The sequence below is a fragment of the Canis aureus genome, chromosome 4 (assembly GCF_053574225.1).
Source record: "Canis aureus isolate CA01 chromosome 4, VMU_Caureus_v.1.0, whole genome shotgun sequence".
Lineage (NCBI taxonomy): Eukaryota > Metazoa > Chordata > Mammalia > Carnivora > Canidae > Canis > Canis aureus.
Window position 1 is genome coordinate 77,000,802 of NC_135614.1, and position 143,382 is coordinate 77,144,183.

General features: G+C 44.5%; 2 protein-coding genes and 1 long non-coding RNA gene across 7 annotated transcripts in view; 2 read left to right on the forward strand and 1 right to left on the reverse strand.

Annotated features, from left to right (window-relative positions):
* The first annotated feature begins 18,260 nt into the window (after positions 1 to 18,260).
* MTMR12 (myotubularin related protein 12) lies at positions 18,261 to 91,270 on the forward strand. 2 transcript variants are annotated; one of them, XM_077896338.1, is made up of 17 exons: positions 18,261 to 18,471; positions 48,749 to 48,809; positions 51,396 to 51,538; positions 52,851 to 52,923; positions 53,635 to 53,765; positions 55,600 to 55,693; positions 59,531 to 59,660; positions 67,632 to 67,707; positions 74,177 to 74,283; positions 75,015 to 75,139; positions 76,775 to 76,853; positions 78,280 to 78,350; positions 81,019 to 81,191; positions 83,610 to 83,777; positions 85,141 to 85,302; positions 86,201 to 86,299; positions 88,350 to 91,270. In XM_077896338.1, the coding sequence occupies exons 1-17, from the start codon at positions 18,391 to 18,393 to the stop codon at positions 88,917 to 88,919; spliced, it is 2,343 nt and encodes a 780-aa protein (XP_077752464.1). In that variant the 5' UTR covers positions 18,261 to 18,390; the 3' UTR covers positions 88,920 to 91,270. The 2 variants fall into 2 exon arrangements, with proteins under 2 accessions (XP_077752464.1, XP_077752465.1); XM_077896339.1 differs by lacking the exon at positions 86,201 to 86,299 and having other exon boundaries at positions 18,263 to 18,471.
* Positions 91,271 to 128,907: 37,637 nt separating this feature from the next.
* Positions 128,908 to 137,185, reverse strand: LOC144313034 (uncharacterized). 4 transcript variants are annotated; one of them, XR_013378711.1, is made up of 3 exons: positions 135,889 to 137,166; positions 129,812 to 130,454; positions 128,908 to 129,110 (listed from the first exon to the last, which is right to left on the reverse strand). It is a non-coding gene; the product is annotated as an uncharacterized LOC144313034 (long non-coding RNA). The 4 variants fall into 4 exon arrangements; XR_013378710.1 differs by lacking the exon at positions 129,812 to 130,454 and adding an exon at positions 131,470 to 131,638 and having other exon boundaries at positions 135,889 to 137,158; XR_013378709.1 differs by lacking the exon at positions 129,812 to 130,454 and having other exon boundaries at positions 135,889 to 137,185.
* A 1,056-nt stretch (positions 137,186 to 138,241) lies between these two features.
* Positions 138,242 to 143,382, forward strand: part of GOLPH3 (golgi phosphoprotein 3) — a 52,319-nt gene continuing 47,178 nt past the window's right edge. The window contains exon 1 of the mRNA XM_077896340.1: positions 138,242 to 138,635. Coding sequence (XP_077752466.1) covers positions 138,411 to 138,635 — 225 coding nt within the window. The 5' untranslated portion in view covers positions 138,242 to 138,410. The remainder of the gene's footprint in view (positions 138,636 to 143,382) is intronic.

Below are 143,382 nucleotides of genomic sequence, written 5' to 3' on the forward strand. Positions count from 1 at the left end.
GAGTGACCAAAGTAGTGAATTTGAAACTAAGCTGTGTAATTGCAACCATAGAGCAGGAGGGACTAGAGATGATGTGGGAGAGAGAAAGGATTATAAGTATCTTAAAATATTAATAGCTATAGAAAAAAAGCAATCGAAATAGCTTTTTGAAAATGTTAATTGCAACAGTAAACTAAAAGCCCTTTGTAAAGAAGTTGTTGGCCATGTTCAAAATTAGAACACCTGTTTAAGATTTTGGTTAAAGGTCCTGGCATTCCATATGAAAATATATAAGATAATCAGATCTTTCCCAAGTTTAAGGTGTCATCATACCTCAGAGGTACTTGGAGTTGCAGTTCCAGAGCACCACAGTACAGTGTCACAAGAAAGTGGTTTCCCCACGTATACAAAAGTTGCGTTCATCTATTAAGTGTGCAATACCATTATGTCTTTTAAAAATGATGTACATACCTCTTTAAAAAGATTTTTAAAATAAATTTTAAAATGTAAAAATTTTTAAAGCTAAAAAATGCTAACCAACATCTGAGCTTTCAGAGAGCCACAATCACTGATGACAGATTGCCATAACTAATAATAAAAAATTTTGAGGGGCAGCCCCGGTGGCGCAGTGGTTTAGCACCACCTGCAGCCCAGGGCATGATCCTGGAGACCTGGGATCGAGTCCCATGTCAGGCTCCTGCATGGAGCCTGCTTCTCCCTCTGCTGTGTCTCTGCCTTTCCCTCTCTCTCTCTCTCTGTGTCTGTCATGAATAAATAAATAAAAATTTTGAGAATTAGGGACATCTGGGTGGCTCAGCGGCTGAGCATCTGCCTTCGGCCCAGGGTGTGATCCTGGAGTCCCAGGATCGAGTCCCACATCGGGCTCACTGCATGGAGCCTGCTTCTCCCTCTGCTTGTGTCTCTGCCTCTCTCTGTGTCTCTCATGAATAAATAAAAAATAAATGAAATCTTAAATATTTTGAGAATTACCAAAATGTGATACAGAGACACTAAGTGAGCAAGTGCTGTCAGAAAAATGGTACTGATAGATTTGCTTGATGCAGAGTTGCCACAAACCAATTTATAAATGCAGTATCTGTAGGGCAATAAAGCAAAGTACAATAAAAATTAGAGTTATGCCTTTATGTTGTTAGCCCATGGACCTAGTAGTAAAGATGCTTTGAATAGAATTCACATAGCCAATTGCCTCAAAGTTGATAATTACTTCATGGCAGCCAAAATGCAGGCATAAATAAGATTTTGGCAAAAGGGATGCTGGTTTTGCTATATAACGCGTTAACGTTTCCCTTGTTTTCCATGGCACTGAAATTTTGGTTGCTTTTAGGTGGTTTGGGTTTTTTTTTTCTCCTACCTCTTCAAATACTCCTGTACTGCTGCTTCTAAGTAGCATCCGTGGTTCTGTCATCAGCATGTTCTGTATATATACATGCTGTTGATGATCTCATCCATCTTCCAAGTTTTAGATACTCCCTTTGTCAAAATTATTTCCAAATCCTGCCTTTATCCAAACTCCAGTCTTGCTTTTTTTCTTTTTGCCTCCAGTCTCTGCACTATTCACCTGACAGCCCCCTGATTATATCTCCTAACGCATCTATTTATGTCACTGCTACTCAAAACGCCTTCAAACAACTCCACGTAACTGCTGAACATACATTATTTCATCCTCACAACATTGCTATGTGTCCAGTATTACACGTGAATAAACTAGGGTTTGAGGTTAAGTAATTTGTTCTTTCTGTAATAAAAGATCATTTGAATGATAAAATCTCTTGAATTGGGTCAGATCATCAAAAAAGCTACATACTTGTAGAGTTCTGTTGACTTCAAAGCCAAGCATTCAACCTTTATGCCATGTACATCCCATAGATGTGTCCTGCAGCTAAGACTCTTTCTGTTGAATTTTAATGCTTAAGACATGGTGTACAAATAGATTTTAAGTATCTCAATTTTGCTGTATTCCAAAGGCCTACCCAGCAGCCCCTCATCCCCTCTTCAGTCTAAGGAACTTCCAAAGCTACATCTTTTTCAAAGGTCAGTGGTTAAAGAAAAGTAGAAAAAGAGGGAATTTGGGGCACCTGAATGGCTCAGTCAGTTAAGCATCTGCCTTGGGCTCAGGTCATGATCCTAGGGCGCTGGGATTGAGTCCCATGTTGGGCTCTCTGCTCAGCAGGGAGTCTGCTTCTCCCTTCACAATTTGCCGTATTTCTGCCTCCGAGAGGTAAACTCCCTGCTTAGCCACAGATGCGAGTACAGCCATAGAAGTGTGTAGCAGGTAATGGTAACTAAACCCCACATTTCTGGCTCAAGGACTGAAAAGAGGAGTCCCGGGTAATGAACATACTGGGCAGATTGGGGAGTCGGAGGAGCTAGTGTAGTAACCCCATAAAGTTATTTAGGAATAACTTTATAATAATTTTTTCTGGGTCTCAACCTCAACTTACCTTATGAGGGAGGCCAACATTAAGATATCAAAATCAAATAAAAATAGTTCAAAGAAAACACAGGGCTGGCTCTTTGGCTGGCTCAGTTAGTAGAGCTATGACTCCTGATCTCAGGGTCATGAATTCAAGCTCCACATTGGATGTAGAATTTATTTTAAAAAAAAGAAAAAAAGGGATCCCTGGGTGGCGCAGTGGTTTAGCGCCTGCCTTTGGCCCAGGGCGCGATCCTGGAGACCCGGGATCGAATCCCACGTCGGGCTCCCGGTGCATGGAGCCTGCTTCTCCCTCTGCCTGTGTCTCTGCCTCTCTCTCTCTCTCTCTGTGACTATCATAAATAAATAAAAATTTAAAAAATCTTAAAAAAAAAAAAAAAAAAAAAAAAAAAAAAAAGAAAAAAAAGAAAGAGAAAGAAAGAAGAAAGAAAGAAAGAAAGAAAGAAAGAAAGAAAGAAAGAAAGAAGAAAGAAAAAGAAAGTTCAAGCCAATATACCTGATGAAGTTAGAGTGAAGAACCCTTAACAAGACATTTATCAAATCATATCCAGCAATATATATATATATATATATATATATATATATATATATATATATATGGTATAAGGACACCTGGGTGGCTCAGTTGGTTAAACACCTGACCTTTGATCTCAGCTCAGGTCTTGATCTCAGAGTTGTGAGTTCAAGCCCCATGTTGGGGTCCATGCTGGGTATGGAGCCTACTTAAAAAAAAAAAAAAAAAAAAGAGGGATCCCTGGGTGGCGCAGCGGTTTAGCGCCTGCCTTTGGCCCAGGGCGCGATCCTAGAGACCTGGGATCGAATCCCACATCGGGCTCCTGGTGCATGGAGCCTGCTTCTCCCTCTGCCTGTGTCTCTGCCCCTCTCTCTCTCTCTCTCTCTCTCTCTATCATAAATAAATAAAAATTAAAAAAAAAAAGAAAGAAAGAAAATAAGAATAATATTCCACAACTAAGTGGAGTTTATCTTGGGAATGCAAGGCTGGTTCAATATATGAAAATCAGCATATAAATTTTACTACTAAAAATATAAAACTACTATATCCCAGAATAAAATTTAAAGACAAATAAGTGGGCTGATCCCACTAAGGAAAGAATTGGACACAGGCATAAAGATTTATTACCTAAATGATCAAGAATCGAACAAATGTTGTGGATCATTACCTATAATGACGTAGTTAGGTATTTACTGGCATGCTGAGATGTTCACAAATAATCTGTGTAAAACCAGTATCTGTGTTAAGGGTCCACTTTTGCAAAACATGCATCTACATATGTCCACACATACAGACGATGTTCTAACTCAACTATTAGCATTGGTTATCTCTGTTATAAGATGTCGGTGACTTTTGACAGATGCAGATGATTTGACAATGAACATGGAATACTTTGGTAATAAATAATAAGATAAATTTCTTTTTTTTTAATTTTTATTTATTTATGATAGTCACACAGAGAGAGAGAGAGGCAGAGACACAGGCAGAGGGAGAAGCAGGCTCCATGCACCGAGAGCCCGATGTGGGACTCGATCCCGGGTCTCCAGGATCGTGCCCTGGGCCAAAGGCAGGCGCCAAGCCGCTGCGCCACCCAGGCATCCCGATAAATTTCTTTGAAAGTGTAAATGAGCAATGTACATGAGTGGACAAGTCTCAAAAAATATAAATGGCTGATAGCCATATGAAAACAAAAAAAATTTTTTTATTAAAGATTTACTTATTTATTCATGAGAGACACACACAGAGAGAGGCAGAGACATAGGCAGTGGGAGAAGCAGGCTCCCGATGTGGGACTCGATTCAGGATCCCGGGATCACGCCCTGAGCCGAAGGCAGATGCTCAACTGCTGAGCCACCCAGGAGTCCCTGAAAATAAAATATCAACCTTACTAGTAATAAAGTAAGTACAAATGTTTAAAAAGGTAATAGATTTAGGAAAGTGGAGGGCAGCCCAGGTGGCTCAGCGGTTTAGCACCGCCTTCCGCCCAGGGTGTGATCCTGGAGTCACGGGATCGAGTCCCACATCGGGCTCCCTGCATGGAGCCTGCTTCTCCCTCTGCTTGTGTCTCTGTCTCTCATGAATAAATAAATAAAATCTTAAAAAAAAGAGAGAGAGAATAAAGTCTGAGCTAGTAATACCAAAAATAGCAAAGGCAAGGGTCACTCACTCAGTTGACATTTCAATGTCTCTTTTTTAAAATTTATTATTTATGTATTTATTTTTTAATTTATTCATGTCCCTCTGCCTCCCTCTCTGTGTCTCTCATGAATAAATAAAATCTTTAAAAAAAAATCTTTAAAAAAAAAAAAGCAATTTAAAACAAGAAAGAAAAAAATGAGGGCACCTGGGTGGCTCAGTCAGTTAAGTGGCTGCCTTCGGCTCAGGTCATAATCCCGGTCCTGAGATGGAGCTGCACCAGGCTCCCTGCTCAGTGGGGTGCCTCCTTCTCCCTCTGCCCCTCCCCCTGCTCCTGTGCTCTCTCAAGCTCTCTCTCAAATAAATAAAATCTTTAAAAAAAAAAAAGGGGGGGGGGGGGGCAGCCCGGGTGGCTCAGCGGTTTAGCGCCGCCTTCAGCCCAGGGCCTGATCCTGGAGACCTGAGATAGAGTCCCATGTCAGGCTCCCTGCGTGGAGCCTGCTTCTCCTTCTGCCTGTGTCTGCCTCCCTCTGTGTGTGTGTCTCTTGTGAATGAATAAATAAAATCTTTTAAAAAAGAAAAAGAAAAAAGAAAGAAAGAAAAAGAAAAAATGATGTAAAAAGTCTTCAATAGCTTCACATACCTAAGGGTAAATTTCAAAGTCCTCAGCCTGGCACCCAGGAGCCCATAAACTAGCTCCAGTCTGTCCTGCCAGCCTCATCTCCCACCCTTGCTTGTGCTAGAACCAGCAGTGTCACCCCAGGGCAAAGCCCTGGCTCTTGCTGGTTGCACATCCTGCTCCCTCTGAGGTCATCCTCACAGGCCTATGTGGGGTGCCCCTCTTCTGATCAAGGGGGACAGAGCCTTTCCTTTGGGGATGGGTAAGGTGTTGCCCTGGCACATGAGGAGACTGCGGGGAAAGTAGAGCAAAGAAACTTCTTTTTAAAAATCAGGGGGGTGAAGGGGGGGTGCCTGACTGGCTCAGCTGGTGGAGCATGTAGCTCTTGATCTCAGGGTCATGAGCTTGAGCCCCATGTTGGGTGTAGAGATTGCTTTAAAAAAGAAAAAAGAAATAAAAAGGGGGGGGGGAATGAATCAGTTGCTTCTCTAACCTTGTGTAGCTTCAGATTAAGTTTCTCTTAGTATTTTCTCTTCGGTCCATGTTGTCTCACAGGAGGTGGGAGAAGAAATGGATTCCCCTCCCTCCTTCGGACCCCCCATCCCCGTTTCAGCTGAGCCACAAAACTTCTTTTCAGATTTCTTAAACCTGCGTAAGATATTTGCAACATCTGAGATTGCCTTGCTTGCTGCTTTACTTGGCTGCCCCTGGAATCTGTTCCAGGGACCAGGTGAATGAATGGTGAATAGACCCCAGTGTTCGGGAGGGAAACAGGGAAATGGCCAACCATTAACAGGGCTCCAGCGGGAAAGTTACTCTGTAAAAAATACAGAGATGTTTCTTTTCAGCTCAACCGTTTCTATTCCTTGCATTCTCTTTTTGCCTTTGGACAAAAAGGATTTAAAAAAAAAAGGGGGGGGATTTTTTTGGGGGGGGCAAAAAGGATTTTTTTTTTCAAAAAGGATTTTTAAAAAACAATTTTGATTACATTTTCACCTTGGGACAGATAACCAGTTCAGACATAAAACAGTGAGGCCTTTCACGACCTCTGTGTTCTTTTACAACCACCTGAACAATGAGCCTTTCAGGTTCCCAGTGAGTGGGAATGGGTCAGCCAAGCTCAAAACTGGCTTGACTGCACTTTCAACAGAGATCAAATATCCCAGCAGGGAGGCATGCACAGCCTGTTTGCATTTAAGAAGGTTCTCCTGGCCCCTCTGACAGCACCAGCTTCCTTCTTCCCTCTAAGATGATTAGGCTCCGTGCACCAGTAACCCTCCTCTGTGGGAAAGGAGGTGCTCTCCCACCCTTCTTGCAGTTTCAGACCAGAAGCAGCCCTGAACAAAACTGGGAAGGAGGAGAAGGTTCTCTCAATGCTGTCTTCCTTCAAATTAGAGCATAACAGCCTGGATTGTCAGGTCCCTTGATTTTTCCCAACCAGCGCTAGAGTACCAGAAATTTTAAGATCTAAATATAATGCCCTGGTCTCAGTTAAAATTGAAGGAGGAATAATACATTATTTTTATGTTGTGATATATGCAGCCTCCGCATGATCGGACGCACGGAAAGCATGGAGTCGTGTCCATCTTGACACTTTGAGATATCAACAAGCTTTTTTCATTCCTCTTTCCTGGAGATCATCTTTGAGTCAGATGCCAGCTCTTGACTTCTATCATCCTGGAATGAGTCAAGAGAAATCCGAAATGGAGGAGCCAAACAAAATAACAGGTTTTTCTGCCTGCTGCTTCCTCCTGCCTCCTCTACACACACACACACACACACACACACACACACACACACACACCATGTGCTGGGCTCTGAGCTGGGGAGAGAGCTAGCCTGGGAGAGAAAGAGCAGAGTGAGAAGCAGATAGCATCCCTGCAAGGACCCTGCCCCACAGTTACCCCATCGCTCAGGGAAACCAAGAGAAGGGAAGAGCTAGCCTGACTCTGGCATCCCATAGGGGACTTTCAGAGTGTGGTGGCCCTGATGACAAGCTCCCTCCACTGCCTCTAGGCATAGAGTAGTTGAAATTGTGGCTTGGACTTTCCAGATGCTAGAGACCTTGCAAGAGCCCCTCTTGACTCTTCTGTGTCTCCCAGTGGTTTTGGAAATGATCCAGAGTATTCGGTGGCCCCCAAATGAGACCCAGAAAGTAATTAGGAAACAGCTAATGAGGAGCCTGGGTGGCTCAGGCAGTTAAGCGTCTGCCTTTGGCTCAGGTCATGATATCCGGGCCCTGGGATCAAGCCCACATCAGGCTCCCTGCTCAGCAAGGAGTTTGTTTCTCCCTCTGGCCCTCTCCCTTCTTGTGCTCTCTCTCTCTCTCTCTCTCTTTCAAATAAACAAATAAAATCTTAGGAAACAAAAAAAAAAAAAAAAAAAAAAAGAGGGATGCCTGAGTGCCTCAGCAGTTGAGCATATGCCTTTGGCTCAGGGCATGATCCCAGGGTCCTGGGACTGAGTCTCAGGCTACCCATGGGGAGCTTGCTTCTCCCTCTGCCTGTGTCTCTGCCTCTCTCTGTGTCTCTCATGAATAAATAAATAAAATCAAGAAAGAAGAAAGAAAGAAAGAAAGAAAGAAAGAAAGAAAGAAGAAAGGAAGGAAGGAAGGAAGGAAGGAAGGAAGGAAGGAAGGAAGGAAGGAAGGAAGGAAGAAAGAGAAAGAAAGAAAGAAAGAAAGAAAGAAAGAAAGAAAGAAAGAAAGAAAGAAAGAAAGAAGAAAGAAAGAAAGAAAGAAAGAAAGAAAGAAAGAAAGAAAGAAAGAAAGAAAGAAAGAAAGAAAGAAAGAAGAAAGAGAGCCAAGGTGCCACTGGGAGGCTGCCTCACAGGGGAAATGCCCATTTACAGATACAGCACAAACCACCCCAGGGATGAGGACTGAGCTGCATCTCTAAGGAATCGCCACATCAGCCAGCTGCACAGGGGCAGGCCAGACTGATTGCAGGCCCAAGTCTGCACCCTCTGAAGCAGACACCTTCCCTGCCCATGAACACACAGGACATGCAATGGGACTGAGTCTGGGAGATAGGCAACCTGCCCTGCCCATCCCACCCCACCCCTGCCCCCAGGCCTGGCTGGGGCTTTGTACACCCTGGGGCCTTTAATTTAGCCCAGAAAGTAGGAGAAAAAACCACAGAAGGGAGCTCTGAAACCGATTGTGACTGGCTTAGAAGACTTAAAGTGACAAAGATAAAGCTCAGAAATAACCAGATTAAGTTGCCTGCATTAGACCCCTCTGGCTGAGAATTCATGCTCAGAAAGAAGACTGTGTCACAGAACTAAATCCCAGGGTGGCACTGATCAGTGTGATCTCAGGCAAGTGGTTTCCCTTCTCTGGGCTTGTGACACCCCCACCACCTTTAGGTAGGGGTGGCCCAGCTGGCGCAGGCCGAGTTCCTAGGGCATGAGGCCTGAGTGTGTGGAGCCAGTGCGCCCAGCGGAGAGCTGGTTAGGAGGACAGAGGAGGAAGGATCCCAGCCTCCTCCTCCTTCATCACCTTCCTGGATCCGGTGCCGAGCTGAGGGAACACCCAGCCTGTGCTGTGAATACACGTTTCTCCAGCTATGGGCAAGTCAGCATTCCTATGAAGCCTGTCGTAAGCCGAAATGGCGTAAGCAAATAAGCAATTCCCATTTCGTAAAAGCAAAAATTGTCTTCAGATTTTTTTTTTCATTAGCAAAAGCAGGTACTGATGTGAGTCTTCGGTAAAGCGGAGAGTGGGGGGAGGCCTGAGACTTCCTGGCTCAGCACTTCCTAGGAGGTCCTGTAGAGGGCACAGGTTCCTTTCCAGAGGCTTCCAGGGTCCGGAGGCTCGGGTGCTCGGGCAGGAAGGAAGGCTTTCCGACCGGCCAGGGGGAGCCCAGGAGCCAGGGGCCAGGAGGGCCTGCGCTCACTGCGAGGACCTCCGGGGCAGCTGCGCGGCCAGGCCTTTTGCAGGGTTCCAAGACAGGGTCAAGTTCCTAGGCCAACGCAGTGTAGATTCTGGGTAGATTCAGAAGAGCCCTCGACTGGCTCCAACAGTTTCTAAGGAAGATGTCAAAGAGGTGGGGACACTGGGGTTAGACCTTGATGGATGGATTGATTGGGGAACCGATGCCAAGGTAAGAGAGACAGAAAATGGTAATTTTTTCTTAAGATTTTATTCATCTATTCATGAGAGACACACAGAGGCAGAGACACAGGCAGAGGGAGAAGCAGGCTCCACACAGGGAGCCCCATGGGGGACTTGATCCCGACACCTGGGATCGCAACCTGAGCCAAAGGCAGATGCTCAACCGCTGAGCCACCCAGGCGTCCCAGAAAATGGTAATGTCTTGTAAAAGACTCTTGCTTTTTTTTTTTAAGTTTAATTTTTTATTTTGTTTTTATAAATTTATTTTTTATTGGTGTTCAATTTGCCAACATATAGAATAACACCCAGTGCTCATCCTGTCAAGTGCCCACCTCAGTGCCCGTCACCCAGTCACCCCCACCCCCCACCCACCTCCCCTTCTGCCACCCCTAGTTCGTTTCCCAGAGTTAGGAGTCTCTCATGTTCTGTCTCCCTTTCTGATATTTCCCACTCATTTTTTCTCCTTTCCCCTTTATTCTCTTTCACTATTTTTTATATTCCCCAAATGAATGAGACCATATAATGTATGTCCTTCTCTGATTGACTTATTTCACTCAGCATAAGCTCTTGCTTTTTAATTAAAATCAAATATATTTTAATTGTTCGCTGTGAAATGGCTAATTTTATGTTATATGACTTTCACCTCAATTAAAACAAAAACTATAGGAGATAACTCTGTGTGTGAATTTGTGTGTAATTTTAATTTGTTGTTGAGCGAGGTAATAATTCTGATGCTTTAAAATCCAGAGGTATAAAAGAGAATACACTGAGGGGGCACCTTGGTGCCTTAAGTCTGGTAAGTGGCAGACTTGATTTTGGCTCAGGTCATGATCTCAGGGTCCTGGGATCGGGCTCCGTGTGGGGCTCCAGGCTTACATGGTCTGCTGGAGGATGCTCCCTTTCTCTCTCCCACTACCCCCACCCCGACTCATGCTTTCTCTCTCTCTCTCTAAAATAAATAAATCTTTTTTTAAAAGAGTATACAGTGAAAACTGTTCTTTCTATCTTTCTTCCAAACACCAAGTTCCCCCTCTAAAAGCAACTAATGTCATAATTCCCTCTGTATCTATCCAAAGGTGTTCTATGCAAATATAAAGACCTAGGTATAGGCAGCCTTTATTGCCACTCTTTTTTACGCAAATGGTAGCCTACTCTGTCTACTGTTCTGCCCCTGGCTTTGTTTTTTAAGATTTTTTATTTATTTATTTTTTTATTCATGATAAACGGACAGCCTGGGTGGCTCAGTGGTTTAGCACTGCCTTCAGCCCAGGGCATGATCCTGGAGACCTGGGACCGAGTTCCACGTCAGGCTCCCTGCATGGAGCCTGCTTCTCCCTCTGCCTGTGTCTCTGCCTTTGTGTCTCTCATGAATAAATAAATAAAATCTTAAAAAAAAAAAAAAAGGCCAAGAGTTTAAAAAAAAATTCATGAGAAACACAGAGAGAGAGAGGCAGAGACACAGGCAGAGGGAGAAGCAGGCTCCATACAGGGAGCCAGACGCAGGACTCGATCTCGGGTCTCCAGGATCAGGCCCTGGGCTGAAAGCTGCACTAAACCACTGAGCCCCCCAGGGATCCCCATACCCCTTGCTTTGATCATTGAATATATCGTGTTTTTCACACCTTAGGTACCAACACTCTAAACACTATATATTCATTAACTTATTTAATCCTCACAACAATCCTATGAGGTAGATGCCGTTGTAATTCTCATAACTTGGTTTAAATATTTTTAAAGTTTATTTATTTAGCAATCTCTACACCCAATGTGGGACTCAGACTCATGACCCCAAGATCAACAGTCACATGCTCCTCCCCTCACTGAGCCAGCCAGGTTCCCCTATGACCCTCATTTTGTAGGCAAGAAAATTGAGACCTAAGAAGATAAATGCCTAATTATTTTTTTTGATAAATGCCTAATTAAAGGTCACACACCTAATAATTGGAAACCAAGTACCTGACTCCAGAATATTTGCTTCTAACCCCTAAACTTTACAGCCTCTAACTCAAAACTTTCTCATTCTTTTTTACAGTTGCATAGTATCACACTGTATGGCTGTACCATAATTTATTCAACCTATCCCTATTGATGAACATTTAGACTTTTCTAAACTTCTGCTGTTACAAAGTTGCTACGATGAGTAGGCTTAGACACATGGCATATCACTCATGTATGTGTTTATCTATAGGATACAAATAGATATGTATGTATGAAACTATATAGGTTTCAGAAGTGAAATTGTTTTTAAAAAGTTTTTATTTATTTATTCATAAGAGACACACAGAGAAAGGCAGAGACAGAGGGAGAAGCAGGCACCTCGCTGGGAGCCTGATGTGGGACTCGATCCCAGGATCCCAGGATCACGGCCTGAGCCAAAGGCAGATACTCAACCGCTGAGCCACCCAGGCGTCCCTGTTGATACAGTTGTTTTTTTTTTTAAAGGTTTTATTTATTTATTCATGAGAGACACACACCGAGAGAGAGAGGCAGAGTTGCAGGCAGAAGGAGAAGCAGGCTCCATGCAGGGAGCTCCACTTGGACTCGATCCCAGGTCTCTAGGATCAGGCCCTGGGCTGAAGGGGACGCTTAACCGCTGAGCCACCTGGGCTGCCCTGTTGATACAGTTTTTGATGGATATTGCAAAGTTGCCCTCCGTCTTGCCCCATCAATTTACTGCCATCTTCCGCCTCCCCATCCTGCCATTAACAGATGAGAATCTTTGTTTCTCCAATCCTCACTAAAGGCTCACTTAATATTGTAGCATCTAATTCATGGTTAGGTGCTAGTTATAAAGGAAACTATCCCTCCTCTAGGGAACTTCCAGTCTTATTTATTTTTTTAGTAGGTTCCACCTGGGGTGTGGAATCCAATGCTGGGAGTGAGCCACCCAGGCACCACATCTTTTTTTTTTTTTTTTTTTTTTAACTTCCAGTCTTATTGGGAAAGGCTGAGAGACAAGTCCGAGTGACCCATTAGTAAATCTTTATTTAATGAAAAATCAATCGGGCCATTAACTTGTGGGTTTTTTTCCTTCTTTTTTTATAAGATTTTTTATTTATTTACTAGAGAGAGAGAGAGAGAGAGAGAGAGAGAGAGATAGGCAGAGACACAGGCAGAGGGAGAAGCTGGCTCCATGCAGGGAGCCCGACGTGGGACTCTATCCCGGGTCTCCAGGATCACGCCCCGGGCCTCCGCCCTTAACTTGTGTTTTGAAGAAGATAGAATACAGATCATAGAGTAGGCTCATCAAGATCCCCCCTACCATGGGACCATCTTAAGTTGCATGTTTTGTGGGGGAAAAAGTTACCAGAAAGTGTTTACAATTTCGGAGTCTCCCCAGCAGGCCTTCATATTAGAGGGCCACAAGATTGAGAACAATCCAAATTCTTTTTTTTCTGGGATCCCTGGGTGGCGCAGCGGTTTGGCGCCTGCCTTTGGCCCAGGGCGCGATCCTGGGGACCCAGGATCGAATCCCACGTCAGGCTCCCGGTGCATGGAGCCTGCTTCTCCCTCTGCCTGTGTCTCTGCGCCTCTCTCTCTCTCTCTCTGTGACTATCATAAATTAAAAAAAAAAAAATACACAAATTCTTTTTTTTCTTTTTAAAGATTTTATTTATTTATTCATGAGAGACACAGAGAAAGAGAGAGGCAGAGACACAGGCAGAGGGAGAAGCAGGCTCCATGCAGGGAACCTGATGTGGGACTTGATCCCGGGTCTCCAGGATCACACCATCTGCCAAAGACAGATGCTCAACCGCTGAGCCACTCAGGCATCCCTCCAAATGCTTCTTTTTTTTTTTTTTTTAAGTTTTAATTTAATTTTTTTTTTTTTAAATGATAGTCACAGAGAGAGAGAGAGGCAGAGACACATAGGCAGAGGGAGAAGCAGGCTCCATGCACCGGGAGCCCGACATGGGACTTGATCCTGGGTCTCCAGGATCGCGCCCTGGGCCAAAGGCAGGTGCTAAACCACTGCGCCACCCAGGGATCCCCCTCCAAATGCTTCTTAATCAAGACCTGTTTCTCACCATCCTAAGAAAAAGGTTGAAAGAGCCCTGGCAGCAGCAAGAGGCTAAGGAACGCTCTATTTTCAGTGAAAGAAGAGTAAGTCTTCAGATCCAGACCATTTGCTAAAAGTGAAGTTTGGCAAGTGGTCATTAAATAACATGGGCATGCGGGTCACCTGGGTGGCTCAGCGGTTGAGCCTCTGCCTTCGGCCCAGGTGTGATCCTGGAGTCCCGGGATCCTACATCAGCTCCCTGCACGGAGCCTGCTTCTCCCTCTGCCTGTGTCTCTGCCTCTCTCTCTCTCTCTGTGTCTCATGAATAAATAAATAAAATCTTAAAAAACATAACATGTGCATATTCCAGGACTAAGGTGCACATGATATGACATATAATACATAAAATATGACATCTACTCAAACGCTTGCTTCCCCCATTTAATAATCAATTGCTGCCTGGGTTGCTTTCATCTGATGGCGTGTCACTCACTTAAGTGCAAAGATTGAATTCCTACTGTGCGCCCGCACCACCCGCACCAGATAAGGATGGCTAACACACCGGCATGGGTGCTGCAAGGGGCTCCAAGGAGGAGGGAATGCAAATGCTGCTAGGCTTCACTCTGAGGAGGAAAACGTTTTCCCCCTATTTCGGGGTATGCTGTAGGTTTCACTTCTCTGTGGGAAGCCCTGCCTTTGGTCTGCCACTTGTTTCTCTGTGAGCTAAGATTTGTTCCTGTTTATAATTCTCCAAGAAAGCTTAGGGCAGCATTAGGAGAAAAGAGTGACTTTAAACTACCGTGTGTAAATTAAAATATTTCAAGGTCTAAAGGCTTCCATCTGTGTTTATGAATAGATGGAGAATTATTCGACCTCAGCATGACAGGAATTCTTCAATCAGTTGGGAGAGACTCTCCCAAGGAGATCTGACCCACACCCTAAAGATTAAGTAAAAATATGCTGATCGCTACAGAACCTTAAGAGCATGATGGAAACAGATGTTATTTTGTTCTCATTCCCTCACTGGTTCTTAAAAAAAAAAAAAAAGCATGTTTTATTTTTTTCTTTTTTTAAGGGGCACCTGGCTGGCTCAGTCATTGGAGCATGTGACTCTTGATCTCAGGGTTGTGAGTTCAAGCCCTACATTGCGTGTAGATCCTACTTAAAAAAAAAAAAAAAAAAAAAAAAAAAAAGTGGGTTTTCATCATTGAGTCTAAACTGCCCCTGGAGGCAGCTAGTCTTTCCACTCTTTAAAACATTTCTTTGGGGACACCTCTGTGGCTCAGTGGCTGAGCCAGACCAGGGGATTGGCTCCCTGCAGGGAGCCTGCTTCTCTCTCTGCCTATGTCTCTGCCTCTCTGTGTGTCTCTCATGAATAAATTTGAAAAATTAAAAAAAAAATTTCCTCACTTACTGGTTATAGTTTCCTGAGAGTGCATGAATGAAGTGGTTGTGTCAAGTGTCCAGAATGATCACATTGCCAACCAACTTGATCATCGATGGATGTTGAAGAGTAGGATAAAGTAATTATTATAACACATGATGACTTGAAGATAGATAAATTTGGTGCAGTCAATTAGATATAAAAGCCATTATTTCTAGTCTAAGGATTGAGCTAGAAATTAAAAATAAAAACAAACAAGCAAAACCCAAAACCTCTTTGTTAAACAAAGTCCCTGACCCTAATGGTCTCCTATTCAGTGTCCAGGCACCCATCGGGGTGAGGGGTGGATGGTGATGATGGAACACAGGATTCCTTCCTCATCTCTTCCTCGCAATGAGGTTGCTGCCCCCACAGAGGTGGGCAGCAGTCATGGGATTAGCTGGGGAGAGCCGAGGTGTCAGGGGAGTGGGCATCAGAGAGGAAGTGGGGAGAGGATGGGAGGCAGGACTGTGGAGGAACTGAGGCTCCAAGACCCTTGGGCTTGCTCCATGGGCCCATTAAATTTCACTTAAAAAACATACATTCAAGATAAAGTGATTAAGAATTTCAAGGTTGTGACTGCAGAGCATTAAACCCCAAACACTTCTAAGTGCCAGCTCTGTGTAACTGCACTGGTTGTGTGTCCAAGAAGCCAGCCCTGGCCATAGATACCCAAGCTAACACACAATGGTCGAAGACCATGGAAATTCAAAGTCCTTTGAAAAGAAAGAAAGCAAATGTTGTGCCCAAGATTTTGAATCTGAGAAACCACCAAGGGGCTGACACTGATGCAAACACACGAGGGTTTATTTACAAGCTCGAGCTTGGGTCCAAGTATACCCGACAGGGGAGCAGGGACTTGGACCCCAAGGTGGGTTACAGCTGGGTTTTTATGGGCTGGTCTAGGGGACCTCCAGAAGGGGTGGAGGAATTTCTCAAGTTCTGTTTACATTCTGATATGGGGCTTTCAAGGGCATTGAGCTCTGTTTTTTGTTTTTTGTTTTTTTAATTGAGCTCTGTTCTTATTCTAATATGGGGCTTCCTGTCACTGGTTTGGGCTCTGTTCTCATTCTAATATGGGGCTTTCTAGGACGTTAAGCTGCAAGCTGTTTTCTTCCTGTAACTGAAGTAAGGTAAATTTCAGCTCTTATTCACAGGGGCCTGGGATGGCTGTACTTGTGCTAACGCTGAACTTAACGTGGAATGGCCTTAATTTTTTTGGCCTCCACAGTAAAAATTTGCCCTGTCTTTTCACTTTAAAAATAAAAACTGCTGTGAAATAGAAAGTGATATTTTAGTCTGAACAATAGCTTCATTCCTCACCTCAACATCTCCCTAAAGAGTGTCTTCCTTTATGAAGACTGACCTGGCCTTCTCAAATAGAGTGGACTGCTTTCGTTGCACTCCTTCCTAATTTGCATAATCACAATGTTAAAAACTTGGATTTTGGGGGGTGCCTGGGTGGCTCAGTGGTTGAGCATCTGTCTTTGGCTCAGGTCATGATCCCAGGGTCCTGGGACTGAGTCCCACATCGGGCTCCCTACATGGAGCCTGCGTCTCCCTCTGCCTATGTCTCCGTGTAACTCATGAATAAATAAATACTTTTTAAAATTTGGGTTTTGGAATCAGATAAACCTGGGTTGGAATCCTAGCTCTGTGAGTGATTAGTTTTGAAACCTGGGCCAATTACTTGCATCTACTGTGTCATCTGAAAACCAGGTGATGATGCTACTCAACTGTGGCTCCAGGGCCACCATACTGGGGAGGCTTGACGATGAGAATCTAACTGGATGTGCGGCTACAGGACTTGTCCTGAAACTGCAAAAGTAAGCACATTCGTTTTGACTTGGGTTTTGTTTATTTGGAATGGCTTTGGGAGGCGGGGGTGGGGGGGATACACTCATGGAGATCAAGAGGGTAAAAGGCATTAGTCACAAGTGCCTGGCAGCAAAAAATTAACCGCAAATATTACTTTTCTACACTAGACTCAATTTCCTGAGAGCAAGGTCCTATCATATTCACTTGGCTCTAACACAAGTGACACTTGGGAAATAAGTCAATTGGAGAAGGACAAACATTATATGGTCTCATTCATTTGGGGAATATAAAAAATAGTGAAAGGGAATAAAGGGGAAAGGAGAAAAAATGAGTGGGAAATATCAGAAAGGGAGACAGAACATGAAAGACTCCTAACTCTGGGAAAGGAACTAGGGGTGGTGGAAGGGGAGGTGGGCTGGGGGTGGGGGGGTGACTGGGTGTCGGGCACTGAGGGGGGCACTTGATGGGATGAGCACTGGGTGTTATTCTATATGTTGGCAAATTGAACACCAATAAAAAGTAAATTTATAAAAAAAAAAAAAAAGTGACACTTGGCACCAAATGTGAAATTTGAATGAATTTCTTTGCGATTTTCACTAAAATGAGGAATTTATCGGTAATTTGGGAGTGGATAACACCTTTTTTTTTTTTTAATCTAAATTCAATGAGCCAGGGCGCCTGGGTGTCTTAGTGGTTGAGCATCTGCCTTTGGCTCAGGACGTCATCCCGGGGTCTTGGGATCGAGTCCCACATGGGGGTCCCTGCAGGGAGCCTGCTTCTCTTCCCTCTGCCTCTTTCTTTCTGTGTCTCTCGTGAATAAACAAAATCTCTAAAAAAATAAATTCAATGAGCCAACATACAGTACATCATTATGAGTTTATTTTATAAAAGAAAACAAATTAAGGGCTATTGTTAGAAACGCCAAGAAGCAACAACAGCAACAACAAAACTGGAAAGATGAGGTCGACAGGACCTTTATGATCAAATATTCAAACCTATTCCTAGGTGCCTGTTAAGGATGATGGGTCTCCTCTCTGCCTGCATGCAAAGTAGCCAACCAGGACGTCATCGGTGTGGACCTGGAGCTCACACGGCGGATTCGACACACCACTTATTTTTTTTAAGATTAAAAAAACAATGTATTCATGGGAGACACAGAGGCAAAGACCCAGGCCGAGGGAGGAGCAGGCCCTACGCAGGGAGCCCGACGCGGGCCTGGATCCCGGGTCTCCAGGGTCACGCCCTGGGCCGCAGGCGGCGCTAAAGCGCTGAGCACCCGGGCTGCCCCGACACACTTTTGAAAGTTTTAAAGCCAAACGGCCAACGAGGAGAGGAGAACGCCCGCCGGGCACCGCGGCTCGCAGCTCAGCGACCGCAGCATCATTGGCCCGCAGCGCCGCCCCCGCCGCCAACCGCCGCGGAGTCCGGAGGGAGCGCTCTCGGGATTGGCCCGGGAAACCTCTCTCCCGGTTCATTCAAGAGGTAGCTCGGCGCGGGGCTAGGCCGGCGGCGCCGCCTGCCCAATCAGAGGGCGCGGGGGGCGGGCTTTGCCCGAGCGGAGCCAATCTCCGAAGGCGAACCTCCGCCCGTGCGACGCGCCTGCGGCGAGCGGGGGGCGTGGTCTCCGGCCGCGGGCTCCCGACTCCCCGGGCCCGCGCGCGGGGTGGGCGGGGCGAGCGGTGTCGGCGGCGGAGCCGGATGCGGGCGTCGCCGCGGCCGCCGCGGCCCTGGGGATGGGCGGAGCCCCGGCCGCCAGAGCTGGTGGCCGCCGCCGCTGCCGAGCCCGAGCGGCCGCCTCTGCTCCCGCGCGGCGCTGCTTCCTAGGGCGGCGGTATGCTGGGGAAAGGGGTCGTCGGCGGTGGCGGCGGCACCAAGGCGCCCAAGCCCTCGTTCGTGTCGTACGTGCGCCCGGAGGTGAGGGGGCGCCGCGCGGCCGGGGCGCGGGCTGTGGAGCTGCCGGGGCGGGGGGCGGGGGGCGGGGGGCGGCGGGAGCCCCCTCCCCGCTGCGGCCGGGCCGCGGGCGCTTCCTGCGCGGCTGCCGGAGGGGAGCCGGGCGGCCCGGGGAGCTCGGGGGCGCTCGGGGGCGCTCGGGGGCCCCGCGCGGGCAGGCAGGTGCCGGAGCGCCGGGCCCGGTCGTGGCGACCAGGTGAGGGGCCCGAGCGGGGAAGGGGCCGCGGCCCGGGGCGGGGGGGGGGGCGCTGGGCGCTCCGGGCCGCCGGCGTCAGGGCGGGTGGGCCCTGCCCTTGGAACCGCTCCGCTGAGGCTTCGGGGCTGCCCGTGTCCGCTGCGTGCGGCTCCGGGAGCTGCTGGGAGCCGCCGGCGGGGTCCGTGCGCCGCCTCCCGCCTCCCGCCTCGCGCCTCGCGCCTCCCGCCTGCCGGCGGCGCAGCCCTCCCCTTCCTCGGCGAGTCCCCCTCTGTCATTCCCTCCCCCTCTCACCGCCGTCTCGCCTTCCTCCTGGAGTTTTACGGTCAAGTTCATTCATTCACGAGCTGTTTTCCCGGAGCTCCTGCACCGTCCTGGACGCCCGGGACGCGCACACAGAACTGCGACCCCTGCTCCCCGGGAGCGTATTTGTTGGCGGGGGGGGGGGGGGGGGGCGAGTCGACGCAAGTAAAATATAAGCAGATGAAACGGTTACGTCAGGAGGGGATGAGGGGTCAAGGGCCGAGGAAAGAGAGGCGCCGTCGTCCTCCCCGGCACGGTGGCATCTGAGCAGACCTGAGGGCTGTGTGTGGGGTCTGAGGGGGAGTGCGCGGCGCTGGAGGCACAGCGAGGGAGCCGGCCCCGGGGAAGCCGAGTGGGCGAGGGGGGGCCCTCGGGAGCCGGGTTAGAGACGCCGGAGCCTGTAGGCCCCGCCGCGGGCTTCCCGGGCGGTAGTCCCCGCTCCAGGTGCCTGATGAGGCGCCGTCTCCTGCAGGTTCTCCGGCGCCCGCCCTCCCCGGTACGTGAGGCAGCAGCGTGCAGGAGGAGCACCGAGCCCCTCACGGTCCTCAGCCGCCTCCCCGCCCCTGCAGGCAAAGGCCGGCGGCTGTGGGTGACAGGTCTTGACTGGGGACTGTTCTGCAAGAACACCTGAGGCCTGAAGCCTTTACACGCGCACCTTCACATTCACGATTGCATGTGTTTTCTCTCTAGTTGAGAATACTCTTTTTTTTTTTTTTTTTTTGAGCATACTCTCCAAATCGGTTTTATTTTTAGTTCTACTTTGAAAATAAAAACCACTTCCTCCTTAGATGCTTGATAAGGAGTCAGGGTCATCTTGAATTTTCAACGGGCTTCCCTTGTGTTGTGGGTAAGTAGATGTGGGTTTCTCTTCGCGTCTTTTTTGATGCGGCCCTTGTTGAAATTCAACTGATCTTTAACCTTTCCTCTTCAGTGAGATTAAGCTACAAATGGAAAGTCTTCTGAAATGTGGCCAGAGTTCAAGAATGTTCAGATTTTTCATCCACCGAGTGCACATGTTGTAATTAGACATGTTTTCCCTCTTTGCCCGCAGTGCCTGATATATATTTCCTTTGAGGGATAATTAGGGAAGGGGAGTGGTTCAGCCCCAAAATGGTCACATTTTTCGGATCCTTAGAGTTCGCAGTTTTGTTTTCTTGCCATGAAATAGTGCTGTGTAGACACTATGTTTCTTTGTTGTAATCTGTCTCTAAAAATATTTTGTAAGGGAGGAAAGGGCTCTGACCTAAATTGCTTACAGTTTAAAAGATAAGGGCATGAGGGAGGGGACGAGAAGCAGTTTGTTTTTAAGTGTATAGCCTTTCCTAGACATCATATTGTTGGAAATTGGAGTGTGCAGCTTTGAGGCTTACCTCTTAGAACAGAGTCTGCTAACCTCATGGCTCACTCCATAACAGGAGTCCCTCAGAACACTTTCTGGACTGTTCTGTTTCTACTTCATACTGCTTTCATCTTTACCGTGCTTGGTGTATGTCTTCCAATCACTTATTTCTTTGTATGTGCTTTGCTCTTGTTAGCTGGGAAATCACACGTTTCTCAGGCTTTTTTTTTTTTTTTAGAGATTTTATTTATTTACTCATGAGAGACACAGAGAGAGGCAGACACAGGCAGAGGGAGAAGCAGGCTCCATGCAGGGAGCCCGATGTGGGACTTGATCCTGGAACCCCAGGATCACACCCTGAGCCAAAGGCCGACGCTCACCCACTGAGCCACCCAGGTGCCCCTATCTCAGGCACCATTTTGCTGGTGGGTCACTGAGCTGTCAGAACAGTCTTCATGCCGTATGATCTAATGATACCTGTGCCTGGTGATGAACTGGTTCTTGGCTGACCAGATCTTGGAAGGCTCAACAGTGGCTTTCTTCAGTATGCCAGAGTCTGTCAAGAGTCAGCAACTTTGTGTTAAAAGCAGTAGCACTTTACTGGATAAAGGATTTGAGGACGATGCTTTTAAACATGATGGCTTTTTTTTTTTTTTTCTTGTGGTTAGACGGATTGACATTGAACAACCTGAAAGGAAGGGTGGTAGTTCGAACATGGATCTCTGCCAGAGTTAACTTGGGCTCTTCTGTCATTGATTCTAAGTCAGTGAATGTGAACATTAAAGTGCTGAACTGTAGTTCAGGACCTTTGGTCGTGTTTTGTAAACGCTGCCCGCTGCCCGGAGAGTTGCAAATCAGTAGAGCTTGTAAATGGGAAGCTTGGGAAATTGAGGTGAATGGGAGAGAGAGAGCGCGCGCGCTGGGTCATTCTTGGTGGTACCAGATGGCTGGTACCTAGAAACATCTCAGCATCACCACCTCAGCTTAGTCCCAGGCAAACAGTACAAAGGACATTGTGTCTCCGTGCAGGGGAGCCCCTGAGTGCTGAGCTCCCTATCAGGGAGGCATTTGGTTATAGTTTGGAAGCCAGATCTATTTTTCTTGCTAAATAAAACACTTGTTTGAATTATTATTTCAGAAGCCATAAGTGTTCATTTCATTGTGGAAAAATAAGAAAATATAGATATGCGAAGAATTAAAAAAAAATTATAAACAACTCAGACTGTACCCTGTCAAAGATGTGTGTGGGTGTATGCATATGTTTTTTCTAAAATGGGCTTAATATTGCTGATCATATTATTATTTTTTTTTAAGATTTTATTTATTTATTCATGAGAGACACATGGAGAGAGAGAGACATAGGCAGAGGGAGAAACAGGCTCCTCACAGGGAGCCTAATGTGGGACTCAATCCTCATACTGGGATCACGCCCTGAGCCCAAAGGCAGACACTCAACTGCTGAGCCACTCATGTGTCACTGATCATATTATGTTTTAATCTGCCTTTTCCCCAGAAATCTATATTGTAAATGTCTTTCCATGTCTGTTGTTAACCTATAATGTCATTTTAGATTAGACCCACAACAGAAACACACATTGTGGTGGGGAGATGTTAGATAGCACAAAGAGCCAAAGAAAGCAGTGTGTGTGTGGGGGGGGTTTTATGTGTGTTTTTTTTTAAGATTTTTTTTTTTTTTTTTTTGAGAGAGACTGCACACACAAGAGAGAGGGTGGGGAAGACAGGCAGAGGGAGAGAGACTCTCAAGTGGACTTCACACCCAGTGTGGAGCCTGCTGCGGGGCTGGATTTTATGATCCTGAAATCACCAGCCACAATCAAGAGTCCCACACTTAACTGGCTGAGCTACCCAGGCGCCCCGTGATTTTTTTTCTTAAGTTTATTTTATTTATAATCTTTACACCCAACATAGGGCTCAAACTTGAGATCAAGAGTTACATGTTCTCCTGACTGAACCAGCCAGGCGCCCTCTATTTGAAGATTGTTAGATTTGGGGGATTATTTATTTATTTATTTATTTATTTATTTATTTTAAAGACTTTATTTATTTATTCATGAGAGACACAGGCAGAGGGAGAAGCCTCCATGTGGGGAGCCCAACATGGGACTCGATCCCAGAACTCCAGGATCACACCCTGGGCTACTCTTCCTCTGTGATACAAATATGGGCCCTGTGAGGTTAAATGTCCTGCCCAGCACCACAGAAGTATTGCAGTCCGGAGATAAGAACTGTCCCCTGGAGCTAGCAGTGCCTGTGGTTAAGCCAGGCCCATAGGAGGGTAGGGAAGGTTTTTTTTTTTTTTTTTTAAGGATTTTATTTATTTATTCATGACACACACACACACACACACAGACAAGAGGCAGAGACACAGGCAGAGGGAGAAGCAGGCTCCATGCAGGGAGCCTGACGTGGGACTCGATCCCAGGACTCCAGGATCACGCCCTGGGCTGAAGGCGGTGTTAAACCACTGAGACACCTGGGATGCCCAGGGAAGGTTTTTATGTAGATGGGAGGAGAAAAAACAAGATTGAAGAAGGGTCAAAAAAGTTCAGATTTAAGAGCCAATTTTTTCTTTTCATTCCTCAGGGAAAAGAATGCATTTGATTGCTTAATCTTCATTTAGGGTCATATCTTTTCATGGAGAGAAGTGACCTTATCTATGATCTTGTGTTTTTCCAAGAGATAATGGCTGGGGTTATATATCAAAATAATACAATGAATAGTTAAGAATATTTGTTAGGTACTTATGTGTGCATATCTCATTTCATCCTTTCAGCTCTCTTAGGCAGCAGACACTGCTACTCCCTTTTGTGTGTTTAGATGTAGAGAGACCCACTGAAGTTAGTACCTTGTGGGGGGGAGGGGGCGGTAACAGCTGGCAAGAGGTGGTGCCAGGATTTATTTATTTATTCAATTCATTCATGAGAGAGAGAGAGGGGCAGAGACACAGGCAGAGGGAGAAGCAGGCTCCGTGTGGGGAGCCCAACGTGGGACTCGATCCTGGGTCTCCAGGATCATGTCACCCTGGGCTGAAGGTGGCGCTAAACCGCTGAGCCACTGGGCTGTCCTGTGCCAGGATTTAAATTCAGGCAGTCTCACTCCAGGGCTGTTCTTCCATCCTTATGTTTATGAATGCAGGTAATTTTATAGTGAAACATGCCTGTAGTCATGATTGGCATTCACACACTAAAGTGCTTTCTCATTCACGTTCTCCAGTAGTGGTTTCTTTCTTGGCTTTTGTTAGCTTCTCCAGCAGGTGACTGAGAGGATTCAGGGCCCCTTGGAGATACAGCTAATTCAGCAGATATTTACTTAGTACCTGAAAGTACCAGGCTCTATTTTAGATGTTGGGACTACAAAACAGATAAAATAATTGAGATGATTATTTTTTGGTGGCACACTACTGTTTTGGACCACCAACTTTGACGGCTTCAGTGGATCCATAACTAGAAGACATTGGCTTATCCTAAACAGACTTCCTTGCTCAGTCCTAGCAAAAAAAAAATACCTTTAAAAGCAAGATCTAGATCTGTCATTTTCCTTTTGTAAAGACTTTTTTTCCATTCCAAACTAATTTTTTTATGCCAGAATTTTCTTCTGGACCATAGAGGTCATTGACAGTGATTTAAAGGACATCAAAAGTTCTTCCTAAAAGATCTTCCTAAAATGATCACTTTCTTAGCTGTGGCTGGCTTTAGCCTGATAATCTATCCAAAGCTTCCGCTTTTTCTCTCCTGCATGTGCTTCCTGCGGCATCTCCCTGGATCTTTTCCAGTACCTCTCAACTTCTGCAGATGGAGCATCAGAAGATGTCATGAGGCTATGTCAAGAGATACTTCCTGTAGCCTGATCAAACAGCTGCCACACAGACACCCTCTGTCTTAGAACCTAATGCTCTTCTGCAGCCTACTTCCTTCTCTGTTATTAAAACCAGGACTGCTTTTAAAATATTAGGTTAGGGGTAGCCCGGCTGGCTCAGTGGTTTAGCGCTGCCTTACAGCCCAGGGCGTGATCCTGGGGACCCGAGATCGAGTCCCACGTCGGGCTCTCTGCATGGAGCCTGCTTCTTCTGCCTGTGTCTCTGCCTCTCTCTCTCTCTCTGTCTCTCATGAATAAATAAATAAAATCTTTAAAAAAAAAATAAATAAAATATTAGGTTAGGATGCCTGAGTGGCTCAGTGGTTGAGTGCCTTCATTCCAGGGCGTGATCCTGGAGTTCCAGGATCGAGTCCCGCATTGGGCTCCCTGTGTGGAACCTGTTTCTCTCTCTGCCTGTGTCTCTCATGAATAAATAGATAAAATCTTTAAAAAATATTAGGCTAAGGGCAACCCATACTTAGAAGTTTAAAGTTCTAGATTTTTCCCTGAGCATCACCAACAGGATATTTGATATTCTTGGAATACTTCACATTAAACCATCCTGTGTGACATTGTTCTTTAGTGAGAATTGGGTTTTCACAGGCCAGAGCTTTTGAAAAAAAAGTTTTCTCTTGAGCCATCTGGGTCAATGTGGCTTAGTGGTTGAGCATCTGCCTTTGGCTCAGGTCATGATCCGGGGTCCTGGGATCGAGTCCCGCATCGGGCTCCCTGCAGGGAGCCTGCTCCTCCCTCTATGTTTCTGCCTTTCTCTGTGTCTTTCGTGAATAAATAAAATCTTTAAAAAAGAAAAAAAAATCTTATTTTAAATTTTCTTTTTTTAGAGGAAGGAAGGCCCAGAGGGAGATGGAGAGAGAATCTGAACCAGGCTCCATGCGCAGCGCAGCTCAGTCTCTCAATCCTGAGATAATGACCTGAACTGAAATAAAAAATTGGTTGCTTTACCAACTGAGTCATCCAGGTGCCCCAACCAGAGCTTTTTTTTTTTTTTTTTTTTAAGATTTATTTATTTGAGAGAGAGAGAGAGTTTGCTCATGCCTGCTCTGCTCAGGCAGGGAAGGGCAGAGAGAGAGAGAGAGAGATCCCCAAGCAGATTCCCTGCTGAGTGTGGAGCCCAGTGTAGGGATCATACCACAACCCCGAGATCATAACCAGAGCCAACCCTGAGATCACAACCAGAGCCAAAACCAAGAGTCAGATGCCCAACTGGCTGTCCACCAAGGTGCCCCCAAAGCTTCTTTTTAATCACTTAAAGATGTATACCTATTTTTATGATAAAGACAATGTTCAAAAAAGACAATATAACGAAGTTGCAGATAGCAGAAGTTAGAAAAATAAAATTACCATCAGTTGTGCTACCTTAACCAAAGCAATTAGTTCCATTGTTTAGTATGTTCTTGCTTTGTCTGTGTATCTCATATAATTGCAATCATAATATATGTAAGAATTTATAACCCGCATGTGGTTGTCAAGTTTGAAGATAGTACTGCTGACCTGTCACAGTAGAGCGTGTGTTTTTTGAGTTATTTTTCCAACAGAAAACCATCTTAGTTTCTAATAAGTTACCGTTGTGACTTCTGAGGTGTTTTGGGGAGCAACAAAAACAGTGGGTTTGCAGTTTAATGAATCGTTTAAAATAAACCTCTTGAGATAGGTTGGGAGGTAGGATTAAACTGGAACAATTTTTATAATCTCTTCTGTTGCTTCAAGAGGATGATGAAGGGGCTAAAAGTGGAGAGGGATCTGGAGTGGAGTGAAGCTGCTCCAGAGCAGGGAGGACCATAGGACCTCTTCCTTTCCTTAGTCTGCTCTGCGTGCCTCCGGGGCCACAACTCTAGGGAGGGCAAACAGCCACTTATTATGGCTATGAGTGAGGCCAGTCCTTTAAGCCTTGGTTGTATTTCTACCTGGAAAATAATAATATTATCTGATAGGTATATGTGAATATTTATGAATATCAAATATGATTCTGCAATCCTTAGAATACTTGGCACATGGTTAGGCTTCAGTAGATGTGGGCTACTGTTACTACTATTCAGAAGTTGTGGGTCAGGGCCACTTGGGTGGTTTCAGAAAGCACTTAATCATTAATCTTAGAATACAGAAATCTTTCCCAGCTAAGGTATTAACGAAAGTATTTAGTTGTTGTGGTTGTTGCCATAGAATCATGCCAGGAGAGTTCACTGGGTGGTAACTTGCTTAGAGTATTTTTCACCATCTCTAAAAGTTTCTTTTCCTCTTTTCTTTGTTCCTTTATACATTTGAGAATGATTTGGTTATATTTAAAATTCCAACCTAATGAGAACACTTACTAGATGACTTTTTTCATTGTTGACATTTGGCCTTTGGCATTTTGCTCATTTCGTTCTCTGGACCCAGTTTCCCTCTTCACTCATTTCCTTTTTTTTTTTTTTTTTTTAAGTAACCTCTGTCCCCAACATGGGGCTTGAACTCATGAGCCTGAGATCAAGAGTTGCATGCTCTATTAACTGAGCCAGCCAGGTGCCCCCCTTATCTCTCATTTCTAATGACTCTATCGTAGGCCATATTTTGTCTATTTATTGCATCTGTTCAGTGATTTTTTTTTTTAAGATTTCATTTATTTATTAGAGAGAGAGAGAGAAAGAGGCAGGGACACAGGTAGAGGGAGAGGCAAGCTCCATGCAGGGAGCCTGACGTGGGACTCATCCCAGGTCTCCAGGATCACGCCTTGGGCTGAAGGCGGGGCTAAACCGCATAGCCACCGGGGCTGCCTTGTTCAGTGATTTACTTAAGATACCAGTAAGTAAAGTGAAATTACCTCTGGGAGTAATGCAACTTTTTATCTTTTTCAAAGCCAGTTGCCAGACCATGCAGTTTTGATTTCATATGTAAATGCTTTTCATAGCTTTTCGTTTTGTGCTCATAACATCATAGCTTTTCGTTTTGTGCTCCTGACCATCATTCCTTGTAGACCTGATGGGGGAGGGGTAGCCTTTTGGAGGTGGCATCTAAGCCCCAAGTTGTTCTCATTTGGCAACAGGGAAAGTCTTCAGCTCAAGAAAAGTAGGGCTTGTGTATGAAACCCTGGCCACCATGGTAAAATACTTTCAAGTCTACCTTTCCTTCTTTTTTTTTTTTTAATTTTAAGATCTTATTTTTAAGTAATCTTTACACCCAGTGTGGGCTCAAACTCAACCTGAGTTCAAGAGTCCCATGCTCTACCAGCTGAGCCAGCCAGATGCCCCAGTCTATCTTTCCCTATGACAGATTGCCACCGCTCTTTGAGATGATGGTCCTGAGCTGCTTTTTGCTTTTCTTGCTAAGAGAGTTTTAATACTTCTGAGAATACCTTGAAGAGAGTGAGCCCAGTTTTTGGATGAAAAATCTCACTGAATTCCTACCTTTTCTCTAGACAAAAAATTGAATTCCTGTTTTGCTTTAATCCCTCGAGATCTACTTCCAGTGTGATTTTACCTCTCATAGACTTTTTTCCCTCAACTGTAACATTGGGTGATTATCTTCACTGTAGGCTTATTTTGAACGTGAGAAGAAATAAACTTGTATACTCAGGACCTGACACATGGTGGATCCTCAACAACTGCTAGATGCTATTATTATTAATAGTAACTTGACATGGGAATATTATTGATTGTATGCCTGCCATTTGCACTGTTAGAATTTGGAATGCGAAAACAAGTTTGGGCTCTGAGGTGGTTCACGTTCTGTTAGAGACACAGCATGTCAACAGATGGCTTTAATGTACAGAGGTAGGTGCTGCCTGTTTATGAAGGAGAGTGCACAGAATGCTTTTGGAGCACAGAAGGCTTGCTGCAGAACCTGCGGCAGCATCTGGCCTCATTTGAAGGCTATATAGAACTTGGAAAGGGCATTGTGAGAGTGGGTGCTAGTGTGGGGGAAGGGGATACATGCAGTGGGCAGGCAACAGGGACAGCTCCCAAGGCTCATAGGCATGTCGGGACCAGGTGGTTGGAGCATCTGTCTCATACCTTATATAAGGCATGGTGGGGGTGCAAGTGAGCTCAGTCCTGAAAAATAGAATTGAAGGGGTGCTGCTAGGACATGCAGGGTTGTTTTCTGCTTTACCATTAAGTCAGTCTGGCCCTTTGTGAGGCTGCAGGTGCCTTCTCATTGGCCTCTGGTTCTTCTTGCCCTGAGACCGTGGAGAAGCTCCTGCTCTGAAGCTTTGAGCTCCTCGCCAGCTATTCAGCTGACCTAGGATTTATATAGCAGTTCTGGGGGGGTCGGGGCAGGAGGTTGGTGCACAGGCAATGCCATGTGTTTTTGCAGCTGCTGTTAGTCACATCAGTTGGCTGAAAGGATGACATTTGGACAGTGCCGTCATTCCCAACTGCTACCTTTCTCTCGAGCTCGTACGCGTTCCAGTGCTGCCCTCTTTACTTTCAACGTAATGTGCTTGTGAAGAGCATGGCTTTGGAATTAGAGCTCTACGACCTGGTGCGTGGATTTGGTCTGGCTCTTTAACTGTTCTGAGCCTGTTTCCTCATCTGTGAAATGGCAGTGAAAATAACAGTATCCAGCTCTGCAGATTGTTGTTAGCCTTAATTGAGGCAATCCACGGGAAGTGGCTAACACAGTCCTCAACATGTAGCCAGCACTCATTAAATGTTCATTGCTGTGGTCGCTGCAGCTTCTGTGTGTGCATGCGTGTTCTTTGGGCCACCAGAGCAGGTCTCCATAGCAACAAGATTTCCTACATTTCCTTCTAACATTGTTCTTCCTTGGTCTTCTCAGAGGCTTGTGTCTGGAGCCAAGGGCACTGGCCCTTTCCCAGGACTGTGCCCTACCTGCAGTGGGTGCCTTTGCTATCCACCCAGAGGGTCTCCCTTCCTGCACAGCCTTCTCTTCCAGTGAGCTTTTCTGTGTGGATTCCTTCTCTGTCTTCCTTTTTTTTTTTTTTTTTTTTTTAATTTTTATTTATTTGTGATAGAGAGAGAATGAGGCAGAGACACAGGCAGAGGGAGAAGCAGGCTCCATGTACCGGGAGCCCGACGTGGGATTGGATCCCGGGTCTCCAGGATCACGCCCTGGGCCAAAGGCAGGCGCCAAACCCCTGCGCCACCCAGGGATCCCTCTCTGTCTTCCTGTTAGGGTGTTTTGTCTTGGGGGTGCCCAGGAGGAGCTACCTAGGGTTTGGGCAGCATATTATGTCCTGGGTGTTATGTCCAATCCAGTTTGGCTTTTGCCCTTTTAAATTAGCCTTCCTAGCTGCTGCCAGCAGTCCCCCCTTTCCCCAGCAGCCATTTGTACTCCAAACTAGTCACAGTTTCCAGGGTTCCCTTGGGGGAGACCTCTTTTGCTGGCCTGTCTTTATTTCCATTCATTCTGTGATCCCTGCTAGCATCTCCTCATGTGCTTGGAACCACAGACCACAACTGCTTAACTGGTCTGTCTACCCAAGTCACCCTGCACACCATAGCCAGGTTCCTGCTGGATGCAGCTTTCATGTGTGATTTTCCTATTTAAGAGTCCTCCTGTCCACCTGCCTCCTCCCCACATCTTAACAGCTTTTCCAGACTCACTGCAGATTCCTTTCTTCTTTTGGTTTGTTGAAAGAGTGTTAGCTTGCATTTGGGAGGCCAAGGTGCTGCTCATTTCTTTTCTTTTTTTTTTTTAATTTTTTTTTTTTATTTATTTATGATAGTCACACACAGAGAGAGAGAGATAGAGAGAGAGAGAGAGGCAGAGTCACAGGCAGAGGGAGAAGCAGGCTCCATGCACCGGGAGCCCGACATGGGATTCCATCCCGGGTCTCCAGGATTGTGCCCTGGGCCAAAGGCAGGCGCTAAACCGCTGCGCCACCCAGGGATCCCTGCTCATTTCTTTTCTGTGTGACTTTGAGGGAGCCCCCTTTACCTCTTTGGCTCTCATATCCTGATTCAGAGAGTTGACTTAGGCAAGTGATTTTAAACCTGTTTGCACGAAGGGGCACCTGGGTGGCACAGTCAGTTAAGTGTCGGACTGTTAGTTTTGGCTCTGGTCATGATCTCAGGGTCGTGGGGTGGAGACATGCATGGAGCTCTGTGCTCAGCATGGAGTCTGCACGAGACTCTCCCTTGGCCCTCCCATCGCTCATGCATGCACGCACACAGCCTCTCAAATAAATCTTTTTTTTTTTTTTTTTTTTTTAAGATTTTATTTGGGATGCCTGGGTGGCTCAGTGGTCTGCCTTCGGCTCAAGTCATGATCCTGGAGTCCTGGGATCAAGTCCCACATTGGGCTCCATTCATGGAGCTTCTCCCTCTGCCTATGTCTCTGCCTCTCTCTCTCTCTCTGTGTTTCTCATGAATAAATCAAATCTTTTTTTTTTTTTTTTTTTTTTTATTTATGATAGTCAGAGAGAGAGAGGCAGAGACATAGGCAGAGGGAGAAGCAGGCTCCATGCACCGGGAGCCTGATGTGGGATTCGATCCTGGGTCTCCAGGATCGCGCCCTGGGCCAAAGGCAGGCGCCAAACTGCTGCGCCACCCAGGGATCCCATAAATCAAATCTTTAAAAAAATTTTTATTTTTTCATTTGAGATAGAGCAGAGAGAGAGAGCATGAGTGGGGGCGGGGGGCAAGGGAGAGGGAGAAGCAGGCTCTCTGCTGAGCGGGGAGCCAGATGTGGGGCTCAATCCCAGGATCCTAGGATTATGATCTGAGCCAAAGGTGGATGCTTAACCAATTGAGCCACCCAGGGGCCCCTCAAATAAATCTTTAGGGAAAAAAAAAAACCTATTTTGTACAAGGAAACTTTTAAAAGATTATTTATTTATTTGACAGAGAACATAAGCAAGGAGGAGGAGCAGGGGGAGAGGGAAAAGCAGGCTCCCTACTGAGCAGGGAGCTCATGCTGGGCTTGATCCCAACACCCTGGGATCATGACCTGAGCCAGAGGCAGATGTTTAACTGACAGAGCCACCGAGGCACCCAAAAAGAAAGAAAAAAAATTCTTTTTTTTTAAACAATGTGTTTCTTTGAAGAATTTCTTCAAAATACACTGTCCCAAGTCCTGCTTTAGAGAGTCACATATATCTTAGGGACAGGAAAGGATGTGTGAGGGAGTGGGCACCTGCTGTAGGAATCTGCATTTTTTGTTGTTAACTATGATCCTTTCCCTCATCCCCATTAAGAACTGCCACTTCAAATGAAGTCATGGAGGAAACCCTAATGGAGAAAGAAAAGTGAGTTTAGTGGGAAAAGCATCTGGCCAGTGAGCGCTTCAGAGGGCCAGAGCCACCTTAGCCTGTGTTTGCTGGGCTTTCCTCACTGGCATTCTCCCTTTCTTTTTGTACTGGGTGCAAAAGCTACAGATTGTAGCTCTGGGCTCTTGGTTGCTACAGTGTCTCTTCTCTACTCAGGTATAATCTCTCCACATCTGGGGGTGTTCTTTTTCCAACAGAACCATAAGCTCCTTGAGGGCAGGGCTGTGGGGCTTGAGTGGCCTTGTGGAGGTCAGGGCGGCTTCAGAGAGGGCTGTGGCCATCCCAGAGGGGGCCTCAGAAGGTAGCTGGTAGGAGCATCATTCTGAGGCTTTTTTATTTCTCCTGGAGAGTAATTTGGATAGCTGAGGTAGACCTTTAATGTGGTTGCTGATTCTATTCTTGGTCTTAATGCCCCAACAGTCAGTCATCTGTTAAAGTGATTCTTTTTTTTTTTTTTAATTTTATTTTAATTTATTCATGAGAGACACAGAAGAGAGGCAGAGACACAGGCAGAGGGAGGAGCAGGCTCCATGCAGGGAGCCTGATGTGGGACTCAGTCCGAGGACTCCAGGATCACACCCTGGGCTGAAGGCAGGCGCTAAACTGCTGAGCCACCCAGGCATCCCTGTTAAAGTGATTCTTGTCAAGAAGCCTAAATGAGGGATCCCTGGGTGGCGCAGCGGTTTGGCGCCTGCCTTTGGCCCAGGGCGTGATCCTGGAGACCCGGGATCGAATCCCACGTCGGGCTCCCAGTGCATGGAGCCTGCTTCTCCCTCTACCTGTGTCTCTGCCTCTCTCTCTCTCTCTCTCTGTGACTATCATAAATAAATAAAAATTAAAAAAAAAAAGAAGCCTAAATGAGTAATACTTTCACTGCCATTCAATAAATGATGAGCTGTCAAACCAGAGTGAGGGATTTGAGTCTTTGTGAGTACTTTCTTCCTTAAAAAAAAACTGAGATAAGGGGGAAAAGCGGTCTAAATGTGAAAGAACTTAAAATAGGCACATGCATAAGTATTTTTTTTTTCTTAGCTGTTAGGATGATACACTGTTGGAGGCTGTTTCCTGTTTCCCTGTCCTGAACACTTGTTACATTTGAGAGGATACTTGATGGCATTATTTTGTAATAGGACAGAAGTTTAAGATTGGCAGTTAGTTACCTAGGGCTAGGAGTGGGCTTGGAGGGTTGGTGGCAGGGAGAATGGAGGGGATGAATGCTAGTGGGTACCATGTTCTTTTTAGGTGTGCTGAAAATATTCTAAAATGGTTGTGATTATAGTTGTACAACTCTGAATATACTAAACACCATTGAATTGTGCACTTTTAAATAGGTGAATTGTAGGGGCGCCTGGGTGGCTCAACAGTTGAGTGTCTGCCTTTGGCTTAGGGCGTGGCCCCGGAGTACCAGGATCAAGTCCCACATCGGGCTCCCCTCAAGGAGTCTGCTTCTCCTTCTGCCTATGTCTCTGCCTCCCTGGGTCTCTCATGAATAAATAAATAAAAATCTTAAAAGTAAATAAATAGGGGCAGCCCTGGTGGCGCAGCGGTTTAGTGCCGCCTGCAGCTCAGGGTGTGATCCTGGAGACCCAGGATCGAGTCCCACGTCAGGCTCCCTGCATGGAGCCTGCTTCTCCCTCTGCCTGTGTCTCTGCCTCTCTCTCTCTCTCTCTCTCTCTGTCTCTGTCTCTGTCTCTCATGAATAAATAAATAAAATCTTTAAAAAAAAATACATGAATTGTGGGGTGTATAAATTTGTCTTTCTGGAGTTTGTTGTTGTTAAGTAAGCCCAATGCCCAATGTGGGGTTTCAACTCACAACCTTGAGATCAAGAATCACATGCTTTACCTACTAAGCCAGACAAGGTGTCCCTGAATTTATTATGTCTTAGTGCAACTTTTACAAAAACAAAGTAAAAACCAAAAGTACTAAATTTTTGTTTTAAGCTTTCTTAGGTGTTGGAATTCCTGAGAACAAGTTCTGGCTTCATCACCTGTTTAGCTGTATGAGCCCAGTCACATGATTATTATTATTTTTTTAAAGATTTTATTTATTTATTCATGAGAATACACAGAGAGGAGAGAGAGAGAGGGGCAGAGACACAGGGAAAGGGAGAAGCAGGCTCCATGCAGGGAGCCTGACGTGGGACTCGATCCTGGGTCTCCAGGATCACGCCCCGGGCTGTAGGCAGCGCTAAACCGCTGAGCCACTGGGACTGCCCCCAGTCACATGATTTAACCTTTTGGAGCTTCATGGGCCTTATCTATAGAGTAGGGGTGAGAATACTTTACAGAATCACTGTCAAGATAAATTACAGGGGACCTGTGAAAGTGAACGTAGTAAAACCTCCGGCAGATTATATATTTATGTGTTTAAGTTAGGCCTATATTTTTGTGGATAATAGATGCTTAGTCTGAAATGTTTTTGAGAGTTCCCAACTAGCCATATGCAATGAACACTTATTAAGGCTGAGAACTGATTTGCATGGCGAGTAAATAGCAGGATCCTCAAGACCAGATACGGGAATGGCTCAATCTGTCGTCTGTTACTCTGAGTCCAGACAGAGATTGTCAGTTTGCCTCTTACTGCATGTCTGCTTCCCTGGCTTCTGTTTTCTTTCAGAGTAATTGTTGTTTGTATGCCAAAGACAGTGTATAGTTAGTAGAGTTGATCTGTGGTTAGCAGGAAAGCTGTTACCTGTGTTTTAGCCAGGAGTAAGCCTCTAGTCAGGCTGGCTCCAGAGTGATTGAAGCCCTCTGGCCAGGAGCAGAGAACCAACAGCCCTGGGAATCAGCTCCAGGAAACAAATCCCGCCTTGATTTCCAGCTCCTAGAACTGGACTGTGGATAGATTAATTTAACTTCTAGCCTATATCTTCAGTGACAGACCTTCAGATTTAAAAGTCTGGCTTTGAATATGCACCTGCCCCACTGATGGGACCAGAATATGTTTCAGAAAGCCAGTGAGACGTGTGACAAGAGTTCAGTAATACTGGCACTAATCATATACTTAGGTAGTCATTTTTATTTTATTTATTTATTTTTTACTTTTTTTTAAAATTTTTTTAAATTTTTATTTATTTATGATAGTCAGACAGAGAGAGAGAGAAGCAGAGACATAGGCAGAGGGAGAAGCAGGCTCCATGCACCGGGAGCCCGACGTGGGATTCGATCCTGGGTCTCCAGGATCACGCCCCGGGCCAAAGGCAGGCGCTAAACCGCTGCGCCACCCAGGGATCCCTATTTATTTATTTTTTAAAGATTTTATTTATTTATTCGTGAGAGACACAGAGAGAGGGACAGAGACATAGAGGGAGAAGCAGGCTCCCTGCAGGGAGCCCAACGTGGGACTCAATCCTGGGACTCCAAGATCATGCCCTGAGCAGAAGGCAGGTGATAAACCGCTGAGCCACCCAGGCATCCCTAGGTAGTCATTTTTAATAGAGCTCTTTTTAAAAAATCTCTTAAGAACTATGCTTCGGATGAAAGAATATTACCAGGATCAAGAATTATTTGTCTTCTTTTTAGGTTTTTCTTTTATGCATTCTTTCAGTAGACTTCTGACAGTTTACTATCTGAGGCTAAAAAATACAAAACAGAGGAGCACAGGGGAAGGGAAGGAAAATGAAACAAGATGAATTCAGAGAAGGAGACAAACTGTGAGAGATTCTTTTTTTTTTTTTTTAGATTCTATTTATTAATGAGAGAACAAGAACGAGAGCGGCAGAGAGAGAAGCAGGCTCCATGCAGGGAGCTTGACCTGGGACTCGATCCCGGGTCTCCAGGATCAGGCCCTGGGCCGAAGGTGGTACTAAACCACTGAGCACCCCCAGGCTGCCCCAAACTGTGAGAAATTCTTAATCAAAGGAAACAAATTGAGGGTCGCTGGAGGGGAGGAGGGTAGAGGACAGAGAAACTTCGTGATGGGCGTTAAGGAGAGCACATGATGTAATGAGCACTGGGTGTTATTTGCACCTGATGAATCACTGACCTCTACCTCAGAAACCAATAATACACCATATGTTAATTAATTGAATTTAAATACAAAAATGAAAGTTAAAAAAAATATACGGGTACAGCCTCAGCCCCCAGTTTGTGTCACTGGTTAGGAAGGCAGACAAGGTAAGAGATTGTTGCAATACAGGAGAGGGGGTGGATCAGAGAGCTTCGCAGAGGTCTTGAACCGTGTGGACAGTGGATTGACGGGCCATTGGTGGCCGTGTGGCTGTGGTCAGGGCATCGTGAGTGGGCATACTCGACCAGGGAACACAGGCCTTGTGAGGAGGAAAGAGGACCCTGCCAAAAGAAGAGACTTGTGGAAGAGCAGCCAGGCCTGTAACTAATTTCTAATTTTTAGGTCTCAGTATAAATGACACTTCCTGAGGGCAGCCGTCTTCTCTGACCCTGTCTGAATGTGATTAGATGCCGTGCTCCCATCAGGCCTGCGGCCTGTCCTCCAAGCGCAGCACCTTACACACATCTTTATTACGGCTTGTAATATCTGTGTGCTCCAGAGAAGTAGAGGCAGTGTGTTGTGTTCATTCTGGGGTTCTTGTGCTTGAATATAGCAGGTGCATTAGGAGTGATTGTTCAGTCAGTAAAAGACTATGTGAAAGGGCAGGAGTCAGAGTCCTGGAGAAGGATGTGGTTGGCAGGAATACAATTCTGATCAGGTAAACTGAGGCTCAAGTCCCACTTCACATAACCTTTGTCCACCTCGTTTTCCTCATCTGTAGAATGAGAACAGTAATAGCTGTTAACAGAGTTGTGAGGATTACATGAGATGATGTGGTCTTTATACAATCTTGTCAGCTTCTGGTACTTATTGCATTGTTCATCCAGTGTTCCAGTTATAACTTATTTGTCTGTCTGAAGTTAGTGAGGGCAGAAGTCAATTCTTATTTATCTTTTTATCCTCAGCACTTTGGTATTGAGGATGCTCGGGAGCTGTTTGTTGAAATGAATTGGTATATATCAGAGATGGGTCACCTTGCAGCTCTGAGTAACCAGACGCAGAGCCCGAGTGTTGACGTGCTGGTTTCGCTCCTCAGGCTCATTGGAGCCCTGTACTTTGGGCCACTAAGAAATCTAGTTCTGAGGAGAGATCACAAGGACAACTTTTTCATGCCTTGCCAGCTCTATGATATGGGTTCCAGCATGTCTCTGTTGGGCCATAAGCTTCCGGAAGAATGAGCGGCAGTTCTCACATCTTGTCTGGCATAGATTGCTGGCATAGGAGTGCTTCTGGCTCAGCATGGGGCAGGATTTTCAGATGATGTGGGGAGAGTGGCAGCTGCAGGTCCTGGGTCCTAGGTCCTGGGGATGGTTGATCTTTGCAGTCGGAACAGGAACAGATGCAGTTCCTTTTGATCTGTGGGGTGGACAGTGCGGAAAGGGGAAGACTTGCTATTCATGCCCTTATCCTCTTTTTAAATTAAAACAAACAAAAAGAGTAGCCAAAACATTGGAGCAAATGATAAGGAATTAACAAAACAAACAAACAAAAAACCCCAAATCCCATCCTAGCACTGTGGCTGGACTGTTCTCTATTTCTGCTCAGCCACTGTTCTGACTGAATTCAGGCCACTGGGATACCCTAGTTTTGAAAATGTGGACATGCTGAGACTGCTGGCAGCCGTCTGTGCATTCTTCTGTGCTGTCATGGCACAAAATGTCCACACTCAGAGGGAGTAGCAAGAGGTGCTGCACAAAGCATTTGGTCCATTTTACTGCCACATTTGTTGAAAATTTGCATAATTTTCAAATGAGTTTGTTCTCAGGAATCTTGCAGAGTTTGAGAAAAGTCTGTCAGTATAACTAGGAAAAACAGTCTGTGTGATTATTAAAGACCCATACTTTTCTACCTTTTTTCCCTACACATTGAACCAAGATAGTTAATTGGGTCAGTAAGGACTTTTTTTTTTTTTTTCAGATTTCACTAATTTTTTTTAATACTTTATTTAAATCCAACTTGCCAACATATAGTATAACACCCAGTTCAGGGTAGCCCTGGTGGCGCAGCGGTTTAGTGCCGCCTGCAGCCCAGGGTGTGATCCTGGAAACCTGGGATTGAGTCCCATGTCAGGCTCCCTGCATGGAGCCTGCTTCTCCCTCTGCCTGTCTCTGCCTCTCTCTCTATGTCTCTCATGAATAAATAAGTAAAATATTAAAAAAAAAACCACCCAGTTCAGTAAGGACTTCTATCCCATGTTTCATAGATCCAGAAGTAAGATTGGCACCATTTGCTGATTAGGCAGCTGGGCAGGAAGCATCAGAGTTGAAGGATAGTGGGACAGAAGGAGTAAAGGGTTAAGAGGAAGTCCAGGTCCCTCTCTGAAACCAGGTGGCAATTTCAGGAAGCACAGAGGCAGCTGTCACTAGACACGAGTTGAATTGGCTGTAAGATCCTGGGATGACACCAGCCCCATCCACGGCTGTTGCGCTCCTGCTGGACAGGCTTCACAATTTCTAGTCTTTCTGGATTAATACCACATGCATGACAGTCTTTAATGGAATGCACTCTTTCTCCAGTACTTTACAATATGGTTAGAGCATTTGGTGATGCCATCCATTAGTAATGGCCCAAGCCTAGGTATTGTATCTTAAGCCATATGTTTCTCTGGTCCCTGGTCAAGTGGTTTTAAAACCTCTCACTACTTATTCGTTACTAATTAAATTAGTCAAGAAAACCTTTTGAACATATACCATGTACAAGGTCTGTATTGGATTCTGGGGATATATGGTGATCAAGGACCTGCCCTCAGAGAGTTTAGATTGGTGGCTAGATAGACTTAAATGATTATATAAACAAATGTGAAATTGCAACTGTGATGATAGGGCTAGGAGGGAGAGAGATACGTGGGGCTGTGAGAACCTGTACCAGAAATGGCCCTTGTCCTGAAAGCTGACGGATACACAGAATTCACAGAGGAGGAGAGGAGCATTCTGTAGGAGGAGCATCCTGTGGGAACACCTCTGGATGGGAAGGAAGGTGGCAGGTATGAAAGGCTGAGAGAAGAGCAGTATGGCCAACATGCAGACTAAGGAAGAGGAAAGGTAGGAAACCAGGGTGGACAAGTAGGTAGGGGCCAAGCTGCACAGGGCCTCGTAGACCACATCAAGGCACTGTCTTCATCCCACCAATAATGCAGAGCAAACTGCGCTGAAAGGATCACTGCTGCTTTGGTGTGGAGCATGGATCAGAAAGTGGACAGATACAAGTAGACCAGCTGGAAAGACCACCTTCACATGAGATGGTATCTTGAACTAGGTGATGCTGGTGGAGATAGAGGATTCTAGAGACACTGAACAGGTAATATTGATGGAATTTGGTAGTAGATTGGATACTGAGGCTGACAGAGAAGGTATAAAGGGAGACTCTTAGGTTGGCTTCTAGGCTACATGCTCCTGAAGGGAAGCACGGGATTGTCCAGGCAGTACGTAGCAGTGTTAATTGTGGTTGGAGCCTTTTCTAGAGTGTTGTGAAGCAGAGAATTCCCATTGAACCCTTGAGGGTTTGTTGGGGTGACAAATCAGAGACTTCTGCCTTTGTGGACCCAGAGAAGTAAGTCACAAGAGGTGACTCAGCTGGTGTTGAAGAAGCCCCAAGGTTCTTCCCCACGCAGCCGGCCTTTACTCCTGTGGAGGAGGTGGTTTTCGGTTTTTCCCCTTTGGCCTTCTTTTGCATGTCTACAATACTCTTTGAGGTTTCTATAGGCACTTTCTATGATTCTTGGTTGGACTTGGTTTCAGGTGGGTCTAGCAGATACATTCACCGATCATTTTGTCGTGTTTTTCCATCGTTCCACGTGAATGGCAGTATGGCATCCTCTAAGGACACAGACTGAGCCAGCTACCGTGTTGGACTTGCACCTCCACATGTACTAGTTCCGTGTCCTCGTCTGCAAAATGGAGATAACAGTGTGTATAATAACCCCACTTCAAAGGCTTGCTATAAGGATTAAATGAGTTAATAAGTATCAAACGCTTTAAACAATGCCTGGCATAAACAACTCAAATATTTATCATGGGGCACTTGGGTGGCTCAGTCAGTTAAGTGTTTGGACTGTTGGTTTCGACTTGGGTCATGATCTCCGGGTTGTGAGATTGAGCCCTGTGCATGGAGACTTCCTATGATTCTCTCTCTCCTACTCCCTCTGTCTCTCTTCCCACCTAAAAAATACATATATTTATCATATATTTATTCACCTCTCAACCTCAGTAAGGGCTGGTCCTTATAAGTACCCCCTTTGGCATTTACAGAGTGGACATTTGTGATTTCTGCAGTCCACAAGTGACCCCTGAGTCATGATTCAGTAATTCATAGTGTTGATAGGGAAGAGATTGTATTTACTTGCCTGATTGTAAAGATCAAGTTGGACAGCCTTTAATCACTCATCCAACAAATTTTCCCATGAAGACAACAGCTTATCCACACTCAGAATGCAGCATGATCAGGAGTAGGATGTATGTGTGGGAAGTTCATCGTGTCTTGTAACCCACTTTAGGGTTGTCTGTCCATGTCCAGACTCAGCACACCCAGATGTGGGTGCTCCTGTATGCTTGTTGGGAACTGCTTCCCCTCTCTTCCATTCGACTGTGTTTCTTAGCCCAGAATCAACAAGCAACGGATGTTATAACTCTTTTCTCTTACTCAGATGCATTGAGATATTATCTCCATGTTTGTCAGGTTTTTTTTTTTTTTTTTTTAATTTTATTTATTTATGATAGTCACACACACAGAGAGAGAGAGAGAGAGGCAGAGACACAGGCAGAGGGAGAAGCAGGCTCCATGCACCGGGAGCCCGATGTGGGATTCGATCCCAGGACTCCAGGATCGCGCCCTGGGCCAAAGGCAGGCGCTAAACCTCTGCGCCACCCAGGGATCCCTTTTTTTTTTTTTCTGTGCAGTTCAGAACACTATTGTGAAATACAGAAGTGAAGGAGCAATACGACATAGCCAGTGGGACTCCATTCTCTTTCCTGACTCCTCCCCACCACCCAAACAGATAGCTTCCCAAAGTAAAAAAAAAAAAAAAAAAAAAATTCAATTTTTTTGAAGGGAGGGTTTTTTTTCAAAGTTTATATTTTAAGTAATCTTTATACCCAATGTGGGGTTAGAACTCACAACCCTGAGATCAAAAGTTGCATGCTCTTCTGATTGAGTCAGCCAGGTTCCCCTTGAGGGATTTTTTTTTTTTTCTTTTTAATGATTCTCTTTGTATACACTGATTTATTGGTGTCCTTTAGGCTATTTCTGTTCTTAGGACTGGTGTCTGTTTTGATTTAGGAAGGAGTATTTGATGGCACCTCACGGTACTTATTTTTTTACGATTTGTAAGAATTGGATAATGTGGGTAGCCCACGTGGCTCAGCGGTTTAGCACCTGCCTTCAGCCCAGGGTGTGATCCTGGAGACCTGGGATCGAGTCCCACATCAGGCTCCCTGCATGGAACCTGCTTCTCCCTCTGCCTGTGTCTCTGCCTCTCTTTCTCTCTGTGTCTCTTATGAATAAATAAATAAAATCTTAAAAAAAAAGAATTGGATAATGTATATTTATAATTATTTTGAAGTATTAAGCAGAGAAGGGTTAGATACTAGTAGTGATGTTTGCCTACAGTGTGGCTCCTTAAATTCCACTGCTTAAGTGCTTATATAGGTTTATTCTCGGTGTGCTACCAACTTTCAGTAGAATCAGTCAAGAAAGCTTTACTTTTTGTATGGTATACCCAAGCAGTCCCTTCCTCGGATGTGGTGTTCTCTTAAGGGAGCCTTTAGTTTACTCTCTGGGTCTTGTAGTGGGTTCAGAGTATTTTGTGTTTTTTTTTTTTTTTTTAGAGTATTTTGTATTGCAGAAGACGAGACACAAAATGACCATATCTAAGTCATTGTGGGCTTTTAGAACACAAATCCTATTAATAGAAAAATGCCATTTCTTTTTCCTTTGCTTCAGGTATTCCTCTATACTCTGTCTTACAGAATTAGGGCCAACTTGGGTGTTGCTAACTGGGAGTTTCTGATCTGCAGAAAAGAAATGAGAATAGATTAAATTTACTTTATTGTGGGAAACAGGACTGAGAGAGAAGTAGAAATTATTTTAACTTGTGTGACAGAATCTGGAATAATTGTAACTCTTACGTAGTATTTTTGAACTCTACTCATCAGAGGAAAGGAGGGGAAATGAAAGAAATCAAGAAACACAGATACTGTCGTGTCCAACAGTGATAACTCCCATTTACTGAACTGTGTGCCAGGCATTTGCATACATTTTACGTAAAGCCTCTTATTAGGTAGTATTGTTTCCGTGTACATAGAAGCAAATCAAAAAAAAAAAAAAAAAAAAGAAGCAAATCAAAACTCAGATGAAATGACACACCCAAGGTCATGTAGGTAGCAGAGCTGGATTTGAACTGTGGCCCCAGATCTATAGTCTTTCTGATGTTAGGGCATGCACTGAGAGAAGTTTGGAGAAACAAGGGGGAAAACAAAATTAATTAGTATTCTGCTGTATTAAAAATACAGCTTTCTGGGCACTTGGGTGGCTCAGTGGGTTAAATGTTGTCTGCCCTTGGCTGAGGTCATGATCGCAGGGCCCTGGGATCAAGTCCAGCATCAGGCTCCCTGCTCAGCGGGCAGTCTGCTTCTCCCTCTAACCCTCCTTCCCTCCTGTTGGTGCTCTCTCTCATGCTCATGCTCTTTCTCTCTCTCTCAAATAAATAATTAAAAAAAAATACAGCTTTCTGCTGTAAAAAGGGTAAATTTCATCCTAAGATGCACATAGATTCCCACCTAATATGGGGATGCAAATACATTTTCCTCCCTCACATTTTCTGTTTTAGCAGGGAAAACATGTATTAAATGTCCATTTGAGAGTGGTAGAGCAACTTTAAGGAAATAAAATGTCTGCGTTGTGTCTTTGTAGCACTTTGATGCCAAATGCGATTGAAAGAAATTGTTTTGGAACCTTTAGGAACTTGGCTCTTGGAATTTGCCTTTCTGGCTAGATGAAATTAAACTGAGAATAAAACTTTAGTTTTTGACTCAAAGCCCTCATAAACACTGAAGGGTTGATATGAAGCATTTTGGCATTTGTAAGCCTTCTGGCCTATGAGAGCTTCATTGTAGGAACACCCTCCACAGCTCCCCCCATCTTTTCAAGGTCAGCAGCCTTCTGGCAGGGCCCATTTTCTGCCTTTCCTGAGATGCCCTACGTCTGTCACAGTTTTGAGATGAGCACCTTGGATGTGAACTTGGTAAGAAACTAGAGAATTTACTTTTTGAGAACCAATGGAATGAAAAGCAGTTTGCTTTTCAGCCTCTCAGCAGATTCTCAGGAGTGTTAGCTGACTTTAGCTTTCACGTGCTTTTGTCCTGTATGTGGCAAATCCTCGTACAGTGAAGTGCAGTTTTCTTAAGGGAATTATTTTAGTTTGTCCTAATCAATTCTGTAATAGGAGACTATTAGGAAACTACGAGCAGTGGATATCACAGCCATTTCCCTTTTCTTTTTTTAAAGATTTTATTTATTTATTCATGATAGTCACACAGAGAGAGAGAGAGAGGCAGAGACATAGGCAGAGGGAGAAGCAGGCTCCATGCAGGGAGCCCGATGTGGGATTCGATCCCGGGTCTCCAGGATCGCGCCCTGGGCCAAAGGCAGGCGTCAAACCGCTGCGCCACCCAGGGATCCCGCCATTTCCCTTTTCTAGTAGGAAACCAGGGACCACATATGTGACAACTAGTACTTAGCAGTGAAGAATGTGAGCTCTGGAGCTCGTTGGGGCTTGGGTTGTACCCTGGTTAGTGACTTATTTCCTCTAAAAAGGAAAGTTCCCAAACCTTTTTAAGCCTCAATTTCTTCATCTTTAAAAGGGAGAGAATACCAGTGGTAGAGTGGTCGTACGGATTAATGAGATACCGACATGGGACGCCTGGGTGGCTCAGCGGTGGAGCATCTGCCTTCAGCCCAGGGCATGACCCTGGAGACCCGGGATCGAGTTCCCCATCGGGCTCCCTGCATGGAGCCTGCTTCTCCCTCTGCCTGTGTCTCTGCTTCTCACTCTCTGTGTGTCTCTCATGAATAAATAAATAAAAATCTTAAAAAAAAAATGAGATACTGACAGAGCACTTACTTGGCACATAATAGAAGCTTAATAAATATTGGCTATTATTATAGTTAAAGTGTGCAGTTGAAGTGAAAACTGAGCCTGACAGATTGTGGAGGGCTTTGACCACTGTGCACAAACTTGGGCATATCCTTTTTGTTTTCATGATTTTTGGCAGTGGTTAAAGTAGATGAGATTGCTATACAACCTGTGTTGTGGATGAATATAGTCTTGTTGTAATTCTTTAGTGCCATTTGAGGCAGGGACTCACATGCATTTGATGATTTTTCTTGGATGCTGGCTTTTCAGTGGCAGAGTGAACTTACTGTTTTTCTGACCTCTACTTTTGTGGTGTGAGCACCGAGGGCAGTATGAGGAGTAGTGGCAGTTTTAGTAGAAAGTTGAGCTCTGCAAGGAATCTTGGTGGTGTTTCTGTCATCCTCCTCCAGCGCTGAAATTCCTACATGCTTCATAGTAAAAAAAAGTATGTGGCTTCTGAGTGACTTAGCTGCTTTGTGTGTTTCCTCTCTTATCTATCAGATCAATTATTGGTCAGCAACTTGTTGCCACCATCCAAATGTATTTAACATTATTCTAGGGAAGAAGAGGAGTCAATATTTTGAAAGTGAAAGATGTGTACTAAGCTTTTGGCAAAGAAGATGGTGGGTGGGAAAAGATCTGCAGGAAATGTTCTGGTAGATTGATATTCATCCCTCCAAGAATTCAGTTGCTTGTCGTGACAGTGTTCTGGAACGGAGAGAGTGGGTCTGTAGGAGGAAGCTTTCTTTTCTGTTTCTAGTGAGGGAAAGCTGTCAAGGACCCTGCTTCCTTTCCAGACACAAATGCTCAGGCTCACCTCACGGTCATGATTTTGACCTTGTATGGATCTCTTGTGCATTATCTCAAAAGGCAGGCAATATGGCTCTTAAGTCCATTCTTTTAGATGGGGACATTGAGGCCTGGAAACTTGTCCAAGACCCCTCTGATATCTTTGTAGGCTAGAACCTACCCAGGTTCCTATTTAGTCCTGTGCTTTTTCCTGGAAGACCTGTATCAGAGATAGTAAAATCTATATGCTTAATTCACTGCCCTGCTTGAAATCCTGCATGTGCTCCCCACTACCCACAGAATAAAGCCCAAGCTCCTTAAATGGCCTAAGGCCCAGCACTCACCCTGCCCTCTTTCACACCTATTACGAAATTACTTGCTTCTGTGTCTTTGCGCCTCCTCTCTCTGCTTGACCATCCCTTGAACTGCACATTCCTTCAGAGCCACTTGCGTAGAAGCACTTGTTTGAACAGTCTCCCTTCTCCTCCCTCTTTTGGGGGAGTTAGGCCCCTCTTTTGTGCTCCAGGAGTTCCACATCTGTACCCTTATTTATAGCATCCATCATGTTGTACTGTGGTAGTACAAGAGTGCTGGTGTTGTCTGTTCTTCTCCTGGACCACAGGTGCCTGTTCACCTAGCACTTGGTGGAATTCATTTAAATTACCTTTGTGTTGGGGATCTCTGGGTGGCTCACTGGTTTAGCATCTGCCTTTGGCCCATGGCATGATCCTGGAGTCCTGGGATCGAGTACCACATCAGGCTCCCTTCATGGAGCCTGCTTCTCCCTCTACCTGTCTCTCTCTCTCTCTCTCTCACATGAAAAAATAAATAAAATCTTTAAAAAAAATAATTACCTTTGTGTTCTTATAAATCTTTTGTTTCCATGAACAAACCTCAATTACCTTTAGAAGCCAGCATCCTCTGCTTAAAATATGTATGTATATACAAATACATATATGACTTAGTTTAGAAATGACAAGGCTAATCAGCTGAATGATGGCAAAATCCTATGTTGCTTTGTGGTTTGGAGGCCTCATGTGTTCTCAGTCCTTCTAAAACCTACACACTTGCAGTAGATGCTAGTTCTGGCATCTGACTCCTTGCTGCCAGTCTTACTTGTGAGGTAGTAGCTGTGATGTTGGTTGTAATCCTATAGCTGTGGCTATATTGTACATTGACATGTTGAATATGTGATTCTAGTCATTTACAGTTTCTCTATTTTGAACATAATAGACCTAAGTCAATTCCCTTGTGACAATCAGAAACCACTGTATGCCTAATGTAGGCAAACAAGGATTTATTGGAGGGATGCAGGTGTAATTCACGGAACTGTGGGCCAAAGATGTGGTTGGGCCTCAGTAAAGCCTGGGAAGCCGTGAGAGTGTAGGCCATGGTTGTTTGTGTGTCTGGAGGAGGGGGCTTTTATCTCACATAACCTTTTCATGGTTTTTATTCTCGGCAGAACAGCTTTCTCTGCTTTACCAGATCTGTGTGACCAGGTCTACAAAGGTATAGTTTAAGCAGCCAGCTTGATTAACTTCTTTTAGACCTTCAGCCAGATTAATTCGGGACGTAAAATAATTAGCTCTTTGAGGGGCTGCTGTCTGTTTCCCAGACATTTGATGGGGAGGCCATGGTTCACTCCAGGAACATAGGGGAGCAGAGAACAGTTGTATGGGGAAAGAAAGTTTTCAGTAGGACAGAACCCTAGAAGTGCCTCCTGCTTGTTTTCTTTATGGAATGCAAAGAGAGAATTCCACCAACCATTTCAAAAATTCATGTAGGTAGTTTTAAGTAGTATAAATTCTTTATCATCAGAAGAGGCTACTTCTGCAGACATAACAGTGGGGTTGTCCTCTCCAAGCTGGCTGTTCTAATGATTTTATTTATTTATTTGACAGAGAGCACAAGCAGGGGGAGTGGCACGGAGAGGGGGAAGGAGAAGCAGGCTCCCTGCTAGGCAGAGAGCCTGATGTGGGGCTTGATCCCAGGACCCCAGGACCCCAGGATCATGACCCCAGCGGACAGCAGACGCTTAACTACTGAGCTACCCAGGTGCCCCTGGCTGCAGTGTTTGAACTGAATTTCAAGCACTAGTCAAGATGATCACTAGTTTTCTGACAGCTGATTGAACTTAATGACTAGTTTTGCTTTTTCCTGTGAGAAATATGACAGACCTGTCAAAAATAATTGTGCTTTAATTTAGTTCTGTGCCAATGACAGATGATGAAAACTCCATGAGAATTTGTAAATTACCAAAACACTCGTAGCATTTCTATATGCAAGATGGACAACCTAGTGCAATGCATCAGAATCATCTGGGGAGCTTTTTGCAAAACCAGGGGCCCAGCTGCATCCCTAGCACTTTGATTTTCTTACACTTGTGAAAAGTGCCTATGCGTAGAGGTAACAGGATCCCCGGATGATATGACACTCCCCAAATCTAAGAAGCACTGCCTCTTCAGGACTTAGTTTATTGGCATCTTTTGGGAATGTGAACATTAAACATCTCTAAAATACACCATACTTAAAATCGGTTCTCTGAGGGACACCTGGGTGGCTCAGTCCGTTAAATGTCTGACCCTGGCTCACGTCATGATCCCTGGGTCCTGGGCTCCAGCCCCATGTGGGGCTCCTTTGCACTCACTGGGGAGTTTGCTTGTCCCTCTGCCCCTCCCCCTCCTCGTGCTCACGCTATCTCAAATAAATAAAATCTTTTAAAAAAATGGATTCTCTGAAATAGCTCTGATTTTCTTCTTCATCCTCAAGATAGGCTGTCTAGCTTCTTCCAGATAGGCTGCTGCTTCTTCTTCTTCAGCTGTGCCCAGGTTTCTTTTAATGCCACATTCCAGCCTGAATTCCCAACTTCAGGGAACTCCTACCACCCAGAGCCTCAGGCCAAAGAACAAAAACAAAACTCATTCATTCTGATTTTGTTAACAAAGCTGGTTGTGTTGTAAAAATTTTCCACAGTTAAGATTTGACTGGTTGCATCTCCATGGTGTTATTTAACATGGTTTTCTGTCCCAGTGTTTCTTATAAATTAGTAGATTGACATAGAAACTCAGGCTGACAGGGTACTTGAGTGGTTTGGTTGGTTAAGCATCTGCCTTCTTTGGCTCGGGTCATCATCCCAGAGTCTTGGGATGGAGCCCCACATCAGGCTTCCTTCTGAGCAGGGAGCCTGCTTCTCCCTCTCCCTCTGCCTTCCCCCCTGCTTGTGCTCTCTGGCTTTCTCTCTCTGTCAAATAACAAAATCTTTAAAAAAAAGAAAAGAAACTCAGGCCACTTGGGGATAGATATTTTGGCAAAACTACTTAATAGATGGTGTGGTGGATTGCCTTAGGAGACCCACCAAACTCTTTGTTATGTTAACATCCATTTACGACCTTTGCTTTGTTCTATTAGTTCATTAAGGACTGCTAATTATCTTTGAATACCCAATAAACAGGGCGTGATCCCGGGGTCCTGAGATCGAGTCCCATATCAGGCTTCTTGCATGGAGCCTGCTTCTCCATCTGCCTGTGTCTCTGCCTCTCTCTCAGTCTCTCATGAATAAGTAAATAAAATCTTTTAACCCCCCCCCCAAAAAAAAGAAACAAGTGACATAGAACCTGGCCTTGATTCCTTATTAGAAGTGATTGTATCCCATTGCACCGCCTTGTGGTTTTAGGTAATTTGGAGTGTTGCCCTCTGTCTTCCCTGAGTCTTGGTATGTTACAGAGTAGAAGGGTCAGTACTGACTTGCTTGACGCATTCATATTTTCCTTTTCTTCTCTTCAAGCCCTTTACATATGTCCATTTTCTCTCAAGAACACATAATCATTATTTGTTTTTTATCTTGATTCTCACTGGAGGAAGAGAGGAGTCATGCTGTGGAATGTCTCTCATTCCCTTTCTGACTCTGTATTGGAGCTGCCTTACTTTCTGTGACATTTGTTCTTTTAGGAAGGGAGTTGTCCCCTCCCGGTCCCTCCACTGGGGACAACTAATAGTTGTCAATCCTAAATAATTTAGTACATTGAACTAATTTTCTGGAATTCTCTGTCTTCCTTTAGTTAAAATACATTTTTTAAAGATTTTATTTATTTATTCATGAGAGACAGAGAGAGGCAGAGACATGGGCAGAGGGAGAAGCAGGCTTCTCGCAGGAGCCCATGTGGGACTCCATCCCAGGATCCTGGGATCACACCCTGAGCCAAAGGCAGATGCTCAACCACTGAGCCACCTAGGTGTCCCTAAAAATATATTTTTAAAAAGTAGCTTGTCAAAAAAATCCTGAGGGTATATGTTTTAGTGTGTATTCTGAAAGACGACTTTGTTATTCATGTTGAGTCCTTAAACAGAAAAATATTACCATTTGTTCTTCTCTTTTAGGAAATTCATGCAAACGAGAAGGAAGTAACAGAGAAGGAAGTAACTCTTCACTTGTTGCCAGGTAACGGTCGTGTTAGCTTCAGACCTCATGTGCAACTCAAAGCCAGTGATATATGATGTCATCCCTAGTATTGCTATATATAAACTCCTTTGTTTTCATCCAGAAAGCTTATAACAGCGTGAGTTGGACAAAAATATCAAGATCTTTAGTTAAATCACTATATACCCGGTCTGAGTATTACAGCATCTGCCAAGAATTTTTCTTGTTTTCCTCTCCACCCAAGCAGATGAAAATAAACCTGGGAAATTCACCTCTTTCACAAGCAAATTAGGCCTTTTTCAGGTCACTGTATCTGGAGGCATCCAGTATTCTGGTCCTCACTCAGGAAATCCTGGTCCCCCACAGAGCCCTACATCTCACATGCTCTTCCTGGTGCCCAGGTGTAGCTGCCCTGGACTAGCGCAGCTGCCTAGGCCTCCCCAGGCAAGCTTTGGTGGGTGGCCTCACCTGTGGTCTCTGCTTACATATCTGAGCGTGTAAGTGCCAGGCAGCCTTGGGGTTTACTAACCCTGAGCCTGCAGGGGCTTTATTCTGACATCATCACTAAGAGTCTGAATTGGTTAGTTATTTTTGAGATGGAAGAGAGACTCTGTACCTGAGGTTAAGCTTTAATCATTTGTGAATTCAGAAACGGAAACTACTTGATGGTTGTAGCCCCTTAAATGTGTGCGGGCTCTCCTGGGGGCTGTGCATTCAGTTCTTCTTCCATTTTCTTTTTTCTAATCCAAGTAGCTTTTTTTGTCAGTTTTTTAAGGTATATTTCCCTAAACCAATAAAGGTCTCATTTTGGTACTTTTTTTTATCTTATTCCAGTTTGTTGAGAGAATATGAATATGTACAAGTTACTGACTGATCCACCTTTGGTAAATATATTGGGATCCTGGAATTAAAAAAAAAATATTTCTAAGTTTCAGAGGGTTTTTTGTTTTTTGTTTTTTTTTTTGTTTGTTTGCTTGTTTTACAATAATGACTTAAACCTTAATTCATATACCACATTGTCCTTCCTTTTCTTGGGTCATAGATCCTGAAACTAACTTTCATTTTAGTGTTACCTTCTCCCATTCTCTGTATTACCTGAGGACTCTTCTAGATGTGCAGCCTCCATTTCCCAGACTAGAGCATGATCTTTTCCAGCTTCTGCCTCCCATGATTCAAGACTCTGCACATGTGAGCTGATAGCTATGGTGCAGCACGTCGAGCTTGCAGAGCCTCACGGGATGTTGTATTAGCCAATGCGTTCCGGTGTCTCTAGTTGCCAGTGCATGGCCACGGACTGACATGGCTTGCTTGGGCTTAGGGAGATACTCACTATTAAAAGCTGTTTCACATTAGGAGTTGAAAGCACGGGAAGTCTTGTTCACATATCTTCTATCTTGAACTAGTTGAGGCACTTTTTCTGGAACTATTTTAAACCCTAATGAGGCCCCAATTCATTGTTTTCTTCAAGCTCTGTGGTCCCTCTGGAAGCTGCCCTGGTGACTGAGCCACCTCCCATATTTCCTGAGTAATTAACTCCTTGGGAGATGGAAACATATACCATGAGAGGCATCCCTTCATAGTCTCAGTGTCTGACACTCTTCTTTATTTTCATTTTAAAAGTTAGACCAAGTGAATTTTGAGTCCAAAAATAAATTGAAAGACATTGAAGATAATATCCAGAGGGATTCTGAGGGGAGATAGTTGTCTGTTGAAAGAGAAGAAAATTCTTTTTCTTTTTTGTTACAAAACATTTGCACTTGATTTTTTATTTCTTCCCTACCCATCTCCTGCTCTCATCCAAATGTCCAGCCCTCATGAACTTCTCTGCTTCCAGGGAGCAGTGAATGCTTACTTATCCTGAAATCCTCATCTCTACTGTAAAGAGAAGAAGTCCCCTCTAACTCCAGGAAATAGAGCTGCTCGTGTAGGCTGGGCACCTCAGATGGAGCAGGAAAGGTGACACACTGAGAGGAAATAGCCTCCAACTAAGAAAGAGAGGAAACCATTTTTTTTCCCACAAACCTCTGACCTCCCTTTTCCTCCCATCCTTGTCTGTGGAGCCAGAGTGCATGTGGTCTTGCTGCACCTCTTGTGTGAGGAAGCTGCCTATGAGCCCTGTGGCTGGGGAACCACCCTGCTTTCTCTTAGCAGTTCCGGAGTGAGAGATGATGGTCCACTCTCACCACAACTCAGGCTGGAGCTCCATATTCTAGAGCCTTGCTCATTTCATTCATTTAGGGGATCACTTCTGTGGAACGCCTGCTTGGGCCCAAGTGACAGGAACACTGAGGTCTGCACTTGCAAGCATCGCTGAGATCATTTCCACGTATTGGAAATGTTCCTTATTCACAGTGAGAAGATAGGGAAGTGCGCTATGTGGAGGTGTAGCTGAGCCATTTTGGTTTTACTTATCAGTGGTCTCTACTCTGCTTCATCTTCGTTCCTGGCATTTGCAGCTCCTGCTGTGCTGCCAAGTGTGGAGTTCTGAAGGGCTGCCATATATCATGTGTTTGTCTTTACCGCGCATAGAGCTGGGGAAGCCTTTAGTGTTTGCATACTGTGTATTCCCTGAGGACTCTAATGAGGACTTGTTTTGGTTTCCATCAGGTGAACAGCTGCTTTGTGAAGCCAGTACAGTGCTGAAGTATGTCCAGGAGGATTCCTGTCAGCGTGGGATCTATGGGAAACTTGTGTGCACAGACTTCAAGATTGCCTTCTTGGGCGATGATGAATCTGCGTTGGATAATGATGTGTGTGCGAGCTGTATTTGGCTGAGTTGGGGGGAGCAGTGCAGTTGTGTCTCCATCATCTTTTTCCTCAGCTCTGCAATTACTCTATCTCCCTCCCCACCCCCAACACACATTAAACACAAAGGACAGAAGTCCTCACTGTTATATTGTTCTCTATCCCTTGGGATCTCTCTTCAGGGGTAGGACCACTCTAAAATTTCCCTCCAGTGCCTCAAGTCACGCTGGCTTGCATCTGCCTTCAGAGGTTGACACTGTCAACTTCTTGTTTTTTTTTTTCTGTATTTCATCACAGTAGGTAGCATTCACTGGAATCACATCTCCCCAAATATACAAGTTCCCTGTGTTTCCTGCCCCTCAAATTCAGGAACTGAGTTCAGTTGTGAAACTGATGCTGAATGCAGCACTTGAATTTGGGTTTACTTTGCCCTGAGTAGCGGTGTCCTTGTAAGACTTATCTCGACTTGCGGAGAATGGGCAGCGGGACGAGGGAGAAGACTGCCTGCACCACTCAGGGAGCGCTGTATGTTGATGCAAACCCAGCTGTCCCGGCCCATCCTTGCTGCCTTGGAGCGTGGCCTTCTCTGAGCGTGGATCCGCTCTCATGGCTTGGCTCCGTGTCCTGTACACATAAGGACAGCATTCACAGAAACTTGAATCTTTCAGTGTTTTCTTCCTAAGCCTGGCTTCATGTAGCTGTCATTCACTAGTTTGCATTTATGTAGAGAAATCTTAACCTCTCAAAATGATTGTGTGTGGCATGGCTGGTTCACCTGGGACCAGCCCAGGAATGGCAAGTCATGCCTGGGTTTGGAAAAAAGTGCTTACCAGCTTTCCTTGCACACTTCATCTTCCCTTTCCTAGAGAATGTGGCTCCATTTCCCTGTTTGTTTTTTAGAGTGTACACTCAATTTTTTCCCCAGTTTTTTTAAGATATCATTAACATATAATGTATTATTTTAAGGAGTATAACATAATGATTTGATACATGTGTATATATTGCATAATGAATACTGGAATAAGTTTAGTTAACATCTGTTATGTCATATAGTTACCAATTTGTTTTCCTTATGATGAGATCTTTCTTAGCAACTTTCAAGTATATAATACAGTATTGTTAACTATAATCACCAGGCTGTATGTTACATCCCATGATTTGTTCATCAGTTTATACCTTTTGACCACCTTCACCCATTTCTTTCTCCCCATCTCTGTTTTTCTTAATGTGCAATTGGAAAATGGCGATTTGTTCTGCCTATAAATGTTTAATAGGGCATAGAAAGGAGTCACAGTTGTTTCCTTTTGAATCTTTTAGGAGGCCCAATTTAAGAATAAGGTTATAGGAGAAAATGACATCACACTCCACTGCGTTGATCAGATTTATGGAGGTAAGTATCTTTTCCTCTGGGGTGTTGCCAGCCTTTGAAATGATAATGATATGGTCCTTTACAGTTTACTAAAGTTTCTTTACATATTTATTTTGTTTAAATCAGTTGTATGAATGATAAAATTGAGATGTGAAGTGGCTTATCTGGGACCACTTAGCTAGAGGAGTTTGGACTTGAATTTAGAACCTGTTCTAATATTCTGCAGTGCCATGATATATGCTAGATCATACTTGTGGCTGTCTGTGTTATCTGTGTAGGTTTTACTCCAAAGACTAATCTGATAAAGGTTTGTTGCACTACATTCTGAGTCTTTTCTGCTAAGGGTCAAGCCTCTTTATGCTTCACTTCTCTTTTTCTGCAGTAAGGGCTTTTTTAGAAATTATTCAGTAGCCTTTTATGATGGTCTCGACACCAGTAGGTGCTGCGTGGTCCAAACTTTGTGGCAGGGAGGGAAGTGTCAGGAGAGCCCCTGTCCATAAACCTAAGGTTCCACTGTCCTGACAGCATGTCCTTAGTGACCCCCTTCCATCTTTTATAATCTTAGCTTCTGGAGTCAGAGAGCCAGGGTGGGGTCCCTGCTGACAGTGCCATTTAGAAGACAGCACCTTTTCTCTCACTTTTGAGAGGTGTTAATAGTCTACCTTGTTTCCTCAACATTAACTTTTGACTTATAACATGATTTCCCTTCCCGATTTCATTATCGATATATAGTGTTTGATGAGAAAAAGAAACCTCTTTTTGGACAATTGAAGAAATACCCTGAAAAACTCATCATCCACTGCAAAGACCTTCGAGTGTTCCACTTTGGTCTGAGGTACACAAAAGAAGAGGAAGTCAAAAGGGTAACTAGTTGCATGTATTTGTAGGTTTTCTTTCCCATCAGTGTCCCCACTAGCTCTTATTTGTTGCTTATATTGCACGGAAGTGGAGGGGGAGCATTTCACTCTCTATAGTTGAAATTGCTTTATAATCATATATGCTTTGATTAGAATTGAGAGAGAATTTGGTGAAGCAAGCCTGCATATTAGGTTGGCATATACTACCTTTAATCCTTCAGGTCATGATGGTTTTATTCCTGGTACCTCTGAAGGATGGGAGGTGGTACCAAGGTCAGGAGGCAAGCCTCTCCTCCCACATCTGACAGTCTCTCCAAACAGTAGTAGCAGAAACCCCCAACTCCTGAAATGGATGAGTTCATATCTGGGAAGTAGTAGAAGTATGTGGGAGGAGGAAAAGGTACATGTGGCCCACAGGCAAAGCCAAGTTACCAAATGAGGCCTGTGATTTTGGACACTAAGGAAAAAAATCTCATTGCTGCAGCAAGTCAAAATACATAACTGGATGAACTGGTTACAGTGGTCACTGTAACTTCTCAGATTTCTTACTCAGATATTGAAGGTCTCAGACTTGCCATGGTCATACTAAATCCATCCGGGAAAACCTGAACAGGGGTCAGGTCATCTGTTGTTCTAGTGACAGTTGAGTTAAACACACTTACAGGTAACTCCTTGGTTTTCTTTCAGAGAGTGTGGTACTTCAGTTAGAATAATGAACATGACTCCGGTATCTCTTCTGAGCAGGAAAAGAGTGATGTAGTTAGGGGAAAGTCCTTGAGAAGCCAGAAACTTCATTTTAAATGATGATTTTAGTCATCTGTCCAAACTTTTGTTTGGAAACTTTAAACCAAAAGCACAATGGATTGGTTTCTTTTTCTGATCTTCTAGAAAAAGCTCCTGAAGGCCACAAGTGGATCAGAATATTTAAGTGTCTTGATTCTTGTCTGATATTAGCTCTATGTCTCTGATGTGTCAGATTTTTAGAGTATCTGCATATGGCACTTAAGTTTTTGTAGCACCTTGTTTCTGAGGAATGAGACTGATTTTAAAATTTCCCTAGAAATTGAGGGGTGCCAAGGTGGCTCATTTGATTGGGTGCCTGACTCTTTTGACTTTGGTTCAGGTAGTGATCTCAGGGTTGTAAGATCAAGCTCCACGTCGGGCTCCACAATGAGTCTACTTACGTCCCTTGCTCCCTCCCCTTTAGCCCCATGCACACATGCGCTCTCACTCTTTCAAATGAATGGATAATTTTTTTAAAAAAATAGGCGACTTCCCTGACTCGGGCCACCTCTCCGAGTCATGGAACCTCGCCTGGGAGCACTCCCCATTAAAGCACTCTCGAATCTAAAAAAAAATAAAATTAAATTTAAAAATAAAAATAAAAATAAAAAAACAAATTTTTTTTTTTTCAATTTCCCTAGTGCTTCAGGGCCGCCTGAAGGTGGCTCAGTCAGTTGAATATCCGACTCTTGGTTTCTGCTCAGGGCATGATTTTAGGGTCATGGGATTTAAGCCCTGCCTCAGGCTCTGTACTTGGCACAGTCTATTTGGGATTCTCTGTCCTGCTTCTCCACTCCTTCCGGTGCTCATTCTCTCTCTCTCTCTCAAATAAATGAGTAAGTAAACTCTTTAAAATTTCCCTAGAAATTCAAAGCTCTTAAAAAACCTGACAAAATTGTTAACATTCTGTTTGTCTGGAATTATTCCAAAAGATAATATCATAGGGACCTTGGAGTTTTCTGCTGCCCAGAGGAGCCTATTAGCATGACTGAAACCTAGACAACTTAGTATATATCTGCCAAAAGCATGACTTATCCATTGTTTGATTCTTTTCTAGATTGTCAGTGGCATAATTCATCATACCCAAGCTCCTAAACTGCTTAAAAGATTATTTCTGTTTTCCTATGCAGCTGCTGCACAAAACAATACAGGTGAGTCTCCTAGGCTCTCATTTGCAGGTAGGCAAACCTTTTAAATTCCTACATGAAACTAGCAGGCAAAAACCCATCCATGAGTTTCTTTTTCCTCTTTCCTAGCAATTGATTGCCTCTTGCTTGGGTAGGTCATTCAAACTTTTTAAAAAAAGTTTCGCTTTTTTTTTTTCCCCTGTGATCTTTGTTGCTTTTTAACTTATCTTTAGGTTTATTTACTTTTTTGTGAGGGATTATTGGTTTGATTGTTTCTTATGAAAGATAAAATCAGCATATTATAATGCTAATGTGAGACTGGAGAAACAAAATTCAGACAAGTTTAAAATAATCCCTGTTTATCCTTGTTTGTTTTTTTCCACCTTAATATATTTAATTTCATTTCATAACACTCTAGGGAATGTCTTGCATTCTAGAAAGTTTTTATTTTTATTTATTTATTTTTAAGATTTTATTTATTTATTTATTCATGAGAGACACAGTGAGAGAGAGACAGAGACACAGGCAGAGGGAGAAGCAAGGCTCCATGCAGGGAGCCTGATGTGGGACTCGATCCATGGACTCCAGGATCAGGCCCTGGGCCAAAGGCAGGTGCTAAACCTCTGAGCCACCCAGGGATCCCTAGAAAGCTTTTAAACAACCAGAACATGCTCTGTAGCAAATATTTTGGGGGAATGGAACAGTTGTATGTGAGAGAGTATTTGACAACACAAGTATGCTTACATAACTTAAAATTCCAAATGTTTTCCATTTGATTCACTGCAAAAGGGAGCAGTCTTTTAACTAAGAAACTTTGGTCGATTAGCTGTTAATAATGCCTAGCACTATACAGTGTTTCCCCAGATGTCTGTCTTCTCCTTCCTCTCCATCCTTTTCCTCGGTTTGTTTACTCACTCTGCTGGTCAATCTTAACATCACGTTGATGTTGAATGACTCTGTACTATGTACTTTTCATCAGGGAAGTGGTATGTTACTTTAACAACAGACATGGGGCTTTCTGGAGTGCAGAATTGAACTGCTTATTTGGTCAACATTTTGAACACTTGATATGGGTCACGGCTGTGGGGATGGAAGTCGATAGGACTAAATCCTTGTCTTCTATGAGCATCACGTCAAGCACAGACAGCTGAGAGATGTGTTCTCTGGTGGAGGGGCTGGTCACACCAGAGGAGGGAGGCTTTCACAGGCTATTACAGGCTATCACAGGCTGTGCCGGAGCTGATAGTGGAGGATGTGGGCATGTGGTCATGGAGGAGTATTTTAGGCAGAGGGCTCAGCATGTGTAGAAATGTAGATACCTGAGAGAAAAGGTTACATTTTGGTGACTTAGTAGAAAAGCTGTGAATTTTGGGGTCTGTCCCACCAGAGTTCAAATCCTTGCCCAGCTGCTCAATAGCTGTGTGATCCTGGGGCTGACACTAAATTCTTGGGGCATCTGTTTTCTCATTTTAAAAACAGCGGTGTTAAAGCCTCTATTAAAGTGTTGTGAAGGGATCCCTGGGTGGCGCAGGGGTTTGGCGCCTGCCTTTGGCCCAGGGCGCGATCCTGGAGACCCGGGATTGAATCCCACGTCGGGCTCCCGGTGCATGGAGCCTGCTTCTCCCTCTGCCTGTCTCTGCCTCTCTCTCTCTCTCTGTGTGTGTGACTATCATAAATAATAAATAAAATTTAAAAAAAAAAAAAAAATAAAGTGTTGTGAAGATTATAAATTGTTAAATGCATGGCACATAGGGTGCAGTCAGTTAAGTGAGGGTTAATTGAAAGTATAACTGCGTATTTTTCAGGGTGGATTATGTTCAGAGAATTACACTAACTTAAGATAGTGCTTGCTTTACTGTTAGACTGAACATAAAATTAGTTTCTTGGGGATCCCTGGGTGGCTCAGCAGTTTAGCGCCTGCCTTCGGCCCAGGGCGTGATCCTGGAGCCCCAGGATCAAGTCCTGCATCAGTTTCCCTGCAGGGAGCCTGCTTTTCCCTCTGCCTGCATCTCTGCCTCTCTCTGTCTCTGTATCTCTCATGAATAAATAAATAAAATCTTTTAAAAAATTAGTTCCTTAATTCAGTAAGTTCATCTTTGTGAATGACAGGTGTTTTCACTGTAGCTATAGGTGTAAGTGCTGAGTAACTGGCTTACCACAGCTTGTTGCAATATGAGATATACAAAATATAACTTATTAATTACTATAATTTATATAAACATTTATTGGATTTACATTTGAAAAATAATACTCTGTTTTTAGGAATTCTACGTCTTCCTTATATCCTGACTCTTGGTTCAGATTCAGCATAGGACAGTTTCTTAACTCCCCAACACTATGTTGATCCGTGTTCCAAAACCCTTACCTTGATAGACTCTGGCAGTTTCTTCACTTTGTGATATGTGTGTGTGTGTGTGTGTGCGCGTGCGCGCGTGTGCACGTGCTCGTGCCACAAGGCCCAGGATATGTGTCATCTTTTATTCTGTTTTCCATCTTTTTAAAAATCTTCCTTCCAGTCCCCATTTTTTGAGAAGTAAATGTTATAAATGATAGATGCTAATTGACCAGTTAGCTTTTGCATGGAGCAGCAGTTTGTAGAGGTGGGTACTTTGCAAACTGAACATCTTTAGTTACTTTCTAGCTTGATAATTCACAAAAAGTGCTTTGGCTGAAAGGTCCTGAATACTCTGGGACATGGCATTTTAGGGAAGGACTTACCTGTGTTGCTAAAAGAATGATCTACTCTTGAATAGCATGTTACAAATATTTGTTTCCACCGGGAAATTTTTTTGGTGTCTATTACTTTATCCTTTACAGCTGCTTGGGTTTGGATTCCAGTTCTGCCATTGCCTAACTCTGTGACCTTAGGCAAGTTCATGACCTTTCTGTGCCACATCTGTAAAATGGAGAAATTAATATTACCCTACCCTGTAGGATTGTGAAGATTGAGTTAATAAAATGTAGTATGCTCAGAACAGTGCCTGGCACACACCTAAGTGCTATGTAAGCTTAACTACTGTTTTTATCATTATTCTTATTCTCTTGTGTACGATAATCTGGCTTTATTTTAATGAAATAAACTAGCACGGAGGAGTTTTATCAAACACTATTTTCCCAAAACGCTTGGCTTTTTTTAGATGTGCAAGGACTTGAACTAACTGATTTGTTTAAAAAGCTGAGACTATTTTGGTGTGTGTCACCCAGCAGTCTTTGGCTTGGGAGAAGACCAAGAACACATCTGCTGGGCTGCAGGAATAGTGCTCCTGGACATTTCCTCCTAGCAGGTAGCAGTAGCAGGGCAGGGTGAGGAGCAGAAGACTCCATCTAACCCTTACCCTCCCACAGCTGTGTGATCTGATGATGCCCTTTAATAACTGTCACACTGGAAAATCCTCTTGTTGGCAGTGCATCTTCAAATTGAAGGAGGATTTACATTCAGGGACCTGACACGCTATTCAAATGAGTTTGCCATCTTATGCACATATTCGTAGGGCTGAAAATATTTTATTATTTTAGCATCTGTGCCAAGCCTGTCTTCTGGTGCTTCACAGCATCTTTTATGTTATATAAATTATCTCATGGTCAGATGACTGAAAAATGGAGCTATAAATTACTTTTGCAAGGAGTGGAACAAGAACACCTCCTTTCTTCCAGTATAAAAAGACAGACCCTTAGTCATAATTTTGGGTTAATGACAAAAAAAAAAAAAAAAGGAACAAGGTTAGGATTAATCAGTGACCTTGCTGTGCTTGGATAAAAATGGGCTTAGTGAACAAAATTAGGGCTTACAAATCCACTTTCACATCATTAAAATACCTGTACTTTACACAAGATTTTGTCTTTTTAAATTTGTTTTGCTAGCCACTGATCCCAAGAACCATACTGTAATGTTTGACACCCTTAAGGACTGGTGTTGGGAATTGGAGCGGACCAAAGGCAACGTCAAGTACAAAGCAGTGAGTGTCAATGAAGGCTATAAAGTCTGTGTAAGGTAAGCATTCAGTGCTCTTTTTTTTTTTTTTAACAGCTTCATTGAGGTAGAATTCTCATGCCATACAGTTTACACATTTGAAATATACAGTATCTATTCACAGGGTTGTGCAGCCATCACCACGGTCAATTTTAGAACGATTTCATCAGCTCCAGAAGAAGCCTCATACCCCTTAATAGGTGCTCCACACGTGCCCTCACCACCCCCAGCCCTAGGCAACCTCTGATCTACTTTCTATCTCCATAGTTGACATATTCTCAAGATTTCATATAAATGGAATCCGATAACAAGTGGTCTTTATGTGTGGCTTATTCACTTAGCATAATGTTGTCAAGGGTCATCCATGTTGTAGCATGTATCAGAATTCCATTCTTTTTTATTGCTGAATGATATTCCAGGGTATGGATAGACCACATTTTATTTATCCACTCATCAGTTGATCAGCTATTATGAATAATGCTGCTATAAACATTTGTTTATAAGGTTTTATGTTTTCATTTCTCTCGTATATATGTATGTATATATGTTTATACGTGCACATATATATTATGTGTGGAATATATATGGAAACATATGTTTCCATTTCGTGTGTGTGTGTGTGTGTGTGTGTGTGTGTTCACACACCTAGGGGTAGAGTTGCTGGGTCAAATAGTACAAAATGTTTTTCACAGTGACTGCACTATTTACACTCCCATCAGCAATGTAGGAGAGCTCCATGTTTTTCATGTCAATACTATACTTAAGAAACCCTTAAGATGTCCCTTAAAACATTTAAAAGTGAATTTGTGTCTTTGTTTTCCTCCATTATAGTCTGAGTAAAATTATTAGAGGCATTTTTCAATTTGTGTATTTGCTTTCCTTTTACTTAGCACTTCATTTATTCAGCAAAAATCTTTGGTGGGGTGCCTGGGTGGCACAGCTGGTTAGGCGTGCGATTCTTGGTTTCGGCTCATCATCTTGGAGTCTTGCTCAATGGGGAATCTGCTTCTCTCTCTCCCCCTTTATCCTTCTGTCACTGGGTGTGCACTCTTTCTCTCTCTCTCAAATGAATGGATAAATCTTTTAAAAAAAGAATTATTTGAGTGGCTGCCATGTGCCAGGTAATGTCCTGACTACTGGAGGTACAACAGTTAACAAAGAGCCTAAAAATCCCTGCCCTCTTGGAACTTTCACTCTGGTGGGATGAAAACAATGATAAAATAAATGAGTGATTAGAACGTATTAAAAGGTAGTAAGTACTATGGAGAAACATAGATCACACAGGGCTAAGGGGGTGCTGGAGGTGTTGGTGGGGAGGGATGGTCAGGCACCGGAGACAGTAGAGGCAAAGACCCTGAAGTGGAGTCTTGTCTGGCTTCTGTGAGGAACCGCAAGGAGTCCAGGGGCTGGGGAGGAACCATCAACTGGCAGAGTAGTAGGGGGTGAGGTCAGGGCAGAGAAAGGTAATTAGATGGTTTCAGGGAGGAGGCTTTCAGAATTTATGGTGCAGCGAGGAGTAGTTTGAGCAGAGGCGTGATGTGATCTGACCTTCATTTTTAAGGGATGACTCTGCATAATCCTTTTCTTTTTTAAATATTTATTTATTTATTTGAAAGAGAATATGCACATGAGCAGGAGAGGCAGAGGGAGAGAGAGAATCTCAAGCAGACTCCTCACTGAGTGCTGAGCCTAATGCAGGGCTCGATCTCACAACTGCAAGATCATGACTTGAGCCAAAACCAAGAATTGAACACATAACTGACTATGCCACCCCAGTGCCCCTGTAGACTCCTTTTGTAAAATCTTGAAACTTCTCATTTTGGAACGTACTCCCCAATATCCTGCTAGCAGTTTCATAGATTTATATTTTTGTGGAGCTTTTTGTATTTATGGTTCTCACAGACCTGTTCAGCTCATCAGTTTTGATTTGGATCAGTCTCAAACATTTATAAAGTTAGCTTTCCTGACACAGCACAACCTGGAGTGACAGTGGGGAGGGGCCTGCAGAGCAAGTGTCACCTCCCCATTCCCCCTCTTCTCCTCCCCTCTTTCCTAGTCACAAAGGATGAAAAGGGGAAGCTAGCTCTTGCTCAGAAAGAAGTTAGAAATCCCTGCACCTAGGAATTGATAGTTTATGATATGATGCTGACACTGATAGAAAGCATCCCCATTCTCAGAATTGTTTTTTAAAAATCCTGGCATAGGGATCCCTGGGTGGCGCAGCGGTTTGGCGCCTGCCTTTGGCCCAGGGCGCGATCCTGGAGATCCGGGATCGAATCCCACGTCGGGCTCCCGGTGCATGGAGCCTGCTTCTCCCTCTGCCTGTGTCTCTGCCTCATTCTCTCTCTCTCTCTGTGACTATCACAAATAAATAAAAATTAAAAAAAAAAAAAATCCTGGCATATGTTGATTAAATTCATTGGTATTTGTGTAGTTGTCAGCACATCAAAAATATATTTGGTAGAAAGGCAGGTGGAGGGATCCCTGGGTGGCGCAGCGGTTTGGCGCCTGCCTTTGGCCCAGGGCGCAATCCTGGAGACCCGGGATCGAATCCCACGTCGGGCTCCCAGTGCATGGAGCCTGCTTCTCCCTCTGCCTATGCCTCTGCCTCTCTCTCTCTCTGTGTGACTATCATAAATAAATAAATAAATTTATAAAAATAAAATAAAATAAAAAATATATTTAAAAAAAGGCAGGTGGAGAAGGAAGCTTTTAAATATTTTTTTTATTTCAGAGAGTGCAGGAATGTGAGCAAGTGGGGGAGGGGCAGAGGGAGAGAGAATCTTCAAGCAGACATGCCACTGAGTATGGAGCCTGAAGTGGGGCTTGATCTCACAACCCATGAGATCAGAACCTGACTGGGGGGGGTGGGGGGTGGTTACCTGGGTGGCTCAGGTCATGATCCCAGAGTCCTGGGATCAAGTCCCACATCGGGCTTCCTGAATAGAGCCTGCTTCTCCCTCTTCCTGTGTCTCTGCCTCTCTCTCTGTGTTTCTCATGAATAAATAAGTAAAATCTTAAAAAAAAAAAAAAACAAAACCCAAAAACCCTGATTGGAAACCAAGAGTTGGACCCCCAACTGACTGAGCCACCTAGCCACCTAGGTTATCAGGGAAAATGGAGCTTTCTCAAGGTTTTAGTGCTGGGAGCACTCAGCACAAACACATACCCTGTGGACTGCCCCACCCATGCTTGCAGTCCCCGCACCCTTTTCTGTCCCATGGAGAAGATACAGGGCAAGCTTGTATCTTGTGCCTTGTGTCTCACATGCACCACTATAGTGCTGCCTCCATGGTCTCCGCCACCCACCCTGGTCCCCCAGCATCCGTTCTCTGTGTCTCAAAGGGCCCTTTGTGGTTTGATTCCTGCCTCACGCCCCTCAATACCCCCTCTCACCATACTAACCCCACTCCCATAGGCCTGCCTGTGTGGTCTCCTGTCTGGAATGTTCCTTCTGCTTTCAGCCACACAAGTGTGGTTACTCACATCTTATTTGTCAGCTCTTAGCTCAGATGTTACTTTCATAGGGAACCTTCTCCAAGGCCAGGTCTCTTTTTTTTTTTTTTTTTTTAATATTTTTTATTTATTTATTCATGAGAGACACACACACACACAGGCAGAGACACAGGCAGAGGGAGAAGCAGGCTCCACGCAAGGAGCCCGATGTGGGACTCGATCCTGGGTCTCCAGGATCACACCCCAGGCTGCAGGCTGCGCCACCAGGGCTGCCCCAAGGCCAGGTCTCTGTGAGAGCGAAAGCTTCTTTTCTGTTCATGGCCTCTCTTCCCAGCACTTCCTACAGTTGTAAGTTTATTTTTATTTGTATTACCGTTTGGAAATGTTTGTTTCTGTAGCTTGTCTGCTCTGGAGAATCAAGTACACTATCATGGGGGATTTTTGTTGTTGTTTTGTTTTGTTAATCATTATATCCTCAATACCACATACAGTGCCTGGTTTTAAGAGGCACTCAATAAATAGGAAACAGAATGAGTAAATTAATGAAAGCCCTTCCCTCAGTAGGTAGATGGCACTCCAGTCAGTTTTGATAATAGGAAACTGAGCATCTACTCCATCTTTTCTGGAGGTCAGGGCTGGCTTACCAGTCTTCCTTCTCCTGAAAAGCCTTCCTCTCATCTTGCCTCCCTGCCAGAATATCGGAAGGTCTGTTACCCTGTAGGGCATGTGTAACACGATGGAGCCTGTGAATTGACACTGCCGCAGGAAGACCTTGCTGCCCTGCTCTTGTCCTGCTGAGGGTTTCCTCACCCTAACTGAGGCTGGGGCGGATCGGACAACTTTCTTTCAGTAATAAAACATCCTGTATTTGGAAAAGTTTATTTTGTATTTGAAAACTCATCCTGATGACTAAACTGACTGCTCTTCCAAGGAGGGAGGGTTCACTGTTTGTGGACATTGGGAACCTCACAGCAGAGAGCCCTCGGAACTTCTAGTAGTTCACTGGGACAAAGGAGGACATCTTAGACTCCACTCACTGGTGCAGAGCTGTCCATCTCTGTGCCAGCCTCCTTCCAGGAGCCACTACATGCCACATACACTAATACACTTGGTTCTGACATTTTTCCCTTTTTGGTAAAAGACTGTTTATAAGAGGAAATTAACTGGCTAACCAACATTGTAAGAAAAAATTAACCTCACTGGTACTAGTTGGGGAAGACATGCAAATTTTTATTTTTTTATTTTATTTTATTTTTTATTTTTTTTAATTTTATTTATTTATGATAGTCACAGAGAGAGAGAGAGAGAGAGGCAGAGACATAGGCAGAGGGAGAAGCAGGCTCCATGCACCGGGAGCCCGACGTGGGATTCAATCCCTTGTCCCCAGGGTCGCACCCTGGACCAAAGGCAGGCGCTAAACCGCTGCGCCACCCAGGGATCCCGACATGCAAATTTTTAAAACCTTGTGGCCCCATCTCTGTAGAATGAGCCTCTGGGGACACAGCTGGGACTTGGGCCTAAACCCACCCCACACGTAGGTCTCCTGTAAAGGCTGAGAAACTGTGGTCTGTTGGTAAGTTGCCAGCTAGAGCAGAGCTGCTTCCTCAGTCACCTGGGGAGTTTGTTAACATGCAGATTCTGATTCAGTTGAGGTTCATCTTGAGAATGTGCTGTCCAGGTGATGTTGCTGCAGACTTGGAGTAGCAGGATCTTCTAGAACAACTGCCGTCATCCTGCCTGTACACTGGGAAGCTTTTGAGCTTCAGATTTTTTTCTTCAAGCTTCTGATACTTAGTAGTTCTGGGGTGGAGCCTGGACATAAGGAGGTTATTAATATTCCCATGTAATTTCTTTTTTTAAGATTTTATTTATTTGAGAAAGAGACAGCACAAGCTTGGGAGGGAGGAGCCAAAGGGAGAGGGAGAAGCAGACTTCTTGCTGTGAGAACCTTCCTTCTTGGTGAGCAGGGAGCCTGATATGGCGCCTGATCCCAGGACCCCAGGATCATGACCCGAGCCAAAGGCAGACACTTAACCTACTAAACCACCCAGGCGCCCCTTCCTTTGTGATCTTATTTTATTTTATAAATAAATTTTATTTATTCATGAGAGACAGGGGGAGGGGGCAGAGACACAGGCAGAGGGAGAAGCAGGCTCCATGCAGGGAGCCCGATGTGAGACTGGATCCCCGGACCCCAGGATCATGCCCTGGGCTGAAGGCAGGTGCTAAACCCCTGAGCCACCCAGGTGTCCCTCCTCTGTGATTTTAATGGGCAGCCTGAGTTCATTGATTTGTGAAGGGTTTTTTTGGGGGGTGGGGAGGGGTGTTGTTTGTTTACTTCAGTGATAACACCTGAAGAAGGGATAGCTTACCACCTATGCATTCAAGGGGACATACAAGAAAATATTCTGAACGTGTCAAACTTCAAAAGCCAAGTAATTCTTAACAGTTTTGATGGTTTGAAATACCTTGTCCTTGATCAGTGTTTTCCAAAGCTGGTTCTGTATTATATAATGAGAGCTTTTTTATTTTTAATTACTTTAAAAATTTTTTAATGGAAAATTTCAAGCAGTATAAAAGAAAAGAGAATACAGTGAGTTCCCTTTTATTCATCACCCTCCTTCAACAATTATTCTTATGCCTAATCCTATTTTCTCTGTGCTTCCCTTGGGTTATTTTGGAATAAATCCCAGACCTCATCACATTTCATTCATGAGTATTTTGATATACATCTCTAACAATTAAGGACTCTTTTTATAAATATAACCATAAAACCATTATCATACCTTTCAAATTTTAACATTAAAACCCTCAATGTCGGGATTCCTGGGTGGCGCAGCGGTTTAGCGCCTGCCTTTGGCCCAGGGCGCGATCCTGGAGACCCGGGATCGAGTCCCATGTCGGGCTCCCGGTGCATGGAGCCTGCTTCTCCCTCTGCCTATGTCTCTGCCTCTCTCTCTCTCTCTGTGTGTGACTATCATAAATAAATAAAAATTAAAAAACAAAAAAAACCCCTCAATGTCATTTAGTAGCCTAAGTCAGTGTTCAAAACTTTCCCCATTGTTTTTATAAATTTTTAAACAAATTTTCAGCTTTTTATCTGTTTTACCGTTAATTAAGACTCAGTGAGATTGATATGTTGCAACTGATTGATAGGTTTCTCAAGTCTCTTAATCTATAGATCTTCCTACCATTATTTGTTTTCTTGCAATGTATTTGAAGAAACCAGGCTATTTTCTGATTGTTTCCTGTAATCTGGATTTTGTTGGTATTTAAAATGTGCTCCATCCCTTGTGAATTGATTAGATCTAAAGATGATCACATTCAAATTCCAACCTCTTCAAATTAGAAAGTCCATCTGTCTCATCATCTATTTATTTATTTATTTATTTATTTTATTTATTTATTTATGATAGTCACAGAGAGAGAGAGAGAGGCAGAGACACAGGCAGAAGGAGAAGCAGGCTCCATGCACCGGGAGCCCAATGTGGGATTCGATCCCGGGTCTCCAGGATCACGCCCTGGGCCAAAGGCAGGCGCCAAACCGCTGCGCCACCCAGGGATCCCTGTCTCATCATCTAATACTTAAGGAATTTACTTTAAACATGTGACATGCACACAGGTGCCATCTGATTATTTTCCATTGTAGTTTTTGCACTATAGACACCTTCTTATCTCCCATGAGGCTTTATTTCAAGCTCTTTGAGTGCAAAGTGTTTACAGCCCCACAGTGATACAACTTAGCACATTTCTTATTCATCGAAACCTGCATATGCTAGCTAGAGGAAGAGGTGGTGACCCTGTATATCTTTGATATTTGCAACTCTGAAAACCTAACTTTCCCACATCCTACCACTTAGCAGGTTATTTTTAGAACCTAAGTTTTCTCATATAGAAACGGAAGTCATACTGGTTAGGTTTGGGTCATAGCTTTACTAATGCTTAGTAGTGGTATTACCTGTGAAGGGCCTTAGGGGTACTGTCTCAGTTTCTTTATCTGTGAAATGGAATAATAGTAGTACATACCTCATAGAGTTGTTGGGAAGATTAAATGAATAATTTGTGTTAAGGAATCCAAGTCTGGCATATAGGAAGCACTTAAATGTTTGTTGTCAGAGTGCGTGATAAAATGTCTAGGCATCAGTCATCATAATTATTGGTTTATGTTTTAGTCCGCCTGAAAACATGAGTGCTTAATTGCCACCGTGTAACAAGAAAGATCTCTCTCAGTTTTGGAATTCATCTACTTTTAGGTATCACATATTCCATTCCCCTCATTTCAAGGATGAAGAGACAGACCCAGAGAAGTGGGGGGCTTAACTAATGGTCACATAGAATCAGAGGCAGAGTTAGGATTTGAACCCAGAGTCCCAACTGATTTAGCCAGAGATGGTTCATTTGTACTGGTTCTTCTTTAACTTTGAAATAAGGTTCGTGCCCTATCACTTTGCTTCACTTCCTCAGTTCATTAAAGTTGAGCTTTCATATTTAGTGCATCACTCCAGGACAAAAACTGATGACCTCTCTTTCTTCTAGATTGCCAGCATACTTTGTTGTCCCTATTTCTCTTCCTGAAGAGGACGTGCTACGCTTTCAGGGTCACGGCATACCAGTAAGTACATCTGGAAACCCTAATAGCCATGGGTTGCTCATCAACCCGTTCTGGCAAGTTATTCTATTTAAAACCCTTGGCTTTGGTCCTCTGTCCAAAAGTGATCCAAAAATATCTCAGGGACTCACTAAAAGAGTCTCAGACATGAGGCTCCCTGGGACAGCTCTGAAGTTTTCACAGATGCAGTAGAGTTTTTAGCAAAAACATTTCAAAGATTGAAAAGGATTACATATCTGCCTACTGTTGAAAGCCAACTTGATTTTATACCTGAAATCAATTTGAGGCTAAATCTCAAAATAAGTCTGAGGGTCGTAGGGTTTAAGATTCTTTTTTGGCCCCACTCTTCATTTTTGAGTGGGTGTGGCCATGTTTTCTTCCAGAGACAACATGGAGAGCTTACTTAGTTTCCACAGAATAGACTGGGATGGGAGCCATGTTTAATGTGTCACTGATCAAAGAAAGCAAGACTCTGGCAGTTATTCCAGTTTCTAATTGGTGGTTGAGAGTTGCCAAGCCTTCAGGGAATTTAATAAGGAATGAGAATTACAAATAAATGCTGTACTGTGCTCATGGCTTTTTCACTGAAAAGGTCACTCCTGTATGGGAGGCCAGATGTTTAATGGGGTCACATGCCCAGAAGCCTGTGTAGGCAGGGCAGGTAATGAGCTTGGTCCTTGCAGTGAACCAGAGACCCTCCACTTGAGTTAAGGGGAGCTGCTCCTCTGTGCCAGCCAGTTTGTGCCATGTGGGAATATGGGCCTGGTTTTGCCAAATATCCTGATTTCTCAGGGGAAGCCAGAGATTAGGATTTTTATGTGAGTCGTGACTTTTCTCAATTTCTAAATGTATGCATCTGCTTCAGATGTTAAAAAAAGACAGAGTTGCCCAGAGTCAGCTCATGTCCCACTAGTTTGTAACCTTTGAGAGTGGTGGTTCTCACACTTCTGATCTCAGCACTGTATACTCTAAAAAGCTATTGAGGATTTCAAAGACTCTCTGTTTATGTGGATTATATTGTTTGATATTTGCCATATGACAAATTAAAACAACATTTTAGTTTATTTTAGCAGTAAACTTACATGTCAGTATAAAAAATTTTTTATGAAAAATAGCTGTTGTTCAAAACAAAAACATAGAATTGCAGTGTTTTACAGTTTTGAAAATAGAAGACCACTGGATTCTTATATCTGCCTCTTTCTTCAGTCTGTTGTAATAGGCAGTATGGGCTTGATAGAAGTACATGAGGAAAATCCAGCCTCACACAGATCCATATTTGGGAAAAGGAGGAATATTTATTAGCCTTTTCAGATAATTGAGAATATTGTTCTTTGATGGTGCACCAAAAAAATGATAAGTGGTGGTTTCATAAAGGTTAATTGCATAAGGAATCTGAAAACATGATCAATGAATTTTTCATTCCTTGCTAAATTAAAATCCATGGGGTCTGCCTTGTATTTGGAATAGATCTTAAAACCTGCATGATTGTATGATATTACAATAGTGGTCATTTGGGAATTGGGGTTATACAGATCATCCAAATATTAGCATGTTTCCTTCTATAAAAATCACATTCATTAACATCACTCTTGTCTCATCAGAAGAATCTGTATATTTTGGGAAGCAGTCTAGCAAGAGGTAGAGATTAGTTTCCTCAATTCTAAGTTTGTTTGTTTTAAGATTTTATTTATTTATTCATGAAAGACACAGAGAGAAAGGTAGAGACACAGGCAGAGGGAGAAGCAGGCTTTCTTCAGGGAACCTGATGCAGGACTTGATTCCAAGACCCCGGGATCATGACCTGAGCCAAAGGCAGATGTTCCAACTACTGAGCCACCCAGGCATCCCCACAATTATAAGTTTTGCTTGAAAGTTCAATATTTATCATTTTACCAGTTTGTCGGTTGTTTTCCTTGAAGAGATAGGGTCACTTCTTTCTTTTTTGTTTTTTTATTTTGGAGGATGAACGCTTGCCACATACCAAAGTCTGAACACCCATTGTTTGACTCTCACTTGTTCTTTGAATTCCATGAAGAGAACAGTTCATTTACCTCTCACCTCAGTCACATAAATGCTTTTCCTCAAGCTAAATGTTGTGCTTCAGTGCTTCCTTCCCACTTCATCACATAAAATATAAAGCATGCTAATATTAAATATTAATCTGTAATGGTTAAGATTAATAAAAATAATTTTTAGTCCTTCATTAAGGACATTCTCAAGTAAAACATTTTCTTTGCCTACGAGTGTATGGTAGCAAAGAATACAGTGGTGGCCAGTGCTGTCTGATAGCAGTACCTTGACTAGGCCCAGGCACCAGCACGGCTTTGACATCATCAGTGCAAATGTCAACACAGTGAAAAGGACAAATTACCTCTTAGTATTATTCTCATACCACCCAAAAGGGTTTTGGGACCCCTGCCCTCTATCTATAGACCACATTTTGAGAATTGCTATTTTGGAAGAATGAAAACAAGGGTCTTCGTTCTTTAAGCCTTTCAGAGATGAATTGGGGAAAAGAAGGTGAGCTCTGTGGGAAGAGACAAAAGATCAATTGTCTATACGAGTGTGAGTAGACTGCCTTTCCACCGAGCGTTGTATGAAATTTAGATACTGTCTTCTCTCCAGGCCTTGAGGCTGAGAAAAATAGGTGTTCTGATGAGACCTGCTGGGGAGCCAGCAACATAACTTTGATAGAAACAGTGAGCAGGGGTTCTCACTTCTTAAATTTTTTTGTATTTATTTTTTAAGATTTTATTTATTCATGAGAAACAGAGAGAGGCAGAGACATAGGTAGAGGGAGAAGCAGGCTCCCTGCGGGGAGCCAGATGCAGAACTCGATCCCAGGACCCTGGCATCACAACCTGAGCCAAAGGCAGACGCTCAACCACTGAGCCACTCAGGATGCCCTTCACTTTTTTAGATATGTCCTGAAAGTTGTTGGTGGGGTTTACATGAATGGACAAGAGAAAAATATTATACAAGATGGAATTTACACATTTCCCCAGGGAACACAGAGCTCTCATGATACATAACATAAAATTTATCATTAATGGCACTTAGTGTATGCGTATTGTTATGCAACCATTACCACTTTACAGTTCCAGAACATTTCTGTATCTCCATGCTTTTTCATCCTGATTTTTCAGCTAGTGTACTTTTCTTTGCCTTTTCTTATTTTCAGTGACGACCTGCATCATTTGTAAGTTCAGGCATATCCATGCTGCCACTCTAGTGACTTTGGCCTCTGCCCTCTACTGTTCTCCAGTCCCTGAGTATTGATCTTTCTTGGCTGTGGAGCTAGTGAACATCCATAAAGATTATTCAAACCGAACAGCAGAGTATTACTTAATGAGATATGTGAAAGCCATATGTTACCTTGCCTCAATTGGGCCTTTCTTCTGTTCAGCAGTCTGTTGTTTAACTCCTTTTGGATCTTGTACCATTCTTCCCTAGGGCTGGTGTAAGCCATTTTTTTTCATTCTCTTTAAGTTTGTAATTCCATTCTTTTATACTGAGAGATGATGTTACCCTACTTCCGTGGGATCTTAGACAACCAGTGACAAGACCTCCCTTGGCTTCTCCCTTCACTTCCATTGTTTTTCTCTGTGCTTCTGTTTGCTTCTCCTGAATCTAAACAGCTGCCTGGCTCTTGATTGGCTCTGCCCTTGCCTTGTCTGGAGCCTGCTTCTGTCAGTCGTCCCCTTGCCCCATGGATTTTTCCTGGTGTTCCGCTCTATCTGAAGGTACACTCAAGCCTCCCCCTGAAGAAGCCCCCCCTCTGTGAGTTAAGCTACTGCCTTGTTCTCCCTCCCAGAACTGACAAACATCTTTAAAGACTTGATACTAATTTTCCCTACTTGACTCTACTCATTTCTTCTCTTACCATGACCTTTGCTCCCTGCTCTGCTGACAGACCCTCCAGAAGTCAGCGGGCCTTGTACATCCCACCTCTCCACACCAGCACTGCAGGTGTCACACTGATTATGGTCTCAACCTTTTTTGTTTCTAAATTCTTGTCTTGTGTGGACACACTGTGCTCTCTTGGTCCTCTGACCTCCCTAATGGTTTCTTCCTTCTTACATTGCATTCTAGCTTCCACTTTGTAGGTGTTCCTCTGAAGCTCTGTCTTTGGCTATATTAAGAGAGATACCTTAAGATGATCAAGTAATGAATAAATTCTCCTTCCATTTTAAAAGTTAAACAGGATTAATAAGCAGTGATTGATGTCTGTTGTCAAGACATTTATATTAAGGGATACCTGGGTGGCTTAGTGGTTGAACATCTGCCTTCAGCTCAGGGCGTGATCCTGGATTCCTGGGATTGAGTCCCATATTGATCTCCCCATGGGGAGCTAGCTTCTCCCCCTGCCTATATCTCTGCTTCTCTCTGTGTGTCTCTCATGAATAAGTAAATAAAATCTTTAAAAAAAAAAGACATTAAAAAAAAAAAAAAAAGACATTTATACTAAGACACCAGACAGAAATTATACCTATTACACATGCTTTTTGTTAAATTCCAATGAGAAGTCTTTCACCAAGAATTTTGCTTATTTTCTGTTTATTTTTTCAAATAGAGAACAGTAAGGGAATTGCCTCAGAGGAAGTGAGACCGGTATGGATGTACCTGCAAAAGAAAATGAGCTATTGATGGTTGAATATCACCAAGAGCCAACTCTTTCTACCCCAGGAGGAGAGATCAAAAGGATAAAGGACACATAATTTCTTAGAACCTGTCACCTAGTCATAGCTTAGAGTGTCTCCCCTTTTATCCAAGTGAGCTGCACCAACTAGGGGGACAGGATTGCTTAGGCTTTCAGAATACTGCCACCATTGGCAGAGGGCTAGGAACTGTCTGGTAGTTTCTGTACGTTGCTTAGCATGACACTGAAAAGGAGGGGAAGGCAGCAAAGGGCACTTTGAGTTGTCTCAGTGTCCTAACACTTCCAACCTCATTGAATCTTAAAAAGTCAGAGTACGGCTTGGCCCTGAGAGGAGAGTCCTTGCTTTTCAGCATTTCCTTTAGTTCTGTGTTTCTCTGTCTTCACTCCCTGGGTCGGGGTGTCCTATCTTCCACGTCAGCTGGCAGCCAGCTGCCATGTCCAGATCCCCAGTCTTGCCTTCCCCTCCTAAACTTGTAACCCCCATCTAATATGCCTTCTGGATATCTGCACACAGCTGTCCTATTGGCACTGGACGCCTAATATACCCAACATTGATCTGTCTTCTTCCCCTGAAACCCCAAACCACTTCCGTTTCCTGGCTTTCTGAGTTAGTGTGGAGTATCACCTGGATTGTGTGCTGATCTTGAACCTCATGGCCCTGGCTTCTGCTGCTAGCATGGCCAGTGTGTGGTTTATACCATTCATTGCAGATGAGTAGCACATGGTACCGTCTCTGGGTAGCAGAATTATAAAAGGCATCTTCTTCCTCTCGGTTTACCTTCGAGCTAAGGCTGAGGACTTGGTCAGCAGAGCGGCTGCTGGGCTATAGCCATTTTCAATGCTTAACCAGGCCTTTATAGAGCACAAAGTCCACAGGTGTACTCACCTGCCCCAACCAGCCTTGCCCTCTCCTCCACCCCCAGCTCCACCGACAGATTACTTTGTCCCAAGATTAGTTCTTACTTCCTTCTGTTCCTGCAAAACAGCAAACAAACAAAAACTCCCACCATAGCCAGAAAAGTGCCTGCACACCTGAACCTATCACGTACGGTCATTTATATGATTTCTTCCTCTCTTGCCTTCCTTTGTTGTTCCTTGAAATTCTCTTCTCCCATTTACCACATCCTACCTTTCATTATGTTTGTAAATTTATTTCCCTTGGGAGTATAAACTCCTCGAAGGCAGACACAGTATCTTAGCACTTTTCACATCCCCTTTGTATATAGCGCAGTGCCTGGCGTGTACGGGTTGTTGAGGAGCCAGCTTTCTGTTCTTTCCGGGTGAACTTTCTCTGCTGACAGGGACTGCCCCCTTCTTGCCACCCAGCTAGAGCACGGCGTCTAGTCAGAATGCTGCAACCTTTAAGTGCAGCTAGAGAAGGTTATTTGGTTCTCCAAGCCTCAGTTTGTTGCTCTTGATGGGGCTACGGATCATAGCTGTCTCAGAGCGTGACTGTGAGAATCAAATGGGTTAATTGAGTAAAATGCCTGACAGAGCAAGCTGCGCTCCAGTGAGAGCTACTGTGCTAATAATGGTGGTGATGCCATTGTCCAGGCTCCCAGCACGAGAGCCAAGTCAAGAGGGATATGTTAGACCATAGGCGAGGCTGAGTGTGCTTGTCTTGACCTGGTTTGTTTTAAGACTAAATCAGTGTTTTTCATTGTACATAGTTACTCTTGGGCTTAACAAAGTTGAATATATCCAGCCATTTCTTACTGAGGTTAAACATTTCCCTGTATGAATTTAAATGCTAAGCTTACCTGACTCCTGCTGGATTGTGTATGACTGAAAAACCTGTATTCCCCTTTGCAGATATGGTGCTGGTCCTGCCACAATGGATGTGCCCTTTTGAAAATGTCAGCACTGCCCAAAGAACAGGATGATGGCAGTTTACAAATCCAAAAGAGCTTCTTGGATGGGTCAGTACTAGTCTACATATTGTTACCAATTAGCTTAGTTCTTGTTTTCCCAGAAGCAGGGGAACAGTTCTTAATAGTACATTCACTCCTGTTTACCTGCTAAGTTAATGCTCAAGAATACCACATAAAGTGGTTGTTTTTAATAACCTTGAAAGGAGGGACACGTGACTGGCTTGCTGGTGGAGGATGCCACTCTTGATCTTGGGGTCATGAGTTCAAGCCCCCCACTGGGTGTAGAGATGAAACTTTGAAAGGATAACAGTATAACATAATCATTAAGAATGTCAACCACATTGTTTCTAGAGATGCACACCAAAGTATTTAGGGGGTAGTGGCATGATGCCTATAGTGGTAACATTGGTCAGATCTAGCTCATGGCCTATGTCACTGTCCTTTAATACTTTTGAAAAATTTCAAAATATTAAAAAAAAATTTTTTTTCAAAATATTAAAAAAACCCAAAGTGGGTAAATTAAAAACAGAAAAGAAGAAGACTTTGAAGTTATATTGCCTTAGGTTCAAATCATGGCTCTTTCAGTTTATAATCTTCATGATCTTGGGCCAGCAAGTGCTCTACATGCTTCCTTTGCTGACTGGGAACGACAGTCCTATGCTAGTCCTGTAAGTGCTCAGGACAAATAAACTATTTCTAATTCACATCTACTTTTCTTTTCTTTTTTTTTTTTTTTCCACATCTACTTTTCTAATCTCATGTTACTTTTTGATCCCTAGAATTTACAAGACCATCCACAGGCCACCCTATGAAATTGTTAAAACTGAAGACCTGTCAACCAACTTCCTGTCCTTGCAGGACATCCAGACTGCATACTCTAAATTTAAACAGCTGTTTCTGATAGGTGAGAAGAATGCTGAGCAAAATCTTTCTGTCACATGGGGAAGAACATGCCATGTGGATCAGGTGAAAGTTGGTGCCTTTTCCCTGGGCTCCGTATGCACCAGGGGCTCCTGGCCATGAGGGTTGGTGTCATGGCATGGAGGACTGGTGGCCAAGAGGCCGTGTTGTTGCCACATCCGCCCCCCCATTTTTCTCCAGGCTTTTGCCCCCCTGCCCTTTCTCATGGCCATGAGCACAGGCCCACCTCTTTTCTGTCTCCATCTCCAGCACCCCAGGTGTCCAGAGATGAACATGGGCTTCTCCCTTTAAAAGTTGTGTAACTGTGCAATACCGGCATCCACAGGCTGTCTCACAGTGACTTAGAAAAACGAAGGGTCTGTTTATTTTCATTGGTGGTTTTTTGAATGGACCCTCCCACCCCCACCCTAAGTGAAAACATCTCTTTTTCCTTCTGATTAAGCAGAAATGGACAGTGTAGGAAATGAAATATGCACATCCCAGCCACCCCCACTTCCCTGCCCAGGCTGCCCACTGTGAACAATTTAGGACTGGAATCCTGGTTAACCTGTTCAGTTACCTGTTCTCGTTCTTCAGTGAGTCTGTATTACCATCTGAGATTAGTCACACTTACAGGTAATTTTTCCTAACTTGGATTTCATAGCCTAACAAATTCCATCTATTTGAGGATTCATTCATTCAGCCACCATTTATGGCATTTCCATCATAGGCACTGACTATGGAGACATTTGAGATAAAGATGAATACGATACCTGGGGAAACAGCAGTGTCCACTTCTAATGAGAACACATTGCGTTGTGTGTTATAAAATAGATTTATAAAAAGCAGGGACTTGGCAGAGAGTCCCTTTTGCACTAGTCCCATTGCACTAGTTCATTGGTTTTGGGGGTCTTTTGAGGGGGGTAGGTAGGTTTTTTGGTTTGTTTTTTGCAAATCTTAAATTTTGGGTGCTCTACACATTCAGAGAAACTTCTCCAGTAACAGACTATAAAAAGGATCCCTGAAAAGTAAAGTGGTCCCTGCTCTAGCTGTTGCAGGACTGTGCTTCTACACTTCATCCTCATCTTCCAGGACTTGGAGAAGCGTCTGCCTTGTCACTGATTTGAGTTTGCAGCTTTGACATGTATCAGATATCCATGAAATGCAGGGCTCTCTTATCAAGGTGGGGGGATGAGGGGTAGGAGCGTGCAAGGAAAATGTGTTCATGTATTTAGGGTTCTAACAGAAGCCAGGTCTCTCCCTTTGGCCAGCCGAGTCCAGATCACTAGTAGGAACAGTATAGGGCACTATTTTCTGCCTAAAACATGTTACTCTCCCTGTTGAGTTCTAAGGTAAACTGTGACTTTATAGACATACTGTGGGGTACTTTTTATTTGAGCAGTAGATATCCAAAAAATCCATTTTTGACTGCTACCTCCTTCCTGGGGCATAGAGTTCAAACACCATTTCAGCCGAAGTCTGGAAATGTCCTTTTCTTAAAAGCGGAGATCTGTGCTTGGATTCTACAGTCCAGGTCTGAGACTGACTGAACAGCAGGCTTGGGTAGCATGGATTTTGCGTGGCAGATGTGTCAGGGAACAGTGACCTAACTTCTTACTCTTTTTTTTTTTTTTTTCAGATAATAGTACGGAATTTTGGGACACAGATATAAAATGGTTTTCTCTGTTGGAAAATAGCAGTTGGCTTGATATAATCAGGTATTTTAAGCTATTCTTTTGCTCATGAATTTTATGGTTCTCTGATTCAAAGTAGTGAAGCAAATTGACAATTAATTTATATTTCACAGTTAATGGTTCTTAGATCATATGTTCTATTCAGGGCTCAGCTGGATTTTACATGTTATGTGTTCTGTGCTCATTTGATCTGAATTTTTGGACATACTACTGCTCACTAAGAGATCTCTGTAGGCTCTACCTGAGGCATGGAAAGACTGCAGAGGAGGGGGCAAGGCAACCCAGGATCCTAACCGAAGCAGCTGGCCTGGCCTCCAGGCAGGAACCAGGACTGCCAGGGGGAGGGATGTTGATTTTTTACTGAATACCTTTCTGAATTATGTGTCTCGTGTATATTACCTGTTGAAAAAAAATAATATCATTTTTCTCATAATTTCATGATTAATCTCAATTAGTCATTTTGGGTTTGGGAATTAGATTGAGATTCCTGGAGACAGAATTACATTCCCTTCCCTACTGCATATTTTGAATAGCTCCCCTCTGTTGCTGTTAAGTAGTAGAGAGGGTGAAGGGAAGCACAGAACAGAATGGTGACCAGGGGTGTGAGAATAGCTCCAACCCTAGGATTCTTTTGAGGAAAGAGAAGAATTCTTCCCTTGACCTGGCCTGGAATCTCTCTCTCTGTTCTGCCAATAAGATGTGTGAAAAGGAGTCTCAGCCCTCCAAACATAACAAATACCTGTTGAAGAGCCTGGTGCATGTCCCATAATTGGTGTTTTTGTTTTTGTTTTTTGTCCTGTAATTTGAATGTATTATTGTAAACGGTGATAAATGTCATACAGAAAAGAACACTTCATTATGTGGGGTAGGTAGAGAAGGTTGAGCATCTCTAACCAAATGAAGAGTCGCTACGAAGGCACCCCTGCTGCAGGCAGACAACAGCGTATGTGAAGCCCCTAGTTATAAGTCAAGAAAAATCAAAGCTGTTAAAGGAATAGTGTGGAGAGAGAGAGAGACAAAAGAGATTTCTGGGCATATTGGATCTTATCAGCCACACTGACATGTTTGGAAGTGACCTTGAATTAAATGATGTGGTCTGGGGCACAATTTCCGATGTGGGCATTGGCGGGTCTTACTAGGACTCGCGGGCCAAACTTAGGCGTGAGTTCTCAATAAGAGTTTGTAGTTGAGAAGTCACCTGGGAACATTTTAACATCAATTTTGGGATTTCCTTCTGAAAATTTTCAGTTTCTAATTAGCAAATGAAGTGTCTTGAATATCTGAATAGTGTAAATGGTAATTTGCTTCTTTTCTGTCTGGAGGATTTCAAGTGGAAAAACCAATGAGATTGTGTCCCTTAGTCTTCAGTTTTCTGTCTCTAAACTTCTCATCGTTTCCATGAGGAACCATCAGGAACTAACACCCCTTTTCTTGTCTCTTTCTAATTTAGACGTTGCCTGAAAAAAGCAATAGAGATTGCAGAATGTCTAGAAGCACAAAACATGAACGTTCTTCTTTTAGGTAATATATTTAAAGCAACAAAGAGTGGTTTTCATTTTCCTTCACTCAAGACTCAATTTCTGTACTCACAGCTTTATGGAATTGGAATTGTCTAATAAAAGGAGTGAGCTTGTGTAGAAATCCCTCCCATTCTTTTCTATCCTGACCTTGGAATCCTTTGTGTTTGAGGTCAGTGTTATGGTTTAAAAATAAATACTTCATTTAGAACTTGGCAGATCTGTTTGCAGCCCAAGAAGGAATTGTTTGGTATCTTCACCAAAGCTCACATTTCCAATGCTTTGGGTTTTGTTTTATATTAACTTGGTTGAAGTTAAAATCTTTTGATAATTCCTTTTCTATAAAGTAACCTGTGGCTGGTTTAACTGTTATTTTTATATATACCTTTGTGTTTGACAACCTTGTGCAGTTGCCCTTGAAACTGTGGGTCATGAATTCCTTTTCCTCAGTGGGCTTAATTAACATGCTTAACATGCTGACAGGGCATAAACATTCAGAATGTGTAAAAATAGGTATAAACTGCTTTTATTTATTTATTTGTGTATTTATTTATTTTTAAAGATTTTATTTATTTATTCATGAGAGACTCAGAGAGAGAGAGAGAGAAAGACGCAGAGACACAGGCAGAGGGAGAAGCAAGCTCCATGCAGGGAGCCCAATGTGGGACTCGATCCCAGGACTCCGGGATCACGCCCTGAGCAAAAGGCAGATGCTCAACTGCTGAGCCACCCAGGTGTCCCCAAACTGCTTTTATTTAAAGCCTCTGGCTGGAATTGGTTAGATCTGCACTAGAATATTATATTTGCTGTTTAGAATATTTTCAGCTCCTTATAAACTGCACTTCCAATTCAGTAGATCCCCTCAGGCTTTTGCCTTGCTCTGATGCACTCCGTGACTGCTGAAATTTAGCCTCTGTGGGCAGGTTGGAAAATGAGTCTGCCTGGGGCGGGGCTTCTGTTCCACCTGAAACTGGCTTAGTGACTTCAATTTTAAGACATTTATTGAGCACCTGCCGTGTGCAGAGTTCTATAATTCTGCCATCTAGAAGTTTACAGCCTAATGAGAGAGTTGACCTGAGCACATAATTGAAAAATACCTACCCACCAGTGGCAGAACAGAGTACTGAGTAACTGGTGCAAAGGAGGAAGGATAGAGATTGGAGTCTGAGAGCAGAAGTACCCAGGGCCAGACTGAACCACTGAGAGTTCCATAAAACGAAATCTGAATCTTTGGCTAAGGTATGAGAAGTCACTCACTCCCAGATGGATGACTAAGTTGTCTCATCTGAAATCTCATTTTCTAGCCCCTCTTCCTGTTACTAATGACGTACTATTTATATGCTTCAGATGCAAGAAGGAAGATCCACTTAAAAATGAAACTTGTTTCAAAAACCAGTAGCACCCCATAGACCAAACTCTGGTTCTTTTAAATCCACATGTTCCCTTAATTTAGACTTGTCGTTTAGAAGATAAAGAGAAGCACAAGCATAAGCCTGGATTGTAAACCGTGCCTCACAGTTACAGGGTCAGAATGAAAGAGTTTTCACAGTGGAAACACCTTACCTACTTACTACCTCATTTTCAAGTTTCTCTAAGTGCACTGCTACTAGCACCGTCATCCTCATGGACATTTTTAAATAGCAACTTGAGTTGTACTTCTTTTTGTAAAGAGGAAACCATGGGGGTGTAGACCCTACCTTTTAGGATCTGAAAATTCTAAGGCAGGTTCATGGATGGTAGTATGCTTTCATTTGCTGTGAGTCATGAATGCACATGAAGCAAGTGTGTGAGCAGAATTTTTGTCATCCAGGTTTTTGTACGGTGTGCTCAGGGGTGGGTGCATGGAGGTGGACCCAAAGGTGTTTCTCCTCCGGGTGACACAAAGGGCAGCAGGCACCTCTGTGCTCTCAGCCCGAAGCAGAGAGAATTGTGGAGGTGGGAATTAGGGATCCAGAGATCTTAAATTTCCTCCAGAGTAGAGGCAATGGAGAAATCGGGAATGGCAGAAAGGAGCTCTGAGCCGAGTCTGAGAAGCAGCTGCGTCTTGGAACAGTGGGTCCGGTGAGGACTTCTGCTTTGACACAGCAGCTGGAAGAGGTTGAGCTGGTCTGTGAGGCCCAGAAGACCCCCCATCATGTGGATTGTTCTGCTCTCATTGTGTGGCACCCCAGGATGCCCCGTGCTGACCGGGGATTTGGCAGGCCGCATTTTATTTATTCTGTTAGCAGATACATGCTTAGTGCCAGAGTTTGCCGGAACCTGTATGAGTCTGGCCAGAGCGGTTTGTCTCTCAGGCTGAAAACACTGCCTTGTTTCCCTCTGGCCCTTGCCTCCAGGGAAGTAGGGCTTACCTGCCAGTAGTGGGCAGACTTTGGTTTGGGGAGCCCTGCTCTTAATTGTGCGGGTATGAGTGCTCTTTAAAAAAAAAAAAAAAAAAAAAAGATTTTATTTATTCATGACAGAGAGAGAGAGACAGGCAGAGGGAGGAGAAGCAGGCTCCGTGTAGGGAGCCTGATGTGGGACTCGATCCCTGGTCTCCAGGATCAGGCCCTGGGCTGAAGGCAGCGCTAAACCGCTGGGCCACCAGGGCTGCCGGGTGCAAGTGCTCTTTGCAGCTTTTAGTAATGTCATGCTCTCCTGCCTCTCTCTGCTGGCGCTGGGGCCCCTCCCAGAGGAGAATGCTTCAGACCTCTGCTGCCTCATTTCCTCTCTGGTACAAGTGATGATGGACCCCCACTGCAGAACCAGGGTTGGTTTCCAGAGCCTCGTCCAGAAGGAGTGGATCATGGGCGGCCACTGTTTCCTGGATCGCTGCAACCACCTCCGTCAAAGTGACAAAGAGGAGGTGAGTGTCCACCTCACAGAAGTGCCTGGTCTCTTACTTAATACTCACCTTCACATGGAGGGTTACTGCTTGCAGAGTGTGCGCCTATGGGCGTGTTAGGGAGGCTGTGTTCCCCTTACTCTCTGAGGATTCTGAATTCTTTAAGCAGTATTGAAACCCTTCCCCCAAGGAAAGGGAGGTTAGTAAGCATATTCAGATCCCTCTCTTCTAAATTGTGTACACCAAGGGTGGATATTTATTTCATGGTGGGAATAACATTGATTTATAAACCTTAAAAATGAATTCAGAGAGACTCCCACAGTTTCTGTTAAATTAGGCTTTGCAAAAAAAAAAATGAATATCCAGTATACAAGTTTCTTACAGAAAATATATGCTAGTACATAAATCTTTTTAGACTAAAGCATGGGGTTAGTTAATGCCATCCGTTACCAGGACCTCCTTGGCGGTGTGTGTCCACTGTGTACACCACTCTTCTGCTTCTGGCCATGTGAATTGCTCCACGCCCGGACCCTGAATTCTAGGCATCGGAAAGTTAGCGCTATTGTTTAGGCCCCTTAGACTTCCCAGATTGTGGTGTACTTACCTCAGCTGCAGCTGTGCAAACTCCTTTGGCCGCATTATTAATGACTGTGGAAGGGAAAATGAAAACAGGTGAACTTTCTTTAATTAAGTCACCTGCGAAGTTCCCGTATTCTAGAAGCAGGACTCCTGGTGCTCTTACTCTAGATAATAAACATTGCTTGCGGTGGGGAACAGCCTGGCGTAGCATGCTATGGGAATGGAGAACCCATGGCTCCTGCCCTCCACGTCTTGGTGTGTTCCTGGAAGACCCCAGCTTCTCTAGCTAGGCCTTGAGGTTTCTTTCAGGCCTGGTCTCTGCTCATCTGTGTCCCATCAGGCTAAAGGGAAATCACGATTTTCAGTCTTGGAATGGACTTTGCCTTTCTGAGGAACTTGGCAAGGTTAGTGGGACTCAAATAACATGATGGGCAGAGAGAGCAGATACTTTGTCGAGAAGAGTAGGTTTTGGGTATCTCGAGAAAGTGAGCACTGACAGGTACCACGTCCAGGGGGATGTAAGTCCAAGAGCCCATCCAGTCTGATCTACTTTCACCCAGCTTTTGGAGAAGTTGTCCAAACTTTCCGAGCCCATTTTCCTGATTCTACAATAAGGTTCAGATATTTTCCACTCTGTTTAAATGCTTCATTGAGCCAAAAAATGAGGGGTGAAAGTTGTTATATAAACATTTCTTAGCATCTCAACATCAACATGTTGGAGTTGTTGATTTTTCTTTTTTCTTCTAATATGTGACCACTTTTATTTCATTTCTTAAATTTTTAAAACTTATTTTCATTAAAAAATTTTTAAGTATATTTTTAAAGATTTATTTGGGTGGGGGCGCAGAGAGAGAAAGAGTGCTCATCCCAAGCAGACTGCACTGAGCAGGGAGCCTCACGTGGGTCTTGATCCCACGAACCATGAAACTATGAAATGAGCCGAAACTAAGTCAGTTGCTTAACTGACTATGCCACTCAGGTGCCCCAGTCTCTTAAATTTTTTAAATTGTATTTTTATACTTTAGTTGACACCATATTGGAGTTTTAAAGGAAAATTCGGTGGTCTGCTTTGTGATATGATTGGTACAGCCCTGGATTTGATTCATAAACTGGATTCCCAACTCCTGTCTCTCTTAGCTGCATGAGGTCTCAGCAGCCTCCATAAGGGAGAGGCTGTGACTTGGCTTGTCTTACCCACTGATAGGATCACTGGCGACTCAGAAGGATAAATACTTTGTGAATAACAAAGCACCCTAGAAAACTATCTCTACCATTACAGACTCACCTCTGGCTAGCTAATAAACGAGGCTATCAGTTAAAAACATCTGTGCCAAAAAAAAAAATCTGTACACTTGTGAAAAAAGCTTAGAAACTCACTTTTGCTGCTTCTGCCTTGTTTCTCATCCTTTCTTCTGCACCATCAGTGGTGGGGGTGGAAAAAGGAATATTGACAAAATATTTTGAGTACAGTTTTTTGGTAATCTACAAATGAGAAGAATGGAACTCTTTTGGTGGGGAGGTAACAGTTTCACTTAACTGGGGTTCGAGTGTTCCCTATCATCAAAATCAGTTGCAAGTGTTCATCTGTCAGTGCTTAATCGATAGTGAGATTTTACATACTTCATCTTTGAAATATCTTTTACACAGATCAATACTGCCAAATACTGATACTAATCTACAGGCATGTGACTTCAGTTGAGCATATCCATTGCTTTGACTGGGGTGGAGTCTACTCTGTTTCCCAGAGAAGGTAGTGCTCAGAGATGGTTATTGTACGACTGTTGAGATGGCTGCCCCTTGGGATAGCTGGCCCTGGACTTTTAGTGCCTACTCAATAATATGTATCTTGTTTTCACATAGGTTCCCGTGTTCCTGCTGTTCTTAGATTGTGTGTGGCAGCTGGTGCACCAGCATCCCCCAGCATTTGATTTCACGGAGACTTACTTGACTGTTTTGTCAGATAGTCTATACTTACCTATTTTTAGCACCTTCTTCTTCAATTCGCCTCATCAAAAAGATATTAACATGGTAAGAGTCCCTCTTAGGAACCTGTGTATTTTTTTTTAAAAGATTTTGTTTATTTATTTGACAGAGAATGTGCGCACAAAGTGGGGGTGGGGCAGAGGGTGAAGCAGATACCCCACTGAGCAGGGAGTCCAACACAGAGCTTGATCCCAGGACCCTAAGATTATGACCAGAGCCAAAGGCAGACGCTTAACCGACTGAGCCACCCAGACGCCCCTCGGAACCTGTGTATTAAAGAAGCCCTGGCTCACAAGTAGTTGCAGTAGTTTGGATGATAAATGTATTTCTAGAACACTAAGTACATACTGGGCCTTGTTTTGAGTGCTTCCTGGGTTTTGATCATTCTCAGAGCCCCCTGTGAGGTCTACATGCTTATCCCTGAGGAGCTGAGGCACTGAGAGGATGAGAAACTGACCCAAGGCCACACAGCAAATATTGGAGCTGGGAGCAAGTATTGGAGCTGGGGAATTATGGAAAATTAAAAGTTGTTCTTTGTAAAGATGGCCAGGCTTCTCTTCCATTTACCTGATGCCTGGAGTTCCTCTGAAGAGAATAGAGACAGGCAGAGCAGGGAAGCTAGACTTTTGCTTGCCATCTGAAGCTCCTTTAGCTGCTCTTGAGGCCTTGCTCCTGGGAGTTTTACTTTCTAACCAAGCTTAATGCTGCCAGCCTCCAGGTTTGCTTCAGCTGGCCCTTTGGAGCAAATTCCTCAGTGAAGGGGCCCAGAACCTGGACCTCTGGTCACACAGCCCCAGTTCCAAATCCCAGCCTATCGCCCACCAGCATCAAGATCTTAGGCAGTTTAATTCAGTTTTCTGAGCCTCAGTTTCCTCGAGTCTAAAATATGAGAAATAGTGACCTCACAAGGTTGTCGTGAAAGTGCCTATCAGTGGCTGGCACATGGCCCACTGGAATGTAATGTGACCTTCTTTCCTCTCTCCCTACCCAGAACCTTAAGTGAACAACTACTGACAGCCATACGTAACCTTTAAAAATGAGGGACCGGGATCCCTGGGTGGCGCAGCGGTGGGATCCCTGGGTGGCGCAGCGGTTTGGCGCCTGCCTTTGGCCCAGGGCGCGATCCTGGAGACCCGGATCGAATCCCACATCGGGCTCCCGGTGCATGGAGCCTGCTTCTCCCTCTGCCTGTGTCTCTGCCTCTCTCTCTCTCTCTCTCTCTCTGTGAGACTATCATAAATAAATAAAAATTTAAAAAAATAAAAAAATAAAAAAAAATAAAAATGAGGTTACCCATGAGTGTTTGGTCTCCAGTCAGGAGTGCCCTTCTGGGGCCCGTCCCTCAGCATTGTGTTCGCTTTCCTCAGCTTTCCCTGGAAGCCATCGTGACCTGTGCTTGTTTTGGCAGGGTAGGGAACACCAGGATACACAGAGCAAGCCTTTGAATCTGCTCACCGTGTGGGATTGGTCTGTACAGTTTGAACCCAAAGCCCAGATGTTGCTCAAAAACCCTCTTTATGTGGAAAAGCCAAAACTGGACAAAGGCCAACGGAAAGGAATGCGTTTCAAAGTAAGGTGACCCCCTTTATCTGCCCAGAGATCCCCGTGTATGTAAGGATAAAAGTTACAGATGGATTCCGCAACCAGTCTCAAAGTCAGGACTCATGGGCTGCCAACTGTCAGGGCCTGTGAGAACCCTTTGCTTTCAGTACATCAGCCTTTCCCCTGCTGAGACATGGCCATCTGCCGATTGTCCCTGACGATGTCACTGCCAAGGCAGTTGTGCTGCACCGGATGGTGTGTACCCACTACCTGAGTCTGGTTAGCAGGGTAAAAGGAGTATTGATTGTGGGTTTTGCTCTGTCTGTACCGGCTCATGTCTTCAAAAGCAAGACCTTTCTTCATGAGATTCAGCTACAGTTTTTTTCTGTTAAGAGCTATACTCTGTCTAGCATGATTCCCCCCGCCCCAGGTTGATGTGGCGCAGGAGCAGCCACAGATGGCACATAAGCACATGGGCACGGTGGTGTCCAGTAGTCACAGCAATAGGCACCAGGCCTGATTTGGCCATGGGCTGTCATTTGCTGACCTGTGCCATAAACCCAAAGTGTCACATTATTTGGATGTCCCTTCATATACTTATTACTGATTGTACTAGGTATGAAAACCCCAAAGTCCCTAAAGGATAAACAATTTCCATGGCATCTCCTAGCTCTGTCTCCTGGCCCAGAGTTTCCCCCCCACCAGACGCCACAAAGGAAAGCGGTGGTGAATCCCAAGTCAGTGTGTATCTCTGTCTTCTCCACTGCCCTACTTCTGATCCCACCTGCTGTCCAGGGAGTCTGGCCGGTCCTGGTGTGGGGGGTGCTCCATTCTAAAGAGGCTTGGCGGCCAGGTGAGCCAACCCCTGCATTTGCAGATGATGCCAGCTGCTGAACAACTTAGAACTGTTGCTTTACTCTTTCAAGGGTCCTCAGGGCCAGGGTGGATGTTTCCCTTCCCAGTTTAGTCTCTTGCCTGCCAGCTGGACCAGAACTGTCCTGAGCCCCAGAACAGCTTGGCCTGAGGTCAGTTTTTCTTCGGTGTGCTGTGCCCCCTGGTGGCTGCATGCACACTTCTCACCTGTTCAGGATTACAGAACTGTGCTGGGCGGGAGAGGTGTGGAACCTCAGAGACAGAGAGGCCTAATCCCTTATTTTGCATGGGAGGAAACTGAGGCTCCCCTTTGGAAGACTGGATTTCATTTTTGTGCTCAGATCCAGTTTTTCTGAGTGTCCCTTCTCGTAATCAGGAGCAGATGGCCTAGGCTCCAGGAGCTGACTGGCGCAAGAGGTTTGAGCCAAAGTGGTGGAGAATCTCAGGTTGTATTAGCTACAGCAGACCTGGGGCTGGGACAACAAGGAACTTTGAAGCCTTTGTGTTAGGACATCATGTGTCGAGCTTAGGGCCCCTTGTTAGTGGGCCAACGGACTTGGAGAAGTTCTGTAGAAACTAAAGAGGCTGTGGCTGACCAGCATGAAGCACTCCTTTTTAATTACTGTTCGATGCTGTGGGGCCTGCTTGGGCTTGCAGTCTCAACCTCAACCCTCAGCCTCGACCAGGCATGCCACTGCCACCCTGCCCTTCTCGAACCCACCGTTTGCATAGGGGTTGAGGGTAGGGGCTTCCAAGACAACTGAAATTCTGTTAAGAGCCCAGTCTCTGGAGCCAGACTGATTGTGTGTAAAACGACCTTCAGCACTTTCTAGCTGGGTCTTTGTGTATTCCTAACCTCTGCCCCTTAGTTTCCTCATTGGTAAAACGGGGCAGTAACAGCGACTCCGAGAATTGGCCGAGTCCATGCATGTAAAGCGCTGAGCACAGAACGTGGCAGGCGGTAAACATGTAGCGGCTGTTAGCTTCCACCTGCCTTCCGCGGTCCCCAGCCCAGACTAATTCCCCTTGGTCCCTGGGGAAGAGAGAGGCCGAGCTGCTGACTCCTGGCCTTCAGCTCTCTTGTCCACAGCCTGAAAGGCAGAAGTCCTGGTCAGCTCTCAGTTGTGGCATTGTGGGTGGTTTCCCTTTTCTTCTTTATATTTTTGTTGTTACTCTATATTCCATAACAAAGAATGCTTTTTTTTTTTTTTTTTCCCCTCTACAAGGAAGAACCAGTGCAGGAATATATTAGAGAGTTGTAGGGCTAGCCTGCCCATAAAACTCATGACTGTTCTTATTTCAAATGAACACCTCAGGAGCAAAAGAGCTGGGTAGAAATGCGTCTCCCCACATTGCTGACCTCTCCGTTGGGCCCCAGGAGTCCTTGTAACCTTTTACCTCCTTACCCATCTTCACAGCCCCTTCCTGGTGCTCCTCAGTTTAGAACACCTTGCTTTGGCTACAGGTAGAATTACTGAGGAGGGAAATAATGTAAATGCTGTCACGTTTTCTGCCCTGGGCAGCTTGTCAGGTGAGAACATCTGGCCCACTTAGTTCCTCAGATTCCTTCTGCTCCCACCTATCTCTTTGTCCAAAAGAATCTCTGTGACATAAGCCTAAACTCCCACTGGATGCCTGACAACCTACAAACATGGTTCATTGAAGCCACAAGATCTGCAGGTAGTCAGCACTTCTTCCTCCCAGGTGTTCAAAGCTTTCTCAAAGAAGAAACATTTTGCTTTCTTCAAAAAATGAATAGGCCTCACATTCAGACCCCCCTAAACTGGAGGTCCATCTTGAGTTAAGCTTGTTCTTTTTTTTTTTTTTTTTTTTAAAGCTTGTTCTTTAAGAGTACTTAGCGTGCCCCTGCCCGGAGAGGAGGGAGTAGAAAGCTTCTCTTCCTGTCACAGCTCACCTTTATGCACAGCTCCTTTTATGCCTGGTTTCACCCATTTGTTTATAAACACAATGTGCATCTAACATTTGCATCATGGAATAAACAAGGCCCCCCGCCCTCCGCCCGCCAAGCCATTTACTGCTTTTTAATGACTCTTCATTCACATGGCAGTTCTGATTTCTCGTGACTCTTGTTAAAGCAGGATTATGCACCCCCACTCCCACCTTTTTTTTTTCCTTTGAAAGGTATGATTTGTAACTGCTCTCAGGCTAACCAGAGATTTCTATTTGTGTGTTCTCTCAAAGCATCAACGACAACTGTCTCTACCACTCACTCAATCTAAATCATCTCCCAAAAGAGGATTTTTCAGGGAAGAAACAGATCATTTAATTAAAAACCTTCTGGGCAAGAGAATTAGCAAATTAATTAATTCTTCTGATGAGCTGCAAGACAATTTTCGAGAGTTCTATGACAGCTGGCACAGCAAGCCCACCGACTACCACGGACTGCTGCTGCCTCACATCGAGGGGCCAGAAATCAAAGTCTGGGCCCAGCGCTACCTGCGTTGGATTCCGGAAGCCCAAATCCTGGGTGGTGGTAGAGTGGCCACCATGAGCAAACTCTTGGAAATGATGGAGGAGGTAGAGCGCTTACAAGAGAAGATCGAGGAGAGACACCACAGCCAGGGGGCCCTCCCGGCAGAGGGCCCCTCGTTGCTGAGGAGCTCGGCCCGCTTGTCCTCTTTGTTTCCTTTCGCTCTGCTGCAGCGACACTCCTCAAAACCGGTCCTTCCCACCAGTGGCTGGAAAGCTCTGGGTGATGAAGATGATCTGGCCAAACGAGAAGATGAATTTGTGGATCTAGGAGACGTGTGATTGTCCACTTAGTGGTCATGAAGGAGGGACGTTGAGGGTTGGGACAGGCATCGAACCCCTTTGCTCTCTGGATGAGTGGGTCACACTGCAGCTTACCACTGCAGCAGGCAGGGAGGCATTTGTCCAGGGCTCTGGAGCAGGAAACCCGGAGCTTCAGGAAAAGAGCTGGTTCTCATGTTTTTATGCTCCTGAAAGACTATGCAATTAAAACCGGATCTCTAGTATTATTAATTGAAAGGAATTATTACTTGACCCATAATCGAACTGTGGCCATTGTCTGATGCATATTATACAGAACCGGCGGTGGCTGGTTTACTACTAGAAAGGGCTTTGGTCTCACATTCTTGGACTCAATATTTTCTTCAGATCTTTTCTGTGCCAAGATAATTTATCCAGTCATTGGGAACAGTGTGTATCTTGCTACCCATCTTACTTCGGAGCAAGTTCAGCTTTATCTGATGTGTGTATGGCAAATTGAAAGACTCAAGTAGAGATATTCAGATGTATGGCATTCATTTAAACCCTAGCATTTTTCCTTTCTCTATCCTCTTGCCGGAGAAAAGCTGGGGAAATTCCACTCATGTTACCCATCCTGACATTTCCAGCCGTCCCTCCCCCTGAATAGACTGTGTCACTTTGTGTGGGGCTGGTGAGCTAGCCAACCAACCACGCTGCCCTTTCTGTGTGCCGACAGCTCCAGGTCTCCCTCTGCCCACTCCGGACCCCTCGCTGCCGTCCCCCCATGCTCCCTGCCATGGTGTGCGGAGTCCCAGGATCTTGCTGCTAAATCTGTTGGTGAAACTGGGGGAATCCCTTTGCCCGAAGGAGCTTCCATTCTTCTGGAACTTCTTTAATGTTTGAAAGTGCTTTGCCTTTTTCTAACAGTGTGCCGAGGCTTGGGGACATTTGTGACGGCAGCCCTCTGCATCAACCCTCACGCGGTCTCCCCGAATCTCTAACCGCACATACGTGAGCAGGATCACTTCAGAACGTGGCTTTCAGAGGGAAGCCATTAAGCAGAAATATCAGAAGTGATGGTTCTCCTTAGTACCTCAATGATTTAAAAGCCATAGAAGAAACTTGACTATGCCTGGTCACCTTGGATCTGCTGTCTAAATGGTATATATATATTTTTAAATGCAGGAAAGTACACTTTTAAGGACGAGTTGTTTTTTTCTCTCAGTGGAACCCTTGTTAAATCCCACAAAAGGAAAGGGGGAAGCTAATGTTGGAATGTCTCAAATTGAATGTTTGCCTTTTATATACATTTGCTCTCCAGTATAGATCCCAATTTGAATGTTACATGTTTAGAAAAAGTTCAGTTGCTTGAGGGCAATAAGAAATTTTCAAACTATTGACAAAGAAATTTCTCAGTTTGCACTGAATCGTCTTTTTGTATGTAGAAGAAATTGCTTTACTCTTCTCCCCATTTGTGTTGACACATGAGCCAGGTTGGTCTATTAAAATGACAGAGGTTGAGGAGAGGGCAGGACTCGGGCATTGGGGGCCAAACACATGTCCGGTCTTGTTGCCTTAAGCGTCTCACTAGTGAGTTCAGTGTTAGGCTTGCAGTAGGGATTTTTAAAATACATTAGTTCATTAGCTACCTTAACATGCGCTCTGTGGGCCTTCCTAAACTAGCACTAGCCTCCACTTCTCTGCCCCACTGCCTCCCTGATACACTATGGAGCTAACTATTTTTGTTACCATATTATAACGTGAATATTTATACAGTAGCCTCTTCAATCTTAGAACCTTAGCAGTTTTCATTCCAAAAATGCCCGGTGTGATGCTTTACACTCCACAAAGTATGGTTCAAAGGCACAAGGTCATGGCCCTTGTCATAGCAGTTGAATGTGCATTGAAATATTTTTCTATGATTTTTTTTTAATTACAATAGAAAAATAAGCTGTTGTAACATGTGAGGTCATGACAATTTATGTATTTATATTTGAAATCAGATTTCTATAAACTTGTATTTGTGTACAGAATTCTCAGTGGGTTTATATATTGTGACATTTATATTCAAGATTGAGATATGGATTATGCTTAACAGTAAAAGCTGAAATGAGACCTTTACTTTGTTTAAAATGCTGCACTGTGCAAGTTTGGAAATGTACATTAATTTACTGTATATAATATCTTGAGTTTGTTTATACCTCCAAGTTTTTACACTGAAGATGAATTAGCTTTAAAAACATTCAAAACCTTTTTTTTTTTTTAAGGGAATAAGCTGTTGGGCTTTATCTGTATAAATGTGCTTTTTATTTTCCAATGTACAATGAAAGTTTATACTTATATTTCACTGCATCATATCTGATTGCAGAAATTAAAGCACAATTTACAAGCAATACTGCTTTCAATGTGGTTTATATAACGTAGGATAATTTTGTTCATTCAGTGTGTGTGTGTGTGTGTGTGTGTTGGGTTGAGTTGATTGGTTGGTTGGTGGTAGGAAACCAACAACCTAATAAATATTTAAAATTTTAGGGGCTCCTGCCTGGCTCAGTCAGAGCATACAACTTTTTCTTTTTCTTTTTCTTTTTCTCTTTCTCTTTCTCTCTTTTTCTTTTTCTTCTTCTTCTTTTTTTTTTTTTTGGAAGATTACTTATTTATTCATGAGAGACAGAGAGAGAGAGGCAGAGACATAGGCAGAGGGAGAAGCAGGCTCCCTGCAGGAGCCTGAGCAGGACTTAATTCCAGGACCCCGGGATCATGCCCTGAGCTGAAGGCAGATGATCAACCACTGAGCCACTCAGAGGCCCCAGAGCATGCAACTCTTGATCTTGGGGGGCTGAGTTGGAGTCCCACAGTGGGGGTAGAGTTTACTATAAAAAAATAAGATGAGGGCAGCCCGGGTGGCTCAGTGGTTTAGCGCCGCCTTAGCCCAGAGCAGGATCCTGGGGACCTGGGATCAAGTCCCACGTCAGGCTCCCTGCATGGAGCCTGCTTCTCCCTCTGCCTCTGCCTCTCTCTCCGTGTGTCTCTCATGAATAAATAAATAAAATATTTTTAAAAAAAAAGGTGAAATTTCAGGTGGCAATTAAATACTACGATGAACAATAAAAATAGGGCAAATAAAGGAAAAGGGCTTTCTAAATACGTGAAGTTAAATATTACCGCCTCTGCTTCTGAGGGCGAATGTAATTCGAGAAGTCTGTGTTCTTGCTGAAAGAGATCTGAGTTCCCTTACGGGGCGGCGGAAGAGCAGAGGCTCTGTTTCTCCCTGCAGAGAGGAGAGGCCCCTGGCAGGACAGGGTGGTGTGTGCCCCCGGGGATTTTTCGGATCCTCTGGTTTGCCACTGGCTAGATGGAGACCTGTCACTTGGTGTGTGGGGAGAGTTCGCTTCCTTGCCCGGCCCCTTGGAGGGACGAGAGACGGCCCCTCTCGGCTCCCAGGCCCCTCCTGGTCACCACGCCAGCTCTGAGGCATCCCTGCAACTTAATAAGCCCCCATCGCTACCACCTTCTTCCTGTGGTTCTTCGATGACTATTAATTCAAGTCGTAGTTAGGACCCTACTGATGAGCAGGGTTCTTCAGCAGCTCTGGACTTCGGGGGACTTGGCAGTCTCCTGATTTTTGCTTGTTCTTTGGTTTCCAGGCGAGGGCAGTGCGGGAGACTTGGGCGGGTCGAGTTAGCCATATTCCATGTGATGTGAAACAGGATGGGGCAGGGGCTCCTGTCGGGAACATTCCTGGCTCCTGTGCCTTCCTGTCACCTGCGCCGACAGGGGACTTGGGGGCAGAGGGCGCCTGGACTCTGGCCTGTTTTCCAAGCCTCTCCTGTGGTTGTGGCCAAAGTTGCTCAGTAGAAAAGTCTCCTGGGCTGTGCTTGGGGTGCTTATGCCCCCCTGGGGCTCTCGAGCAAGCGTTTATGAAGCCAGCCTTGGGGCCGGAGAGAGGGGCTGACAGGACCCTCCACCCCACCCCACCCCACCCCACCCCACCGTTGCAGGAGCCTCTGTAGTGACCTTGGCCCTCCACACTGGCGATTCCAACAGCCTCCCCAATGCAACATAGAGCCTCAGGAACATTAGGATGGAGGGGGTGAGGGAAGCCCCTGTCTGTGCTGAGGATTCCAGCGTGCGGAGGCGGGTGCGTATCCATAACCAGCCCAGCTGTGGGGAATATCATTTTAAACACCATTTACGGATTGAAGAGGAAAAGAATTTGTTGGAGGTGCTTTTGTGTCTTTAAAAACACAGACGTCTCAGCCCATTTTGTGGTTCAGGCCCAGGTTCCTTTTTTCCAATCCTTCTATTACATGGTCTGCCTCTAGCAATTAAGGGATACGAAGTGTATAATCAGGTGGCAACACAGTAAGCTTTCTTGGCCTGCCTTGAAGAAAGCTCTCCAGTTTTGCTAGCTAGTCCAGTTTTTATAAAGCAGTTACCTTTTTTTTTTTCATTGAGATTTGAGTATTACTTTTATAAAGGGCTGTGTGGCTTGCCCCCCACCCCACCCCAGCCACCTCTCAAATCCAGACTGGAGGACTTTTCAAATTACCCTTTTCTCTGAGGTCTGGGGCCGGTGAATGTGGTGCTTCTCCCCGCCCTGCGAGGGTACAGTGTGTGCCATTCCTGGGTCGGGCAGGGCAGGAATGCAGACCGAGCACATTCTATCCCTCGGACTGCCCCCAGGACAGCCGGGCTGGGGCTGGAATGCTCTTGGAGAGCTGAACGCAGGCCCATCCCCAGGCCTCTAGGGCAGGACAGTGGCAGGAGGGATGGCCTGGTCTGGAAGTGTCGGGTGGGGACAGGCTGGGATGGGGGACCTGCCAAAAACGGAGGTCGCAGTCTAGATTTTTTTTCTTTTTCTCGAAATGTACCTGACAAACAATGCTGTGTCTGTTTCAGGTGTACGACAGTGGTTTGACGATTCTGTGACTGGCTCGCGGCTCCCCACAGTAGGTGTCGTCACCGTCTGTCATCATACGTCATTATATTATTGACTGTAGTTCCTATGCTGTACTTCTCATCTCTGTGACTTCTTCCATAACTGGAAGTTGGTACCCCTTAATCCCCTTTATTTTGCCTGTGGCCCCCCCATCCCCCCGGCAACCACCAGTTCTCTGTATTTAATAAGAGTCTTTGGGGTTTTTTTGTTTGTTCATTTGTTTCGGTTTTTGATTCTACATGTAGGTGAATCTGATAGTACTTGTCTTCCTCCGACTTATTTCATCACGCCCTCTAGTTCTATCCATGTGGCTGCAGCATTCTAGAACTTGGTAAGAGTTTGGGATACGCAGGTGTATGCCAAAACTCGGCAAAAGTAGGTTTAAGATGTGTTTGTGTTTGAATTCACATTACAAGAAAAAAAAATTAAGCAAGCATTGACCTCTAGTTAATGATACTGCCACCAAATTATTTAGAGAGAACTGAACCATTGTCTGCAGTTGACTTTGAATGGCAGCATCAGGGACGCCTGGGTGGCTCAGCGGTTGAGCGTCTGCCTTCGGCCCAGGTCGTGATCCTGGAGTCCCAGGATCGAGTCCCCCACTAGGCTCCCTGCAGGGAGCCTGCTTCTCCCTCTGCCTGGGTCTCTGCCTCTCTCTGTGTGTCTCTCATGAATAAATAAAATCTTTTTTAAAAATTGTGATTGGCAGCAACAATAAGATGGGTTAATGGATGGGCAGAGGGATGGCGATAGCTTAGGTGTGTGATAAAGCAAGTATAGCAGAATGTCAGTGAGGCGATCTAAAGCTGGGTGTATGAGAGTACAGATAGTCATAAAATTCTTTAAACTTTGCTGTATTTGAAACTTTACATAATAAATGTTGGGAAAAAATTTAAATCCTTCAAGAAATAATTATAAACAAAAAAATATATATATAGGGAAGCATATTGGTCCTTTGTGGGAGAAGAGAAACCCTATCCTTACCAAATTACCTGGCCACCGGGATATAATGGACCCTGGGGAAGGAATTAGAATTTTCATGGCCCCCTGCCCTGAGTCCCCTTTTTCCATTTCCATTGTCCCCCTGGGTCATTTTCTGTTGCCTGGATAGTTATTATAAATGACCTCCTCCTTTGAGTGCCTTCTCTCAGTGACGGGATCTTCCTGGAGCAGTCATATGACTTTTTTTGGCTTGGAAAGTTTCAATGGCTGCATCCGTGAGAACACTGGGCTGCAACAACTGAAGCCCAAAAGAGGAGTTGTGTGTGTTTGAAGGTTCAGGTCAGAGACGCTGCTGGATCTCCAAACCTGAAGCCCACGCCATCTGCTCTGAGTGTCCTTGTCCTTTGCCCTCCTGCTTTGCACACTGGTCTCCTGGCCCTAGTCGATGAAGCAGGATGCACCCCCCACGGCAACTCTGATTTCACGAGACCAGTCACACTGCAGCTGGAATCTTGGTCTTCATTCCAAATCCTGGAGCGGAGAGCCTGGGCCAGCCAGCTGTGGGCAGGGTCTGTGTAGACAGGGCCACTCCCATAGCTCCGAGTAGCAGCACGTCCCTGCAGCCCACACTCTGCCAGCAGCTCACTGAGCACTGGTTGTGGCACAGTCATCTTTCTCAGGTTCTCAAATTTTTAACGATATAAATGTCACATTTCTGTATTTCTCCAAATTAACTCCGTCCCCCATCAGAGGCCGTGTGGTGTAGTAAAGAGTGGGGTTCTCTGAATCAGAACCCCTGACTTGCAACTTATGAACCGTGGGACTTGGGCAAGGTCTCTGTTTGCTCATCTGCAGGATGGCAACATTCCCAAAACCCACCTCACTGAAGTGCTGGAGGGTTAGGAGTTCCTGTTAGTGTCTGTTGCATAATAAATGCTCAATAAATGTTAGCTAGGCTTGTATTGTGTGTGTGGTGGTTAAATACTTTATGTAAACAGAGAGGGGTGTGTATGTGTGTGTGTAAATTTAATCTCCAGCCCAGGAGCTCACTGTAGCATTTGAAATACCATAAAGAGGAATCTAGGTTCCAAAGGTGGCCCATTAGCCCTTCAGATGTCTTTAAGATCTGCCTCAGGATTTGTTGAGCAGCACCCAGAATGTTAAAAAAAAAAAAAAAAAAAAAAAAAAGGATTTTACCATTTTCAGTGGTAAAATGAGTGGATACTTGGGATCCGTGGTTGGCTAGGAATCCCATAGGGGCCCCATCCTCAGACATACGGATAAAACTCCACCAGGCCCCGCAGCATAAGCATTTTGCAGCAGAGCCCGAGCTCTAAAAACCCCATTGGTCCAGTGGCCTCCACATCACCCCAGGGACCATCAGCTTAGCTGGTTCTGCTGTCCAGGGGCGTCTATCTTGGGAGTGAGACTTTCGTGCCAGGTCCTGGCCCGAGGACAAGGAGAGGGACCTCTCCCACAGCCTCGGTACAGGAGACGGATGGTTTTGGGCCGTTTCTACACGTGCACACCCATCTAGGGACTTGGTCCGAGGCTGGCTTTCGTTGTGAGACGCCCCCTGCTAAGGAGGGGGGTCCTAGAGCCAGGGAGCCATAGCCGCTGCCCACCTCTGCCTTCTGGCAGCTACGGACATTTGCCAGAAGAGCATCATAATTGCTCTATAGCCACGTTGACAGGTCAATTCGTGACGCTCCCCGTGGTTAGGCCCACCGGATAGCGCACCGTAGTTAGATTGCGGGCACTCCTCCCTCGCTCCTTCCAGTTGCTCGGGAGGCTTGGGTGTAGGAAGCCTGCCTGTGGCCTTGGTCCACCGTGGCTGCCGCCAGGGCTCCCAGCCTGGGCCCCGTGGCCAACTCTGAGACAAAAGTTGGGGTACAAGTAGTTTATTTGTCGAGTGATCCTGGGCAGCACAGGGAGTGGGGAAGCAGGACGGGAAAGCCACATGACACAGAGGACCCGAATGAGCAGGGTGTCACTGTGCCAACCTGCGCGGGGCCCTCATGAGGACCCTCTGAGAGCCCATATGAATTGGGGGCGGGGGGGATGTTGATCACAGCCTGTGTCTTCTCCCTCCACGTTGTCTGTGGAAGCTCCTCTAGATCAGGTGATGGAGTTCCAGTGCGTTCTTCTGTAATAGCCGCTCAGTGGGCACCCACAGCAGAGAGATTCCCTGGTTTCTCCCCAAATTCCAAATGCGGGACTGCCTGGGCCTCCCTTCCTTGTAGTGGAGTTCTGTTTCTGGATCCTCAGAGCCTGAGCACACTTCTGAATGCCCTTCCTGCTTCCACCAGGCCTCAGAGCTTCTGCTCGCAGGACCCGATTGCCCAGGCTGCTGGAGCCGGGCCGCACGGCTCCCTCGCCTCCCAGGAACGGCGAAATTTGCTCGGTTGGTCACGATCCCATCCGTAGTAAAGTGGCCCGTTTTGGGGCAGCCCGGGTGGTTCAGCGGTTCAGCGCCGCCTTCGGCTCGGGGCGTGATCCTGGAGACCTGGGATCGAGTCCCACGTAGGGCTCCCTGCATGGAGCCTGCTGCTCCCTCTGCCTGTGTCTCTGCCATTCTCTCTCTCTCTCTCTCTCTCTGTCTCTCATGAATAAATAAATAAAATCTTAAAAAAAAAAATCTGAGCCTTAAAAAAAAAAAAGTGGCCCATTTTTTATTTAATTGAATGAAATGTAAAAATCAGAGCGTTTCAGTCCACAGAGCACCTCTGTCTTCACCATCCGGGTCCAAGAGCCCTGCCCCGTCACTAGCAGTCCCCAACGGGCCGCTCCCGGGGAGGGGACAGCAAGGATTCAAGGAATAAATGCTTTGTGATTTAGGGGAGGAAAAAAGAGTTAAAAGCCAAGAAATTAAACAGCTTCTGTGTGTAGTAGGTGGTGAGAAAAACGTAATGCAACACATACCATTTCCTGCCGCTGCATAAGCGGTCTGGAGCCCAGGTCCGACCTCGCGCTCCCCTGGCGCCCGGAGAAAGGGCTCAGGGGCTGCGGGTGCAGGAGCGAGGGGCCAGGTGGTCGGCAGAAGGCGGTGTAGACACTCGAGTTCCAGCAGGTCGGGCGGCCCGGTTCACAGATACGGTCCCGCGTTGGGGGGCCCCCCTCTGCTTAGACCAGGTGCTGGAGGATGCTTGCGACTGGCAGAGAGGACAGGCTGTGTGCAAGGAAGCTGCCCTATGATTGCACATTTCTTTTTTATTTTTCTTTTTATTCATTTGCACTTTTTTTTATTATTATTCATTAGAGACACAGAGAGATGCAGAGAGAGAGAGAGAGAGGCAGAGACACAGGCAGAGGGAGAAGCACGGGCCTCGATCCCAGGACTCCAGGATCAAGCCCCGGACTGAAGGCGGCACTAAACCACTGAGCCACCCGGGCTGCCCCCCACCCCTTTTTAAAAAATTTTACTTATTTGCACATTTCTTTTCCTTCCTTCCTCTCTCCCTCCTTCCTTTCCTCTTTTTTGATAACAGCTTTATGGCGGCATAATTCACATACTAGACAATTCACCCATTTAAGGTGTGCGATCCACCAGTTTTCCATAGATTCAGTCACGCAGCCATCGCCGCGATCCACGATAGAACATTCTTGTCACTTCAGAAAGAAAGCCCTACCCATTAGCTCTCACTCCTCAACCCCCCTGCTCCCCAAGCCTTAGGCAACCACTAATTAATCCAACTCTCTGTGTTTGCTGTTTGCTTGTCCTGGACATTCCGTGTCAGTGGACCCACACAAGTGGTCTTCCTTGATGGCTTTCTGCCACCGGGCGTAATGTTGCCACGGCTCACCCACGTTGTAGCACGTATCAAAACATCAGGCCCTTGTGTGGCCTAATGATAACCTCTTCTATGGAGATGGTTGGGCTTACCCATTCATCAGTCTGGACAACTGGGTTATTTCCACCTTTTAGCTAGTATGAGTAATGCTGTTGCAAACAGTTGTATGTGAGTTTCTGCATGGACTTGTGTCCTCCTTTCTCTTGGGTGTGAATCTTGGAGTGGAATGTCTGGGTCAGATAGGAGCTCTTTGTTTAACTTCTTGAGGAACTGCCAGTTTTCCAAAGTGGCCGCACCATTTTCTATTCCCATCAGCCGTGTATGAGGGTTCCAATTTCTCCACATCTTGCGGGCACTGGTTATTACCTGACTTGCGCTCTAGCCATCCTTGAGGGTATGGGGTGGCATTCGTTTTATTTTTGTTTTCATTTCCCTGAAGATTGATTGACAGTGTTGGACATCTTTTCATGGGCTTGCTACCTATATCTATGTCTTCCTTGTAGCTGGAGAAATATCTGTTAGGATTCTTTGTTCATTTTTTAACTCTATGGTCTTTTTGAGTTAAGAGTTCTTTATAGGGGAAAGGAGAAAAAATGAGTGGGAAATGTCAGAGAGGGAGACAGAACATGAGAGACTCCTAACTCTGGGAAACGAACTAGGGGTGGTGGAAGGGGAGGTGGGCGGAGGGTGGGGGTGATGGTGACGGGCACTGAGGGGGGCACTTGACAGGATGAGCACTGGGTGTTATTCTGTATGTTGGCAAATTGAACACCAATAAAAAATAAATTTATATAAAAAATAAGAGTTCTTTATATATTCTAGATACAAGTTCCTTATCAGATAGATGATATGCAGATATTTTTTCTGTGGGTTGTTTTTCCACTTCCTTGATTGTCCTTGCAGCACAAAGGTTTAATTTTGATGAAGTTCAATTTATTTTTTTAAGTAGGCACCACACTCGGTGGAGCCTACTTAATACATGGAGCTCGAATTTGCGACTGTGACATCAAGACTTGAGCCAAAATCAAGAGTCAGACGTTCAACTGACTGAGCCATTCTGGTGCTCCCAGTTTATTTTTTATTCTTTGGTTGCTTGTTCTTGGAGTAGCATTATATAAGAATCCATCCCCAAATCCAAGGTCATAAATATTTACCCTTTATTTTCTTACAAGAAATTTTTTTAAAAGATTTTATTTATTTATTCATGAGAGACACAGAGAAAGAGGCAGAGACACAGGCAGAGGGAGAAGCAGGCTCCTTGCAGGGAGCCCGACGTGGGACTCGATCCCGGGTCTCCAGGATCATGCCCTGGGCAGAAGGCAGGGGCTAAACCGTTGAGCCACCCGGGGATCCCCTGATCTCATTTCTCCACGTGTTTCCCTCCAATCTAATCCCCATTCTGCAGTCAGAATCTTTCTATAATGTCATTTGGATCAGGTTACTTGCAATTCTCTAAGGCCTTCTCAATGCCTTGGGATGAAGATGCAAATGCTTAACCCCCTAAACAAGGCCCTCCCTGCCCTGGCCCATGCTGGCCTCCACATGATAAAACCAATGATTAGAAAAAGTTTGAGAGGGATGCTTGGATGGGTCAGTGGTTAAGTGTCTGCCTTCGGCCCAGGGCATGATCCCAGAGTCCTGGGATCGAGTCCGCATGGGGCTCCCTGCATGGAGCCTGCTCCTCCCTCTGCCTGCGTCTCTACCTCTCTCTGTGTGTCTCTCGTGAATAAATCAATAAAACCTTAAAAAAAAAAAAAAAAAGAGAAAAGAAAAAGTTTGAGAAAGAGCCCAAGGACAGAGTCCTGACACATATTCAGCACTCAATTTTCAGATATGTAAGGCTAATTTTGAGACAGAGCAGAGACTGGACTCAGGTGCCCCGCAAGCCTGACCGTGACACCCAGCAGTCCTTGATAGCTGGCACCCTATGCCTCTGGAGTAATAAATCTCACAGGAATGCGGAAGCAGGATGCTTACCAAAGGTGAGACTCAACTACAAAGCTGGTGAAGACCAAACCAAACCAGTCTGCCACGGTGGACCCCAGGCCCGACCTTCCACTGACTTTTTACCTCATTCTAATGCCAAGAATCATGCCCAGGGGTGGAGATGTAACATGCTAATGAGACCTAAGCTGCATGGGAAGCCCGTTCTGTCCCTGCACCTGCTTTCCCATCCTCCTGCATCTCCCACTGCCCTAACATGCATAGACGGCACTCCTTTCCCACCTCAGTCTTTGTAAAAACTTTTCTGGGCATTTGTTGGAAAAATTAGCATGAAGGACCCTTTCCTTGGTGCTGTCTCCCTTTGCTTGAGCAACGTCTTGCCTGAAACTTCCAGTTTGGCTTCCAGGAAATTTCTATTGCTTGCAGAGCCCGAGGAGCCTCGCTGGTAACAATCTCATGGCCAACAATGTAATCAGGCCTAGGCTTTCACCTGGATACTTTGCTGCAATTTTTATATTAACTCAATACCAGTTTTATTATAGATCCTTTATCTATTCTGAAACCTTTCTAGGATTATATTGCTGTGTCTTTTCTTACAGTATCAAGAGAGGAATTTGAAATATCTATTTATTAGATGTTACATATAAATAGTTGAGGTTTTTTTTTTTTTTTTAGTTTTTTTTTTTTTTTTTTTTAGTTTTTATTTAAGTGATCTCTGTACCCAATGTGGGGCTTGAACTCATGACCAAGATCAAGAGCCACATGTTCTACTGAATGAGCCAGCTAGATACCCTCTATAATCCTAAAACTTTTTTTTTTTTTTTTTTTTTAAGATTTATCAGGACACCTGAGTGACTTAGTGGTTAAGCACATGCCTTTGGCTCAGGGTGTGATCCTGGAGACCTGGGATCGAGTCCCACATTAGGCTCCCTGCATGGAGCCTGCTTCTCCCTCTGCCTGTGTCTCTGCCTCTCTTTGTATGTCTATCATGAATAAATAAATAAGATCTTGAAAAAAAGTAAAATAGTTTGCCACTTTAAAAAAAGAAAAAATAAAATAAAGATTTATTCGTTTGAGAGAGAGAGTGAGCGAGTGGGGGCCTAAGACAGAAGGAGAGGAAGAGAGAGTCCTAAGCAGACTCCACGCTCAGCATGGAGCCCTATGTAGGGCTTGATCCCACTACCCAGAGATCACTACCTGAGCTGAAACCTAGAGTAGGAAGCTCAAACACATGGGCCATGCAGGCGCCCCTAGTCCTGAAATTCTTTTTGTTTTGTTTTGTTAAAGATTTATTTATTCATGAGAGATACAGAGAGAGAGGCAGAGACACAGGCAGAGGAGAAGCAGGCTCCCCACAAGGAGCTCAATGTGGGACTGGATCCCAGGATCACGACCTGAGCTGAAGGCAGACGCTCAACCACTGAGCCACCCATGCCTCCCAGTAGGGGGAAGTATTGGAGAGAAAAAGTGGCTGTTTCCAGAAGGAAAAGAGCTCTGTATTTGTAAAACAATAGTCTTCATAACAACATGAAATGTTAAGCTCAGAAAAAAATTGTTATTTTTAAGTTTCATAGTTTTCTGTAACTTCTTAGGAAATCAGCACTGACTTCTCCCTTTCTCTTTCAAACAGCTAAACTTGGGGCACCTGGGTCACTCGGTTGGTTGCGTGTCTGCCTTTGGCTCAGGTTGTGGTCCTAGGGTCCTGGGATGAAGCCCATGTCGGGCTCCCTGCTCAATGGGGAGCCTGCTTCTCCCTCCCCCTCTGCCTCTGCCTGTTGCTCACCCTGATGTGCTCTCTCTCTGTGTCACATAAATAAATAAGATCTTTAAACCAAAAAACAGCTAAATTTATTCTTTATTAGCTATCTCATAAATTCTATTAGTCACTAACCCATAAAGAGTATAGATTATCTGCTTCAATGCTGCCATTTTAGAGAGGAGGAACTCAAGCCCAGAGGGGTGGCAGGACTTGATAAGTGCCTTGGGGGGGGGGGGGTTTAGCTGAATGCCATCGTCAGCACCTTGCTTGGCCAGTGCACTCTTCTCCTCTGCCCCAGTCACCCATCCGCCGTAGGCCCTCCCCACATCTGAGCGTGTGCCCCTAGGACTATTCAGAACAAAGTCTCAGAAGTACAGCAAGCCTGACAGTCCAGTGGAAATGTTCCTCTCTCTTCGGCTGAATTTCCTAGACCTTCACACAGACTGGGGAACCTTGAGTCTTTCCTTGCATAATTAATCTCACTCCTTGACTTTCAACGGAGGAGCGTGGGTAGGACAGGTAGCAGAGGAGATAGGCCCATTCCCAGGGAGGGTTGCTTCAGGCCTGTAAATGTTACAGATTGTTTATCTGGGACTCTAAATACCAGAGCCCATCCAAACAATAAGATTGCTGAAAACAGCTCCCCCCACCCCACCTCCATTAGTATTCATCTTTTCTGAAACACCATCGTGGGGCGCCTGCGTGGCTCGGTTGGTTAAGCTTCTGCTTTCAGCTCAGGTCTTGATTCCGGGGTCCTGGGATGGAGCCCTGGGGTCAGGGTCCCTGCTCAGTAGAGAGCCTGCTGCTCCCCCAGCTTGTGTTCTCTCTCTTTCTGTCAAATAAAATCTAAACAAGACAAAACACACAAACCAAACAAACACAAAAAGCCACACCATTGTCTTAGTGGAAGAATGCAGGGTGTGCTTACAGTGTGAACTATCAGGTCTGGGTGGCCCGCTTGGCCACGGGGCCTAATGCACCTTATAAGGGCAGATCGTAAGGACAGTAATGGAAGGAAGAAGAAAGTGGCCCAGAGTGACAGGCAGCGGCCAAAATGTCTCCCAGCCATGATGCCTTTATTAATCTTCTCTCCTTGAGCATGAGCTGGACCTAGTGGCTTTTAACAAATAGGGTATGGCCAAAGTGATTAGGTTGCAAGAGGCTGTGCCTTTCACCACTCTCTCATTTTGGAGCACTGTCTGAGGGCAGCGAGCTGCCACAGTGTGAGCTGGCCTGTGGGGAGGTCCACAGGGCAGGAAACTGGTGTCCCTGGCTAACAGCCATAAGGACCTCAGGTCAGCCAATCACCAGGAGTGAGTCTGGAAACAGATCTGCCCCCAGGTGAACGTTGAAGTGACTACAGTCTCGCCCGAAATCTTGATTGCAGTCCTGTAAGGCACCCTGAGCCAGACCCCAGCGAGGCCATGCCCAGATTCCAGACCCATGGGAACTGGGAGATGATAATGGTTATTTTTTGGTTTGTTTTAAGCTACTAAATTTGGGGGTAATTTGTTACAGAGCAATAGTTGGCTAATAGTCTCAGTGGGAAGCTACCTCGTGTCCAGAACTCATTGGACATTTCGTGAAATGAAGGCTACACTGGTGAGCCTCAGACGTTCTAGATGCACAGGCTAAGCAAGAAATTTAAAGGGGAAAGATCTGGTGAGAGCTGATACATTTTCTTAATAGAGCTGTTACTATAAACTGGTCATAGGAATTTAGCCGTAGTCCTATTAGCAGATCACCAAGGATTTCCTAATAAAAAAATGTCACCTATTATTATTTGTGCATGATGCTTTTGAAAGCAGGGTTCTTTTTTTTTTTTTTTTAGGGTTCTTGGGGCACCTGGGTGGCTCAGTCAGTAAAGTGTCTGCTTTGGCTCAGGTCATGATCCCAGGATCATTGGGCTCCCTGTTCAGTAGGGAGTCTGCTTTTCCCTCTGCCCCTCACCCCACTCGTGCTCTCTCTCTCTTTATCTCTTGTTCTCTTTCTCTCAAATAAATAAATCTTAAAAAAAAAAAAGAAAACAGGACTCTTTTAAAAATTAATTCCTGGGGATCCCTGGATGGCTCAGCGGTTCAGCACCAGCCTTTGGTGCTCCAGGGCATGATCCTGGAGTCCTGGGATCAAGTCCCACGTCGGGCTCCCTGCATGGAGCCTGCTTCTCCCTCTGCCTGTGTCTCTGCCTCTCTCTCTCTCTCTCTCTCTCTCTGTATCATGAATAAATAAATTTAAAACATTAAAAAAAAATAAAATAAAAATTCATTATTTTAGAGAGTGTGAGAGAGTGACTGGGGGAGGGGCGGGGGAGAGACTCTTCAAGCAGACTTCCCACTGAGCACAGAGCCTGATGCAGGGCTTGATCCCAGGACCCATGAGATCAGACCTGAGCCAAAACTAAGAGTCAGATGTTCTTCTTCTACCCAGGGGCCCCAGGGCTCTTTTTTAAGGAAATGAGGATGCATTACAAGTTCTGAATTTTTTTGGTCACTTAAATTAAGTAAAATATTTATGAGTGTAAATCACTTAATACTTAGGCAAATAGATTTTCCCCATTTTCAGCCAACACAGTTGTTTTGCATCCATGGTACGATAGTGTAATGCTCAATAGCACAGAGTCTGAATCCAGACTGCATAGGTTCCAGCCCTAGCTCTACTGAGTTACTAGCTCTATGACTTTGGGATGTTACTTAATCTCTCTTTATCTCAGTTTCTCAATCTGGAAAATGGGGATAACAATTTCCTACTTCATAGGGATTTTATGAGGGTGGAACAAGCTAATAAATATAAAGCAATTAAAATAGTGTGTGGCTTACAGTTAGTGCTGCCTAGGTATTTGCATGTTACGAGGAGGTCAGAAAGGGTATTGAGGGAGCCAGTTTGCAGCATATGCCGTAGGAACACCGCACCATGATGTGAAAGCGTAGCAAATGCTCCCCCTCCAAATTCTGGCAGACTAGGGCCCAACAGTCTACACGGGAGATAAGCCCTGCTTTGTCTGATTCAAGCTGTTGGAGAAAATGTGATGGCTAACATTTCAAACAGTTAACGGATATGTTTTCTCCCCTCTGCAATGCTTTTTATTCCTACACCATCATAAAGGTGTGCACGCACACACATGCACACACATACACACACTCTCCCCAACCTCTTTTTTTATGATTGATTTTTTTTTTTACAAAAGTTTATTCTTTTTTTTTTTTTTAAGATTTATTTATTTGAGAGAGAGGCAAGGAGAGAGGGAGAGAGGAGAGGAAGAGAGAAAAAAATCTCAGGCAGACTCCCTGCTGAGTGCAGGACTTGATCTCATGACCCTGAGACCATGACCTGAGCTGAAACCAAGAGTTGATGCCCAACTGACTGAGCCACCGAGGCACCCCTACCAAGGTTTATTTTATTCTTGTTTTTTTTTTTTTTTAAGATTTTATTTTATTTATTCATGAGAGGCACAGAGAGAGAGAGAGAGAGAGAGAGGCAGAGGGAGCAGGCTCCATGCAGGGAGCCCGATGTGGGATCCGATCCTGGGTCTCCAGAATCCTGCTCCCGGCTGAAGGCGGCGCTAAACCTCTGGGCCACCGGGGCTGCCCCCAGTTTATTTTATTCTTAAATGTACAACAAGATCTAAGACAAGATTTCATTCTATCTATAGGTGGCAACAGAGGCTATAAGGGGAACCAGGTGTTTAACCAGGAATTGAATGAAGGATCACCATTGACTCAGGCACATGGAACAGCTTATTTTTGCCAGATTTCTTTTTTTAAGATTTTATTTATTTATTCATGAGAGATACAGAGAGAGAGAGAGAGAGAGAGGCAGAGACATAGGCAGAGGGAGAAGCAGGCTTCCCCCTGTGAGTCCCTGATACGGGACTCGATCCTGGGACCCTGGGATCACGCCCTGAGCCGAAGGCAGACGCTCAAACACTGAGCCACCCAGGTGTCCCTGCCAGGTTTCTTAATTCCACCTAGGACTAGAGGCCTTTCTCTGTGGTCTTGCCTTTTAGTTCCTCGAGTTTCTTCTTCTCATCTTTCTGTTTCTGTTTGAATGCCTCATCTTCCTTGTCAATCTCCTTGACTTGCTTCTTGGGCTGCTTCCTGCCACCTTCATGGCTAGACGTGGCACCTGCTGTTCCTTCCCCAGACCTCTTCCCCAACCTCTCTTGACTAAAAATCCTTTGGTTGGGAAGAAGAGTCTGTGGAGAGCAAGGAATGGCATGTAGCACCCTGCTCCCTATCCCTACCCCTACCCCTGGAGCTCCCTGAATGCGTGCAGAATGTTAGGACCCCACAATTCACAATATTGATTTGGAGAATCAGAGTAAAAGGAGACCTGTGTCTCACTCCCATTTGTAGCTCTGGGAAGAGGCACGTTTCAAAGAACTCTCCAAGCCCCATCAAGGGGGTGGTGGAGTAGATGGTTGGGTGGGCCATATGGGAAGAAAGGCCTGAGGTAGCCCAGGGTGGCAGGGAAGAAGCATAAGGTATTTTTCATACTGCTATGGACTCCATGTGTGACCAAATTCATATGTGAAATCCTAATCCCCACTGTGATGGTAGGAGGAGATAGGGATCTTTGGGAGGCGATTAGGTTATAAGGATGAATGAGATGAGTGCCCTTATAAAGGAGACCCCAGAGAAATCCCTTGCCCCACCCACCATGTAAGGACACTGCAGAAAATCTGTCAGAAGCCAGGAACCAGGAAGCAGGCTCTCACCAGACACCAAATATGGGGGTGACTTCATCTTGGACTCGCAGCCGCCAGAACTGTGAGAAATGAATTTCTGTTGTTTATAATTATCTCTATTATGGTAATCTAAACAGACTATGGCACATACCATCAAGAATGATCTGAGGAGCTAAGAAAGAGTCAAGGGGTCTTATAAATAGGAAGGAGAACACACAGCTGCAAAGGCCAGAATAGACCTCCTATCCCATGGCCATATCTTGTTATACTTTAAGATTATTTTCCCCTGGAACCTGGATACAACCCTGGGAAGAGGTAGGAAACCCCCAAATCAACTGAGAACATCCTGAATTGACAGTTCAGCCCAAATTAACTAAGATTAAATTTTCAGACAAAGACAGAATGAAGGCTTTAGATAGAAATTAAATCCAATTATAGACAAGTTTATGTTTTTGCAAACCTAAGTTTGTATTCTATATAATAAACTGGCTGGCTTTACTTAGTCATACAAGTTGCAATGTGTTTAAAAAAAACTATAAATTACAACATGAAATTTTCATTACAGTAGAGGTTAAATAATTCAGATTAGCATGTCTTCACTGAGCCATGCATATTTGCATCACACAGGGATTTGGTTCAAGGCTGGGTCAGTGGAGATTTCCCAGAAATATCATCAACATTTCTAACCACACATTTCCACCCAATAACTGAGCTCATCTACTGCAACAATCTTTCTTGAACTAGCATTGCATTCATAAGATATAAAGCATTAGGGGATCCCTGGGTGGCTCAGTGGTTAAGCACCTGCCTTCAGCCCAGGGTGTGATCCTGGAGACCCCGGATCGAGTCCCTGGAGACCCCGGATCGAGTCCCACATCGGGCTCCCTGCATGGAGTCTGCTTCTCTTTCTGCCTCTCTCTATCTCTCATGAATAAATAAATAAAATCTTAAAAAAAAAAAAAAAAGCATTAGTCATAAGTATAGCTGCTCCTTGGAGGGCAAAATCAAGTACTTGTGTCCTAATAAAATTTAGTTTTGGGGACACCTGGCTGGCTCAGTCAGGAGAGCATGTGATTCTTGACCTTGGAGCTTACTTTAAAGAAAATTCTTTAAAAAAATTAATTCTTCAAATTTTATTTAGGACACTAATTATTTCATTTATACTCCTGGTAGCAGAATTATTTTACATACTTGAATCAAGGAAAATTGTTATCTTTGCCTTCACTTTCTACATCCCCCAAGATCTTAAAATACTTACAGCAAAGGAGCTCTATTGGAGACAGAGTATGTGGATGATTTTTAAGAAGGGTAACTTGAGAGCTCAAAGTAGCTCTTCATTCATCCAATTAACCAACACTGAAAGCACCTGCTATGGCTAGGCACTTACCTCCCTGCTGGAGGTCTGGAATGACAAAAACTTAGACTCAATCCTCAAGAAATCTACAGTCTAGTAAGTCTCAAAGTAAATTCCATTAAACATAAAGAAAGACTTGACTAAATGAGAGACACACATTCCCCTGGATGGGAAGACTCAGTGTTATGAAGGTGTTGGTTTTCCTCAAGTTTATCTTAAAGTTTAACCCGAAAATAAATCCCAAAGCACTTTTGACCACAAAATGATGTTAAAGTTATACTGGAAAAAAAAACAAAAAACAAAAACAAAAACCATGAAACATGAAGAACCTTTAGGAGAAAGAAAAATGAGGAATATTTCCCCTGCAGATAATAATGCATATGATATAGTTACCATATCAGAACACAAAATATGAGAAAAAATAAGAAGTCAAAACCGAAGAGACAGGAAATTTAAAAGAATAGAATTTGAGAGGGGTATTTGGGTGGCTCAGTCAGATAAAAGTCTGACTCTTGGTTTCAGCTCAGGTCATGATCCCAGAGTTGAGCCTCACGGTGAGCTCCCTGCTGAGTGTGGAGCCTACTTAAGATTCTCTCCCTCTCCAGACACCTGGGTGGCTCAGTAATTGAGCATCTGGCTTCAGCTCAGGGTGTGATCCCACAACCCAGGGATTGAGTCCAGCATTGGGTTCCCTGCAGGGAGCCTGCCTCTCCCTCTGCCTATGTCTCTGCCTCTCTGTGTCTCTCATGAATAAATAAATAAAATCTTAAAAAAAAAATTCTCTCCTCCTTCTGTTCCTCCTCCTCCTCCTCCTCCTCTCTCTCTCTCTCCCCCTCTCTAAAAATAAATAAATAAAGTTTAAGAATGAATTCAAGTAGATCTAAGAATTTAAAATATTATGACTTTGTTTTCAATCACTAAACTGATTTTCAGTTAGAACTGATTGTTGAAGGGCCACCTGCGTGGCTCAGTTGGTTAAGTGTTGCACTCTCGATTTCAGCTCAAGCCATGATCTCAGGGTCGTGAGATTGAGCCTTGAATTGGGCTCTGTGCTCAGTGGGGAGTCTGCTTAAGAGTCTCTCTCTCCCTCTGCCCCTCCCCCTGCCTTGGGCTCTCTCTCTCTCTCCTTTTTTAAAAATTCATTTATTCATGAGAGACATAGAGGGGAGAGGCAGAGACACAGGTAGAGGGAGAAGTAGGCTCCTCACAGGGAGCCCGAATGGGACTTGATCCCAGATCCTGGGATCACCCCCTGAGCCGAAGGCAGATGCTCAACCACTGAGCCACCCAGGTGTCTGGAGAGGGAGAGAATCTTAAGTCCCTCTCTTTCTCTCTCAAAAAAAATATTGTTCACTAAATACAGTTGGAATAATGATCTAACCATTTGCAAAAATTGAAATAAAATGGAGACTTTCGCCTTATAGTTAATACAGATTAAGGATTGAGTGTAAGAGGTAAAACCATCAAAAAGCAAGAAGAAAATGTAGCTGAATAGTTTGTATAATTATTGGATGGGAAACACTTTTTTAAATGTGACACCAAAGGCACAGCCTTAAAGATTGTTCAGCTGTAGTAGATAATGCTAATTTTCCAAAGTGGTTGTTATACTTCCATGAATTGTTTTAATATATATATATTTTAAAGATTTTATTTATTTATTCATGAGAGACACACAGAGAGAAGCAGACACAGGCAGAGGGAGAAGCAGGGTCCATGCAGGGAGCCCGACGTGGGACTTGATCCCGGGTCTCCAGGATCACACCCTGGGCTGAAAGCGGCGCTAAACCGCTGCACCACCGGGGCTGCCCCATGAATTGTTTTTCTAGAGGTCCAGTTGCTTCATGTCCTTGCCAACAACCGGTAGTTTTGTGTGGGAGCCCATCTCACAACCCTGAGATCATGACCTGAGCCAAAACCAAGAGTCAGATTCTCAACTAACTGTGCCACCCAAGTGCCCTCCTTACTGTGGTTTTAATTTGCATTTCCCTGATGACTAACATGATGGGTACATTTTCTTTGCTTATAAATATGCATACATTCTTAATCCAGCAATCTTAATTCTAGCGCTTAATCCTGCAGAAACACACACACACACACACACACATTGGACTTATCCAACGATTATATTTTGATGAAATGAATGTTTTTGGTATGTTTGTACTGTGAAATATGGTTACCTAGTGATAATTACCATTAATATCTTGATGGTAGTTAATCTTAGTAATAGAATGATGGATATAGTACTTAGTAGTAGTAGAATGTACTACTTAGTAGTAGTAGAATGATGGATGATTTTTTTAACCTTTAAACAATACTTTTGGGCAGCCCCAGGTGGCTCAGCAGTTTAGCGCCGCCTTCAGCCCAGGGCGTGATCCTGGAGAGCCGGGATCGAGTCCCATGTCGGGCTCCCTGTGTGGAGCCTGCTTCTCCCTCTGCTTTTGTCTCTCTCTCTTTGTGTGTCTCTCATAAATAAATATTTTTTAAAAAGTTATAAAAATAATAAACAAAACTTTAATTCATTTCTAGTTGTGTCCTGACACGAGATTTTTAAAATATGTTCTTAACTTTTAGACAGTTCCTGAAATTTTTTTAAAACCCTTTCTTTTTTCTTTAAGATTTTTATTTATTTATTCACATTTTCTGAATTTTTCACAGCATTTATTATTTTTATTTCTGGAAGATATAGCAAAAATTATTTCTGTATTATTCTGTAACAGAAAGAAATAAAAAATATAATCCCAAATAACCTAACAGAATACCCACAATTCAATCATTAGCAATTTCATTGGTGGTTAAGTTTTTCATATAAAATGCAAAAGATATACCCAGTGCCCATATCTTTCTAAATATGATGTCATCTTTTTTTTTTTTTTTTTTTTTCCAGTAAGCTCTATACCCAACATGGGGCTTGAACTCACAACCCTGAGATCAAGGCTTGCATACTCTATTGACTGAGCCAGTCAGGTGCCCCCAGTTTCATCTTTAAAAAGAATCAGGCTCCTTGGAGAAATGGCTGAGACCAGGGAAAGCACAAGATGAGCCAGGAACATGGGAACATTTTGATAAAACAGAAAGTATGGAAATGAAAAAACAAAAAAGAGATGGGAACAAGTTAAAAGGACATAGGAGCTAGTTTCAAGGAAAGCCCAGTGGTTAAGTCTGGGACAATTTTTGAGCTAAAGATAAACGAGAACAATAAAGGATTATAACTCATTGAATAAAATAGGAATCCATCAATTCATGCTGATGATAATAACTGAATAAATGGGGTTAAGCAAGGGAAGGCCTTTCCTTACAGTGAAATATAGGCTGATAAATGTGGAGGGAGGGTAATTGTTCAAAGATCAACATTTTGCAACCATCACAGTCAAGAATGGTTGGAGCAATAAATAGCAATGATTGCTAAATCTAAGGGGGGAAAGTTTGATAAGGAACAGGATATTTACTCAATTCTAAAGCAATTTATATCTCCATAAATGAGCAATTTGGTAATTATACAGTGGAGAAACTGGACATCTGGGTCCATTGAGCAAAATTAACCAACAGTGTGCAAGTTGACATGGTGTGCTTCCAGATCTGATACCCAGAAAAGAACAAAACATCACTTTTGTGCCATTATGGCAAGGGACCCACAACCCAAATCAAGTCATGAGGAGACACCAGGCAAGTCTGACTAAAGAGCATTCTACAAAACAACTGACTTATGTTCTTTAAACACATCAATGTCATGAAAGACAAAGAAATACTAAAGATCCATTCCAGATTAAAGAACTTTAAAGAAACACGACAATTTAATGCATGTGATCATCAGTTAAAACTTGTACTGGGGTGGGGGGAGTTCAATAATTTATTGGTACAATTGACAAGTTTGAAATATGTATAAACTCAAATGGTTCAGAGAAAATGACTAATTATAGAGGGAGAAAAAGAAAATAAATGTGAAGAAATCAGAAACAAATGATTATTCTGGATAAAAGCAGTATGGGAGTTCTCTGTAATTTTGGCAACTTTTCTTTACATTTGAAGTTATTCAAAATAAAGCCTAATAGTAATAATAAACATAGTCGTAGTCATGGGCTTTGTTTGAATTCTTTTATCCTAAACATAAACACACACACATACTTAGATGCATGGAAGTAATTTATCTGGGGGGAGGAATAACAAGAGGCCTAATTTTGATGTGTGTGGGCGGGTCCCTCAGTTCTTGCTTAATGGAAGGCAGGCCGGGGAGTAGAACATGGTAATAGTGGGTCTCAAAAATGGAAGATGGTGGCTGAGGCTGGAGAACTAAATATTGAGAGTCCCAAGAGGTCAGTTTGCTGTCAGACATGGCCCATGGATGTGGACATGAACGTGGGCAAAGTAAAATGGAACTTCCAGATTATAAACAATGGAAGACAGAAGGGATCCATTAGAAACTGCCCTGGGGCAGTTTGGCAGGGATCCCCAAAACTTCCTTTGTTGGTACATTATTTAAAGAATTCAATGGGGGGGATCCCTGGGTGGCGCAGCGGTTTAGCGCCTGCCTTTGGCCCAGGGCGCGATCCTGGAGACCCGGGATCCAATCCCACGTCGGGCTCCCGGTGCATGGAGCCTGCTTCTCCCTCTGCCTATGTCTCTGCCTCTCTCTCTCTCTCTGTATGACTATCATAAATAAATTAAAAAAATAAATAAATAAAATGAAAAAAGAAAAAAAAATAAAGAATTCAATGGGAGGGATGCCTGGGTGGCTCAGTGGTTGAGCGCCTCCCTTTGGCCCAGGGCATGGTCCTGGAGTCCTGGGATTGGGATCAAGTCCCATGTTGGGCTCCCTGCATGGAGCCTGCTTCTCCCTCTGCCCGTGTCTCTGCCCCTCTTTCTGTGTCTTTCATTAATAAATAAATAAAATATTTTAAAAAATTCAATGGGAGATTTGCTGCATTCATGTTATCTGTAGGGGTTGAATATTACCTGAAAGAAAGGCAAGGAGCATCTCTAGAGATAATACCTAGAAGTATCTTTTTTAAAAAAATATTTTCTTTATTTATTCAAAAGAGACATAGAGAAAGAGAGAGGCAGAGATACAGGCAGAGGGAGAAGCAGGCTCCATGCAGGGAGCCCGATGTGGGAGTCAATCCTGGGTCTCCAGGATCACGCCCTGGGCGGAAGGCAGACTCTCAACCACTGAGCCACCCAGGCGTTCCTACCTAAAAGTATCTTAGAGGCTTCAATAACTCTTATAAAAATAAGATTTGTCTGATGTAAAACAACAACAACAAAAAGAAACCCCTATGAAATGGAAGATGGTGTAACCTCCTTGTTTATAACACATCACCTTGTTAGTCTCATTTCTTTTCCTTCTGATGAAACATGAAGCACCATGGCCAGTCCACATGCTGGTACTTCGGGTCCTTAGTTTCAGCCACTAAATCTCATCAGCCAATGAACCCATATCAAAAATCTCTTCTTTCTCAATCTTAATTCCAAACCAAGGTCCTGTTTGAAGATTTGGATTTTAGTTCATAATTCAATAATCTGTATAGGCTTATTTTTCTATTGTGAACGAACAAAACTCCTATATTTTTGACACTAGACATTTTTTTTGTTTTTTTTTTTTGACACTAGACAATTTGAAAGCTGCCTGTCAATAAACAAGCCAGCAGACTGCCATTGAAGAGGAAACTTTCTCAAACAAACAGGGCAACACGATGAAGATGCCTGTGGTAAGAGAAATAGGACTGTCACAGCCTATTGGTGAGTCATGGTTACCGTTGGAAATGCATTTTAGATGCATGAAGATGGTGACAATCTGACTCCCTTATCATATGGGAAACTTCAAATATACAAAAAATAGAGGGAGTACTATAATGTATGGATTTATTATATTTAGCTTTCCCTTTGAAACCTCCCCTTGGCCTGGCCTTTGTAAAAGGTAAATCTAACCTATTCATTTTCCTTCCCATCCCCCAACCTTTATTGAAACAAATAAGTAAAACTGGCAGGACAAACCACTAGGTTGGCAATCACTATGATTTAGACTTGGCTAAATGATGTTTGGAAAAGACATTAAGTTTTAAGGTCATGAGGCACTAGTTAGTACAGTTAGTACATGAGGCAAATGTATCTGCCCAAGAAGAGGCTAATGGAATAAAGAAGTTAATGTTGCTTTGAAGCAATATATGTCATTCACCCCAAGGTGGGCACCTACAGTGGGAGAAGATGGCTAATTTTAGTTGAAACTTTCTGGGTTTATGTTACAAGGCTTCCTTTCTTTTACTTTCAAAGCACGTATTTATAGTCAAGTATTGACTTTGCCCAAAAAACTAAAAATAGTAGAGGTAACAAGAAAGGTAAACATATTTCAAAGCCATCTTTATGAAGAAACTTTTTGGGACGGATGCCTGGGTGGTGCAGTTAAGCATCTGCCTTGGGCTCGGGTCTTGATCTCAGGGTCCTGGAATTGAGACCCACATCACCTCCCTGCTTGGGGCGGGGGACAGTGTCTGCTTCTCCTTCGGCCCTCTGCCTTCCCCCTGCCCCACCCCCACTCACGCTCTCTCAAATAAATAAAATCCTTAAGGAAAAAAAAGAACTTTCTGGGAGAATGAAGTCGCTTTCTAGATACTCATATCAAATCTTAGGTCTTAGTCAATCTCAGCTTCTGTAGCTTAATTTTTCTGCCACTGGTGTCTTCTGTTTCCTCGGTGAGTAGCCATTCTAGAGTGTTTTGGGAGAAGTCACTGAAGAAATGGTTCATTTTTCTTTTTTCTTTATTTATTTATTTTTTTATTGAATAAATGGTTCTTAAAGGGATAGAAAAAAATGGGGGGGGGGGGGGGATTGAGACCTGATCTTAAGACATAGAATCTATCTTACAGAAGTCACACAGATGCTTGTAAAAGGGGGTATATTGCACTTTGGAATAGTGAACATTTAGGAGTAAGTTAAATATCCACCATCACAGACCTGATCTAGTGAATTGTTTGTCCATTCCGTGAAATACTCTGCAACTAGTAAAGAGCATGAGATAGAGGTAAATGCACTGATATGGAGAGATTCCCAAGAGATATTATTAAGAGGAAAAAGCAACTTGGCAAAACAATGCGTACAGCATGACCCTTTTATATTAAAAATCCATATAATGTATGTGCATGTGTTACATGTAAATGCATAGACTGGGGGTGGGAAGGATGGCCAGTAAACCACAGTCCTGGCTAATTTAGAGGAGGGATGTAAAAATGAGGATGAGGATGCAAGGTGACTTTTATATTTTTGCTTACTAGAATTGATTCAATATGTTCATGTTACTTGTTTAATTTTCTTTTTTTCTTTTTAAGATTTATTAATTTATTTGAGAGAGAGAGAGAAAGAACAAGGGGAGAGGGGCCGAAGGAGAGGGAGAGAGAAAATCCTCAAGCAGATTCCCTGCTGAGCATGGAGCGTGACAAGGGGCTCAATCTCACAACCCTGAGATCACGGTCTGAGCTGAAGACTCAGAAGCTCAACTGACTGAGCCATCCACAAGTGCCCCTCACTTGTGTAATTTTCAAAAGATCATTTAATGCATTCGATCTTTCCTGAAAACAAGAAGTAATAAATTCATAATGATATATGGAACTCCTTGTGGGCATAACTCTTTGGCGTCTGACCTCATCCCACCACCACCCTTTTTAAGAGCTAAAAACAAGAGAGATGATTTCTGTGACAGTTCCTTAAATTCATGCTCGGATCACTTACCTGGCTTGAGGTTTGGGTTTGGGCTTTTTTGTTGTTGTTTTTTTTTGTCCTACCCTCACAATTAGTGGGTTCTTTCCCTCTCTCTTAAGGGCATATCTACTTTCCTCTCATCCTGACTGCTGCATCAACTGATTATTTTTCTTAGGCTTAGTTCTATGTCCACTGGTGGCTTCACTTCTCCTATTTAAAATGTAAATTTAAAATGTAGCCTGTAAAATGAGTGTAGGGTCAGCTTTCACTAAATTACTTATTTGGATGAAGGAAGTTGATGAAAGGTTTAGAGTTCTCTTGGCAGTTAACAATTCCCCTTGATTGCTGGCTTGGTGGTTTTACCTCAAGAAGAGGGAAGTCAAGTCCTTTGAATCCAAAGATAGAGTAGACTCGACTCTGGGGAAGGCTGAGCCAAGGAAACTCTTAACCTGTGTTTCGCTTATCTATTTCTCATGAATTAATGGTTCGTCTCTGCTCCCCATATCATCAGCTGGGACAACTCACCTGGAATGATGAAGGATTCACTTTCAAGATGGCTCACTCGCGTGGCTGGCATATTGGTACTCACTTAAGTGGGAGCTCAGCCAGGGTTGTGGGCCAGAGGCCTAGGTTCCTTTGTAGGTGGATCTCTGCTTGGGTGTCCTCACAGGATGGTGGCTGGATTCCAAGAGCAGTCATCTGAAGCGAACCAAGCTAATGTGCCTGATAATGTTTTAATGACCTATCCTCAGGAGTTACGTAAAGTAAATTCTAGCATACTCTATTGGTTGAGGGAGTCTTAAGGCCGACTCATGCTCAAGAGCAGGGGTTATAGACTGTCTCTCCTGATTAGGGGCAGATGTAGGACATCTGTTTGCCACACCTTGGTTTTAAGAGATAGTAGCATTGATACTGGATCTGAAGTGGAATACAAAAGCAGTGAGACAAATGTCAAGAGAAACTCATGACAAATGTCATGAGGTGACGAATGTCACCTTCCCAGATCTTCCTCAATCAGATCTGTAGCTTGGTTGATTACAAATTTTCCAAAACCCACAAAAACACTTAATTTCAAATGCAAGTGGAAAAAGAATAACACATTTTTTAAAAAACCTAACCAATCATGCAACTCTTCAAAAAAAAATCAACCCAATTTCATTTATTTATTTATTTTTAAGGATTTTATTTATTTATTCATGAGAAACACAGAGAGAGAGAGAAAAAGAGAGAGGCAGAGACACAGGCAGAGGGAGAAGCAGGCTCCATGCAAGGAGCCCGATGTGGGACTCAATTCCTGGTCTCCAGGATCACACCCTGGGCTGCAGGCGGCGCTAAACCACTGCGCCACCGGGGCTGCCCATCAACCCAATTTCAATGTCAAATTTAGGATGATGTATTACTTATTTACATTTCGACTTATCTAAATTTATCTTTCATAAAGCAGGAAATGGAGAGTTAATTATATCCCACTATCTTATTTATTAAGTGTAAGGTGAAGGTTTTTGAATTAAAGTAAATATTGGAAAAAGATTTTGAATTAAAGTAGAAATAGTCATTAAGATTAGGATGAACATTGAGATGTCACCTATTAAGATAACTTTCTTACATCCTCATCTTATTTTGGTGGAAGAAATAACCCATTTGAAATAGCAGCTTCTATTTTTAGTTGATTATATATTTTTGAAGATTTTATTTATTTGAGAGAGAGAGAGGGACCACCACTGGGGAGGAGGGGCAGATGGAGAGAGAGAAGCAGACTCCCCACTGAGCAGGGAGCCCTATGTGGGACTCCATCCCAGGACCCTGGGATCATGACCTGAGCCAAAGGCAGATGGTTAACTGACTGAACCACTTAGGTGCCCCTTAGTTGATTATATTTTGGTAAAATTAGTGTTTTTTTTTTTTAATTAAAAAATTTTTTTTAAATTAGTGTTTTGAATGTGAACCCTGTTGCTTTTTCATATGGCTTAAACATACTCTATTCAGAAGAACTTTCCTTGTTCAGTTAAGTCATTTGAAATATATTCTGGGGATCCCTGGGTGGCTCAGTGGTTTAGCGCCTGCCTTTGGCCCAGGGCATGATCCTGGAGTCCCAGGATCGAGTCCCACGTCGGGCTCCCACATGGAGCCTGCTTCTCTCTCTGACTGTGTCTCTGCCTCTCTCTCTCTCTCATGAATAAATAAATAAAATCTTTTAAAAAAAGAAATATATTCTGAATTTTGTTAATGAATTGATGGGCAGGGGTTTTGGTGGTGAGAAGGCAGCAGACTAGTAACAAATATGGAAGAACCATTGGGATAAACCTTATGAGTGTATTGTAAAAATTGCCACACAGCATTGTGAGCTTCTAGAAAGAAATATATAAATACAAAATAATACAACAATTTTATCTTTTAAAGATGGGTAGGAGATAGGAGAAGATATCTCGTGTGGATGCGCCTTGGCAAAGCCCCTCTGCCCTTCCTCTGGTGAAGCAGTTGGAGAGGAAGGGAGCTTCTGCTTCAGGAGGGGACAGAGCAGAAAGCTACTTTAGAAAGCCCAAGTCAGGGCATCTGGGTGGCTCAGTCGGTTAAGCTCCCACTTTTGGGACAGGTCATGATCCCCGGGTCCTGGGATCGAGTCCTGCATCAGGTTCCCTGCTCAGCGTGGAGCCTGCTTCTCCCTCTACCTCCCCCGCCCCCATGTGCTATCCCTCTCTCTCACAAATAAATAAATAAAATATTAAAAAAAAACAACAACCTAGGAACAGTGGCCAGTGGCAGTTGGCAGCAAGTCACTTGTTATGACGTGGAACATTTATAGAAATAAAGCGAAGTGAAGTATAAGGGTAGGTGATGAGGGTGATATTTGGATTGGCACTGGGGCAAAGTAAGCAGAGGTGGTTGTAAGTGAACAAATGGGCAAAATTTGCACATGGAGAAGGAAAAAGAAGGATCAGCACCCCCATAGAATAGGCAAATAGGTTTATCTGTAGAGACGGAAAATAGATTAGTGGTCTCCTAGGGCTGGGAGTGAGGTTCGGGAGCAAAGGAGAATGATTGCTGCCTGTCGGGTGTTTTGCTGGGGAGGGGGTGAGGAAAATATTTTAAAACTGACTGTGGTGAGAGTTGAACTTTATGGTATATGAATTATATTTCAAAAGGGCTAATATTTTGAAAAAGTAAACGTAAAATTGAATATAAATAGAAATTCATACATGTGTAGATTCCAAAACAAATGCACCAACTACATGTTCACCACTGTGTCCCTATTCTTTCTCTCAAATCATGCAATGCCTTTTGTTAACTTCTCTATCTTTCCAGGGCTTTAAAAATGCATGTGTAAGCAAATGTGAATATATATTCTTTTGTTCTTTCCTTTCCTACACATAAGACAGCATATCGTATAAACTGTTCTGCTCTTCATAGTTTTCTTTGTACAACGTGTTAGAGATCTTTCCATATTAGGAAACAGAACGTCCTCGTTCATGTTCGCAGTATACAGTCTTCCGTTGTGCGGATGGGTGTTCTGTTTCTTTAGCCAGTCTTCTACTGATGAACCTTTGGGTTATTTCCATGTTGTTTTTTAAAGATTTTATTTATTTAGGGACGCCTGGGTGGTTCAGCGGTTGAGCATCTGCCTTCGGCTCAGGGCATGATCCCGGGATCTGGGATCGAGTCCCATATCGGGCTCCTTGCATGGAGCCTGCTTCTCCCTCTGCCTGTGTCTCTGCCTCTCTGCATCTCTCATGAATAAATAACTAAAATATCTTAAAAAAGATTTTATTTATTTATTATTTATCTGAGAGAGAGAGAGAGAGGGCAAGCCTGCACGCTGTGAGTTGGGGGAGGAACAGAGGGAGAAAGAAACTCAAGCAAACTCCATGCCAGGACCCTGAGATCCTGACCAAGAGCTACATACCCAACTGACTGAGCCACCAGGTGCCCCCTTTTGGGTTATTTCCAATCTTTCACTTCTACAATGTACAACAAATAACCACATATATGTGTCATTATGTACATTAACAGGTAAATCTAGGAGATGAAGTGAGATCACTAGATCAACAAGTAAATGCATTCATTCATAATTTTGATAGATATCACCATATTGCACCCTGTTTTGCATCCCAACCAGCAATGTATAATTATTCTATTTTCTTTTTTTTTTTTTTAAGATTTTATTTATTTATTTGACAGAGAGAAAGAGAGAGCACAAGCAGTGGGAGCGGCAGGCAGAGGGAGAGGGAAAAGCAGGCTCCACACTGAGCAGGGAGCCTGATGCAGGACTGGATCCCAGGACCCTGGTATCATGACCTGAGCCAAAGGCAGGCTCTTAACCAACTGAGCCAGCCAGGTGCCCTAATCATTCTATTTTCCCCATACATTTGCTTAAATGTTATGTTGCCAAACTATCTATCCAGTTGGTAAAATGGTATTATCAGCATAGTTTTAATATGCTTTTATTACTAATTTTATTACTAATAAAGCCAAACTTTTATTTTTATTTATTTTAAAGATTTTATTTATTTATTTATTCGTGAGACACACACACACACACACAGACAGAGAGAGAGAGAGGCACAGACACAGGCAGAGGGAGAAGCAGGCTCCACGCAGGGAGCCCAACACAGGACTTGAACCCGGGTCTCCAGGATCACGCCCTGGGCTGAAGGCAGCACTAGCCTGCTGAGCCACCTGGGGTGCCCCAAAGCCAAACTTTTTAAAGAGCCACCTGTATTTATTTTTCTGTGAACCATTAATGTTCTGTGACCATTTTTTTCTTATTTGCCATGTGTCTTGACTTTGTGGTATTTTTTTCCATGCAGAAGTTTTTGTTCTTTATGTAATCGAGTTTATCAATGTTTTCTTTCATGGTTCTGGATTTTGGGTGATGTTAAGAAAGGCTTCTCCTCTCCCAGGTCACAAAACAATCCACTCGTAGTGTTCTCTGTTACTTTTATGGTTCATTTACTAAGTGCTTTAAAATCTTTATCAAAATAAATAGTTGAAAAGGAAAGCAGCTAGCAATAGTTAAGACTAACACTTATTAAGAAAAAGTCAAAAAAAAAAAAGAAAAAGAAAAAGTCAGCAATATTTAAGACTCGTGAAGATATCTGGAGATGATAGCTTCTTTTATACAAGCAAAGAGGAATTGACAACTATACTTTAACAATAATTAATGCCATTAAAAACTTTAACCAGTCAAGAAATGCTCTGTATATAAACATAGATATTTTGGAACGGTTATTAGGTAAGTCTTTTTTTTTTTTTTTTTTTTTAGTTTTTATTTATTTATTCATGAGACACAGAGAGAGGCAGAGACACAGGCAGAGGGAGAAGCAGGCTCCATGCAGGGAGCCCGACGTAGGACTCGAACCCAGGGCTCCAGGATCAGGCCCCGGACTGAAGGCGGCACTAAACTGCTGAGCCACCTGGGCTGCCCTAGGTAAGTCTTAAAGCGTTCTCAGGTTTGAACTTTGCACAGTTCTGGAACGGAAAAGAGGTGGGAGGTGGGGTCATTTCTCCACCTGTTGCATCTGGGCCAGCCTTAGGACCTTACTTTAACCAATAAAACGTGGCAAGTAATAATATACAACTTGTGAGCTTTGCAACTTCTTTACTGTTAGAATTCAGACACCAAGTAAGGAAGACGGGGCCAGCCTGTGAGAGACACGTGGACTGGCCTACAGCCAACACCAGTTCTTCCAAATGTGAGTGGGGTTGTGTTAAATCAACTAACTAGTTCAAGTCAAGCTGCAGTTTGACTACAGCCATGTAAGTAACCTCATGCGAGATCAGTAGAACAGCCCAGCTAAAGCCCAGTTCAAATAGCTGAACCACAGAAAAATGAGCAAATAGTTGCTGTGTTGTTGTTTTCTTTTTTTTTAATTTTTAAAGATTTTATTTATTTATTCATGTGAGACACAGAGAGGCAGAGACACAGAAGGAGAAGCAGGCTTGCCGTAAGGAGCCTGATGGGGGACTCCATCCTGGGCCCTGGGATCACACCATGAGCCCAAGGCAGACACTCAATTGCTGAGCTACCCAGGAGTCCCTCTTTTTTTGTTTTATTTATTTTTTAAAATATTTTATTTATTTATTAATGACACACACACACACACACACACACACACACACAGAGGCAGAGACACAGGCAGAGGGAGAAGCAGGCTCCATGCAGGGAGCCCGATGAGGGACTTGATCTCGGGTCTCCAGGATCACACCCTGGGCTGAAGGCTGTGCTAAACCACTGACCCACCCGGGCTGCCCTCTCTTTTTGTTTTAAAGTAGGCTCCATGCCCAGTGTGGGGCTTGAACTCATGACTTTGAGATCCAGTCGCATGCTCTACTGAGGCAGCCAGGTGCTATTTTAAAGCCATTATTTTGAGGTTATGGTTTATTACACAGCAACCAATAACTCATACCCATGTTTTCCTGGGGAGTTATGAATAAAGAAATAAGATGATACAACATACCGAAAGATAGGTTCAGTTTTGTTCATTAATTTGTTCATTTGCATCCTGTCCATCTCCTGCAGACAGGATTCAATACTGCTGTGGTGGGCAGACGCAATGATCCCTGCCTTCTGGAATTCATGCATCTGTGTAATCTCCTCCTCTTGAGTTAGGGCTAAAACTAATGACTGCTTTTTCTTTCTTTCTTTTTTTTTTTCTTTGAGTTAAAAAAGTTTAAATTCAATGAATTAACATATAATGTATTAATTTCAGAGGTAGATGTCAGTGATTCATCAGTCTTATGTAAAACCCAGTGCTTATTACATTATGTGCCCTCCTTAATCTAATGACTATTTCTTTTTTTTTTTTTAAGATTGTATTTATTTATTCACGAGAGACATAGAGACACAGGAAGGGGGAGAAGCAGGCTCCATGAAGGGAGCCCGATGTGGGACTTGATCCTGGGTCTCCAGGATCACGTCCTGGGCGGAAGGCAGGCGCGCAACCACTGAGCCACCCAGGCGTCCCAATCTAATGACTGTTTCTAATAGAAGATGGCAAAGGTGATGAGATGTCATTCACTTGATTATTTAAGCGTCTATAAAACTCCATTATACTAGCAGATTCACGTTAGGGACTTCCCTTGCTGGCTGGAGGAGGTAGGCCACCATGTTGGGGAGCTCACTGGCGAGAAAGGGCATGCAGCCTCTCGGAGAGGAGGGCGGCCTTTAGTCAACAGCCAACAAGAGACAGAAGCCCTAGGGGCACCTGGGTGGCTGTCAGTTCAGCATCTGACTCTTGGTTTCGTCTCAAGCCATGATCTCAGGGTTGTGGGATGGAGCCCCGCGTTGGCCCCCAGGCTCAGTGTGGAGTCTGCTTGAGATTCTCTGCCTCTCCTCCCACTCATGTGCCTGTGCACAAGCACTCTCCCTCTCTCTGCCTCTCCCTTTGTCTCTCCCTCTCTCTAAAACAAATAAACTCTTAAAAAAAAAAAAAAGAAAGAAAAAGCCCCCAGTTCTACAACCACAGGAAATGAAGTCTGCCAATAACCTGAGAAGCTTAGAAGCCAATTTTCTCCCAGCTGAGCCTCCAGATGATCATGCAGCTCAGCTGGCATCCTGATTTCCTCCTTGTGAGTCCCAGACAGGGGATCCAGCTAAGCTGGGCCTGATGCCTGGCCCACGGAAAGTGTGCGATAATAAATCCATAGCATAGAAAACTAGTACAGATTCTCAGCGTCAGCACATGATCCTTCAGTGGGAGAGCAATTTTTGTTCCTAGAACTTAAAATTCAGGTTTGGGAAAAGAAAGACACTTTACAGCTTTATTTATTTATTTATTTATTTATTTATTTATTTATTTATCTATCTATTTATTTATTTTAAAGACTTTATTTATTCATGAGAGACAGAGAGAGAGGCAGAGATACAGGCAGAGGGAGAAGCAGGCTCCCCATGGGGAGCCCCATGTGGGACTTGATCCTGGAACCTCAGGATCACACCCTGAGCCAAAGGCAGATGGTCAACCACTGAGCCACCCAGGCGTCCCCACTTTACAGCTTTAGAAGGTCAATTCTTTCTCATCACACCCTGATTTCTTTAAAATCCTGGACAAGGGGAAGACTGGGTGGCTCAGGTCATGATCCTGGAGACCCAGGATCGAGTTCCGTGTCGGGCTCCCTGCATGGAACCTGCTTCTCCCTCTGCCTATGTCTCTGCCTCTGTGTCTCTCGTGAATAAATCAATAAAATCTTAAAAAAAAAAAAAAAAATCCTGGACCGGAAGGGGGTACCTGGGTGGCTCAGTCAGTTAAGAGTCTTTCTTAGGCTCAGGTCGACCCTGGGATGGAGTCCCTCATGGGGTTCCTTGCTCAGTGGGGAGTCTGCGTCTCCCTCTGCCCCTCCTCCCACCTTGAGCTCACTTGCTCTCTCTCTTTCTCAAGTAAATAATCTTTAAAAAAAAAAAAAAAAAAATCCTGGCAGTAGGGCATCTATTTTCATGGTTTATTCAGGAACTAGGGGTCATTTACTTAGAGAAGGTGGGGCAGGAAACAAATTTGTATACATTTGAAAGGGGCAATTTTATAGGTAACAATGAGGAAGCTAGCCAATGGGCACTGAGCTAAGAGAAGGATGTAAAGTGCAACAAAACCACAGAGGATTTTACTTAAACCTGAAGTAAATTCTAAGAAGATACTTTTGATCTAAAACTCCCAGTCACAGCAGAGACCCTTACTTCTAAGTCAGGAGATGTCTCATCTCTATGCCAACTGCTTTCCATATCTTATCTCATATAGACTAATAATTAAGGATTTAACTTAGAAGTTTAGAACATTTTCTGGTGCCCTTAGTGGAAAGATACCACACTTTATTTGGTAAAACCATGAAATCTTGCCTTTCTGGATTTCTAGGAAAAATGAGTAAGCTGTTGGAAAAGTTTCAGAATTGTGAATTGTTTGGTATCTTGAGAGCTCCTTAAACTATGTAATTCTAGAATTTGTGACAGATTGCTATGTAAACAAAAAACTAGAATTATTTTTTACAGCCTATCTAGTCTCTGTATTCCTTCCATATTTACAGTATTTGTTTCCCCACTAGAATCACGATGAAAGTAAATTAAAATGTTTTGCTTTATATTTGTTTAAAAATTTTAAATCCTAGTCAAAATGTACAGGAGGGGACCCCTGGGTGGTTCAGTGGTTTGGCGCCTGCCTTTGGCCCAGGGCACAATCCTGGAGACCCGGGATCGAGTCCCACATCAGGCTCCCGGCATGGAGCCTGCTTCTCCCTCTCCCTGTGTCTTGCCTCTCTCTCTCTCTCTATCATGAATAAATTAAAAATTCTAAAAAATGTACAGGATTAAAACATGAGTATATTTTATCATCCTGAAAGTATGTTTTTCATCACCTTCCTATGAGCAAACCTTGTTAAAAAATTTTTAACCTAAAAATTAAAAGCATATATTACAAAAAGTACATTTTTAAAAATTCAAATCTTTTTTTTCCCTCAATAATAAAGTATCTTGGGACATGTTTGGAGGCAAACCTAAATAAAAGATCCTTAATTTTTGTTACTAACAGGTTTATTGAAATGTAATTTACATATCATACAAGTTACCCTTTTAAGATATATAACTCAGTGTTTTTTTTGTTTTGTTTTTGTGTTTTTTTTAAAGATTTATTTATTTTAGAGACAGAGCATGAGAGCAGGGGAGGGCCAGAGAGAGAGGGAGACAAGCCGACTCCCACTGAGCAGGGAGCTAATGGGCGCTTGATCTCACAACCCTGAGACCTGACCTAACCTGAAACCAAGAGGCCGATGCTCAATAGGCTGAGCCTCCCCAGCATCCCTAACTCAGTGTTTTTTTTTTTTTTTTTTTTTTTTTTAGTGTTTTTTAGTATAGTCACAGAGTTGTGCAATCACCACCACACCAGTTTTAGCACATTTTCATCACCCCAAAAAGAAACTCTGGATCCATTAACAGTTGTTCCCCATTCCCCACCCCACCCCCACCCCACACCCCATCCCTAGCCCTAGGCAATCACTAATCTACTTGCCAGTTGCTATCGATTTGCTTATGCTGAGTATTTCCTATAAACAGAATTGTGCCAAATGTGCAAAATGTAGTCTTTTTGACTGGCCTCTTCTACGTACATGTTTTCAAGGTCGTCATTTAAGAGTACTTCATTCCTTCTTATTACCTAGTAATATTTCTCAGCATGAATATGTTACATTTTATTCATCCATTCACCAGTTGATGGATCTTTGAGTTGTTTCTACTTTTTCATTATTATGAATAGTGCTGCTATGAATATTCACGTGCAAGTTATTGTGTAAGCACATATGTTTGTTTGTTTTTTTTTTTTAAAGATTGATTTATTTATGATAGACACACACACAGAGAGAGAGGCAGAGACACAGGAGGAGGGAGAAGCAGGCTCCATACCAGGAGCCCGACGTGGGACTTGATCCTGGGTCTCCAGGATCGTGCCCTGGGCCAAAGGCAGGCGCTAAACCGCTCAGCCACCCAGGGATCCCCAAGCACATAAGTTTTTATGTATCGTGGCTATGTAAGGCTACGTGGAATTGCTGGGTCATTTGGTAATATTCTGTTTAAAGCTTATGAGGAACTGCCAAAGTGTGTTCTGAGGTAGTGCTGAGGGCTTGACGGGAGGCTCGATGTGGGGGTGATGTCAGACTCCATCCCGGGACCCTGGGATCATGACCTGAGCTGAAGGCAGGAGCTTAACCGACTGAGCCACCCTGGAGTACGCTTTTTTTTTTTTTTTTAAATGTGAACACACATTTGTTCCTGTACCATTTGTTGAAATGACTATTCTTTCACGATTGAATTGTCTTGGCACCCTTGTGGAAAAATCAGTTGACCACAGGGGGACCTGGGTGGCTCAGTTGGTTAAGTGTCTGCCTTCAGCTTAGGTCATGGTCCCAGGGTCCTGGGATCTAACCCGGAGCCTGGCTCCCTACTCAGTGGGGAGACTGTTTCTCCCTCTTGTTTTTGCAGCCCCCTTGTTTTTGCTCTCTCTCTGTCAAATGAATAAAATTTTTTTCAAAAAAATCCGTTAAATCTGAGGGCATACTTTCAATAACACTTAAAAATATTTTTAAAGTTTATTTTGTCTGATACTAGTATGGCCACTTTAGCTTTTTATGGTTCTGTTTGCATGATTGATATCTTTTACCATCTTTTCTTTACTCTTCTTCTTCTACTTTTTTTTTTTTTAAGTAGGCTCTATGGCCAGCATGGGGCTTGAACTCACAACCTCAGGATCAAGGTGGCATGCTCCACTGACTCACTCAGCCAGGCACCCTCATCCTTTATTCCAACCTATTTGTATCTATGGCATAACAAATTACTACTAGTTTTGTGGCTTAAAATAACACATGCTTATAATCTCAGTTTCCATTGGTCAAGAGTTTGGCATAGCCTAATTGGATCCTCTGCTCGGGGTCTCACAGTTTGTAATCAAAGTATCAGCTGGGCTACATTCTTACCTGAAGTTTAGGTCCTCTTCCAAGCTCATTTATGTTGTTGGCATAATTCAGCTGCTGTGTTTCTAAGACCGAGACCATCAGCTCTTAGAAGCTACCTTTCTCATAGGCATTTTACAACATAGCTGTTTTCTTTGAGAGAGAGTGTCTTGGGCACCTGGGTGGCTTAGTGGTTGAGCACCTAGCTTCGGCTCCGGTGGTAGGTCCTGGGATCCAGTCCCACATCAGGTTCCCCACAGGGAGCCTGCTTGTCTCTCTGCCTCTCTCTGTGTTTCTCATGAGTAAATAAATAAGATCTTAAAAACAAAACAAAACAAAACAGAATGTCTTAAGGGCCCCAAGAGCATTGAGAAATATATAGAATTGTTGAGTTATTATATTGTACATCTGAAACTAATATAATATAGCACTGTATGTTAATTATATTTCAATTAAAAAAGAAAAGAAAAGGAAGCCACTCTCTGTGGAGAATCTAAAAAAAAAGTGTCTTCGCTGACTCAAGTCTCTCTCATTAGGGAAGGTTTGGATTTGCTTTCAAGAGACCACCTGATTGGGCAGCCTGGGTGGCTCAGCGGTTTAGCACCGCCTTCGGCCCAGGGCCTGATCCTCCAGTCCCGCATCGGGCTCCCTGCTTGGAGCCTGCTTCTCCCTCTGCCTGTGTCTCTGCCTCTTTCTGTGTGTCTCTCATGAATAAATAAATAAAATTTAAAAAAAAAGAGAGAGACCACCTGATTATGCCAGGCACACTCAGGGTTATCTCTCTTTAGATTAACTCAAAGAGAATGAATTATGGCTCTTACATCTGCAACACCCTCTCCACCTTTGCCATATTCTGGTGGTTAGAAGCAAGTCACAACTTCTGCCCACACTCAAGGAGTGGGAATCACACAACAGTGTAGATACCAGAGCGGCAAGAATCACAAGGGTCGGGATGCCTGGGTGGCTCAGTGGTTGAGCTCCTGCCTTTGGCCCAGGGTGTGATCCTGGGGTCCCCGGATCGAGTCCTGCTTCGGGCTCCCTGCATGGAGCCTGCTTCTCCTTCTGCCTGTGTCTCTGTGTCTCTCATGAATAAATAAACAAAATCTTAAAAAAAAAAAATTCATAAGGGACGTGTTGGAATTAGGTCTGTTGATGGTTTGTAGGTAGAAGTGCAACTTCTCTGGATATCCCTTTTATCCCTTTGATTTTTGAAGTATGTGAATTTATTACTTATTCACAAAATTTTAAATCTTTGAAACTTTGCATTTGTCTTGCTGGAGTTTTGTCTTTTCTGACAAACCACTCTGTGTAGTTGTTTTTGTCTTGAATTCATTGAGTCACTGTGAGATCCTGATAAGATCACGGGCTCTGGGATCAGGCTGTGGAATTTTAAGCAAGATATTTAATCTCTTTGTGTCTTGATTTTCTTTTCTGTAAAATGGGGCTATTATAATACGTAATCAGGATGCTGTGAGAACTAAGTGAGCTGCCCGATAACACATAATCTTAGTGACACACAACAGTAAGCATTTATTTCAACGATCGTGACGTGGCTAGAATGGCTCTGCAGATCTCAGCTGGGCTTGGCGAGGCTTGACTCCAAGCTGTGTATTTGCTTTTGTCTGCTTCATTCTCATTCCTCTGGGACTAGCAGACTACCCGGAGGAAGTGTTTTCATGGCCATGAAAGAAGCTCTTCTCATGGTGGCAGCAGCTAGGAGCATAAAAGGAAAAGCACAACTGCATAAGCCTGTTTCACGCCTTTGTTTGCATCCTATTGGCTAATATTCTATTTGCCAAAGATAGTCACATGGCCAACCCCAAGGTAGAGACTTAGGTCAAGCCCATGGCAAGGAGTAATAAAGTATATTCCACATGTTGCAAAGCGATAGCAAGGATGTGGATGTACAACCATAGGGAAGAGAAAAATTGTGACCTATACAGTTTAGTCTAAAATTAATGTGCAAAAGGGGCACCTGGGTGGCTCAGTCAGTTGAGCCTGACTCTTGGTTTCAACTCAGGTCACAATCTCATGGGTCTTGAGATCTAGCCCGTTGGGCTCAGCCCTCAGGGAGGAGTCTGCTTGAGGATTCTCTCCCTCTATTCCTTTTTTCTTGAGTGTGCATGCGTATGAGCTCTCAAATAAATAAATCTTTAAAAAATAACTAAAATTAGTGTGTAAGACATTTAGACACTTAGAGCCATCTCTGGAATATAACAAGTGGTCAATAATCTTTTCAATCATTGTACCAAATTTTTAAAAAAGAAATAATATTGTTGAATGCCTCTAAAAGGTTTGCTAGTTATATCAATAATACTGCTGTGCTTTAGAGCAAAGCTGGGGTAGGAATGTAAGATGGAATAACCACTCTGGAAAACATTTTGGGATTTTCTTAACAAGCTAAACACACACACCATATGACCCCAGATGCACTCCTAGGTATTTATCCCAGAGAAATGAAAACCATGTATGCATAAAAACGTGCACAAATGTTCATGGTAGCTTTATTTGTAATACATACAATTTGTAAATAACCCAAAGTCTTTTAGTGGGTGAATGGGTAAATAAACTGTGGAACATCCATACCATCAGGCATAAAAAAGATCAAACTATTGATACACAGAATAGACCTCAAGGGAATTATGCTGAGTGACAAAGAGCTATCTCAAAAGGCTGCCTAGTGTATGATTCCATTTATACAGCATTCTCAAATGACAAAATAATAGAACAGATGAGTGGTCGCCAGGGGTTAGAGGTGGAGTGTGAGAAGGGGTAGGACTCTAAGGGGGTAACATGAGGGATCTTGTGGTGAGAAAACAATTTTGTATCTTTTTTTTAAAAGATTTTATTTATTCATGAGAGACACACAGAGAGAGAGAGAGAGAGAGAGGCAGAGACACAGGCAGAGGGAGAAGCAGGCTCCATGCAGGGAGACTGATGCGGGACTTGATCCTGGGGCTCCAGTATCACGCTCTGGGCCGAAGGCAGGCGCTAAACTGCTGAGCCACCCACGGGTCCCAACAATTTTGTATCTTGATTGGTGGTGGTTACACAAATCTGCACATGTGGTAAAATTGCAAAGAACTACACATACACACACACACACGCGCGCGCGCGCATATAAAACCTGTGAAATCTGAATAATGTCTGTGGATTTTTTTTTTTATGTCTGTGGATTATATCAATATTCCTTTCTTGGTTTTAGTATTGTACTATAGTTATATGTTACCATTGGGGAATACCAGGTTAAGACTACACAAGACCTCTCTGTACTAATTTTACAACTTCTTGTCAATCTATAATTCTTTCTCTCTCTTTCTTTCTTTCTTTCTTTCTTTCTTTCTTTCTTTCTTTTTCTTCTTTTTCCTTCCTCCCTCCCTCCCTCCCTTCCTCCCTCTCTCTCTCTCTTTTCTTTCTTCTTTCTTTCTTTCTTTCTTTCTTTCTTTCTTTCTTTCTTTCTTTCTTTCTTTCTTCTTTCTTCTCTCTGTCTCTCTCTTTCTTTTTTTTTGAGAGAGAGAGAGACAGAGAGAATCCCAAGAAGGCTCCACCCAGCGAAGAGCCCAACATGACCCTTGATCTCACAACCATGAGGTCACGCATGACCTGAGCCAAAATTAAGAGTTGGATGCTTAACCAATGAGCCACCCAGGCGCCTCAATCCATAATTATTTCAAAATTTTTTTTCTTATCAAATTTTGAATCATGATAAAAAAGGCATCTCCTCTCCTAGGTTATAAGAGTTCTCTCATAGTTCTTCTACAGTTCCATTTTGTGTTTTGAAATTTTTATCAGATTAGAACAGAAAGTACCTGTACATCCAACTACGTATACAACATCTCTTCTTAGAAGTTTCATACACGGGGATCCCTGGGTGGCTTGGTGGTTTGGCGCTTGCCTTTGGCCCAGGGTGAGATCCTGGGGTCCCTGCATCGAGTCCCACATCAGGCTCCCTGCATGGAGCCTGCTTCTCCCTCTGCCTGTGTCTGCCTCTTTCTCTCTGTGTCTTTAATGAATAAATAAAAAAAAATCTTTTTTAAAAAATAGAAGTTTCATACACTTCTCAAAAACTCACCTGAAATAAATGCAAATGCAAATGTTTTTGGGGCCCAATGGTCTCTAGCTCAGTGAATGGTCTCTCCTGTACATTCTTACACAGCCAGAGGTAGAGAATCATCCCTGAAAATCTCTCTTCTGGGGGTGCCTGGTGGTGCCTTCGGCTCAGGTCTTCATGATCTTAGAGTCTCAGGATAAAGATAGGCAACACATCAGACTCCCTGCTCAGCGGGGAGCCTGCTTCTCTCCCTCTTCCTCTGCCACTCTCCCTGCTTGTGCTCTCTTGCTCTCTTTGTCAAATAAATCAATAAAATCTTAAAAAAAAAAAAAAAAAGAAACAGAAAACCTCTCTTCCTTGTGGTCTACCCACTCCACAGTCAATCTTCCAGTGAGTTCATTAATTTGGCTTCTTAAGTATCTCTTGGAAACTTCTACTTTTCCTTCTTCTTCCACGGTCATAGTTAGGTAGCTATCAGTTCCTGTGGGATTGCTGCAAAACTAACTGGCTGCTGTGTCCATTGTGACCATCTCTTTTGTGTATTGGGTGAGGTTTTCAAAATGCAGATCTGGTAATATTACATACCCCCCCATTCCATCCTTCCCCGTACAAAGGAGTTATTTATTTATTTGAGCAGGCGGGGGGGGGGGGGCGCAGGGAAGAGAAAGAGAGAGAAAGAGAAAGAGAATGAGAAGGGGTAGAGGGAGAGGGAGAAAGAGACTCCCTGAGATCATGACCCTGAGATTATGACCTGAGCCGAAATCAAGAGTCAGTCACTTAACCGAATGAGCCACCCAGGCACCTCACAAGGGGGGCATTTAAAAGCATCTTTGATGATTTCTCATTGTGTTTGGTTGGAAAAAGACCAAAATCTTTATTTTTTTAAAAGATTTTATTTATTCATGAGAGACACACACACACACACACACAGAGAGAGAGAGAGGCAGAGACACAGGCAGAGGGAGAAGCAGGCTCCACGCAGGAAGCCCAATGTGGGACTCGATCCGGGGACTCCATGATCATGGCCTGGGCCAAAGGCAGGTGCTCAACTGCTGAGCCACCCAGGCATCCCAAAAGACCAAAATCTTTAAATGGCTTTATGGCACTGCATGATTTGATTCTTGTCTGTCTCTATTGCTTTTGACAACACTTTCTCCTTTAGCCTAGCCAAAATGGTTTTCTATTTCATTCTCCATCATCCCATGATCTCTCCTTGCCAGAGGGCTTTGGCACATGCTATTTTTTCTCAAGAATGAGAGGTTTGTTTTAGTTAATTTCTGTTTATTCTTTGGCTTACTACTTCCTCAGAGTTGCTTTCCTTGAGTCCCAGATAAAATATAAGTTTCTCATATATTTGAGAATACATGCTCCCATAATACTATATTCCTTCTGTATTCAAATATATTCAAAGCAGTGCTCAATTTATACATTGATGTGTGATGATTTGCTTAGTATCTGTGCCCTCCCCTAAACAGCCTCATGAAACTATGACTGTGTCTCTTTTGGTTTATTATAATATCCTCATTGCTTAGCACAGTACCTGGCATACAGCAAGTATGCATAAATACAGATATTTGTGTAATGACTGAATTAAGGACTGGGGTTCTAATGATATGTTTTTTATTAACCCAGGCTTGCAATTTACCAGCTGTGTTATGTTGGACAGATTAATTTCTCTGAACTGCAGTTTCTTTACAAATAAAGTGAGTGCCTTAACCTGGGATTTTCAGAAAGCAGAGCTTAAGACAGAGGCTTCTGTGCCACTATTTTGTTAGGGAGTGTAACTCCCAAGAACAGAAGCAAGAAAGAGGGGGAGGGTGGAGCGAAGGAGGGAGAGAGACATATCAAGAGTATGTTGTTGGGGGCGCCTGGGTGGCTCAGTTGGTTAAGCATCTGCCTTCAGCTCAGGTCATGATCTCAGGGTCCTGGGACTGAGCCTCACATCAGGCTCCCTGCTCGGTGGGGATTCTGCTTCTCCCTCTCCACCTCCCCCCACCTGCTCATGCTTTCTCTCTCTCTTCAAATAAATAAAATCTTAAAAAAAAAGAATATGTTGTTGAACGTGCTGCAGCTAAGTGCCACGGAGAAATCGCATAAAGGATCTCAAAAATCCATTTGAAGAGAGAAAGGGGAACTTTGCCAGCTTGAAGTGCTAACTCCTATGCACCTCCAGGTTCTTCTGCTTGGGCATGAAGTATGCTGACAGGCTTTGTTGCATAAGGTAGTTGGGGTTTATGGGGAGCAGCATGAGTACCTCCTCTGCAGGACTCTGGTGGGGGCTACTGGAGAACATGCCTGCCACATATTCAGTAGTCAATAAATAAAGTCATTGTTATTAGGAATATATATTTTGGTTCCCCAAATATCATAACCTTATTTCCTTCCTTCTCTTTTCTTTTCCTTTCTTTCCAATTAAGGTGATTTTGAAGTCTAGCTTGTGGAAAACAAAAACAGGGAAAAAAATGCTAGTAAAACTGAAAAAACAATGAAGTTGTGTAAAGTCTTAGTAATTTGAAGAGTGTGCATGAATAAACAGACCATGAGCATGCATTTTTGTGGACAAAACATGTGGCTCTTCATTATATTTATTACAGCATTGTTTGTAATAGCAAAGAATGGAAAACAACCTAAATGTCCATCGATAGGGGACTGACTAAATAAAAGTATGTTATGATAGCATACAATGCAGCTGAAACAAAGTATGAAGAAGCTGTTAAGTTTTTTAAAGATTTTATTTGAGAGAGAAAGAGAGGGAGGAGGCAGGAGAGAGAACACAGTGGGGGGTGGGGGGTGAGGGATGAGGAGAGGCAGGAGAAGCAGGCTCCCCACTGAGCAGGGAGTCAGATGCGGACCCTGATTCTGGGACTCCAGGATCATGCCCTGAGCCAAAGGCAGAGGCTTAACGGACTGAGCCACCCAGGTGCTCTGAAGCTGTTAAGTATTGATAGAGAACGTTTTTTTCTAACATTAAGTGAAAAATAATGTGTATTATAATCTATTATTTGCATAAAAAAGGAAGGAGAATGTTTTCATAGTTGTTTGAATATACATTAAAAAAAAATCTCTAGAAGGATATCCAAGAAAGTGTTAGTAAAAGACATTTTACTGGGCAGCCCGGTGGTTCAGTGGTTTAGCGCCACCTTCGGCCTGGGTTGTGATCCTGGAGACCTGGGATGGAGTCCCATGTCGGACTCCCTGCAGGGAGCCTGCTTCTCCCTCTGCCTGTATCTCTGCCTCTCTCTCTCATGCTCTGTGTCTCTCATGAATAAATAAATATTAAAAAAAAAAAAAAGACATTTTACTACCAAAATGTGTTTATTTGGGAACACCAGAGAAATGCAATGCAGAACACGTAGGCTATGGAAAAACCATAGGCAAGTCCAGCAAACAAAAGAGAAAAATTTATGGAGAAGAGGGAAGTTGGGACGAGTTTTTTTTTTTCTTTTTTTTTCCCACTAAATATTTGAGAGAGAGAGGAGAAGGCAGAGGGGGAGGGGGAGAATCTCAAGCAGACTCTCCACTGAGCCTGACATATGGTTCCATCCCATGACCCCAAGATCATGACCTGAGAGCTAAATCTGAGTCCCACACTCAAAGGACTAAGCCACCCAGGTGTTTTTTAAGGCTACTGGAGAAAAGTAAGGGTGATGAAGGTTTCTTATTGGCTGAGTTGCAGAGGTAGTTGATTTGTTGAAGGAAACGCAATATACACCTTTTCCCTGTCCCGGCCTGTAATTGATAGTTTCCTTTTGTGGATTTTTCTGTTGGGGGTCTGTAATTGAGGTAAGTGGGCTGGCTCCCCCTTGTAGCCTCCCCTGTCTAGCCTCCTGATCTCTATTGTAGTGAGGTTTCCCTTTATTGATATTCACAACAACACTCTGTTTTTAAAAGTTCATTTATTTCATTTGAATCATCTCTACATCCCAGGTGGGGCTCAAACTCAAACGGCAAGATGAAGAGTCCCACGGACCAATCTAGCCTTGCAGCCCCAATTTTCATCACGATACGATTTGTTGTCACGTTTGTTTTGTATAAGCACCCAAGTATTTTAATGCCTATTATTGCATAACAAATGACTCAAAACTTAGCAGCTAAGGACAACCAACATTTATTATCTCACAGTTTTTGTAGCTCAGTTCTGGAATGACTTAGTGGGGTGGTACTAACTGGTTCAGAATCTTTCCCGAGAGGGGCCCCTGGGTGGCTCAGTGGTTGAGCATCTGCCTTTGGCTCAGATTGTGACCCTGGGGTCCCGGGCATTGGGCTCCCTGCTGGGAGCCTGATTCTCTCTCTGCCTATGTCTCTGCCTCTTTCTCGGTGTCTCTCATGAATAAATAAATAAATTCTTTAAAAAAAAAAAAGAATCTTTCATGAGATTGCAATCAGATGTGAAGTAAGGGTTTGAGTGGGGTTGGGAGCCCGGTTTTCCAGATGCCTCACCTCTATTGCTCTTTCCCATTGGACGTTTCCATAGCACTGCTTGACGGGCTATGATGTGGCATCCAGCCTCTCTCGGTGAATGAGGGGAGAATCTGAGAAGTAGAGACAGACAGAGGAGAGGGACAGGGAGAGGGAGCCGGAGCACAGGAAGCTGCAGACTTGTAGGATCTAGTCTAAGTCACACACAGCCACACCTGCCACATTCTGCTCATTGGAGGAGGGTGGAGGTGTCTGGTCCACACCCAAGGGAAGGGGAGTTAGGCTTTCTCTTTTGAGAGGAGTACCAGAGAATTTGTTGAAGTATTTGAAACCACCGGAGGAGAAGAGGTGAACAACTGGGGTGAACAGGGGCAGGGCTGGAAGAGAGAGTTTCACTCTATTTTTATAATCCTCCAACTACGTATTTGACTATCCTAAACACATTCATTACATTTCTTCCAAAAGGAAACATTTTAGGCTATTTGGGAAAGAATAGGGAGAGACATTAAAGAAAAAAAAAAGTTGAACAGGTGAATGGGAGACATTGACCCTTGCCCGGAAAGATAGGAAAGAGGGAGGGTCTCCTTCGGGCTCACCCCGCGCTCCTCCCCGCCCCATACTTAGCATTTTCACTTTCCAGGACGTGGGGTGGTGGTGGTGTGCGGCCGGAGTTTGGGATGATGGGTCTGGGGGGGGGAGAACTCTGTAGCGAGAATGTTCGATGGGACGGTTTTACTGCGGCGTTCGTCCTTTCTTACAGCTCACGTCCTGTCACGATACACTTCTGTCTAGATCGTTCTGGGGCCGAAGCCTGTGGTCCCCGTTGATTCGACGCCGTTTCTGGATGACTTACGAGGCCCACCCTTCCGGCCTCCACCCCAGGCTCCGCACCTGGGCTCCGGGAGCTGGCCCGAGCCGGCCCAACCGGGAAGCTCGCCGAGACGATCTCACCTGTAATAAAATGGGGGGGTGCGGGGTGCGGGGGGCGGGTTCCATCTGCACGAAGACGTGGCACGAAACCCAACGGCTTTATGGTCTCCATAAAAAAGGTCGTTGAGGTCAAGGGTGCTGACGCGTTCGGCACGAACCGTGCTCCCCGCGCCCCCCGGGTCCCACGTCGGGAGGCCACGGGCACGTTCTCGCGGGCGGCTCCGGGCTCGTCCTGCCGCTTCGGTGCTCGCGGGACCACGCGGCCGCCCGCGAGCCACGCACCGGCCGCCACTCCTGCGGGTCCGGGCGCGGGCGCGAACTCTCGGCCGCCAGCGACGTCCTTCCTGGGTCTCTCGGGGACTCGGGGACCCGGGTCCCCGCCCTCCCCGGCCGCATCCGGGCCCCCACCCCGCCCCCCTCCCCTCCCCTCGGGTCCCCGCCCCCCGGGACCCCCTCTCCCCGCCCCCGCGTGTCCCAATCTTCCCAGCACCCCCGCCCCTCCCCCCTCGGGTCCCCCCCGTCGGGTCCCCGCCCTCCCCGGCCGCATCCGGGCCCCCACCCCGCCCCCCTCCCCTCCCCTCGGGTCCCCGCCCCCCGGGACCCCCTCTCCCCGCCCCCGCGTGTCCCAATCTTCCCAGCACCCCCGCCCCTCCCCCCTCGGGTCCCCCCCTCGGGTCCCCGCCCTCCCCGGCCGCATCCGGGCCCCCCCGCCCCCTCCCCCCGCGGTCCCCGCCCCCCGGGACCCCCTCTCCTCGCCCCCTCGGGTCCCAGCCTTCCCAGCACCCCCGCCCCCTCCCCTCGGGTCCCCGCCCCCCGGGCCCCCTCTCCCCGCCCCTCGGGTCCCCGCCCTCCCCGGCCGCATCCGAGCCCCCCGCCCCTCCCCCCGCGGTCCCCGCCCCCCCCGGGCCCCCTCTCCCCGCCCCCTCGGGTCCCAGCCTTCCCAGCACCCCCGCCCCTCCCCCCTCCGGTTCCCCCCCCCCCCCCCGCCAACTCCGCGCATGGCGGCGTCTCGGGTGATGCGGCCACGGCTCGAGGCTGAGCGGGGTCCACCGTCCTTCGTGGGGGCCTCGCCGGCCCGATGCCGCGCCCCGATCCTCGAGGGGCGGGGGGAGGGCGGCGGAAGGGAGGGCACGTCACGCGCCGCGGGCAGAAGCCGCGGGCCGGGCGGCCAGGGCGAGCGCCGGCGGAGACCCGAGGGCGCGGGAGCCGCGCGGAGCGGCGAGCCCCGCCCCCGCCCCCCGCTTCCGGCGCCCTCGGGCCCGCCCCGCGCCGGCGGTGCCACATCCTCCGGTGACGTCAGCTGGCGCCGCCATATTGGGAAGGCGCAGCCCCAGCCGCCGCCGCCGCCGCCGCCGCCCGGAGCCCGGCTTCCCCCGGGCCGCGGCCGCACGAGCGGGGAGCGCTGCTCGCCTCGCCTCGCCTCGCCTCGCCGGCCCGCCCGTCTCGCGCCGGCCCGTCTCCCCATGACTGCCCCCGGCCCCGCTGCCGACGGACGTCGCCCGGGCGCCGCGATCTAACACGGAAGCCCGGGCCGCGGGCCGCGGGGGGGCGAGGAGGGAGGCCCGGCAGGTCCCGCGGCCCTCTCGGCGCGGCGCGGCGTCCCGGCGGGAGCCATGACCTCGCTGACCCAGCGCAGCTCGGGCCTGGTGCAGCGGCGCACCGAGGCCTCCCGCAGCGCCGCCGACAAGGAGCGGGTGGCGGGCGGCGGCGGCGGCGGCGGCGAGGACGACGCGCAGAGCCGCCGCGACGAGCAGGACGACGACGACAAGGGCGACTCCAAGGAGACCCGGCTGACCCTGATGGAGGAGGTGCTCCTGCTGGGCCTCAAGGACCGAGAGGTGCGGGGCGGGGGCGCGGCGGGGGCGGCGGCGGGGGCCGAGCCGGGGGCCGAGCCGGGCGCCCGCAGGCCCTGCCCGCGCTCCTCCACAGTCTCCCCGGCGCTCTGCACCGCTTCCCCCCTTTTCCCGCCTGTTTGACCCGCGGAGGCCCCCCCCCCGCCGCGGAGGGCCTGCTGGGGGGAGACCCCTGGGACCCCCAGCACCCCGCGCTCCCGCGGGCCCTGCAGGCCTTCGGACTTGGGGGGGCTCCACGGCTCTGCTTTATTGGGGGGGGGGGAGACCAGAACCCACGCACACGCGCGCACACCACTTAACCCTGTGCCGTTGGGAATTTCGAAACATTTCAGTGAAGTGCTAATGGAGGCGAAAGTCCTTTTGCACCTGATAAAAAGTTAAAAGTCCCGACAAAATTCTCACGACGCCTCCGGAAAAGGACTTCCCAGGTAGTAACTTTGCTTTGGGTAAGAGATTATTTTCAGCGTCACTTTTGCATGTCACCGGTCGACTAGTCTCCAGGACGCCGCGCCATCCGAAGGGAAGACTTCCTCTCCCTCGGAGCGCTGCACACGGCGGCTGTGGGGTTGGACCGAAAGGTCTCGCAGCCCCAGGTCTAGGTTAAAGCTGCCAGGGCGGTCTCGGTGGTGGGATTTCGAAAGGTTATTTCCAGCTCAGTGTCTTGGGTCTCAGTGTCTTTCACACACGGAGAAGTGGGAGGAAACCTACTAAGGTGGGATATCTGCATATTCTCCTCCTAGGTTCTGTCGTTAAGGTTTTCCTAGGTTGGCTTCATCACATATCCTTTGATGTACGAAAGTGATTATTTTTAGAGACGTGCAGCTGATCAGCTGGATGAATGGATAGTCTGTAAGTCACACATGGGGAGGTGGTTCTAGAAGCTCGTTTTATCCCAGCACAGAAACTGTACACTTTTTAAGAGTCAAATAAGGAAAACACAGAGCTATCCCAAGTTTGTTTTGAAAAATTTTTTAAAGATTTTATTGATTTGAGGGAGTGAGCGAGCTGAGAGCAGGAGCAGGGATGGAGGGAGAGGGAGAAGCAGAGAGCCTGATACGGGGATATGGGGCTGGATCCCAGGACCCCTGAGATTATGACCTGAGCCCAAGACAGGTGCTTCACCGGCTGAGCCACCCAGGTGTACCTTGTTTTGGTTTTTAATAAAGTTTTCCCAGCTCAGAAAGGTGGGCAAAAAATTTGATCTTTATAAAACAATTTAGTCTTATTTCACCAAAACTTTATATGGACTGTGGCCTCCTAGTATTTAGTGATTTAGTGAAAATAAATTTACTTTGAGGGGATCCCGGGTGGCTCAGTGGTTGAGTGTCTGCTTTCGGCCCAGGGCCTGATCCTGGAGACCCGGGATTGAGTCCCACATCCGGCTCCCTGCATGGAGCCTGTTTCTCCCTCTCCCTCTCCCTCTGCCTGTGTTTGCCTCTTTCTGTGTGTCTCTCATGAATAAATAAATAAAATCTTTAAAATTATTTTGATAGAAATGTCTAGAATATTTGTGACATCTAGGTTTCCCATTTGTAGGTTTTTTTTTTTTTTTTTCATTTGTAGGTTTTAATAATGATCACTTGAAAAGACCTCCCTCTGAGTGTGAAAGGGGCTCTCAGTAGGTTTCTTAACTACTGAGTTACGATGGGAGCAGATTGTATGTGAAACTCTTTTTTGTTCATTACGAAAACAATATACAGATCTTCCTTAATTTACGGTAGGGTTATATTCTGATAAACCCATCATAAAGTGAGTATTTTAAGTTGAAAATGCATTTAGTACTAACCAACCAAACATTATAGTTTAGCTTAGCCAACCTTAAACATGCGCGGAACATGTTTTATGTTAGCCTACAGTTGAGCAGAATCATCTATTACAAAGCGTATTTTATAGTAAAGTTGAATAGCTCATGTAATTTATTGAATGTCGTATTGAGAGTGAAAAAACAATGGTTGTAAGTACATCCATTGGTTACCCTTGTGATCATGTGGCTATGCCTAGCAAATTGTATGCAGATCACTAGCCCAGGAAAAGATCAGAATTTGAAGTATTACTTTTGTACAGGCATAACATTGAAAAATTAAGTTGGGGATGGTCTGTGGATAGAATGTCTTAGAAATGTGATTTTTAGGAAGTATTCAACTTGCCAGATTTTTAAGCTTCACAATTTAGAATCTTGGTAATAAATATTTTACTTTAAGTGCCGTTCCCCCCCACCCCCCCCTTTTGGAGCAAAAGTAACATTTTAGAAAATACCAAAAAAAGAAAAAAATGAAGATGGCAGTCATCTATATTCCTGAGTGAACAGTTTTGGTTTATAGTTTTTGATAGTTTTCTGTGTGGATACGTCCTGTGTGTAAAATTAAAACTTAAAGCCGGAAAACAAAAACCCCAACTAAAACCAAAATTAGCTTTTGGATTTGAGTCACTCCAAGTGAGAAATTATGGTGAAAAAGTACCTTTGTTTCCCAAATATGTGTTACTGGAAAAGGTTAAGCTGAAGCATATTGACTTGCTATGTTTCTGTGGTATTCATGAAGATAATCTAAAGAATTTGTTGAAGCTTACTGGTACTTAAAAAGGTAGACAATTTAGATTTCTTTGGTGGCAGGTAAATTGAAACCATGTGTTGTGCTTCTGTCAGGAGCCACTGTAGTTTGGCATCTCGTGGCTAAGGTCCAGACACTAGTCACTTCTGACCATTTCTTGTGATTTCAGCAATCACATAGAGAAACTTTTTATTTCCCCTTTTGCAGGCAAGCCCAGGGAATTGAAGTAGAGGTGGATGGGCTTGGGATTTGACATTGTTTTAGATTTAGGGTTTTACCTATATAACTTGTGTTCACATCTTTTTTTTTTTTTAAATTTTTATTTATGATAGTCCCAGAGAGAGAGAAAGAGAGGCAGAGACACAGGCAGAGGGAGAAGCAGGCTCCATGCACCGGGAGCCTGATGTGGGATTCGATCCCGGGTCTCCAGGATCGCGCCCTGGGCCAAAGGCGCCAAACCGCCACCCAGGGATCCCTTCACATCTTTATAGTACTAATAACCAGACCTATAACCTTCTCCATTCATAAGTTTTGGGAGGTTTTCCCCCCTGTGTCTTCAACTTGTATCATTCTATATAGGAGGTAAGGAATTACTCTTACCTAGAGCCTAGGCGTTTATGCTTCTTAATAATTAAATTTATGGGGACACCTGGGTGGCTCAGCGGTTGAGCGTCTGTCTGCCTTTGGCTCAGGGCGTGACCACGGAGTCCCGGGATCGAATCCCACATCGGGCGCCCTGCATGGAGCCTCCTCCTCCCTCTGCCTGTGTCTGCCTCTCTCTGTGTCTCAAGAATAAATAAATACAATCTGTAAAACAAAAACAAGCAAAAAAAGATTTTAATTTGTTTGATAGTAAGTTTCAAGCTTTAGGGACAATATGTAGGTTAATTGACTGCTTTAGCTTACATCCATCTTTGTTATCTTTGGGTACTCTAAAGATATTAAAACCTAAAATTTAAGGTTAGGTTAGGTCATTAATGATGGATATATTACCGGGGTGTGTGTGTGAGAACTATTATATTTGAAATCCAAACAACTGAGAAAAAGTTAAGAAATCATAAAATGGTGAAAATTGGTTTTACTTTTTTTGTTTTTGTTTTTGTTTTTAAGATTTTATTTACTCATGAGAGGGAGAGATGGAGAGATGGCACACAAGGGAGAGCCCAAGCAGGGGGAGGGGCAGAAGCAGGGAGTCTGGCTTGGGGTTTGATCCCAGGACCTTGGGTTCACAACCTTAGCCAAAGGCAGACACTTAATCCACTGAGCCACTCAGGCACCCTTTACTTTGACTTCTAAAGAAAGCTGAGATATTATGGCTTTTTTTTTTTTTAATTTTTTTTAAATTTTTATTTATTTATGATAGTCACAGAGAGAGAGAGAGGCGCAGAGACACAGGCAGAGGGAGAAGCAGGCTCCATGCAGGGAGCCCTACGTGGGATTCGATCCCGGGTCTCCAGGATCGCGCCCTGGGCCAAAGGCAGGCGCCAAACCGCTGCGCCACCCAAGGATCCCGATATTATGGCTTTTTAAAAAATTTTTTTTGTTCAAAAATGTATACAGGAAAGTGCATGTAAGTGTGATGAATTTTCACAAACTGAACACAACTGTTAAACAGCACCTAGGTCAGGTGCCTGGGTGGCTCAGTGGTTGAGCTTCTGCCTTCGGCTCAGGTGGGGATTCCAGGGTCCTGGGATCGAGTCCCACATTGGGCTCCTTGCAGAGAGCCTGCTTCTCCCTCTGCCTGTGTCTCTGTGCCTCTCTGTGTGCCTATAAACAAAATCTTAAAAAAAAAAAGCATCTAGAAATAGAACCACTTTCCAGAAGCCCCAGGTGATGCCTTTCAAGTTACTGCCTACTCCTCAAGGGTACCCACTAGCTTTACTTTAGAATTCAACATAGAATAATTTTGTCCATTTTGGACTTCCATTTGCATCTTTTGTTTTGCATTGTGACATCCGTATTGTGTGGGTTGTCATTTGTTCATTTTCTGTGAATTACCAATTTAACACATTTCTAATCTACAGTGTTTACAAAATGACATTGACTTACATTCTGAATGTAGTGCCCCTCCAGTTCTCTTTTTACTGAACAGAAGACTCAGCTTGCCAACAAGCAGATGGTCTGGCCTCAGATTTTCTATTAGGAGTATCTCTAAAGTCATTGTGAGGAATTTTTTCTTTTTT

Coding starts and splice junctions, on each gene's coding strand:
- MTMR12 (XM_077896338.1), top strand. CDS start 18,391: ATGCTGGGGAAAGGGGTCGTCGGCGGTGGCGGCGGCACCAAGGCGCCC. Junction 18,472..48,748: donor TGTCGTACGTGCGCCCGGAG/GTGAGGGGGCGC, acceptor CTTCTCTTTTAG/GAAATTCATGCAAACGAGAA. Junction 83,778..85,140: donor ATCAAAAAGATATTAACATG/GTAAGAGTCCCT, acceptor TTGTTTTGGCAG/GGTAGGGAACACCAGGATAC.